Consider the following 144,179-nt stretch of genomic DNA (forward strand, 5'->3'; position numbering starts at 1 on the left):
ACATTCTTTCAATTCAGCAGTCCTGTCAGTGTATTAGTTGCAGTTAATAGTGTTTGGGAACATCAACTGATCCAGAATGCCATGTTCAGATTATTGGCCTGGGCCAAATATAGGGAGCATAGGCAGCATCTGATTTATGCAAGTGAATATGTAACATAGACCTTATGAGAATATATCATCCATGGGGGCCTTCATGACTATAGGGCTTTCACAATTTGAAAGACTGCGCTATCCCATGGATATCTAAGAGGATCCAACCTACCAAGAGAGGCCTTTCTCTTTGTTCCACCATTACTAGAAGCACACGAAAGAAGGTTTTCTCCATTGTTTTCCAGCTCTTGAATTTTTCTCTCTGGCAGCTTGTGGATAAATTAGTTTTCACCAGGAGCAATTCTTTATTTCATTGATGATTTTTAAAATTTGATCAGTATTTAATTGTCCAGATTTTTAATTATAACTTAGCACTCCCTAAAATAATATGCTATTTTTGACAGAAATATGAGTTAGGGTCAGGATTAAGACAATCCTCTAGGATTCAGATATCGGTGTAATAATTTCTGATAAAAACACTTTGCAACATTAAGCATAAACATGCAAAACGAATGCCAAGAAATCCAATAAAAAGACCATCCTACAAATACCGCTTAAGTCCCAAAGACCTGGAAAAACAAAAAGCTCAACAGTGTAAAGTCTAACTGGGCTTAAGTCAAGCTGTTCCAGTTGCATGTTGCTTCATGTATATAGGGGGAAAAAGCAAGTTGCAAATAATGTAGTCAAACAGAATAAGGAACAGTTTTTAAATGGGAGGGCTTGCAATTAAGTGAACAGAACTAAAAATAATAGTGATAGAAAAATTAGGATTGACAATGAATCGAGGGAATATAGAAATACGATTTTAAAGACTTGATGGGAATGATAGGCATATGTGGAAGAAGAATGGAACTGAAATAAATGCTATAAATGTTAATGTTTAAAAACAACAATGTATGAAAAGAAAATCTTAATTATAAGAGTGTTGGAAAATTGTAAGGCTGCCACTGTAATTGAAGAAATGTTCAGTTATGGACACAATCTGCTTAAAATGGGACTTGCTTAACCTGAATGAAAGCTGCATGTGTGGCTGAGAAGGAGAATAGTGCTGTCATTGTTTCCTTCTATGAAGAAAAGGCAGAATAGTAATAGCAATAGCACTTAGTCTTATTATACTGTTTCACAGTGCTTTGCCATCCTCTCTAAGTGATTTACAAAGTCAGCATATTGCCTTCAACAATCTGGGTCCTCATTTTACTGACCTTGGAAGGATGGAAGTCTGAGTCAACCTTGAGATGGTAAGAATCAAATTGCCAAACTGCTGGCAGTCAGAAGAATTAGCTTGCAGTACTGCATTCTAACCACTGCACCATGACACTGCCCTCTTAGAAGGAGTGAATGCAAAAAGTACAAGGCAAGGGGATTAAATAATTGTTCTTGGGAAGGTGTTTAGCAGAATGTTGATTGATAACATATGAGCAGTGCATACATTTGGAAAGTGCACTGTGGCTTTATGCCAGGAAGAGGGTGTGCAGAACAATGTTTTTGCTGTTCTTCAACCCACTGAGAAATGCATGAATGTAGTTGATGCAGAAAAAATGTACGATGAAGGAAATAAGCTTGAATAGGAATGTTCTGCATGATATGAGGGTTTGCTGAACGTAATTCAAGAAATATATAGTGGAAGTAAAGCTTTTGTAAAAATAAATGTAATGCAAGTAAATGATTGCAGACAATGTATGCAAACAAAGGCTTCTCATGTTACATTGTATAATGCAGCAATGAGTATGGATCTGAGCATTAATACATCAAAGATCAAAGTGGCTATGTCGGAGTGGGAACCGCTGTGAACAATTCCAAGTTATATATAATGGTGAATAACTAAAGCAAGTATTTGTGTTCCTTGGTAAAGAAGGAAAAATGGATAGAGCAACTTGGTGATATGGAAATGTTGGTTGAAATATCATGGGAAGTATGTAGCCTGTTGTACGCAATGAAGATTTGTCAAAATAAGTAAAAATGGTTGTGTGCAAAGTGAATGTGAGAATTAGGTGTGTCAGGAGAAACATGTTGTGGGTCTAGAGTAGTTAAAATGTATGCATAGCAAGACCCAAAGAGGTAGGGTAAGAATGGATGGCGGCTGAACCAATGTGGATGAATGACACCAGAAAAGAATAAATACTCTGAGGTGTTTTGGTCATGTTGGAGAACATGAATGAAAATGAAATTGCAATATATGAAGGAAGAACAAATGGAAAACCAAGAAAATAGAAACCAATGAAGCAGGGTATGGATGTAATGAAGCAAAGATTATATCCGGAGACAGAGTCTGGCCCAAGCCCAGAGGCACCACCACTATGTCCAATCAGATCCAATCCTTTATTTGCTTCTATCTCGGAGGATAGAATCTTGCCAAATTAAAGCCACAACCTTCTAACCTACTAGAAATATCCTGAGAGATTCTAGGGTTACCCTGAACCTTTTCCCCATTTCCCCCCTCCAGTTTGGGACTGGGCAGTCTCTTTATCCCAGCTTCTCCCTGAGAAAGCTCTGTGTTTCCAAAACTCTCCCTCGCTACTCAAGCAAGTGCATTGTCCTTCACAGATAGATAGATATATGTAGAGATTTATGTTTGGGGTATGATAATTTTATGATTATGCTTTTCTTTGAGCCCATTTTGGCAGCAACTGTGAGACATTTTTAAACTTTTGGCAAGCTTTAGGGTTCACATGTACTAAATCCCGATTATCCTTTTGTTTTGATTTCAAATTACTTGGGAAATTGATATTGTGGACTAACTCAAATATGGAAATAGTGGGGAAAATGTTCTCTTGAACAATGTTTGGATTAAACAAGGGATTAACACTTCACACGAATTCATTTCCAACAACTCTTTTAAAGCTTTTGAGAGTTTGCATCTTGAATTTGACCTATCTACAATGCAGATAGTCCTTGACTAATGACCACAATTGAGCCCAAAATTTCGGTTGCTAAGTGAGATAGTTGTTAAGTGAAATTTGCCCCATTTTTATGACCTTTCATGCAACAGTTGTTAAGTAAAACACTGCTGTTGTTAAGTTAGTAACCTGGTTGTTAAGAGAAGCTGGCTTCCCCATTGACTTTGTTTATGATAAGGTTGCAAAAGGGGATCACATGACTCCAGGACACTGCAACCATCATAAACATGAAGCAGTTGCCAAGCATCTGAATTTTGATCATGTAATCATAGGGACGCTACAACCATCGTAACTGTGAAAAATGGTCATAAGTCACTTTTTTCAGTGCCGGTGTAACTTTGAATGGTTACTAAATGAATTGTTGTAAGTTGAGGACTTCCTGTATATAAATATAGAGCTGAAATATGTATAAAGATGATCAACAGTATGTGTGATGACCCAGAGTGTAACACAAACTTAACAAAATCTAAAACGTACACAAATGTCCTTTAATGCCTCCAGCTTGGCCCCACTGTTCAATAAATTTCAGTTGGAGATAAAACGTACTCAAAAATGGTCTTCAAAAGAAAGGAATACAGTCCGAACTTAATGAGCAGATAGAGGTGAAATAGAAAACCAAACAAACTACAATGACAAAATTTCCACAATGGAACAGGAGAAGTATTTACCAAATTCAAGGAGATAACAAGGCACAGTCTGTTGGAAAGACGCCAACCAAGATAACTTCAGACCAAAATAAAACACGCTTTGCTTCTGGCAACCTGTGTTTTAACCGTCTCTCTTATATACTATTCTCCCCAGCTGCAACCAATGAGGGGGATCATGGCCTCTTCCTCTCTCGCAAGCCAAGTTGTTTCCTTCTCCATTCCTCCCTGCGTGTCCTAGGATGCAGAGGGAACGGGCCTGGTTCTTCCTCTGATTGCCCAGCTGGCCTCAGCCCTTCCCCAGCCTCCTCCACAACCTCTGGAGCCACAACTCCACTCCCTGTCACTGTTCCTCCTCTCCTTCAGAGTCTGACTCTACCAAGGGCATGACAGTATGGTCTGTTGCTTTACTAGGCTCCGAGGAACTGGAAATTTTAGTTTCTTTGAGAGATGCAGCACTTGAAGGGAAACCAACAAATACATTTTTAAGGCATTAGAAAGTGGAATGAAAGCAGAGGAAAAATAGCGATGTTTTTCCTATTACAGGCTGATATCTTTGACCTGATACCACCGGTATCTGGAGAACCAGTAGCAGAAATTTTGAGTAGTTCGGAGAACTGGCAAATACCACGTCTGATTGGCCTCACCCCCATCTATTCTCTGCCTCCCAAGTCCCAGCTGATCGGCTGGGTCTTCTTTTGTTGCCCTGCACAGGAGAATGGAGCTGGAAAGCAGGTTAATAGGGTGGGTAGGGAATGGAGATTTTGCAGTATCCTTCCCCTGCCATGCCCACCAAGCCATGCCCACCAAGCCAAGCCAAGCCCACAGAACCAGTAGTAAAAAAATTTGAATTCCACCACTGAATGAAAGTCAGCAATAGCTATATATTTGAATTGTGAAATGGAGAACTGGAATATCCAATTTTGAAGACATAATGATTCCAAGTGTTTGTGATTTACAAACAAAATTAATTCATTTATAAAATTCTTCCCTGTGGTTTCTCTGGCTGTTTCTTTAAAATAGCAGTCATTTAACTCAACCAGTACAAGGGATTGAGCTTATCTTTCCTTTATTTTTTAAAAAACCTTTTAGGTATTTGCTTAGAAACTTTATTTGCTATATTCCTTTGTCCGGACGTTTCCAAGAAAGGATTCTGAATAATTTAGCAGTTTTAGAAAGAAGCTCTAATTATGTCTCATTTAAAAGATAAGCTACTAAATGGCTAATGATTAATGCTGAACCATTATGCTAGAAATCCTCAGTTGGTGTAAAATGTGTTCCTGTGACCTCAGGTTTAATCATTCAGAAATCATGAAACATTATTTTCCTATTACAGGCTGATATCTTTGACCTGATAACCGCTGGTAGTCCAGTTATTCACATCAAGGTTTTTAAAACAATGATGATGATGCATATATAGAATTGCATTTCCATCAGGGGTTAGCTGGGGTCCCCTATGTGTTGGCTGCTTCATTTCTGTTTTTGTTCTTTCAGCCCTAAATCAGGTAGAAGACATGCACATATTTTGTTTCCATGTTTGAAGGTTTCTGCCTATGAAAACCATGGAAATTATAAATACAGTGGCAGGAATTCATTGGACTGCTATTACCAAAGTGGAGATGAATATGCCCAGCTTCAGCAGTGTAACGTATTGATTGAACTGAGTCTTCTTCAACCTGGTGCCCTCCAGCGTTAATATTTCTTGTGGAACTGCCCAGAAATTCCAGTACATCCCTGAGTGACAGGTTTGAGAAGCTCTAGGGTAAATAATGTAATAGCACCAGGAGACTCAATTATTTAAAAAGCAGACGTTGTCTTCTTTAGGATAGGGTAGGAATTTGGACATCTGCAATGGGGAGCAAGGGACGTTGTAAGATGTCATTGCACAAATGGCACTCATTGTATTACAATGCAACTAATTCAAATTACATAATTCATGATACCCGTGTGATTTTCATTATGACACATACACTGTCATGGTGCCTTTACACTTGATGATTTGGGGATGGCACCTTGAAAAGTTCCAAAAGGGATGAACTGGATTTCCCATCATCCCATATCTTTGATTAGGCTGACTCTAGAGTTACAGTTTGGCAATATCTTGTGGAAAGGGAACTTCACGAACACAGTAGTGTCACTCAAACAGGAAAAGCCCAAGGGGAACATCAGGCCAGCCATAAAACAAACTTACATAGGAAAAGGAATCAAATAAAAGGTATTAAAGAATCCCTATAGACAAAAGCCTAAGTAATTAAGAAAACTAGACAAATAAGAAAAGGAAACCCTTACAAACACAGGACATATCAAATAAGCAAAACAAACGGACAAAAGACACACAAAAAATATAAATTACAAAAGAGACAGACAGGAGATTGCCACGAGACAAATATGAAAAAACCCATTATAAAGCTAAAAGATATTAGGAAAAACCGATAATACAATCTAACAACCCTGCGGAGTTTGCCTTCCGCACGCCGCGGAGTTTGCCCTCCGGCAGGAATAAAGATAAACTCAAACAGGATTTGAAACATTAAGCACAAATACAAACATTCACACGAAATCAACTCACAAAGGGAGAAAAGGGTATAAAAAACCAGGGACTTACCCTAAGAATCTAGCTAGCCCAGGAACGCAGACTTCTCGCTGTCCCTCGCCTTCCTGAAAAATAAAAAGATCCAGCTTTCAAGCAGTTGTCCGTATCCTTGCGCCGGAGCTCTCCCAGCGGGAAAATCTGAATGGTTTGCCATCTGTATTTTAGATTATGCCTTATAACTGGATTTTATATTTAGAGGGGAATAAGTGCCACTAAATTCAGCAGAATTAACTTCTCAAAAGTTCCACATAAGATTACACTGTAAATGTCTCGCAAGATTAAAATTTGAGATTAAAATTGTTCATAATAGAGAAATATAGCTGTCTAGAGAGAAAGCTATCGTAGTAAGTAACCATGAACACCTCAGGCCTTTTATAATCTATGGCCAATACCTTTGATGTTGTCAGGCTTGTTAACTTGGCAACAGGGAACTTAATATTGAATTAATGTTAATTTCAGATCGTGACAGAAGCTTTCATATTTGACCTTTTTCTTTTCTTTTCTTTTCTTTTTTCTTTTCTTTTCCTTTTCTTTTCTTTTCTTGCTCCTTTATGGTCATTCTGCCTCTTGACTCAATAATTCCTGCAATTACTGACAATAACTCCTGCAGTTTCTTTGACAGACTAGGCAAGCTGTTTATCTTATCACATTTTACTGTTTCAGGATGACTGACAATTACTCTGAGGACTCAGCTGTGTTCAGTGATTCTAGAGAACAACCTCACTTCTCAGTCATTAACCAGCTCTGTATGTTCTCTTTCTTTAAAAAAAAAAAGGGTCATGAATATTCAGACATCCCTTAGGCTGCATTTTTTTTTCATTTGGATGGTGGTGGCGGCGGAGGTGGTGGTAATCTGTTTTCTCGTTTTTCTATTTCAGTGGAGAAAAAAAATCTACCATTTTTTTTAGCAGCAAAGGATAGGCAGAGGGAAGAAATCATTGCTTCTGATGAATATTAGTGCAGAATTAATTTGGAATAGAGTAGTTTATATCTCATAGAACATTTGCAGGAATATATTTCACATTTCCTTTTTATAATTACGTGATGCGGTTTTTATCTTAATAGGAAAAAAATTCTTGCCACACGATCAGAACATCTGCGCTTTCTCTTGATTTAGCTGAAACCTACATTTGGGGTTTTTGGTTTTTTTGGGTGGGGGAATCATATCCATTGCTGTTATATATTCAGTTTGCCATCAGATTTTTGGCACATACTAAATAAGTATCTTATCCCCCCCCGCCGCCTTCCCCGCCTTCCCCAGCTTTGTGTCATCAGCAAATCCGACAATTTTATCTAAATCTTTTATAAAATGTTGAACAGAAAGCCCTTGTGGCAACCCACTCAAAGCCTTCTCCTGGTTTGATAAAGCCATAAGTGATGATCATGTTTCAAGTCCACAATGTATCCACTTTGTGATCCCAGGCAGTTTGCACTTAACTAACTGTGAAGAACATTATGTGCTACTTGTGTACTGACATTAAAGTATATTGTATCTGCAGTATTCCCACCCTGCATTAAAAAATATCTTTAAAAAAAAAAGATAAATTTGCTCTGCTGAGACTTGCTTTTGTCAAATTCAGTTTGATGTCTAGTGGCTACCACCTTTTTCAAAGAGCCTACAGCAAAATCTTTTTATGATCTGCTCTACTCTCTCCTCAAATATTGATGTCAGGCTGATTTGTAATTGTGAAGTCCTCAATACTCTCTGAGTTTGGTGTTTTCTTGTAGATGTTTCATTACCAAACTAGGTAACATCATCAGTGCTAGAATGGAGTGGGGATTATTCTTATTTTATGTACTAGCAGCTTGCCCTCTCCGTGTTGGTAGGATGATCCTTCTTTGTCATGTTAAACTTTAGGGTTCTTTTGTTTATGGGACAAATTATATACATTTTACATGGGACCTCATTTACAGCTAAGAGTTGAGATGTGCAATGTCAAACTTCATATTTATATTCATTAATGTTACTATTTTAGAGCTCTATTTGGTCTTTTTTGCCGACAACTGGGTTGGAGAAGATGTTTCCATGTTTCAATCGGGTAGGCAGCTCTTTCAGTCTCAAAGAGGCTGATAGAAAAACAACTTCTGTATGTGGAATTGATATGGGTGGGGGAGAACTCCCGGGCTGGGCCAGCTAAATGAAGTTGGATCTCAAAGATTCAACCCTCATCCAGCCTGTTTCATGGGCTGCGAGTATGGATGAGAACACTGTATAAGCTCCTATGTTTTCAGCTTTGCTAGACCTTCAACATCTATGGTGATGCATTGTGCTGTTCTTTGCTACACTCTCATTTGTCTCAGATGAACTATTAATTACTAGTGGATTTATTTTTTTGGAAGTTGTTCTGTAATATTCCAGCTTTACGCTCTTAGTAAATAACACACTTCATCAACCACTGGCTCTAATTGGTATGCATTTGTTTTAGAGCATTACAGTATTGTATTGTGTTTGGCCAGGGCCTGACTGAAGCAAGTAATGTCCTAAAATACAGCCCAACAATAGGGCTCCTGAGCCCCTCCATTATCTAACTAATATTAAGACTCGGTAAGTACTGAATGTGCTTACTCTATTTAATCATTAATTCAGGACTGCATCCAGCCTTTAGGGATCCATGTTCATATCATTTATTCTGGAATGTCTGCTTCTTCAAATGTTAAAAGCCCCAAAATGGAGGCTAATAGTGCATAGTATCTTCTGTCTCTTGCTTCTGGTTACTACTGTACTATTTTATATTTGCCGTTTGTCTTCCATATGGAGAGCACAAGTAGTCCTTGCCTTATAATGCCAATTGAGACCAGCATTTTCATCATTAAATGACGAGGTTGCATTTTACGACTGGATTGCTTAGCAGCAACATTCCATGTGGTCCCAGTTGCCACTGTTAACTGAATAGCAATAGAACTTAAGACTTATATATTGCTTCACAGTGCTTTATAGCCTCTCTAAGAAGTTTACAGAGTCAACATATTGCCCCCAATAATCTGAATCCTCATTTTACTGACCTAAGAAGGATGGAAGGCTGAGTCAACCTTGAGCCAGTCAGAATCGAACTGCTGAATTGCTGGCAGCCGGCAGTCAGTAGAAGAAGCCTGCAGTACTGCATTCCAACCACTGAGCCACCATGGTCTTGAATCCCATGAACTTGTTAGGCAAGGCAACTTCCTGCTGACTTCCCACAACCAAAGTTAACGGGAAGGTGGCAGGACATTGCAAATTCAAGGCCTGCAGGAAGGTAAAGAAGGTAAATGGCTGCTGTAGGTAGGGAGCAAGGAGGTCTGCATGGATGGAAAGGAGAATCATAGAAGGTGTGCAAGAAATGTGGCATGTTTGGGATTTGCATGAGAGCTATGGATCAGGCAAGGTGCCTGAAGATGTTTAAGAGCTAGTATGTGGGTTAGGGATGCACAAGTGCCTAGCACAGTGAAAGTGCAGAGACTGAACAGGTGCATGGGTAGGAGTGATTTACCCCAGCAACTTGCAACCTTCCCTGTCAGCTTTCCCACCGATTTTCTGGGGAAGTCAATATGGAAGATTGCAAATGGCAATCATATGATCACATTGGGGGATGGGATGGCCAGAATTCTTGAGGATCAGTTGTAACCACCAGTAGTTGACTGAATGGTTGTACATTGAGGCTCACCTGTAGATTTCCTTTGTCATCATCTTTGGTAGTGCCTTTATCAATTTAATCTGGTAAAACTTTCCTCATCCTAATAAACTGGTCTTTCATTAATCCTCTGATTTCAAGTACTATTGAACATTTGCTGTTTCTGCAAGTATATGCCATGTTATTTTCAGATAGAAAAGATGACTTAAGCATTTCAGATCACAACTATAACATTATTCTTCACCTTTGCTCCTTAAGGCAGAGGTCTCCAAACTTGGCAACTTTAAGACTTGTGGACTTCAACTATGCTGGCTGAGGAATTCTGGGAGTTGAAGTCCACAAGTCTTAAAGTTGCCAAGTTTGGGGATCCCTGCCTTAAGGCATCAGTAGTAGGTTTTAATTGCTTTTTGTTTCCCAGTCTCTCAGTTTAGTCAATTATACAATATTCACTTAAAAAGAAAATTCAGTATTAAACTCCGCTGGCAGACTTCCAGTAGCTCTTCCTGTTAATTCATCTAGTGAGTCTAGTCCTTAAAACCTACCTGCCTTATATTTTTTAAAATTTCTGCTGACTCAATAAGAAACAATTGTGACTTCATTCATAATGGATAACCAAGGTATTTCTTTGGAAATACCTTTTGCAATTATGACCTATTTGAAAAAAATATTTTCATTCCTCATAGCTAAACATGTAACTTTATGATCACTCTGCTCTTTCCCCCTTTTTTATTGCTTTGGAAGTTTTCAGAAGTGATATACATAGATCTACATAGACTTCTGTAAAGCCTTTGATTCAGTGGTACACAACAAACTACTCCTAAAAATAAAATCCTATGGTATCTCTGGACAACTGAATAACTGGATAGAAGCATTCCTGTCAAACAGACAACAAATGGTCAAAATCGGGAGCGTCCTATCAAACCCAGTACCTGTCAATAGTGGTGTCCCCCAGGGCAGTGTTCTAGGACCAACTCTCTTCATACTCTACATAAACGACCTCTGTGATCATATTAAGAGCAATTGCGTTCTCTTCGCTGATGATGTAAAGCTGTTCAATACCACAGACAATACTGCTACCCTACAAAAGATCTTGACTATGTATCTGAAAGGTCAAACAAATGGCAACTTCAAATCTCAACAAATAAATGCTCTGTCCTACATATTGGCAAAAAAATCAGAAAATAAAATACAAGCTGAATAGCCAAGATCTTGTTGATGACCCAAGCTCTGTAAAGGACCTTGGAATACTCACCTCTAATGATCTAAGTGCTAGAGCCCACTGCAACTACATAGCCAAAAGGCATTAAGAGTTGTTAACCTAATCCTACGTAGCTTTTTCTCTGGTAATATCACACTACTAACCAGAGCATACAAAACATTTGCTAGACCAATACTGAATACAGTTCATCAGTCTGGAACCCTCATTACGTATCTGATATTAACACAATTGAGAAAGTCCAGAAATATTTCACAAGAAGAGTTCTCCACTCTTCTACTGCGTTGTAGAATACCTTATGCCACCAGACTTGAAATTCTAGAACTAGAAAACCTTGAATTACGCCGTCTTCGGTCTGACTTAAGCATGGTATATAAAATCATACATTGCAATGTCCTACCTGTCAATGAATACTTCAGCTTCAACCATAACAACACAAGAGCACACAATAGATACAAACTCAAAGTAAACCGCACCAAACTTGATTGCAGGAAATACGACTTCAGCAATAGAGTGGTCAATGTCTGGAATACTCTACCCGACTCTGTAGTCTCTTCCCCAAACCCCAAAAACTTTAACCTTAGACTGTCTACTATTGACCTCACCCCTTTCCTAAGAGGTCTGTAGGGGCGTGCATAAAGCGCACCAACGTGCCTACCGTCCCTGTCCTATTGTTTCTCTTGTTCTTTTATTTTTCTTATATGTACCCATTTCATGTATTCACAACTATGTATACACTTATACTTATTATCTTGTAAACAATTGGCAAATCAAATAAATAAAATAAAATAAATAAAATAAATATGACATACTGAACGAATTTGCAAACCAATGAATGAAATTCTTTGCATTTAACTCCACTGCCATATTCCCATTTACTTTTGGTGATTGGTTGCTTGTCATATAGCATTGCCTTCCCAAACCTAATATCATCCAAAGGTTGGTCTGGCTTAATATAAAATTCTTTATTTCTGCATCTTTTATCTTAAAAATAACTGATTTTGTCTGAAAACAATAATATTACTGTTAACAAATTGCACTGGCCTAGATGTTGGTTTCACCAGTCTTTTGAAGAAATCATAAATATTACTTCAGTTTACTTTCTCACTGAAATTAATAAAATGAGCTGATACTTTTAAAACTGTGTTTGAAATGAACTAATACAAATCTAATAAAAATACCAATTTCCTAAATCCATGAGGTATTTCTGGTTCTAAGATTAAATATACTACTTTTAAATCTTTTACTGTTGATTGGAAATATACTTTTCATATGTAAGCCTATGTTTAAAATAACAGGAGAGTCTATTAAAACTAACATTTTGTAACTAGCTTTAAGATATGGTTCATATACATTGTTTATGTAGCCTTGTTTTACAGTATTTGAAAATACAACTGAAATTTACATACTTTAAATGATCAATAATATATTTTTAATTCAAAGCTAATGTTATTCTGAAATATTGGATTGCATTTTCATTTTGTAAGAAACTTACAAAAGGCAGTCAAATTTCAATAGCACAATGTGATGGTGCAGTGAAAGTCCCTAATCCTGTGTTGGACTGCAAGAAATCGTCAACAATATGACTATTCCTCATAAGAAGGTTTAAAATGGTTTATGTGAGTTTAGGCACGTGTATTAAATGGATTCATTCCATTCAGGGAAACTCCTCGGCACTGCAGAATCGTAGCTACTTAAACAATTTTTGACATTTTTTCTGCCCATCTCTAGTGGCAAATCATAGCCATACACTAGTTGACAACAGGAAAATGAAGAAATGTTGTTGCCATCCCTATTGTTTGCAATTCAGGCATTGTAAGATTATGCTAGAACTTTCACAACTTTCTGAAAGACCCTCACACACCCCACAAATACCCTCCCCATCACACACACACACACACACACACACACACACACACACACACACACACACATATATATATATATATATATATATATATATATATATATATATATATGGATCTTTGGTTATTCGGGTTTTCTCCTGCGTAAGATTGGAAGTATCTAGGCAACGTTTCGATGAAGTCTCATTCATCATCTTCAGGCTTGTGCTTTCGGCTCTGTGCTGAGAGACTGCCATCATCAGGCTTCATGGCAGATGAGATTCTGCCGAAACGTCGCTACAACTTTAAAAGCACAACTACTATGACGGGGGAAAATACCCGAACAAAGCTGAATACCATACATGTAAGTACCATAAAAACTTAAGAATATATATATATATATATATATATATATATATATATATATATATATATATATATATATATATATATATATATATATATGTTTTCTTAAGTTTTCGGGTACTTATGTATGGTGTTGACTTGGTTCGGTATTTTCCCACGTCATTGTAGTTCTTTTAAAGTTGTAGCAACGCTTCAGCAGAATCTCATCTGCCATCATCAGGCTTCTGTATTGTGTCCGTCTGTGAGCCAGACTTTTACAGTGGTTTCAGATTTGAATTTGGGGCAGCCTATTGCTGTGCCAGAATGGTTTTTTCTTCATCCTGATTGGTTGGGAGTCTTGGTCTGTGTTTATTGGTCTCGGAGTTTGCTGTGTTCTGCTTGATTGGTGTCTCTAATATCTTCTGTCTGTTTTTTGGCTCTTTTTGTATCTTGATTGGCTGGCAGCATTGTGTTGCTTTAATGGAGGTCTTTAGTGCAGCTTGGCTTCGGGTAAATGGACGGCTATCATTAGTTAGGAAGCTGGGTTTCATCTGGGTGCCTGGATCTTTGGTTATTCGGGTTTGGTTATATATATATGGATCTTTGGTTATTCGGGTTTTCTCCCGCGTAAGATTCAAAGTATCTAGGCAACGTTTCGGCGAGGTCCCACTCGCCATCTTCAGGCTGGTGCTTTCGGCTTAGTGCCAGTGCAAGCAGTGTGTGACCGGAGCTGCCATCTCTCTATATATACAAGTGGTGGGGGATGGTGTGCTGGGCTGGTTGGCTGTGCTGCAGCCTCTTGATTGGTTGATGGAGTTGATGTTGGTATAATGGGCTGTGTAATGGCCTTTTGTTGTAGAGATATCCTGGATCTTGCGCTGTCATCTCCTGGGTCGTTAGCCTCTTGTGTTTTAATGGCTTGGGTAATGGGTTGTGTGATGGGCTTGTGAGTTCTTTTGTTGTGGTATCCTGGGTCTTGCGTTGTAATCTCCTGGGTCGTTTGTGTTTTGATCTCTTTTCGATTAGCCTCCTGTGTAGTAACAGCTTGGGTAATGGGTTGTGTGATGACTTTGTGAGATTTATTGCTGTGGTATCCTTGGTCTTGTGCTGTGATATCCTGGGTCATTTGCTGTGTTGTGACTTCTTGAGTTCTTGAGGTGTAATTTCTTGAGTTTTCTGATGTGATGTCCTGAGCGGGTGGCTGTGATGTAGCATTTTGGGTTTTTAATATGGCTTTGAGTTTGGGGTCTGGGTCTGTGTTCGTTTGGCTTCGAGTTCGTGGTCGTGCCACATCTTCATGGTGGGGTCAGTTCGCTTCATGTATGGTTCAGAGGAGTTTGAAGTGGGTAGTGATGCAGCTGCAGTGCGGCTTCTGGTCTGTGGTCGTGTCTCATCTTCTGTGTGGGTGTGAGTCTGATTTTTACGTGGAAGTGTGGTGGTGGCATCTTGTGTGGCCCTCATGGGTGTGGGTCTGGTGTCATTTATCATGTTGGGTACTCGTCTGTTCATGAGGGCGGGTTTCCAAATGGCTGGTAAGCGGGAGGTGTCATCTCTTTTATTCATGCTGTGTGGGCGTTTTCTATCTCTATGGCTTCTCTGATTATTCTGCTGCTGTGGTGTTCAGTTTTGGCGATAGTTCTGGTATTTTTAAAGTCAATCTCATGTCCTGTGGCTTTGAGGTGTTGGACCAGGGAAGAGGTTGGTTCTTCTTTTTGATTGAGTTCTTATGTTCTTCAACGCGTGCACTTATTCTTCTGTTAGTTTGTCCAATGTATGTGGTGAGGCAGGCAGTGCAGGGGATTTCATATACTCCTTGGTTTTCTAACTCGATTTTGTCTTTAGGGTTTCTTAGGATGGTGGATATTTTTCTGTTTGTGCAGAATGCTGTTTTAATGTTGTGTTTTTGGAGGATCTTGCTGATTTTGTCTGTAGTGCCTTTTATATATGGGAGGAGGGCTTTGCCGTTCTCTTGTTCTCTGTCTTGGATTTTGGTTGGGGTTTCTTTTTGGATTAGGTGGGTGATCTTCTTTCTTTGAAATCCATTGGCTGTTAGTACGTTGGTGAGAGTGTTTAGTTCGGTTTTTAGGTGTTGTTCATCAGCTAAGCATTTTGTTCTGGAGATGAGTGTCTCAGCTACGGAATTGATCTGTGCTGGGTGGTGGTGTGAGAGTGCGTGTAGATAGCGGTTTGTATGTGTTTTCTTTTGGTAGATGGTGTGTCCTAGGGAGCCATTGGGTTTTTTGTATACCAAGACATCTAGGAAGGGAAGTTGATTGTTAGCTTCTGTTTCCATGGTGAATTGTATTTTGGGGTGTAGGCTGTTGAGGTGTGTGAGGAAGTTGTTCAGTTTTTCTTTCCCGTGTGGCCAGATTATGAAGGTGTCATCTACGTATCTGAGCCAGAGTTTGGGTTTGTGATCATATTTTTCTAGAGCTTGTGTTTCAAAGTGTTCCATGTAGAGGTTTGCGATGACAGGTGAGAGGGGTGATCCCATGGGTGCTCCTTCTATTTGTTTGTATTTTTGTCCATTGTAGGTGAAGTATGTGTTGGATAGACAGTGGTTGGTCAGATCTAGGATGTGCTTGGGGGGGTTGTATTTGTTTTGGATGGCTGTCAAGGCTTCTTTTATTGGCACTTGGGTGAAGAGGGATATGACATCGAAGCTAACTAGTAGGTCGCTGGGTTGTAAGTTTTGTTTCTTTATGATCTCGATGAAATGGAATGAGTTTCTTACATGTGAGTTGATGGATTCTGCATAGGGCTGTAGTTGTTTGGCGAGAAATTTGGCTAGGTTTTGTAGAGGTGAGCCTATGGAGCTGACTATTGGTCTAAGTGGAGTTCCTTCTTTGTGTATCTTGGGAGACCATAAAGCTTAGGGCATCTGGATGATTTCTCTCTGGGTATGATTCTTTGCTGGATTTCTTCACTGATGGGGAGGCTTTTATTTTGGATCTGGTGGTTTTTCTAGGTAGGTGGTGGGGTCTGTCTTTAGGGGTTTGTATGTGGGGTCTAGGAGTAGGTTGGTTAACTTGGTTTGGTAGTCAGATGTGTTCATAACCACTGTTGCGTTGCCCTTGTCTGCTGGTAGGATTATTATGCTGGTGTCTTCTTTCAGGTTACGTAGTGCAGTTTGTTCTTCTTTGGATAAGTTGCTTTTGGGTGGTTTGCTAGTGCAGAGGATGTTGGTGATTTCGAGTCTGATTCTATTAGCCTCATCAGGGTTGGTTTTGGTCAGGCTGGTTTCAACTCCGCATATGATGGTTTCTGTGGGGATGTGTTTGGGAGCAACAGCAAAGTTGAATCCTTTTGAAAGGACCTTGGTTTCGGCTTCGGTGAGGATCTTGTCTGAGATGTTGTGCACTGTTTGTTTCATGTGTGGTTGTGAGGGGGAGTTGGTTTCTGGCATTGTTGTAGTTTTCTGAGTTTGTTGGTGTGTGTGTCTGTCTTGAGGGTGGTCTGTGTTTCGGCTCTCCAGACAGCGAGTTGTTTGATTTGTCCCAAAGTAAGGGGTGAATCTTGTTGCTGAGTCTGAGGTGAAGTGTAAGAAGATCTTTGTTGATTTGGTCTAGGAGAAATCTTTTTGTGTGAAGTTCATTTCTAATTAGGGCCAATTCTGTTCTTTTGAGGATGCGTTTGGTGGCTGCTGTGTTGGTGTGGAATTTCAATTGGAAGCTTGTGGGAATTAAATTTTGATCTCGGCAGTTGCATAGGAATGCGAGGTCACATAAAATGGAAGCTCTTTGGACTTCAAGTTTTTCATAAGTCCTGGTCAGATGGTGGGTTTCCTCCCGTAGAGGTGCAATATTTGTTTTCTGAGGTTCTGGGTATTTGTATGTGGATCTTTGGTTATTCAGGTTTTCTCCCGCGTAAGATTCAAAGTATCTAGGCAACGTTTCGGCGAGGTCCCACTCGCCATCTTCAGGCTGGTGCTTTCGGCTTAGTGCCAGTGCAAGCAGTGTGTGACCGGAGCTGCACACCATCCCCCACCACTTGTATATATAGAGAGATGGCAGCTCCGAGAACCTCAGAAAACATATATATATATATATATATATATATATATGTATATGTATATATATATGTATATGTATATATATATATACACACACACACACACATATATATATATACATATATATATATAACTGTACGGATGTATTTGTGTGTATATAAATAAATGAAATACGTCTAGAGGGTTAATTCGTGCTCATTTTCAGTTTTGACTTCATGAAATCACATTTTCTACTAGTCTTTCACCTTTTTCCTTATACAGTCAACATACCAGCCTGAGCTACGGTGTCAAAGGCAACCGAAGCAGCATCAAAAGGGCAGGCAGGGATGAGGCCAGCAATCAGCAGGCAAATGTGAGAATGTGGCATAAGAGAGAGTGGAAAAAATAGATCCAAGATCATATGGTTCCAATCTGTTTTGCAGTCTTGACTGCCAAGCTATCAGGGGGAATGTTCCTGTAATTAAAAAAATGTTGCCATTCTTAGCTTTTATGTGTTAATGATATCAAAAGTGTCAACAGAATTTACTTAACAAGTTTCTTCGCTCATGCTATTTCTTACAAGAGACGTGTGAAAAGATACAAATCTGTTTTAAAGTTGACTTTTAATTTATTCTGCTTGATAGGTATTATTAGCATGTTCCCATTATCAAATATTATTCATGTATACATAATAATTATCAAAAGAAATATGAAGAAAAACATCTGTCATACTAATAACTAATAATTGTCTTTTACATACACACTATTAACAGCATTGTCATTTCTTTCTAATGTCTTGAGAAAACCTGATAATTTGCTTGAATATGTGCATCATTATAACAAAATTCAAGAAACTCCAGGGATCTGTAAATGCTGACGAGTTTATTTCCACACCACATGGTCTCAAGGGACTCTTGAAACAAGACCAGTTACAGTTTAGTATACCCAGAGTTCTCAGTGCTTTTCCCCAAACAAGGGAAATTTTTTAATAGACACGGTACATATTCAATTCAACTATTTGACAGCCATTTAAAAACCTTTTTGTACAATCAATGCAAGAATACCGACATTAAAAGTACAGTACAGATAAATTCACAATCATATAACAGTGAAAGAGATTGAGATCTAGACAGTGAGAGTACTGAAGCATCGTGTACATGCACTAAAGTGCTAACAATCTAAAGACATGCAGATCTTGAGTGTATGTTTACTGTACAGCTCACTTTCAGTCTTCCTCCTCCCTTTTCTAAACATTTCAAATTCTCTATATTCCCTTCTAATTTAAGATAATTTTAGTCAACCAATTCAAGGGTTTCCTTCACTAACAACATTTACTGCTTCAGTCATGCTAAAGCACCTTTATGAAATTTCTTTTTTTTAAATGAAACCAAAATGAATAAAATTAAGAAATCTGATATTAAACCAAGGAGGCAGAAAAATAGCCAAATAACCCAAATCTCAACAGTGCAAACGTATTACAAGGCAGTCAGCAGTTAGAGAGCAAGAGAGAGAACAGAACCCCCTGTCTCTTCAAAAATGAAATTTATTTATTTAAAATCTTACCTTAATCTGTATAATTTTTAGATTCTTTTAGTTAATATACTGTGTGTAGAAAAGATGATGGCAAAAATAGTTTTCTGAGCTATGAAAAAATAAGTTATTAACAGGCACATTAGCTGTTTCATTCTAGAAACATCATGGTTTCTCTAGTTGTGTACTAAGAAGCTGCATTCTAGAACATTCTTTGAACACTGGAACTTGATCTCTTCTCACTGATAGAGACTGGCCATGATAATGGATCCATCATACAAAAGATAGTAAATTATTATGTGACAATTCATGCAGGTTTGTGTCATTGGTTTCAATTCTCTCATAGCAGTTCCTGGTTTACATAGTCTTCTGAAGTGAGGCAGTAGGAGAACGTAAAGCCCATCGGGAAGGTGGGCGCTGATTTGCTGGTCTCTCAGGTCTGGAGAAGCAGGATTCTAAGGATGGAGCTAGTGCAGAACAAGGTAGTTCCTTAATTGTGAGAAAAACGCAAAAGAACAAATTTACTAATTCATACATTGTACAAGGGAAGAAATCAATATTTAAATATGTACATATATAACTTGAAAAAAGCGTTTTTGCATTTTATTTTGAAATGATTGGTCTATTCCACTTACAGAATAAAATGAATGAAAGAGTTGTATGTAGTAAAGCAATCTGTAACGCATTCTCATAACAGCCCCAGTTTAGCAAGAATAATCTTAATAAGATGCTGGGATTGTACGTCAGCAATCTCTAGAGCAGTGATCCCCAACCTTTTTTATGCCGCGGCCCGGTATCCCAACCTTTTTTATAGCGTGGCCCGGTACCGACATCAGCTGGGCGCCGCCATCTTGTTTTGATGAAAAAGTGCTTCCGGTGAGCTTTCTACCGGAAAAGCTCACCGGAAGCACTTTTCATCAAAACAAGATGGCGGCGCCAACAAACTCAGCGCCCGGTAGGACTTGTTCCACGGACTGGTACCGGTCCGCGGACCGGTGGTTGGGGACCCTGCTCTAGAGGACCATAGCTTACATGGACTTAAAGGATCTGGTAATCATTCATTCACATTCTATAACCACATAAATAAACAAAACAAGATAATGGTAAAATTCAGTCCTGCCCACAAGATTGAAGAACAATGTCATAGCTTTATAGGATAAAAGGGTGTCACCAATTATGCTTTCCTACAAATTTTCTAGCCAGTTGAGGGTAACTTCTAAATTTGCAATTCCCATCCAAAAATAGGACACAATTTGCTATTCAAATTTCATCTGATCATACAACCATCATGCAACCATCTGGTCATACATACATCATGCAACATTCACTTTAGGTCAAAACACACACACACACACACACACACACGTTTGCTTCCAAGTTCAATTTAAGATGTTGATTAGCATCTTTAAAGCTCTTCACGGCATGGGTCCAGGTTATCTGAAGAACCTGAGGGTATGCTGCGAACCCCATAGTCAAGGAAATTCAGCTGACGGGATTCAGGAGAAGAACCTTTTCTGCCATGTCTCCTCTCCTTTGGAACATTGTAGCCCCTCAGGTGAGATCCACACCCTCTTGTTTCATTTTTGATAATGGCCTGAAGACTTGGCTCCGCCAATAGGCATGGGGACCCATTCTGGAGATGGCTATTTGATTAGGAAAGATCCCACCTCTCTCCATGTATTTCTTCTTCCATTCTTCCTCATCTTTTAATGCTTTTTATTTTAGTTTTTATTGCTTTATTATTTTAATGTGTACTAATGTGTTTTAATGTATTTAAGCCCCCCAGAGTGGCCTCTAATGAGATGGATGGCACATAAATATAATAAACAAACAAACAAATAAATATCCTGTTATGAAATGTAGCTAAAATACAAAATGTAGCTAAAATAGATGATCAGATGATTTATTTTATTTAAAACTCATCCCCAGCATCCATTAAATAATTCTGTATTATGTTGGCCCTGAGTTAGGCTATTTAAGAATTACAGCCTTCAAATTAAAATATAATATTTAGTTGAAGAAAAGACATAGAATGTAATAACTCTTAGTATATTAAATTTGAGCCTAAGAGCAACAAGCTCTGGTATACAGGTAGGCCTTAACTTACAACAGTTCATTTAGTGACCATTCAAAGTTACAATGGCACTGAAAAAAGTGACATGACCATTTTTCACACCTATGGCATCCCCATAATTACATTATTTATATTTGGATGTTTGACCACCGACTCACGTTTATGACAGTAGCAGTGTCATGGGGTACTTTGATTACTTTTGGCAACCCTCTGACAAGCAAAGTCAACGGGGAAACCAGATTCACTTAACAACTGTGTTACTAATTTAACAACTGCAGTGACTCAGTTAACAAATATGGTAAAAAAATCATAAAATGGTGCAAAACTCACTGAACAAATTTGTCACTTAGCAACATAAATTTTGAGCTCAATTGGTATCATAAGTTGAGGACTACCTGCATCACAAATCATCATAACTAATTTAAAACACTCCTAAATAAACCACAACTAATCAACACTTACTACTAATAGAATCACCATGTTGCTTTCATATAGGTAACTTTTAGTTCTGTCAACCCAAATTGCATTTTATGTAAACAGTTCCAGTTAAAGACAATCTGAGATATTTTTGTATTTATGAAAAATCAACATGTTTCTTATTGCTCCCACAACTCTTGATTATTGTTCATCTAAAAAATGGAGACAGTACAGTTAAACAATACTGTAGATATAAATTTGGTGCCACATTTGGAATTTTTAATTAAACAGTTCCAGATTGCTTCAAGTTGGATTCTGTAATTGTATAAATTTGCTCTGCAACATTATATTAAAGGGGAAAACTAGAAAATTAAATGTAATGGAAGGTTATTCCATTATTCAATTATATTAGCACAATATCAAGACCTACTTTTGTTTGAAAGATGTTATATTGTACAGTGGCAGTTTGTTTATATTTCAGAGCCAATAATGATTGTTAACAGGGATTGAGTTTTCAGAACAGAACAGAACAGAACAGACCATTTTGCACATGGTATACTGCAAGGTAAAATAAAGTTCAGAGGTGTAAAATTATAAAAGCAGAATTTCAAGAGCCCTTGAGCTTTTTCCTTAAAAATCTAAAAGGAAAAAAGTGTTGGAGTTGCTGAGATAAAAAGATGTGTTCACAAAGTTCTAGTTCTTTTGCAGGTGAGAGGGACATGCAAAGACATGCTCAATAGGATACAAATGTACCGAGCAACATATAAAATAGAATCTTTTAACACACAGGTAAGATTAAGGAATGGCAAGTGCCAAAAACACAAGTTAAATAAAGTGATGGATTTTTTTTTCTACTATGCTATACGTATGGAACAAAGATTACAGAAAATGGTATTTAATAAGGTGATTTGAAAGGGACCAAATACTATCCTAATTTGTTTATCCGAAGAGAAGTCCCATGAAAATTCAGCATGTACATAGGAGAAAGAGCATATGGAAACAGAAGATGTAATGAAATGAAGAAAGAGAAAATTGTTGTACTTATGCTGCTGCCTTTAAACTACTTCAAGAATCAGGTGCTTTTACAGAGACAAAAAAAAATTCAAACACTTTGTGAACAATGTCTGAAAATGAGTAGGAAAGATTGTATATAATTCTCACATACATATTTCCCTGAAACTGCTGGTTTTGGAGATATTACAAGAGCTAAATATAAAGTAATCAGTCTAAATGGTTACTTTTCAAGATCTCTTCACCAGTATTTAAAATTAGGAATAGCATGAATAGAATGGAGCTAGGATTTTTAAAAACAAATCTATGTATTTTTTTGTTTTAAAAGCTTTTCAAGAAACAATGAAGGTAAGAATACAGCCACCTACGCATTTTTAAGGCATTCATGATTGCTGCATCAAGTACTATTCTGTGGCTTATTTCCTGACTGCTTGTTCCTTTACCCTTGACAATTGATGCTAAAATGCTGAAGCTATCTTGGGGTGGGTGGAAGTGCTTTTGAGTCAATACTGACTGGTGATTGCCTGGGCTAGTCACTGCGTTTTTCAGACTTCAGAAATGGTTTGCCAATGCCTTCTTTCTAGGGCTGAGAGGGTGTTGCTGGTCCAACATTACCCAGCTGATTTTGGGCCTAAGTCAGAACTAGAACTCACAGTCCGATTTCTAGCCCATTGCTTTAGCCATTGTGCTAAACTGGCTCTCACTAGCCTGAAAACTGATTTTCAGAGGCTATCTACCAGATCAATGACTTTGTTGTCAATTTTAGGTTGGTATTCTTTAATTTTGTTCCTTGACCTTTAGTACTAGGGCTGGCAGATACCTTCCATTTTCAGCCTTTAGCATAGGGCCATTAGCATAATTCAGGTTATTGATGTTTCTTCCTCCAGTTTTTAAAACATGCTAATCTTCTAGTCGGACATATAGGTTGACTAAATAAGGAGCAAATATATAGCTTTGTCTCACTTCTTTATCAATCTGGAGCCAGTATATTTTGCCATTTTCTGTCTGTATGATGGTTTAGGAGTGTGTATAAGTTTCGCATAAAGACAATGAAATGTTCCAGGATTACTATTTTTCTGAGCATATTCCCTACTTGATGTGATCCACACAAGGCCTTTCTATAACCAATGGAGCACATACAGTACTGACTTATTTTTGATATTCTTGGCTTTGTCAATTATCCAGTACACAGGTGTCAAACTCATAGCGTCACATTGCCATCACGTGACATATCGTAATGTTTTCCCCCTTTGCAGACCTGGGGGTGGGCATAGCCTAAGGGTGGTGCATCCAGCCTGTGGGCCACCAGTTTGACACCCCTGATCCAGTATATCTCAGCAATAATGTCTTGTTTCCCACAGCTTTTTCTAAAGCTAGCTTGAATATTTGGCATCTCCTTTCCCATGTAGGTCTCTAAATTGTCTTGGTTGAGCTTAAGCATTATTTTACTAGCACATGAAATTAAGGTTATTAATTATACTGTGTGCATTAGATTGGAAGAAATAAGTACATTCTCCTCCTTTGTTCTGACCCAGCTCCCCAAACACGACAAACCCTCTGAAGTTAACTCAAAGATTCCCTTATTAGGAGTGCCAGCATCCCCAGCTAAAAGTTGCTCTCTCACCGGAGGCTAACAAGTCCATCCGTCAGTTTGGGAGATGAATAGTTGTCTGCCACATTATAAAGTTCTTCTATCCTTCACGCTCTTAATTAGATATAGTTTCAACTGAACCATGTGACTTAAATATAAAAAAATATGATTGACTGTGTCTTCCCCATCTGTGTTGTTCCCCAATTTATTCTGTCTTCCCCATCTGTGTTTTCAAGCAGAATTTCAATGTATTAATAATATGCATAACTGGCTTTACTAGAAATATTTGGGATTGGTTTCTTCTGTAAATTGGAACTCTGGAAAAGTTCCCAGAAGTCGTAGCTCTTGGATTCCATATGTTAGTGCGTACTCTTAGAATGAAATAAAATAATGAGATAATGTCATCCATTTTTCTTATATGTCTTGTTTTCTTTCTATTTAAGATAAATATGTTAAGTATCTATGTAATGAAAGCTTTTGCACTGATGAAATTAAGATGCTGTAATGGAACTCATCCCATGAATAAAATGGAAACCTGTATGTCTTTTTGGTCCTGAAATATTACATATACAGAACCTGTGATTCTTGCCATTTTACTTCTAGCTTTTTGACTTCTAGAATTGACTTTTAGAAACTTTGATCTTATAAATGAATTTACATTATTACCTTACAAACAAAGTAAAGGATATAGCATTGTGTCTATAGCTGATGATTTTCAGTGATTTAAAACTGCAAATCACCTAGTGGATGCAAAAATGATTGGGAAATACAAAATAGCAAAGATAAAACATATCCCTTTGAACATTCAATATGGCTATTATGGGAAGAACCCTAAATCTAGCATATTTCTGAAAACTATGTCCCATGGAATGAATCTGGTTTAAGATGAAACAGATTATATGATTTTAGAGCAGTCATATAAATAATGATCCATAAGTACTATTTTAATGACAATCCAGGACTCAAACGCTTGCTAGCCATTTCAAATCCAATGCTGCTTTTTGCTAATATCAGGAATGCTGTTGCTTATGCACTTTATACTTTTTCCATCAAGCAAAAGTTGTTGTTGTTTCTTCTTTTTTTAAAGTACATACTTTTTGAAGCAAAGGTAGGAAAGACTTACAGTACTGAGGCAGGCAGGGTTAGGGTCCCCAAGGGGCAGTTAGTAAGACAGTTTGGTTCTGGACACAGACAAGACAGGGGAAAAAAAGCAAGCAGATTGGAATGAATATTTAAACAAGAAATTTTTAATCAGCATTGAAGCACTCTCCCAAATTTAATTTATTAGTATCTTTTTTAAAATTAGCAAGGCTGGAATATAGAAGAGATAAACTTAACTTTACATTTAGAAAACAAATGCAGACACATCCTAATTGAGATTATGATTGTAAAGAGTACATATATTTTTTAGAAACTATTACAACTTTCATTTAAATCAGAATTCATTCCAAATGAGAAAGTTCCTTTTCTTATCCCCACCTGCCCCTCCCCCGCAAGCTAAGGAAAAATGTATTATATGGTACTATGTTTAGTAGACATGAATTTACCATCAGAGATCTATTTAGCAAAGAGAAAATGAAATATAAGGTAAAGAAAACAATATATTACCATATGCTATCCCTATAAAATTATGTCAGAGGTTAAAACCGCAAAACTATGTTATTAGGAAGAAAACAGGGAGGAGAAAAAGAACATCATCTAGCCTTTTTGTCAGATAATATGACTTTCTTCAACTTTCTTCAGATTCTTGGAAAAAAAGTCTGATGACTGATTTTTTTCCTAGCTCAAACTGGAAAATGTTTTAATTTAATTTAAGAGTAAAAGAATCAGTATTATCAGTATTGCAGCTTAATATTTAGCTTAATACTATAATTTCAATGTAATGAAATGATTGTCCAACTACTTAAAACTGCAATTTATTATCTAACCCTTGGCACAAGTAAAATAATACCTACTCCTAAGCGTTTTATATATCTATAACTAAATCTATGCCTGTCTATCTACCTATGTGTGAACATATGTGTGTGTGTGTGTGTGTGTGTGTGTGTGTGTGTGTGTACAGACAAAATACATCTGCATTTCTCAGACGTGCCTATGTTTTATCAAATATCACAGAATGTTTTCTAACTGAATCATTTTAAGATTGCAGTGGGAAATAGCACAAATGAAATACTAAAAACCTCTTCCATTCAAACATTCAGAACCAGCAAAACCCACGCTAGAACAGCAGGATTGTCCTTCAAAATAATTGATTAGCAAAGAAAAATAATACATGTTTTCCAACAAACAAACAAAACGTATGTCTGACAAAGCATGGCTTTACTTCACACAGAATGCCATTTCAGACTGCAGCCTAGAAATTCTGAATGGAAGCCATTAGCTGTAAAAACTTTTGCAATAAGCAACTTTTTATTATAAGCTTAATCACACTTTTTGAAAATCTATATTTTGATGCTGTATTTTTCAAAGCTTGCATTTAAAAATTTACACATTTTTAGAAAATTTAAATTACTATAGCAGCAGCACATGGGAACAAAGAATAAAATTAATAGGACATTGGCATAAACAAGACTTGTAAATAGACTTATTAATACAATTCTTGCAGTTAGTCAATCTAATAAATTGAAGGTAGTCTTGTTCTGAATGGATTTGCACTGATCATGTTCAGTATGGGAGGGCTTCTTGATATACAATTATCACTGGATTTACATTTGATGGCTGTGAACAGCAACACATTTACACAGTTGCAATTAAAATACCAATTTACCAACCTTTCTAAACTAGTCCTGTTCAACAATTTCCTGATAGGTATATTTTAAGGTGCTGGTATAGCCTTCTAAAGCCCAAAAGTTTAAAACCTGGTTTTCTTAGGTATCATGTCTCCCACTGTGAATCACCTCTCCAATCAGCAGTAAAGTCTTTTTTTAAGCTCCATTATTGGATATATATGGGAATCCCATGAATTCTGTGTGATTCACTGATTCTTGAATATATTTATCAAGAAGATAATATATTTATTTGGCTCACATATTTTAGAATTTAGATAAATGGCATGAACAGCCAAGCTTTCAATTGTTCATAATGTTAATGTTAAATTTTAATATTCCTTTTAGTTATATTAATTTCGTTATGTTTTGTACAATTTTATTGTTGTAAGTTAGAAATGTTGGAATAAACGGAAATGCAGTATATAAATAAAAAACCAAATACACATAGAAAAAATATATATACACTTGTTTTTTTGAATCCAGTTGAATCTATTGAAGACAGTAATTCTTTTAAGAAAATATCCATAGAATTACACTATAAATTAATTCAAGTGAAGCTGCTGTCATCTTAACAAGGTCCACTCAAAAGCCATTATAAGAATTGCTGCATTAAAAATAATCAGCTGTGCTTTCCCCCTTATTTATGACAATTTGATAAATGTTTAGGGAATTTGTGAATATAAACGTATCTTATTTTTATAAGGATTTATTTTTGAATTTGATAAAGGTAGTCAATCTTTAATGAATAGAAACATTAAAAACTTCTAACACACCATTAGAGCTGTGGTTACGCAGTGGTTAGAACGCAGTATTGCAGGCTGACTGTGCCCACTGTCAGGAGTTCGATCCTGATGGCTCAAGATTGACTCAGCCTTCCATCCTTCTGAGGTCGATAAAATGAGGACCCAGATTGTTGGAGGCAATATGCTGACTCTGTAAACTGCTTAGAGGGGGCTGTAAGGCACTACAAAGCACAATATAAGTCTACATGCTAATTCTATTACATACGCATTAATCTATCAGTGCAAATTAGATATATTTTCTATTATTGTCCATTAAAAGTTGACTAACTTTATGCACTTCAAAAATAAATATACTAAACTGTGTTTAGCTATCGTAATGAAATTTCATTCAGTCATATATCCTATATACTGTACTGAAGAAGTTCCTCTTCCTCCATCCCTAAACCTGAACATTTTTATTTGGAAAAGGACATTTTACTCTGCTAGAAAATGCCAATTCAACTACATGACCTAGAAGAATTCATTTGCACTTTCTTTCTCCACGTTTCTCTACATTACCCAAACCAGTTTCAGTGTACTACTGTTTGAATTCCGCACTAGTTTGGAAACTAGTTTAGTTGGAAACTAAATTAGTAAATATACAGCATGCAGTTAAAAGGATCAGATTTGTTTTCAATCTAATAGTTTATTGTAACCTCACATTCAATTCTGCTTAATCAATGCACATTCTAGAGAGCCATTCTTTGCAGCTGTTATATTAGGATGGTGTAAAATGGGAGCACAGCGTGATATGTAAAAATATTTCCTGAATGCTATACTTACCTGAACTTTATCTTCTAGATATGTTCACTTCCCATAATCTTTGCCTCACTTCTCCTCACTCTACTTGCTATCTCTTACTCACTCTACTTGCTATCTCTTATGAGTGTTAGTAATAAAAAATAAATAAAAATGGAGTACTAGGGAATGGAATGGAATACTCTACCCGACTCTGTAGTTTCTTCTCCAAACCCCAAAAACTTTAATCTTAGACTGTCTACTATTGACCTCACCCCTTTCCTAAGAGGCACCAATGTGCCTACCGTCCCTGTCCTATTGTTTCTCTTATTCTTCTTTTATTTTTCTTATATGTACCCATTTCATGTATTCACAACTATGTATACACTTATACTTATTATCTTGTAAACAATTGGCAAATCAAATAAATAAATAAATAAATTAAAATACAATGCATGTAAAGGGTATTAGGTGTTATATAGAAAGTAACTGATATTAATATGCACACTTCAGTTATTCAGTTATTCTAACTGAATTCTAACCATACCATACCAAATATGCAAAAGATATTTGAAGTTTGAAATTGCAATAGTGGCAATATATATTATATATATTGATGTATTTGCTACCTTCCAGATAGGAGTGCCATCATCAGGATATGTAGTCTTGTGAAAAAATATTCATATCTTTTTCTAATTTGTTATTTTTTATGTATCTTTGTAATTGATTGTTCTCAGAGCTTTATGTAGGAATCTGATGAAAAACACCACCAGATAGCAAAAGTTGTACAAAATTTATTTTGAGCAAAGCATGGTTTCAATCTGTATGGTGAGGATTTCATTATTACAATAATGAAAGTCAAAGCTATTAGATTTATATACATAAATCAGTCCTTATTGTTCAATGAGCTAATAATAATAAATACCTAATTATCCCTGCAGTTGAATTAATTAAATCAAGAAATAATTATTTTTCCATATTGTTGAATTCCTTTTTTATTAAATAAATGAAACAAGCACCAACTCTCCAGCAGCAGTTATTTTGTGCATCATTAGGGCCCACATGAAGCTCTGATAATATTAAGTGGCACAGAAATGCAAAAATTCCAAAAGAGAGTGAATATTTTTTTTTCACAGAGTTACGTTCATTTTAGAAATCCAACTTCAAGTGCTCTGTGATTTATCACATAGAAACACCATGTCTCCAAAAATCCATTTGGAAATTAATGATGTTATCAAGTTCTTCAAAAATTCACAACATACATAATAGCAATTCTTTTTAAGTCAAAACTATATAAGTATTAAACAGCACTTACAAACTACACGAATATTTCTAATTTGTTTTACTATTATAAGGACAAAACTTATTACCTCAATGGATCCTGGTTCAACTTGGACTACTTCTTTTGGGTGATAGTTTTCATTGCTAAGACTTGGAGGGGTATGTGAAGCTAAAGCATTCTCTATCAATTTCTTGTTCAGGATTCTGGCAGCATTTTCTGTTAGCATGTATCCTGGAGGAGCAGATAAATCTTGCCTGATACTTGTAATTTCACCTGTTTCATCTTTTTGTGGTTCTGTACCCAAACGGAGAGGACTGGGTGACCTGCCCCGTATATCTGTGCACATATCTTGCATAGACCCAAGTTCTGGCCTGGGTTCGGCTGATCTTGACCGGCTGCTGGACCTGGAGCATCTTTGGAACGTATCATAAGCGATAGGGGTATGGTCAATGATATTGAATAGACTAGAGAGGCCATCATTTATTGTAGTGTGAACTGGACTCTCTCTTGTAGTGGTGGATCTGGCCCAAGCAGATTCACTAAATCCTTTCTGAGGTGTGCTTGGTAATGTCCGGTTAATTGGCTGGTCTATTTTGGAACAAACTTTTTTCTGCAATTTTGGGGAGCCATATTTTGGAGAACAACATGTTCGTTCATATTTGCCCTGGACCTTTTCAATAGCAGTAGCCATTTGCCTGCTTCTTAAACTTCTTGATGGTGATGAAATAGGTGTAGAGCCCCCCTTTGGTGTCAGACATTTATGTGGACTGCTAGTGATTGTACGCAAAGTGTCTGTCTGTAAGCCCACATTGATAGTTTGAGTAGTCTGGGTCCCCATTGTTCTCATTCCATTAGTTTGACAAGCTGTGTCTCTGAATTGAAGATCTGTTGAGCTTGAATGTATTGCGTTTCTGACAGAAAAAGCTACCTCTTTCATATCATCGCTCATGTTTTTGGACAGCTCCAGATTGTGCAAGGATGAGGCAAAACCCACTGCAGTACAAATTGGATGTTCAATTGGATGAAGGCCATTTTCTAGGAAATCGTGATGATGTTTGGAGAGGTCACAGGACCATCTTCCAAACACTTCTGATGAAGCACTTTTTATCTCACTCACATTTCCTTTAGCTTTGGTCACAGGAAACAAAAAGTCTGTCTCAAGGTGATTTTTCCCTTCGTTACCAGGGACAAGTGAATTATCAAACCTGCGAACCAATGGAGGACTATGGAAGACTCTAACTCCTATTTTTTCTGTGACAATGTGACTTCTTAGTGACTGTTTCTGGCAGTGTTCAGGACTTGTCATGGTGTTAGTTGTCATAGTAACACTTGTGGTAAGGTACCATGGAGATGGCTGGAATGGATCTGGAACAGAATTATTTCCTGCCTTTCCCATCTCTGTCCTTTCTGCCCATGTATCTGAAGGCCTTTCTAAAGTTCCACTCTGGCTTCCGGTAGTGTTGTAATCCCAAGTTTTGTTAAATTCCTCTATGTATTTCAAATCATCAGGAGATAGTGGAGGTGTTGTATCTTCTTTGGTGTTAGAGGATGGTATAGTCTTTTCAGGAAGAAAGGGAGAAATGTCCATCAAACGCTTGAACTCTGACATGGAGGAAACTGACATTGCCCTAAAGGAAGGAAGAAAGGAAAGAAGGAAAGAAAAAAAGAAGGAAGGAAGATAGGAAGGTAGGAGGGAAGGAAGGAAATCATATGAAAAACCTTTAAAAGATATTGATATTGATTCATTCCTACTTTAAACTGTGGACTTCATTTTAAGCACTGAATGCTTGTGCAAAACAAATAAACACAGCTACCAAACAACTGTCATAGAAAGATTCTAATAATTTTCAAATGAGAATATTGAAAATGAAACAAAAAAGAAACTCACTGCAAATGTTGGTAAATGTGTTAATATATTACAGCGTTCATTTGTGATTTCTTTTTTTCATCTTTACTCACCTTTGTAGATTTCCCTTGTGCATTTCTTCTTCCTGGTGAAAAATTAAAAAATTAATTTTGGATCTTGCATATATATACATCAGTGGCTGTGTTTGCATTAATTTACTTAATTGTTGGAATATATGCAAATCCTTTGAATTATATATAGAAATCCTTTCTACATAATGGCTTCTGAGAGGATTTTGATGCCCTGATAGTTCACATAGAAAAGTATAAGAAGTTCTAGACAATTATAGAATTTGTAATTCTTTAATTCAATATCATCAGGGAGGGGACAGGATGCAAAAGGATACATTATTTTAAGGGATCATGGCACCTCAAAGTTTGAAAACCCTCCATCAAAACACATTTGGAGCTTTATTAGTATTAAAAGCATAATGCCTCTTTCAAAAAAATGAATGACATAAGAGTAGCATCTTTTTTCTATCTTTTGTTTTGAAGTAAACTCAATAATACACTACCACAGCAATCCAATGAATGCCAATAATACATTCTCTATGGATAAAGAATGCCCATTTCCCAAATTAAAAAAGCTCCAGAACCTTTTTCTTTCAGCAAACTACCCTACACCGAAAGGCAGTAGTAGAGCTGCTTCTGCTCTAAAATAATCGATCAAAATAATTCTTGGATATTTAATTTTAGGTTTGGGTTAAAAACACTTTTGAAAAGTTTACTGAATGGCATGGCTAGACTTGAAAGTTAAATGCGTTGCCAGCCTGGACTCCTGCAGATCACACAAAATGCAAAATAGTAATTGTCTTGGCTTTCAATTAAGTTTGTGGGAAAACTTTTAAATTATGTTAACATCTATTAGAATATTTCTGCTTCAAAAGTTGCCATCCACAAAAATCTAGCATGAGTATCTCCTATAGAATATTCTTTTTCCTCTTCCAATGAAATTCACCATTTCACCAGTTCCCCATAGAGAACTTTACCACCTTGCCAAGAACATCTTGTTCTGGTACTTTGATAGGTAGGATTCTTAAGTCTATGGAAGGTTTATATTTGCCATATAACTGCAAACTCCTCTAAAGAAAGATCCATCTAATTTTGTCCAAATTAGAATCCCTTTTCCCTAACTTATCTTGGTATGCTGAAATTTTCCTTAAAATGGTTCAGGAAACTTTTCACACGATAACATTTGTTTTTGTGTGTGTACATACATGTTTGTCTATGCATGTATGTATATATACACACACACGCACATACATAACTATCTCTATTGCATTATATTTGGGAAACCCTTTCACTTTGATTTGGTTTATTTGCCCAAGGATGCAAATACCCAAATAAATAAAATAAATATTCAAACATTAATATGCATCAAGAATATCCCCAAGATCAGGCTGTCTAGAGAGCAATATAAGAAGATATAATGTTATGTTTAACATTTTGTTAATTTCCCCTTATTTGCACAGTTTCACTACTGTACTTTAGAAATATTGTTTGATTATGTTACTGCTTTGTTTTTGTACAAGGCTTATACTTTAAATACTCTTGATATTTGATTTCAGTTCATAGTACGTAATAAAAATAAAGATCAAGATGAAGTTTCCACTGGCTTATAAACTATAGGCATTTGATGAAAACATATGTCATAATAGCAGTATTAATTATCATATAATTGATAGCATAAAAGTGAAGTCACATTACCTCACTTACACAAGTTAACAACCTCTCCCGTTCCACTTTTTGAGATTGTGGTTCATCAGAATCATCTGGAGAATCGAGGGACAAGGTATCTAGAAATAAGTTTTCTGTGGCAGTGCATCTGTCACTTTCCTTCAATTTAGACAGTGATCGATCTTCAAATTGCATGGTTTCTGAATCAGAATAGGACCTTGACCCCAATGAATGAGGCACATGATGGCTCCCTTGGTGTGAAAATGAATGAAAGGCAGTTTCTTTTGAATCATAAAGGATGCTGTCCCCCCTTGATGGATTTACTTTTGGAGGCTGAGAAAGAGATTAATAATGGACAAGACATTAATACAGAGACTTTTCTTAAGAAAGATAGAAAGTATGCAAGGTCTTCCTCGGTATTTCAGGCTACTTCTATCTATCTATCTATCTATCTATCTATCTGCATTATTTATATGAAACTTAATTATTGCACCCAGCCAAAATAAAGGTAGAGTTTAAAACTGTACAGTGTCTAAGTTAAAGTATCTGAATAAATGCTGGAAAGAATTGCACTACTATTATTGCATTAAAACACCATTATTCTATAGTTGCTTTAGGATAAAAATTGGAGGGGGTAAAATTAATGTGGTAAAAAGTCTAACTGATGAATTCCTCCTTGCAGGCACTACTATTGCAGTTCGGGTGGAAAAATTAATCCCGGCAAAAGTATTCTATTTAGACTGTTACGTTTTCTATTGATAGTATGTAGGAAGACATGCCATGGATACCATATTAATAAATTGGACATCATTCCACTTGCAGTTATTAGAACCACCATTTAGGATAGTCAAACTCTTTCTAGATGTATATGACAAAGGTGAGTCTGAGTGCTGATTAGTCTGAATTGAATACACTGAAAACACTGAATTTAAGATCAATGTAGGCATTTATTATTTGGCATTGAGTTTTATGTTTATATGTAATAACCTGGAATAATAAAATTGGAGAATAACAAAAATGATCTGTGAAACATGTAATATCAGCAGTCACAGGCAGGATAAAATTAGATTTGATAGGTCTCAGGAGACACTATAACCATAAATTTGAAAGGTCTAATTCCTTTAAAATGTAGGTCAACAATATATAAGCTAATACTACTATCAAAAATGAGCCATACTTTGTATTTTTAGAAATATTTCTCTTTTCAGTCACCTGAATTAAATTGTCAGGATAAAATGATTAAGGATTATGAATTTGTTTATTTAGTTATTTAGTTATTCAATTTCTATAGTCAATTTTCCAACTCAATCAAGTGAAGGTTGCGAGGTTAAAAAAATTATAAAAAAATTAAAACAATTTAAAAAACAATTTAAAACAATAAAAACCTCAACAAAATAAATAAGTACAAATAGCATCCATGATGATTAGTCAACTAAGTAAGGGGTCCCTTAACATATCAGTTATACTCTTGGAATCTGTTAATGTTATTGTCAAGTTGTTATCTGTTAGATTTGTTATATCCAGCCTTTTTTCTAGAAGCTCACAGCGGTTTTTCTTCATTCTCCACTGAGCTGAAGGGAGAATCCAGGATGGGTAGTTTCTAGTCTCATAGCTCTGCAGACCGAGTTGAAAAACTGAGGACACACCCCCTGGTAAAGGTCCCCAGTTCTTCACTCGGTCTCAGTGTGTTCAGACCACTCTTAAAGGGCTCTGAATAGTTAAGATTGTAGAAGAATCACTTCCTGGATTGAGTTTTTTCTCTTCGAGAGGCTTAGAGAAGGTTTGACAGCTAACTGGCTTACTGCGCACTTTTTTTCGCATTTTTTTTTTTTACTGCCTTTTAAAAAAATTCTTGGCTGGTGGACTGGTTTTTTTGCAATTGTGATTGTAAATTTGGTTGGAGGTGCCCCTGAAAGCCCGTGTGGCCCGGGCTATCTTGGATCAGCACCTTAATCACTACCTTATGCTGCCTTCCATTATTTTGAAAGTTTCAAATTATTATCTTTTTTCCACCCTTGTTCATATTCAGACACTGAATTCACAAATGACCACCCAGCCCTACAAATGTTTCATTGTTAATATATGAAGAAAATTCCAGATTTCCAATTGCTATTCTGTAACTGATCCATAGTCCAGTCTTCTTTATAGTTTTCTTTCATTTATTGGAAGATAACCAAAGTATTACATTTTGGAGATTGGAAAACTCAGCTAATGTCAGAAAAGCATTTTTATTATGATTTTAAATGCCAACAAGAGATATATTGATTGTGTAGTATTTTTACTGGTGTTAGGAATATCTATTAATTTCAGCTGTTGTATTCATTGATGTAGAAATCTATATGACATTTGTAAGTACAGTTTGTTTATAAAACAAAATAATAGTGATTGGGCACATGAATCTTTGGAGACTACGTATAAGCCTTCTTGAACATTCATTTTAAAAATTAGGAGCACAAAATCTAGTTTAAATAATTTATGGGCAGAAATTCAGGCTTGAAAATATCCTCTATGTGAAAACATCTGTCATCCCCCGGTGAAGACTGACTCTGAGGGAGAGGAGGAACAGCCGACAGGGAGTGGAAGTGTGGCTCCGGAGGTTGTGGAGGAGGCTGGGGAAGGGCAAAGGCCAGCTGAGCAGTCAGAGGCCCACCCCTATCCATCCTAGGGCACGCAGGGAGGAGAGGATAAGGGAGAGACATGGTCTACTCGGGAGGAGAGGGCCTTGATTATCTTCATGGGCTGCAGATGTGAGAACTGCATAAGAGTTAGGACCTGCGTTCTGGCAAACACTGGAGACAAAGCGTGTTTTATTTTGGTTTGAGGTTATCTTGGTTGGCATCCTTCCAACAGACTGTGCCTTGTTATCTCCTTGAATTTGGTAAATACTTCTCCTGTTCCGTTGTGGAAATTTCATCATTGTAGTTTGTTTGTTTTTTATTTTCACCTCTATCTGCTCATTAAATTCGGACTGTATTGCTTTCTTTTGAAGACTATTTTTGAATACGTTTTATCTCCAACTGAGAATTATTGAACAGTGGGGCCAAGTTGGAGGCATTAAAGGACATTTATATACGTTTTAGATTTTGTTACATTTGTGTTATACTCTGGGTCATTACAACGTCTATCTCTGTAAAATTTCTATTGAAGAGCGATATATTATACTGTATAGGCAGGATAATCCATTTTTCATATATTTTTGAAGTTGGCCAATCATATTTAAGATTATCTGAAACTTAGCTAGTTTCAACATTGAAATAAATAAGCATTTAGATTATAAGTATTTTAATAAGAAACATTCCAAATATTTCTTTGACTTTTTTGTTATAAATGCTGGGAAATGCATAAAAAGGTTTTCTTTGATGAATAAGAACATCTTAAACAGATCTGCACAACATTATGCATACCTATATTTGGGAACAAAGAAAAAAATTGTCTAAGATAAGGACTCATAACAAAAATATTTAAAACAAGCATTTCTGAGACTAAAGTATCCATCGATAAAATGAAGAAGAAAAAAGTATCTAATAAAGTGAAGACTAGTTCATGAAAGTTCATGCCACTGGTTGGTTTTTAACAAGGTAGAAGAGGTTGCTGCTTTTGTTACAAAAGACTATCATGTTTGCAAAATCCTAATTCCCCTGGTTCCATATACAGAGCCATAGAAACTTCAAAATACACTTGTGTTTTCCTATAGCTGACCACCTGTTAGGTAACTATGCTGGAGTTTACAAATATTTTCCTGCTTTTACTTGTGATGAGAATCTCTAAAAATAATCACTGTGGATTTTGATTTTCAACAGTAAAGATTTTTTTTTTTTTGGCTGAGAAACAAAACAGTATTTTTGACAGAAATGAAATACACAAGAAAAGAATTGTAATCTTTAGCAAATTTCCCAGGTACTAATAAGGGTGCTTTTGATTTGGTTGTAGACTTTGTAGAAAGGGAGCCATCTTAGTATATGATGGCAACAAACTAGAAGGAGTCTGGTAGCTTCTTTTCTGATTAACAGATTTCATTGAAGGCATAAATCTAATACTCTTAGATGTATCTTGTTTTAATCAAAATATAATAACTTACCTGCTCTACTTTCCGGAGCAGATCCTTTTTTTGCCTCTCCCACTCTCGCCGGTCTTTGTCAAGTCTTTCTAAAAGCTCTACTTTTTCTCTTTTCCAGTTTTTTTCATTGTGCTGAATTTGCCATTGCAAGTCCATTACTAATCGATGACTCTCTGCTAAGAGATTCTTGTGTTCCTCTCTCTCCCTTTTGAAAGCTGTTGTGGCATCAAGGTCAGTCTGACTCTGTGCTTTTTCAGTCTTCCCTTCCAGCTGTAAATTAAAACAAAACTTCCCAATGGAACAATGGTATTTTATAGAAATTAACAGGATTTGCTACCAAATTCGACATAAGCTTTGACATTTTGATTTGAAAGAACAACTATAAAATAGGAACAATGTTTATCTAATTTATAGCTTAAGATTGCAATTCAATTAAAAATCTCACTGAAGTTTATGGTTCATGGCTCAGAATGTATATTAACTCTGATGCTTTATAGTACAAAGGGAGTTCAAATGAAAACCTATTTCCAGTACCAACTTTCTTTACCTGACAGCTGGTTATAGCATCTTATGTAATTATATTTATATAATGTAAATATATATTAAATAAATAATATACATAATTATAAATAAAGAATATAAAAAGAATATGGCTATTACAACCATAGGTGATGCTGCAAGCTCAATAAGAAAATAGGATAAAAAATAATTCTATGAGATAGTCTTTTCATTTTATAAGTTGTAAATCCTATTTTCAAAAATAGAAATGTATTATTTCTTCACTGAAACCCGCAATTTGAATTGTTTAGATTTGGTACACTCTCAGATTTTCTAATATTCCCAGAGGAATTTCTACATTAGGACATTTCCACATAGCCAACTTCATCATTTTCCAAATACTCGGAGCTACTTCTCAACTACCTTGACTGCAGCCTTTGTGAGAATCCAAGATGAGGCATCAGACTATACAGCCGATCAAAAAGGAAACAAGATCTTCACCTCCCACAAGAACCCCATTCCTATCTTCATAGCATGCTTGTTGTATAGTGTGATAAACGGTTTTTTAAGAGCAGCTATTAATTGCAAAGCAAGTTTGAAGCCTGAAGCAAACATTTTGGGTCACTAACGAAGTTTAGCAGCTAATGCGTAAAAAACAAAAGCAGCAGAGATGTTGATTCTTCTAGTAAGTAACTTTTGCCAACTGTCTCACTTCTCATATCTGTTAAGGTTCAACATCACAAATGGGAAAACTGTGATTATGCTATATGAGCTATGCGAAAAAAGGCAATCTCAGTTATTCAATGCCAATGATGGCACAGGCTCAGAAGAGGCACAATGCCAGTAAAGGATACCACCTGAAAGTGCACTCATTCTAAAGCAACAGAGACCCTACAGAGAAAATATACAATAACATCCCATATCCCAAGGGGTAGAACTTGTACCATAAATTAATTCTTAATTTTGTGCTTTCATGTCAGTTTTTGACTCCAGTGACTGCCAGGACAAATCCTGACAGCTTTCTGGGCAAGATTTTTGGAAGCAGTTTGCCATTGGGTCTTTCCTAGGGATGAGAGAAAATGACTGGCCCAAAATCACTCAGTTGGACTTCATGCCTAAGGGAGGAATAGAAATCAAGGTTTCCTGGTTTCTAGCCTGATGCCTTAACCACTAGACCAAACTGACTTTCATGTTTTCAAACTGTTGATGAAATTATCAGACCATGGACATATCTTTGCAGGGACCTGTACCTCACTTACAGCGTCATGCCCTTTGACTCAAATTATGGGGAAAAAAACCTACCTGCTCCAGCTGACACTTCAGTTTAGTCCATTCCATTTCCCATGCAGCTTTGTCAGTGGCATATTGTTGTTGCAAATCATGACGCTCTTGCTCATCGTCTTGGAGTTCTGATTGGAAGTTATCCAACACTATTTTCAGGGCATGCAAGAGTCGGCTATTATCCTTTGCCTGAAAAAAGTAAAGCTGTCTGCAGTTCTGAAATATTATAATTCAAGCATCACTTTACAAACTGTGGGATCAGAATGTCTATGGAGATTCTCAGTTATCCAGGACATGGTTGTCCCAGAGGTGCTTTTTCAAGAGGCAACTGGACTTTCTGATTTTTCTTTGAAGATGTTTCACTTTTCATCCAAGCTTCTTGGATGAGAAGTGAAACATCTTCAAAGAAATACCAGAAAGTCCAGTTGCCTCTTGAAAAAGCATCTTTGGGATATGGGATCAAAACATTTCTCTTCCCTAATGTATTTGTGAGCTTCAAAAGAGAAGATAATCTGGAAAAAAAAGAAATATTCAGCAAGTCCACAAAAGACTTGGCACTTCTTCCAATTAATAATAAGTTTTAACAACATGATTGAACTTTTTAGAACATCCAGGAGAGTTATTTAAACAGTAAATATTGGTCCCTAACACACACACAACAGAAAGGGCAGTCTACAGTCTAGCTTGATGGCTAACTTTTTTGGCCAGGCACTCCGGAGCACAGATGTGCGTCAGTCCTGCAGGCTGGAGGGTTGGGGCTGCGCAAGTTGGGGCTCGGGGGAGGGAGGGAAGCCCTGGCTTGCCCGTCCATGCCTCCGCTGCCCCCTCGCCCCCTGTGTCAGCAGTGGCTGCCACTTCCAGGCGGAATGCTGGAGGAGGAGCTTCTGGCAGGGAGGTGACCTGCCTGAATGGAGATGCCGCTGAGGGCCTGATCGCCAGCGTGCTGAGCCGGGTGGGTGGAATGTCAGGGACAGAAGTGCTCATGCCTGCTTGGCAAAAGTGGTTGGAAGGAGGGGCAGCGGGGTGGGTGGCCGGCTCTTCTGGGGTGCCCAAGCCGGCCAGGCGCTCCGGAGTATGGATGCACCGTGGGCTGGAGCCGTGCAAGAACCCCACTCAGGTGGAGAGGGAAGAAAGCCCTGGCCTGCCCGTCCTGGCCTACAGCTCTGCCCTTCTCCGGGTCTTTTGGCATGCACACCCGATACTCTTTCCTTTGCTGATCTTTGCACCCGCGTGCACACCAGAAACCAGAAGACCAAGTGGCCGATGCACATGCACACATTGGAAACAAGATCTTCCTGGAGTGTGCATGTGTTCCAGGTCACTGCTCTTCTGGTTTTTGGTGCACATGCACATGTGAAGTCCAGCTGGCTAATGCGCTGGAACCCAGAAGAGCAACAGGTGATGGGTCCATGTGCCTGGAGAAATAGCTCTGTGTGCCACTTCCGGCACACGTGCCATAGGTTCGCCATCACGGGTCTAGCCTTTAAATCCTAGCTGGATTCTACAGGCAGTCAGACAGACAGCTAAAGCTTGCCAAGAGTCAGTGTCCTCCATTTTCTGACACAAGTTTTAGAGATCACTTTACTTCAGAGGAAAAAAGCTACAGAAAATTTTTCTCTCCTTGCTAGTTTGTTCCTCTAACTCTTCAGCCTGGAGTCAAGATAAGGTTTTTAAAAAGAGATATTGGTTGGAGGCAGAGGGAAAGTTTAGTTTTAACACCTAAGTGGTGGGGGGGAAGGAAGATTTATAGGTCAGCTTTTTGTTTTTTATTGAAGAAATATGGCTGAGGGGAGTGGAGAAGATTAAGTTAGGGAAACTCGTCCTGAAGCTGCCTTTTATGCAAGGTCCAAAGCCTAGAACGAGAGGAGAGCTTTGCAGCCTCTCTGCTTTTCAGCGGGTCGGGGCCAGAAGATAGGCACAGAAAACTCAGAAAGCAGCTGCCATTTTAGAGGTGCTGAAAATGACGGCTTCTCCCAGCTGGCATGGGGATCAGGTTAAGTACTGGGGGGGGGGGAAGACAGGCAAGGGAGGCTTCTACAGCACCTCTGTGGTCTGTCATAAGTGCAAATGATGGGAGGAGCACTGCATCTGTCATAACTTTGAAACAGGTTTATTTATAGTTTTGGGGTGTTGTTTGAACTAAATCAGTGGTCCCCAACCTTTTTGGCCACACAGAATGACGCCAGCAGAAGCATGGGAGTAGGGGATGGTTTCAGTGTACAACCTAATCCTGCACGTGCACAAATAAAGTTTCATGGGCTCTCCCGTCACTTGTACTGCCCGGTTCCCAATGGATCGTGGACCAGTACCAGTCCACAGCCTGGGGATTGCCAGTAGTTTTACAGAAACTGAATTGAGCTGAAACTCAGTGATGTTATTTGGAAAGGAGATTGCTAATTAATCTCTTGGTATATTTTGATGTCTAAACACTGCATCTGTATGTAGGTCATGCCCCAGATTGGAAACTCTCTCAATACATTTGTGAGAAAAAGATTAAAGTGAATTAACTCTTACAGTCGTGATTGAGAATTAAATTGCTACGGAAATGCTTAGGTGAAATAAACATGTACATTCTGCATACCACCATTCAATGCGACACCATTCATTGAGCACTACTTCCTATTTGAGATAATCATTTACAATACAAAATACAATAGACAAAATGGATAAAACAACAAAATCACAGAGATAACTCTCATGACAGAATAAGCACCTGTACATTTGCCTTGATACCTGCTTTTGTAGCTGTAACACCTCTGCTGTCTGTAGTTGTGGTCCATGGCTGCGTATTTCTACTGTGGAATGATGGGAGTAATTTGTTATTGCAAAAACAGTATCTTCTTCCTCCTCTTCCTCCCCCTCTTCATCACTTTTTTGTTCAGACTGAAAGGTGAATTCTAGCATGGGATCAAGGTGTTCCACCTAAAATTGCAAATGAATTAAAATAAATACAATCTTATATGAAACAAATAAATTCCTACCTGAAATAACTACCAATTTTATAGATTTTCCTTATTTCTTTCTATGAGCTCATGGATGCTTAATTGTTTATGAAATCAAATTGATGAAGTGGATAAAAATGTGTTACATCCTACAAATAAGTTACTCCCTATTTTTTTAATGTATAGTTTGTTCAATGACAGGTATTAGCTAGGCTTCCAACATTTATGGTAGTACCCTCAGAATTCTATAAGAGTGAACTTGGAATTAAAGAGCCTCGGTGGTGCAGTGGTTAGAGTGCAGTACTGCACATTACTTCTGCTGCAGCCAGCTGCCTAATTTGGCAGATTGAATCTCACCAGGCTCAGGGTTGACTCAGCCTTCCATCCTTCTGAGGTGGGTAAAATGAGGACCCAAATTGTTGGGGGCAATATGCTGACTCTGCAAACTGCTTAGAGAGGGCTGTAAAGCACTATAAAGCAGACTATAAAGCAGTATATAAGTAAGTGCTATTGCTATTGAGGACTATAGTTTGCAAAAAGACCGATCTAATTAATAAACTTCAATATTAAAAATCAATATATACCGTATATAAACAAACCATTATTTTAATCTTATTGAACAAATCCTTTAATTTCTGAGATTTCTAGAATCATAGATCTAATCTCATACTGGGCAAAAATTAACACAATAGGCTTTGTAATTAACTTATTGATTTGGCCTCTATATTGGTGATATGGTATATAAAATTATTAGTATATAAATGAATTTAAAAAGAGAATATACTGCTGTATAATTTTATTGCTCCTGCTTTTAATTAATACCAAACACATAATGAACAGAGTAAATTATAATTCTATATCTGCACACAGTATTTTTAAATTGGAATGTAAAGTATCATTTGGTTCTTCTGAAAAAAGATACTCTAAACTGCAGGAGAGGCAGAAAAACGGGTTTGTAAAGTTATTGTTTTATCTCACAATCTCACAGTGAATTCACAGCAACTTTAGAATTTAAAGGTAATAGGTAACCTGGGATAACTGCACAAATGAATATATATTACTGCCTTTTTTCTTTGATGAGCCTAATTAGTTTCAAGTACTAATTTGATTTCTTTTCTGCTTAAAAACTTTGTGACAAGAGATTACAATGCCATAATGAAGACAGTTCTGGCAACTGAACTTGAAGTAATGTTATTTCTTAAAATGTATTGTGCCTATAATAAAAGTATTATCATCACATTTCTAGCTTTATTAAATAATATGGGATAGTTACCTCAAGTATGTCTTCTTCTTGCTTCTCTATTTGCCTGCCATGTCGCCAATGTTTTAGCAACCATTTCAATTTCACATATAGGATAAAAATGTTCTGCTTGAAATGTCTGAGTTCTTGATCCATCAGAATTTTCTCCTGACTCCAGGTTTTCTCTTCTAATTTGTTCTGCAAAGTCAAGCTTTGTACCTCCAAATCTTTTCTTTGTAAGTTTTGCAGATGGTCTTCTTCCAACTTTAAATAGAACAAGTATGCACAACATGAATATTGTCCTTAAGCAGCTTGTTAGTGGAATATGCCCCATTCCTCCATTTGAGCAAAAAAATAAGATTGCCAATTTTTATCACCTGATTTTATCAAGGGATCCATCTTTCAAGAAACCCAAAGATCTCAGGCTGAAGACTTAATTTAATTAACCATAATAGCCTGCTGGAAAAAAAATTACACAGCTCATTTATTGTAACAAGCTGGATTAGATTTCTGTAGTGTAAACATTTGTATTTTCTGGGTATAAACACTGTCTCTTCACTGAATTCTTTCAATGTATTGCTTACATGATTCTCGACTTGATATTGCTATATGGGGGACTACAATTTCTAACTTCATTTTCAACTAATAATTAGAAAAACTAATAGGGTTTAATGATTCTAAATTATTTCTTTTCCCTATGGATGAGGACTTTTTTTTGAGAAATACAGTACTATTTTTACGTTTTAAGAAAGATTCTTACTTTCCAACCAATTTTTGAAAGGAAAGGGCCTTAGTAATGAATCATCCTTGAAAATTTTGGTAGAACAAACTATCCAAAGAATATGATATCATTATAAACTATCCAGGTACAGAATATGAAGAATCTCTCTTGATTCAAATGTTTGAATATCCAGCAAAATATTTGATATTTTACTTTCTTTAAGATGCCAATGTTGAGTTTTTAAACAAAGAAACATACTATACATACATACATACATACATACATACATACATACATACATACATACATATATATATATATATATATATATATATATATATATATATATATATATATATATATATATTCTTAAGTTTTCGCGGTACTTACATGTATGGTGTTCGGCTTGGTTCGAGTATTTTCCCACGTCATTGTAGTTCTTTTAAAGTTGTAGCAACGTTTCAGCAGAATCTCATCTGCCATCATCAGGCTTCTGTATTGTGTTTGTCTGTGAGTCAGACTTTCACAGCCGTTTCAGTTTTAAATTTGGGGCTAGCCTACTGCTGTGCCAGAATGGTTTTTTCTTCATCCTGATCGGTTGGGAGTCTTGGTCTGTGTTTATTGGTCTTGGAGTTTGCTGTGTTCTGCTTGATTGGTGTTTCTAATATCTTCTGTCTGTTTTGTGGCTTTTTTTTGTCTTGATTGGCTGGCAACATTGTGTTCCTGTATTGGAGGCTTTTAGTGTGGCTTGGCTCCGAGTAAATGGACGGCTATCATTTATTAGGAAGCTAGGTTTCACCTGGGTGCCTGGTTGGGGTGTGTTTGAGCTGGAGGTATCAGGGGGCATCTGTTTGTGCCCAGGTGTTTGCCTGGCTTATGGTGTGGAGATTTTTTTGTTTGTGAGTGCAGGCTTCCAAATAATTGACAGATGTCCTGCCCTACATAAGAGGTACTACAGAGAAAATCAGTAAGATACTACACAGGCATCACATCAAGACTGCCTTCAAAACAGACAGAAAATAGCAGCCATCCTAAGAAACCCCAAAGATAAAATTGACCTGGAAAACCAAGGCATATATGAAGTCCCCTGTGCATCATGCCCTGCCACATACATTGGACAGACCAATGGAAGAATAAGTACCCACCTAGATGAACACAAAAATGCAGTAAAAAATCTGGAACACACTTCCTCACTAGTCCAACACATGAAAGCCACAGGTCATAGCATCGACTTCAATGGCACCAAAACCCTAGCCACTATAGAAAACCCCAGCTACAGAATTATCAGAGAAGCCATAGAGATTGAAAAAAGACCTGAAAGCATGAATAGAAGAGATGACTCCACCAGACTGTCAATTATCTGGAAGCCTGCACTCACAAATAAAAAAAACCTCCACACCACAAGCCAGGCAAATACCTGGGCACAAACAGATCCCCCCTGATACCTCCAGCTCAAAGACACCCCAACCAGGCATCCAGATGAAACCTAGCTTCCTGATAAATGATAGCCGTCCATTTACTCGGAGCCAAGCTGCACTAAAAGCCTCCAATACAGGAACACAATGTTGCCAGCCAATCAAGACAAAAAAAGCCACAAAACAGACAGAAGATATTAGAAACACCAATCAAGCAGAACACAGCAAACTCCAAGACCAATAAACACAGACCAAGACTCCCAACCAATCAGGATGAAGAAAAAACCATTCTGGCACAGCAGTAGGCTAGCCCCAAATTTAAAACTGAAACGGCTGTGAAAGTCTGACTCACAGACAAACACAATACAGAAGCCTGATGATGGCAGATGAGATTCTGCCAAAACGTTGCTACAACTTTAAAAGCACAACTATAATGATGTGAGAAAATACCCGAACAAAGCTGAATACCATACATATAAATACCCGCAAAAACTTAAGAAAACATATATATACAAACATTATGTACATACACACACACACACACACACACACACACACACTATATAGCCCAGTGATGGTGAACTTTTGGGCCCTGATTGCCCAAAGCGTGCGTGCGCATACAAAAAATGCAAAGTGTGCCCCCATGCATGCGCATGCACACATACGCCCCCACCCCTGCACGTGCACCCTGCCCCTGCGCATGCATGACAGAGACCCAAAGGCCAGCTGGCTGGTGGGAGGCATGCGTGCATGCACGGTGGAGTTGAGTTGGGGAGACAGCACATGTGCCCACAGAGAGGGCTCTATGTGCCACCTGTGGCACACATGCCATAGGTTCGCCACCACGGGAATAGTCAATTAATTAACTATCACTACTAAAGGTTCACAGTTCTGTAATCCATCAATCAACTGATGCTGTCTATATCTAAAAAAACAAACATTATGCAATCATATCTATAATTTCATATCTGCTTCATCCATAATAAATCATCTTAGTAGAATAATTTTAAAGGATAGCAATTTTTAGATTCTCTATGCAAAATTCTTTTATAAAAAATATTAGAAAAATAATTTCCACATGCTAATTATTTTCAGTAAATTCCAATTATCGGTATGTTAGTTTTATAATAGCAGCTTACAAATATATAGAACTGGACACACACACAAAATCAAAGTACGAATGACAAAATTTTATACCATATTATATTCCTGTAACCAACAATATTCCTATATTCATGTAATTCATTTTCCAAATAATATGACTGTCAGCCAGAATTTGATTTCTATTTATACATGAAAATTAGATAGATTTTTTAAAAACCAATTGTCCCTTAAAGCTGTTTCAGCACTTCTTAATTATCCACAACCAAACATATATAATGTCTGAACACTTTTTCATAAATACAGTATATGGTGCTTCTAATAGTAAGCATACCAGATGAAGTTTTCTTCCAGTAACTATTTAATGTATTTACCTGAATTATCCTTTCTGAAAAGGTTTCTTGCTCTTCTTGTCGAAGTTTCACCTCTTTCTCTAGCTGAGCCTGAAGCTCCTGGACCGATACATTCTGTGCAAGTAAAACATGGCAGTCCCTGAGTTGATAAGCGGGATAACAGTTCTTACAAAGGTAACAAAACTTTAGGATATTTACCACTGAGACTTCAAATAATACAGTCAAGATAGAGTTCAAACACCTGCTACGTTCATAATTAGTGAGAAACCTTCACAAAATTTTCTCTTGATTAATCTGGTGGTGCATTCTTTGATTGAATGTATATTTAAAATCAATATAAGGATCTGCTTTAGCTAGGATTTAGACAGCTAGATTATTTGTAACCATAGTTATCTATTCAGACATACACATGGATTTTTGAAGTGCACAGAAGCACTTACAGAAAGTTATTATATCTGAAACTTTGCATTTAAAGTTTATTTTGGTTTCAGTCTCATCAATACAACACTCCTGGAACCAGAGTTCTTACTGAAGACATGCACATGAAGTAACTGAAAATTAAAATGTTGACGAATAGTGAATTTTATTTATTAAATTTATGGTTTTGTCCTGGGGGAAGAGCCAATATCTCACTGAGCTAGTGATTGGCAATATGAATACACAATACGCTTTGTGCTTTCTGACTTATTGAATTTATTTCTGACTCTGAACTGATGTCTTTTGTCTCTGAGAAGACAGATCAAATGAGCTGTATATGATGAGCCTATCAATTATGCTGCAGGGTTTTGAAATGAAACTGAAATGTCATCTGCTGTAAACATGTGTGTTAGTATGGAAAATGCATTGTTGACTTGTAGTAAGCATGGTACCATGGTAGATCACCATTGAAGGTGCTATGTTCATAATTAGTGCAAAACCTGCACACAAAAATTCTCTTGATTAATCTGTTGGAGTAGTTTCATGGCCAAAGTCAGTGGTGAAATGTGTATTCATACAGTATTTCTCCCATTTAATTTTTAAAGCAATCATTCACATATGCATTTTTCTCATCCACAGCCTCTTGCGCTTCATTACCCCAAGTTTCCATATTTCAAATTTATTAATGCTCAAAATTACATAATTTACTTATGTAACTTTCAATTTATTCTGGAAAGGGTACTCTCTAATACTTTTTTGTACAGGATTTGTATTTTCTCTTCTGGCAATCTTTATTATTTTCTTGTCCATGCGTCTCCCCGCCACAATGAACTACTCTTGATGCTACCAAATAACAGTGGTTCCAGATCCTTTGCATCCTTCATTAACTATTTGAGTATTTTATCATAAACTAATCAATTATAGTTTTAGATATGTATTCTTATGTCAAATATGTATGTATACTTTTGCTTAAACTATGTATTTGAAACATAGCCCACTTATCTTTTTTCCTGTATTCTCTCATTTTCAGCATCCACAGAATGCTGCATAGGCAGGCAGATTGAGTTACTCACAGAATCACAGATTCACTCAGAGATCTACCATTCTGCAATCTGCTGAGTCTGCACTGAAAAATAGAAGTTTCAGTCCTAAGGAAGATTCAGCACTGCTTTTAGATTAGCTAGAAAGCAGGAAATCCTAGGATTTCCTGCTTTCTAGCTAATCTAAATCTCCCGGCAGAGCAGAACAGCTGGTGGTTGGAGAAAAAAAAGGAAAAATAGCAACTTACCAAATGCAGGCAAGTTTGATGGTGCACATATCAGGTTAAGGAGTGAGTGGGTGGGAGGAGAGGGCTAGGGCCAGCCAGTGGCACGATTTGCCAGTTCTCCGAACTGCGCAGAATTGTAACAACAATTTTGATTAACTAGAAAGCAGGAAATTGTGGGATTTCTTGCTTTCTAGCTAATCTAAATCACTGTTGTACTGTTGCTTTGCCTTCACCCAGGAGGCTTCTCTGAGGCCCAGTCAGGGGTGGTAGAGGGAAGGGGAGAAGTAGCCTGAGAGCACAGCTGAACCTTCCTTAGGATTGAAGCTTCTATTTTTCAGTGCAGACTCAGGCAGCAGATTGCAGAAAGATAGATCTCTAAGAGAATCTTTGATTCTGTGAGCAACTCAATCTGCCTGCCTGCTTTGCCTGAATTTGGGTAAAAGTTGCTCTTTTTTAATTAAAAAAAATCAATATTTCCATACATGGTGTGTTGTGAGTTAATTTTGTGAGTTTGCTTGTTAGCAAATTTTATGAGTTTGCTTGCAAGCAAATTTTATGAGTTTGCTTGCAAGCAAATTTTATGTGACAGACTTAGGTAGCAGATTGCAGAATGGTAGATCTCTGAGTGAATCTGTGATTCTGTGAGCTACTCAATCTGCCTGCCTGCTTTGCCTGATTTTGAGTAAAAGTTGCTTTTTTAATAAAAAAAATTAATATTTACATAAATATTTATAATATTTACATATAAGCCATGCCCAGCCAGTCACATGACCACCAAGCCATGCCCAGTCAGCAAGCCATGCCCACACAGTCACATTACTACCAAGCCACACCAACAAATTAGGCCATGCCCACATAACCAGTTGTTAAGAAATTTGAATCCCACCCCTAAATGGAACCCCATACATGGAGAAGATTAATCTTTACTTCCCCAGGCATTTTTAAAATTCTCATAGCTGAACATGCAAGTAAGAGGAATTTTGAGATTTATGGACTGTGTTTTGTTTTCCCAATGTTTTCACACCATGCTTTTTGCAGTTTGCCACTGAAATTCAATAGCAAACTTAGTAGGTCTGAGATATCATTTTTCAATCTTGGCCATTTTAAGAAATGTGGACTTCAATTTATAGAATTGCCAAAGTTAAAGAAATATTACTTTGGGGAATGAAAAAACAGGTATGAATGCTATATATCTTTTGTAAGTAAAAAAAAAAGTGATGTGTTCTCTGTTGAAATATTAGACATATTCTATAGAGTACAGGGCAATCTCAAATGGGAACAGTGACAAATGATTATTTTAAGAGACAAAAAGCAAAGCCAGTGCCTACTATAGAAGAATTAATTCAATTGGAAATAGATGAAAAAAGTCCTACATGGCAGTATATAAGTTAATTCATAAATTAAAATGTCTTGAACCATTCTGCCCTTTTTGCTCAATTTTAATTCCTTAATCTGAAAGCAGAAAAATTTAGACAAAGTCATGTAGCCAAAGCTTCTGAATTTCAGAAGTTAATGCTAAAATAAAATTAAAGAAGGAAGTACATTAAATAATAATCACATTTTTAAACCTGATTATTTATTTCCTGACATCCTGTCAATGGGTTTGAATAGCAAAGGGTATCAAAAATACTATCTATTTTTTTAGGCAGAGGAGTCTGGTTTATGCTTCAACAATGGTTAATTAATTGGAAGTTACGGGTGCTATCTGACCTTTGCTTGAACTACACTGCATAACTGAAGCTTACTTTTTGTCTTGAAGGGTTATAGTTAATTATATTATGCTGACATATAAAGAAACTGCAGGTGTATTGATCTTTATAAAAGAACACTTCAGTTACCTGTGATGTGATCCTGCACATGTTTAAATCAGAAATGTGTTCTACTGTGTTTGATGAGTTTATCACCAGGAAACTGGTGGGTTGTTGCTATAATCACTGGAATTATGTTGTTGAATGTCACCAAAACTACAATTCTTAACATTCTTTTAAAATACATTTTAACCATGTAACATACATTTTACACAAATAGTTGTAGTTCCTTTACACTATTTAGTTAGGGGCCAATACATCAGGCTCAACTTTTAATTAGTCCATGATGAATATTCGCCATCACTATTTGTCTGAGGTAATAACTTCTTGTAGTTTTTCCAAAGACATTCTTATCATCACCTCGATCCTATCCATCTGCTTTATCCATTATTTCCTTCTTCAACTTCCTTCAACCTTATCATGAGTAGTTGTTTCTTTCAGCTTTAATCTTTTTGCATCAGATATACAAAATTTTTCTTGTTCATCATTATCTGAATGAAATAATTTTTATAGGTCCAAGATTGACTGGTTCTTCTTGCAGCCTGTGAAGCTCTTGTTCAGATTTATAATCTGGTCTTCTCTCACTCTTTTGCTTTTCTTCTATGTCCAGTTTTTGCAGCATTGTATTTTAATTGGAAAGACTGCTGCTTCATCATTTGTTGCCAAAGAAACATCCTTATACTTTTCCCAAAGGTGCTTTTTCAGGAGGCAACTGGACCTTCCTGTTTCTTCTTTTGAAGATGTTTTGCTTCTCATCCAAGAAGCTTCTTCCGCTCTGACAAGCTAAACGTCTTCAAAGGAAGAAACAAGAAAGTCCAACTGCCTCCTGAAAAAGCACCTTTGGGACAACTATGACCTGGATGACTGAAAATCTCTACAGATCCTTATATTGATCTAAGTTTGTCATTACCGTCTCCATAATTAACTTCTCTCTCCCAGTGTGCTGTCCATGTTCTTGAACTTAAGAAAACAAAACTATCAATTTCACTTCTTGTATTTTCTTTCTTTATCATTAACTATACATGGATTTATTCTTTTTTGTAAGATGTTAGGTCAAACTTTATGTGAACAATTACTGCAATGTTTTAATAATTTCCATATCTTATGCATTGCTATTCTTAGTATGAGAGCATACACTAATCTTTTCCAATCTCCAGACAAGAATCTTTATTCTGTATTTGTTGTCATAGAGTTATGGTCACAGAAATATAGAATGCCAAAATTCTGGTTAAGTATACTTACTGAAACAAAATATATCTAATGCAAGTGCTATTTGGAGAGAAAGTGAGATTCAAATTCTTATGCCTCTTTCTCCCCAAGCATTATAGTATGTAGCAAATAGGCTAAAAGTCACTCTCAGGAAGAAAGAATAGTTTCCATCTCCCTCTTGTTTGATAATGGGTTATTTTATTTGTTTGCTTATAATTACTTAAGAATTTTCTGTCACACCATATCCCATAAGATTATTTATTTGACCATGATCTCTATTGAAGATCTCCTTTCCCTTTTCTCCTCTGGATGGAATGAATTTCTACTTTAACCTCCCTTTTCTCCAGTTCAAAATGCCCAGAGAGGGTAGGGGGAGAAATCTCCATCTCTTCCAGTTAGATGTATATTGGGGGAGGTTCTGACTTTATAATCAATAATACAGCTCAAATTAATATTATTTACCAGGATCAGAAACCATAGGAAAGAAAATTTCTCACACAATTTAGTCATTGTGGTCCATAAGTATTCTGTGAATGCTGATTTCTATCTAAGCAACAAATCCATTATTTTCTTGTTGTCCAACTTGGTTTCCACTACATCAGAGTCTGAAAATCCAATAGGTGCTTTGGGAAAATTGGAAGGCATATTAGAAGTCCCAGACTTCTGTTGTATTGCAGACGGAATTGGCAAAGATGTCTATGTCTGGTTATTGTTTTTAAATGAATCCAAATATTCCAGTCTGTACCTTCTACATTAACTTATATAGTCTAAGGCTATTTGCTTCTGACAGTGTGAGAATTTACTCTCTCAGCTGTTAGCACTTTAATTGCTTGTTCTCTTGCAGTTTTAAATAGTTCAATGGGCATCTCATCTGATCCGGGTGCTTTCTTATTTGACAGCTGGTCCATTGCCTGTCATACCTCATTTTGTAGGAAAGAAGATTCATTCACACATTACATCTGTACAAATTGTTCTATGATTCCATAACCCAATTTATAAAAAGCTTCAGTATAGCCTTTCTGTCCTCCTTTAATTTAATTTATATTAGATTTCTTCCATAAGTACTAGATCTATCTTTGGATTTTTCCCATGAATACCGTACTCTGATCTTAATTTTTTTTTCTTTAATCTCTTTTACTTATTGAAAGTCTTTATTTCCTTATTTGCTTGATGTGATGTAGATGCATTCAATTGTCAGACATAATTTTATGTCTTATTTTGGCTTGAAAATCAGCTGAACCTTTTCTTTGGAATTTTGAAAATACTTTTTCACTTAGTTTTTATGACGTCTCATTCTTCTATAGCTCCTTAGTTTCTTTTCTGCATGGCATAATGAATCTGTTTCTTTCACTGATGTTGCATTCTGAATGATTTTCCTCAAGTCAAATCTTGTTGGCATCCTTACTCTCTTTGGTCACACTGTTTTATAATCTGTATTTCAGAATGCTATGGTGCAATTTTCTATGTTCTCTTTCCTATTATGTATTAAATGTTATTTTAATATTGTATATTCCATAATGCTCATGTGTAAATTATACACATTTATGTGGCTTTAAGTTGATTCACTTGATAAATAATTATCTTTGGAAAACTCTGCTAACCTTCTCCATGATTACATTTTACCTAATCCACTTTTCCTGTAAATCCAGATTTTTCAGTTTCTCCAATGTTTACATTCCAGTCACAGATTTGTAGTAGTAGTCTTTCCTAATATTGCATTTAGCCCTTCTCAATTTTGCACTTAGTAATTTTTTTAGCATTTTTCACCACTTCCCCCTTAAGAATTGCACATTCTTGTACAACATTAATGTTGAATGACACTTTTTGAATTGTAACTAAAGACATACTTGCAATATCCTTCTGAAGGATCATTACCATTCTTTTGGCTGGCTTCATGCCCTGATACATATTATATTAACTGAGTTGAAGAAACCCTGTTTATTTATTTCAAAAATATTTTCACTTCAAAAAAAGTTGTTTGTCATTGTTCATTCTTCTCAAATTCCATGTATTCCTGTTACATATCTCCTTGTAAAATGAGAAAATCCTTTCATTACTGATTAGATTTCTTTGCAGGTTTGATCTGACTACATTATCAACTCCAGTTCTATTTTGAAAATGAATGTCTTTCTATTTAGAATCTCTTCACCTACCATATAAACTTGTCTCAATGTTCCAGCCATCTACATAGCGTTTTCTTGGATCTATGCAGAAATCATTTGCCACTGTCTTCCTTTGAGTTTGAGTTTGGAATTCCTTCTTTTAGTAGCATTATCTTGCCTCAGATCTGTGAGCCTTACCTGCCCTTTTCCTTATTGTGGACTGCTGTTAAGGTTACACCACTGATTCACCTTATCAGCAAGGGTGACCTGACATGGAACTCCGACTCCCATCAGCAATACTATCAGGATCAATAAAGCTATTGATGCCACTCCACCAAAACAGGTCAGTAATCTTTTCCTGCATTTCAGCAAGTGTTTTGAATAAACTGATTACTTTTTTGAAAACATATAACTGTGATGGTGAACCTATGGCATGTGAGACACAAGTGGCATGTAGAGCCCATTCTGAGGGCATCCCAGCTATCGCCCCACCCCTGCTCCACCGTGCAAGCGCCTGCAACTTCCGCTGGCCATCTGGTCTTTGGGTCTCTGCTGCGCATGCATGGGGGTGGGGCCTTCCCTGATCTCTGCAGTTCCCCCCCCCAGTGGACCCTACCATTCTCCCCCCCGGGGCACCCTAACTTTATCCTGCTTTTCTGCCTCCCGTGCCTTCCCCAATCTCCACAGGTTCCACTCTCCACAAGTGCCTCTCTGTGCCAGAAATGGAGGAGAAAGCTTAGAGCGCACTGGGGGGAGAAACTGAGGAGATCAGGGAAGGCGTGGGCGGCAGGAATGCATAGGAAAGCTAGGGCGCACTGGAAGGAGAAACTGTGGAGATCGGGGAAGGCACAGGCAGCAGAAATGCAGGAGAAAGCTAGGGCTTGCTGAGGGGATAAACTGCTGAGATTGCATCAACCTAGAAGCCAAAACAGGGGCTGGGGGGCGCATGCATGGGGGGGGGGTGCATGCATGGGGAGCTCACATTGCATTTTGGGGATTGGGGCACGTGTGCATGCATTAACACGTGCGTGCACACCATCACTGACATATAGTCTCTGCTTTTGGGACAGTGCACATGTTTTTCCTCCATAAAGAGGGAATCTAGCACCAAGTTGGCAATATTGGACCTTAGAAAAATTTTAAGAGATCATGCTTTTAAAGAATGTAGGTCATTTAATTTATTAACATACTTCTAAAGCATATTTTGGTTCTTTCTATCTTGAAGATATCTTTTTCATTATTTTTGAGCATAACTAAATCAGAATTCAATCAATCAATCCAAGTTTTGCAAATGAGAATGCTAGATGTTTTGCTCCCTGCACCTTTAATTTACCCATCTTCAAACTAAAAAGTCAACTTGTACTTAATGGCCAGCAAATCAAATGTACAATTCACAAATTTGTCTTCCTTCAGATAGACTTTTTATTTAAAATGTTACTACAAAATTTAAGAAATTAAGTATACATTAATTCCCCATTTAAAAAGATTATTGAAAATTTATTTTAGAAAAAATCTGAATTAAGGAAGTCATTGCTTTCCAGTCAATCATTTCTGGTTATTTATTGCTGGCTTTTGATGTAGATATAGAACCAATTCAATCCAGGTTATAGGACTGTACAATTGACAAAATGAGATGCCGTTAAGTGCTATTTCACAATGAATATTTGCAATCATCCGCAGCTAGTTCTAGGCCAGTTTTATAACCTGACATTCAAGTAAGAATTTTCTTCTAATTTTTATGGCTATTCTCAATATAGCATATATGACTAAAATAAGACCTAACAGTCTAGTGCCTCCAAAGTGATCATGGACCTCTATGTTTTGAAGGCTGTGTTCTGATCTAAAAAATTGGAAGAGATGAACATACAATACAATCGCTTTTTGCTCAGTTTAGATTCAAATGGGCTAGACTTTAATGCCCATTTAAACTCTGAAACAGTACAGCATTTGTATAGCATCTACATGAAACTGCTGGGTAAGTTCATCCATGTCCATGGATCACCAATACATTGATGGTGTCCAGCCATACAGTATATCTCTGTTCCTGGTGAAGTGGGTGTTGCAGTGGACATCCTTTTGTAATGCCTGGAGGCTGTGGGATGGGAACAACAGATTTCAGCTGAACTCTAGTAAGATGGAATTGCTATGGGTGGGCTCCTCTGTACCCAGGAGTTTATCATCTTTGCTCTTGGATGCAGTTGCACTATCCCAGACAGACCAGGTGTGTAATTTGGGGGTCCTCTTGTACTCATGGCTCCTGCTCGATGAGCAGGTGGCAACCATGGCCAGGAGGGTATTTGCCCAATTCCACAATGCATCCATGATGCCCTTTCTAGGCAGGGAGGCTTTATGCTTGGTCATTTATGCCCTGGTTATATCCCGATTGGACTACTGCAACATGATCTACATGGGCCTACCCCTGAAAAGTAACTGGAAGCTTTAGCTGGTGCAGAGCACAGTTGCACGAGCCATACTGGGTGCCTGAAGAAGGACATAGATAACACCCTTGTTCCATGAACTGCACTGGGTACTAGTTTGCTTCCGGGTTCAACGTTCAATATAAGGTGTTAGCCATCACCTATAAAGCTCTACATGGTATAAAGCTCTACAAGTTATCTATGGAATTGGCTTCTTCCCATCTCATCAGCACATCTCATCTCACTCAATTCAGCAAGGAAGGTAAGCCTGCACACCCCATCAGTCAAAAGTTTCAACTGGCAGTGTCTGCTGCCCCCTTGTTGTAGAACATTCTGACCCCAGAAAATCATAAATGCAAGAACACAGTTTCCCCCCCATCACCATCATAGTGCAAATGATTGCTAAATGAGTCAATTGCTAAACAAATGCTATCTGGTATTGTCTATCATGAGAAAAATGCTAAAAACGATCATATTTCCATTTCATTAAAATATTAGGTGGAGTTAAATACAAATTATAGGGCTCAAAGGAATGATTCCCTCTATTTTGCCCTGGCTTCTATTACAAATAATTACTGTTCCCTTTCAATGAATTTTTATTCAGCTGGCTAACCTCTAGACTGAAACAATTCTTGTTTTCTGGCCTGTAGAATTTAAGGTCTCCATCAGTTGTGCCAGGTGGTTCTGTTGTGCCTTGCTGTTGACGAATCTCTTTTTCATCTCCATGGTCTGGGCTGGGCTGCCATTCCATCTGATCCTTTTGTTTGGACTGTTAGGTGCATGGGTGGGGATTGTAACATAAAAAAAAATCAGGACAGGGAGATTAAAAAAAACAAACAAAAATGGATAAGGTAGGCAATTGAAAAAACTACAAGACAAAAAAAAGCGTGAACAGAAAAATCAACTTAAATGCAGTGTCATAAGCAAGTGACGAGAACAGAACTAAAATAAGGATGAGCAAAATAATGGGCTGAAACATCTGAAAAGCAAGAGAGGGGAAAGAATGCAAATACTGGTTATGAGGCGCATGCAATGGGGATGCATGAATCAAACCAACAGCAAGCGTATAAATCATGGAGTATATGGGGACACAAGGCTCTTACAACCTTATCTGTGCTGTGCAGAAAAATCCCTATTCAGTATGGCAGCTGTGAGAGTATGAATCCAAGGAAATGCATTATGAAAGGCAGTCTTTTGTTAGCTACAGGGCCTTTTTATTTGCTCCTTACTTATGTGAAAGAACTAAAAGCGGGCTTTTAAAGTATATTTCATTTTGGATTTTTATTTTGGCAAGACCTTTTGAAATACATTTCATATTAACAGTATAAGAGATAGTATGTGCTATGTGTTTTGTTAAATATCAACAAAACAGTTACTAATGAAATACAGCATCCAATATAATAAACAAAACAAAAAATTAGGTGCTGTTTTTTTTCTATTAGCCTTTTTGTCATGAGAAACAGCCTCTGTATGAAAATAGCAGAGTTAAAAAAAGGATTTACAAATATTTTATAAATTAATTTCAAAATCATAACAAAACAAACCTAGGCAAAATTAGCACCAGAATGCAGCAAGAAAGACTAACAAAACCGTAAAAGAAGCAAGAAGTCCACCTACCTGGAAATCTATAATTAATTCCTTTCCTTGATTTCCAATAGGAGAATCTCGAGAGATGGATGTTATTGTGGACAGGAAACTAGAGGACTCTGTAAGGTGTGGAAGAGGGGAAAGATCTTCCAGTTGTTCTTTGAAGCCAGCCCCAATGTTATCAACCTTCTCCAAGAAGCTTTGCAGTTCTTTCTGAAAATGTTTCATCCTTGAATTAACAGTGCTTAAAAGTTCTGGTTCATTATTGTTCCCCTTTTTCCTCTCAACGTTTTTAAAAATTTGCTCAGAGGAAGCACTGTTATTTATTTGGACTTTTGTTTCATATATTAAATTGTCTGTATCAATGATAAGGTGTTCCATAGCTCTTTCAAGCCTTTCAGCCTCATATTTGATACTGATCAATGATTCTGAGTTCTCTTTGGCCCTTGTTAAATCAGTGGAACACAAGTTACTAACTTCTGAGTGTTTCCCACTCCCAAAACCTGATGTCTTTTCATATAAATCTTCAGAATCACTTTCACCTCCAATAGGTCCTTCTCTCCTTGGTTGAGGTAGATGACTTTCTTCATTGTCATACTCTTTCTTTCCCGTCTCACTCTCCGCGTCACTATCCCTGGGACTGCATGTTCGCAATCCTAGGTGAGAGGCAAGATCATAGCGCTGCACATTAGATAGCAGCACACGATTTTCATACTGGAGCTTCATCACTTTTCCACTCAGTTCATTGATTTGCATCTGGGCTGACTTCAGTTCTTCTTGTAAGGATCCACTGCATTTGGATGCATTTTCATCAAACCAACCAGATTCTTGTCCAGGGTCAAACTTGAATTTATTCAATTCATTTGTTAGCTGCTTATTGTGATCTTCAATTTCAGAGATTGATCTCCTAAGAAGTTCTGCTTCTTCTTCTACGAATTGCAAATGATGACGCAACTCTGCAGCTGATTCCACAGGGTCACCATAAGGTGAGGTAGGAATGCTTGAAACACGTTCCTGGTTAAGACATACTCTTTCATACTGGCATCTCATATCCTCCATCTCAGCCTTAATTCCTCTGTTTTCCACCTCTAGTTCTACTAACTTTCTGCCCAATATGTTAGCTTCTTCTTCCACCAATTTTAAACGAAGCTTCAGTTCAGCTTCTCTTGTGCTGGGTGGCCCTCCAGCCTCTCCAATGGGGAGAGGACTTTCCACATCCCCATAGATGGATTTGTACTTTTGAAGCTCTTGTTCCAATTCATCTTTCTCTCTGCTTAGCTTGGCCATCTTCTTACGCATCAGTACTGCTTCCTCTTTGGCAAACTGAAGCTGGCACTTCAAATCAGCACTGTCTTCCTGCCAATAAAAGCAACACATATGAAGATAAAAGGAAAAAGACAAACATGTTCTGGCCATAACTCTGTAAAGCAACTTTTTCTAACCTGTTATGTTGGATTTCAACACTATCATGAGTATACGCAAACATAAAATTAGAGAAGGGGTGTGTTTGTGTGTGTCGTGTGTTTGTGTGTGTGTGCGTGCATGTACAACATGCACTTTACAAAATTCAATTGAGGAATTGCTAGTTAAAGTTGGTAAAAAAAACTTGCAATAAACTTCCAGAAACTGATAGTTCCAGAAACTATAATACAAATGTTGCACACTTTTAAATGAAGAAAAACCAATAATGTATAATGGAAAAATGGAAAATCCTTTTTTTACATTAGATTATTCAGAATATAAACTCTTAAGATTCCTTTCCACAAAATAAGTATTTATTCCAGCAAAAACAAGTTATAGAATAAGTGAAAAACCAAATTGTGTCCTTTAAAAAAAAAAACTATATACATAATTTCCAATAGAACAGAATATATGTAACTCAGAGTTGAATTAAGAGCCCTTGGAGCTCTCGATGCTTGGCTGTTTACTTGCAGACATTTCATTACCCAACTAGGAAATATCAATTTGAGTAAATGTGAGGCTTAACTTTGTCTAGAATGCTCATAGCTTCCCAGTTGAACCTATGGTTGAGTTTGTCCATGTGTTGTGAAATTAAGGAGTTTTCATCATGTCTTCTGGATATTTGTCAGTGTCATGGATGTGCTCTGCTAATCTTCTGTCTGCCTGTCCTACATAGTAGTTTTTGCAGCTCTTACACTCTATGTTATAAATGTTTTCTTCTTCTTGGGCTACTAGGTCTTTCAGTTTATTTAAGATGTTTTGGAGGTCTGTAGTGGATTACTGTGCTATGATGATGCCATGTGATTGTAATAGTCTGTTGGTTGTTTCTAAGTTATTGGTGTATGGTAGTATAATAAGCAGAAAACAATACTCCAGTGAAGAAACTATCAAGGAAAAACCGAGCGAGGCAAGCTACTGTATCTAGGAACAAACCCCATACTCTCACACACTGACCTAGCTGGGTAATAAAACATATGTATGCAAACAAATAAGTCTAGAGAGCACCACGGACTCAACACTTCATAGTCCATCAGGCATGCTCAGATATCCCATGTCAAATGTATATTTTTCAAAATAGGGACAGCCAATCTGCTCCATTCTGTATAGATACGTTATGAATATAATGCAATATTCATATAGGCACAACAAAGCCAAGCTGTTACTTATAATGCAGGTCAAATATCTCTCTGGAATTGGTAATAATACAAACTACTGTAATATTATATGTCATCTATCTTTTGCCAGTCTTAACAGATGGCAGCACTTGTTTCATTTTGTCAGAACTGGAAGCTAAGTTGGGTTAGACTAGTTAGTACTTGGGATGCCTGATACCAAAGAGATTCCAAGAGGGTAAGATAGTCTGGGATATCAAAGAAAACAAAGAGAAGATGGCATCTGCAGAATACTTCTAAACTGTTGCCAGGAAAATTGCATAGATGTGTCATGCCTTCTTCAAGAGGCTGTATGTTACTCCTACGAAAAAAGATGTAAGTATTAAAGAGAAATTAAAAACAAGGCAACATTTAAAAGTGTTACATATAATCTGAATACCCATTCATTTCTGTTATTATTCATTGAATTAACTGAAATTTTTGTCAAGGAATCCGTTTCTGAAAAGTGAAAAAAGCAGTTTCTTAAAAGAGGAAAATTCATCAACAATTGATGAGTAGCCTACTAAAAAGAGTACTTTAGAGACATCATTTTAGAAATAGTTTTCTGGCATGTTTATTAATAGAGCCAGATTGGTGGACTGAACTAGAAACTGAATTTTAGCCCTATCTTAGGCATAAAATCAACTAGGTGGTTTTAGGCTAGCTACTCTCTTTCAGTCCCAGGAAGGAAGCAATAGCAAACCATTTCCAAAAATTGTTTCCAAGAAAACTGCATGGACTTGCCCATGTAATGGCCAGGAGTCAAGACTGACTCAAAAGCACAAAATGTCTGTATATTTTGATTGTCATGTTGAAAATGAAGGCTATTGCTACAGAATCAAGAAGATAAATCATTTTTTATTTTATTTCTGTGAATATCCAAAATGTCTTTATTACTTTCTTTTTTAATGAAAAAACCCTCAATTGCTATCTTACATATGAAGCCAAACATTCAAAATTATTCTTACTACATATACAACTTTATATATACTTTATAATATGATAGGGGATAGCTGGCAGAGGAGGCATGCTGTGGATCCTGTCCTTATTCCAGCCAGTGAGGTCCAAGGGAGGCCCTTCTCTGCTGTTGTTCCTACTCTCCAGATTATTTTTGCTCCCCAATGTGAGGTTGGCCCCAACCCTCCTATCTTTTTGTAAGGGCCTAAAGATGTGGTTTTGTGAGTCGGCTTGGGGCCCCAGTGGGGGAACAGTGCAATGGAAGTGGTTGATTGAGTAATAATGGATCACCCTTCTCCCCTACTCCGCCCCCTCTCCATTTGTCTTTGGTTTTAATGTTCGATTTTTATATTTTAACTTAGGTATAACTCTAAGCCACCCAGAGTTACCCTATGGTAAGATGGGCACACAATAAATTGTATAAATAAATACAATAAATAAATATTTTATAATGGTATGCCAAATGGAAATACATAAGCAAAAAATGCAAATCCAGTAGCACTGAAGTTAAATAAGCAATGTAACAAAATCTCAGTCCAATAAAATGCATAATATTAAAACAGATTTTGTTTAGAATAACACTAGTCTCATTAATTCAATTTCCTTGGAATTCTGGGATATAAAATTCCAAGAACGGAAGAAAATAGTTTTTTATTTTATTTACTGTCTTGTATTTTATTTTTCCTCTTGATATGAAATAATTTAACTATTATTTATCTGTTTAGTTCACTATTTGCCCTGTGAAATTCTTAAAATGTACATGTTTATATGTGCATGAAATCAGTCTGTTATGAATTATTGTCATTTTCAGTGTGGCATCTATAAGATATCTGTTAAGATTTTTCCTGACTTGGATATTCACAGAAATAAAAAAAATAAAACGAAAACAGTGTGTAATAAATAGAAATTTGTTTTCATGTATTTAAAACTCAAATGATAATAGAAAGTAGCTATGTGCAATAATAGCCTCTTAACTAATTTTAAAATTATCAAGAAAATTGCTTAGAAGCTACTCATAGTATTAAGAAAACCATTTGATAAATTGTTACATTTCTATCAACAAAACTTACAAAAATATGTTATTTAAACCTTGTTTGCAGATTGACTATGAACAGACATATCAAGAGCTTAAATATGGGCAACCACAGTTTCTGCTGCTTTCAATAAAACGATGAAAACATTTTTGTGCCATCTTTTTTAAGTGTGCATGCAATGTTTCAATATATGTATATGTGGTGTGGGACAATCATGATTTCATGAGATTGATTGGTTTGACTCCCCCAATAGACATCACTGAGCTTAGGTAAATGTCATTCCAAATCCAATTCCAAGTTTAATATTTATGGCATATAAAATTATATTTGTTTATTTAGAAAAATGCCTGTTTGGATTCAGTAAGATTTATTTTCATATAACCATGTGTAAAATGGCAGTCTAAAAACAATTTTGATATTTCTTAATTTGTGCTTGTCTATCAATACCTGAGAGACAGAGAGGCAAAGAGTGAAAACACAACAAACATCTGTAAATAGTTTTGAAACAAATTCTACAGCAAACATTTTAATTACAACAAACGCGAATGCTATTGATAGCTTACATTAAATCTAGGTAAGTTTAATTTCCCATCTTTTCATGCCCCCTAGCCTTCTGTATTATATGGATACACACATAAACATTACATAAGTATACAATAATTGCCAAACTGCATGCTAAATAGGTTTGTATGGTAGGGAGAAAGACTATTAAATGTTACACAGCATGAGAACAACAAACTAATATTGTAAAAGATGCAAATGAAAGCTCCATGCACTGGAATTCAGGTGAGCTTATTTGTTATTAGATAAACCCATAATGTGAAAATGATCCAAACAAAAAGTGTTCCCCATTTTAAAAAATTCACCTATCAGATTGTGAAACTCATAGCAGCGGAATCAGATTTCTCTTAAAGCTTTCCTATATACAGGTAGTCATTGACTTACAACAATTTGTTTAGTTGACCATTCAGAATTAACAATGGCACTGAAAGAAGGGACTTATGACTGTTTTTTACACTTACTTTTGCGGCATTCCCATGATCACATGATCAAAATTTGGTACCTTGGCAACTGACTCATATTTATGATAGCTGCAGTGTCTCGGGATCATGTGATCACCTTTTGCAACCATCTGATAAGCAAAATCAATGGGAAAGTACTTAACAACCATATTACTAACTTAACAATTGCAGTGATTCACTTAACAACTGTGGCAAGAAAAGTCGTAAAATGAGGCAAAACTCATTTAATAACTGTTAAAAACAACAAATTTTGGGTTCAGTTATGGTTGGAAGTCAAGGACTACCTGTAATCTTTCCCCCCCATTATTTCATTTACCTGACAGAATTATACACGCTTAAATTTTAAGATGAGCTATCCTAAACTGAGACAGAAAATAGTCATATTCTTAATGAATCTAATGTGATCCTCCAATTTCAAGGGTAGATTATCTGAGTTATCTGGGTTATATTAGTTCTGTCAATATGAATGAATAATCATCATAATAGAGGGTGGTGGAGCCATCAGCCCCATGCCCTTATTTGTATATAGCTTTGTCTGCTCATATAAACAATTCTTTTAGCATTTCATATAATGTATGGATGCATATGTATAAAACGTATTGAATTATTTCTGCCTTACTATACAAAGGGCTCTCAAAACAGGACTTTCTCCTCAGACACCAGTATTGGAAGAGTGTAGGTGCATGGACACAGCTTGACTACCAAATAGCTTGAAATATATATTTCATGCACACATGATGAGAAACACTCAATATGAACAAATTAGGGCTGCGGTGCTAAAGCTGTGATGAGGCTGAAACTTAATCACAATTCCATACATAAAATATGTATATATTTTATATATTTGATTAGCTGGGTGATACAAACAAAAAGAAACAATATTCCATTACCATCTCCTCGGTGGTTTTGGCCAAGCAGAATGCACTTACTGGAATGTCAGCAAAATGAAATGGCAACATAGCTGTTGCTCAGGAAACTGGGCCAGTGCCAACATTCCTACCTTATGCTGAAGAAACAGTTTTCTTTGTGTTCTGACCGCTGCTTGGCATTTTCCAAGAAGTTCCATTCTGCAACTCTGCTGAACAGAAACTTTTTTTTTCAATAAAAACTAAATGCAGAAAGAGTGCTGTTCTATTTCCTCTGTCCTACATGTTCTTGTAGTAGATCCTGGAGTAATCCAGTATAATTCTAGTTGTACAGCAAGCTTAACCCAGTAGCAGTATATTCATGTGCAAAGAACAGCACTGATAAGGGTTGCAAACTCTTCCTACTTTTCCATCATTATTGCATCAGTGGATCATGTCCCAGCAGACCTATTTAGGATGACTCATTTTCATTTGAGGACTGGGACTCAGCAAGGTCAACACCAGGCTGAAGTGAGAGTTCCAGGCAACATTTGCCAACAAACTCACTCAAATCTTAACTCCTCATGGGCAGGAACAATAGGGTTGGCAGAGGGAGAGTCTTGTGATGTGATCTGGAACTCATTTTATCCTATAAGTAAATGTGGTACCAGGAAGGACGAACTTCTCTACATATGAGCCACAACCCATGCTGCTTCAGAATTTGGGGGTATGACTGCTTGGATTAGAGAGTGATCAATACTGTTAGGAGAGGGTATAGTACCACTGTCTTTGAAAGAGATGGTAGTATGTCTCTCCTGAAGAGGCCATCCCTGGATCTGGATCTGTTAGAAACCAGACTCCACTACTCCTTTTTGTGGAAGATATATAGGGAATGTTAGTGCTCCTACTGAAAAAAATCGCAGAGAAACTAAATTATCTGGATTCTTTCCAAATCCTGGAATTAGGCCTAGGTTTGAAATAGAATCACATTGGCTGCACTGTTGGGTGACTTAACTAGATATCCAAGCAACTGTCAATATTCTGAATCTCTGGGCTGCCTGTGAGGGTCAGGAGTTGAAGATATTGTTGTACAGTGAGTCTGATGTCATGAAATCTCATGGTGTGTATATATCATGGTATGGTAATCCATTTAAAATAATACAGCACTGTATATTGGCTGTATATCTTGGCAATATAGTTCAGCAATGCTGTTCATATGGAATGTTTGAGTGAGAATGTTTCCAGCTGGTAGCGCAAGTCCACAGAAATTGTTTTACTGTTGAGGAATAAAAGCTTTTCAGGAAGCTGCAATGATTTTTTTCTCACCAAGTAGAAACCCAATCCTTAAGCCCCAGTTATTTAACACTATTACTATGAAAACTGAGTGAGGAGGAAAAAAATACGATTACTTTATATTTAGTTGAAGAAAGAAAGAATATCAGGCTTCAGAAACTTAAAACCTAATTCCAAGTGAGTCTTCATGGATGGCCTCAGTTTCCCATTTGAACAAGAGAAACTCATTTTCCTGATATCACAAGTTTTCTCCTGGGGGAAAAATACCATAGATTCTTTAAAAATGACACAAAATGTGTTTTTAATGTGTTAACTACATTTTGTGTTAAGATAATCATTAGTACATAACCTTGACAACAAGGACTACTTTTTCTGCTCCAAATATTCTGACAAGGATATTTTATTTTTTCATATTTTTTAATTTTTTTGCCTCTATCTGCAAAAAGAGTTATCAGATCAAAAAAACTTTAAAACAAACATTTCATATAAAAATATTATATTCTGAAATTGTATTACATGTATTTGATTACTAAAGGTTACTTCAGATAACATTGTTTTAGGATTGACATATATATTTGTTGGGAACAATACCTGAGCAAATGCCTTCTTTTCTTTATGAATATCCCTGCTCCCTCTTCTCTTCAAGGAGTTCTGAAAGAAAAGAGAATGTATAATAAACAGATTTTAAGAATGCACACAAGAGTCCAAAAATAATAATGTAAAGTTTTTTGACACTGCTATATCAATAACCGACTGCATGGCAGTCATTAATGTAGAAAGTTAGCACCCACCCTTCTCCTAGAAGAATTAATATTCTAGGAAATATTAAAAAGGCAGAATATTATATTTCCCTGGATGAGAAAAGGAGAAACATGTTTTTAAAGACAAAGCAGCTCCCTACAGCTCCCTGCCCCCACTTCAGCTCCAGGGTGATGGGATTAAGACATGGCCCTCAGGACATGATAGGATTAGCCCTCTACCTATCTAACAGCAGGGCTCACTACAATGCGAAATCACCTGGGAACATTACATTACTCAGCAAGATTCAATCAAGCCTGGGATTCAAGACAACCTACCAAGTTACCCCTGCATGGCCCCATGGGAGTCTGACAACTAATCAGGATACAGTTCTTGCCACAGGAACAGGAAGCAAGTTTAAAGCCCAACAGAAGGTATAAATCTGTCTCCCTCATGTGCTCCATGTGCTCCATTTTGCCCAGGATTTCAAAACCCATGTGGTCCTGTCCACCATTAAACCATCCTTCCAAGCAGTCCCCATGTTTCCAGTGTCTCTCTTCCCACTTGGGACTGAACCCAGATGGACATTTCTTCCAACTTTAATAAAAAAAATGTATGCATTTTAGATTTTGCTTGCAGCATTAGGTCATAATAACAAAAGCAGGTATCATTATCCCACAGGAAATGTAGCTTGAAAAACCAAGTATTTCTAGAGATCTTACAGAGAAAATGAAGCAAATTTGAATGTACTAGTATCCAACTTTATAATTCACAATTTATGAATTTATAAGTATTTTTTTGTTTTTAAAGAAAAATTAAGAAAACAAGCATTGGATGTAAGTCTTCTGAAGGGTTCAGGAGTGTTGATGAAACTAAAGTCAAAATCCTACATGCCTGGGAATCAACAGGATTTTCCTTAAAACTATGTAGGAGTAAACTTTAATTTTAAAAAACCTCTAGTTCTCTGCCACTGAAGAGAAGGCTGCACCCACTAGGAACAACAGATGGGTTGATCTTACTTGGTCCACTCACTTCCTTCACCGGTTTACATAATTCATTCAACCTAATTCCTTGAGTAGTTGCCATTTGCTTACTCTCCAGCCTGACAGGCTCCAGGCCTGCATGGCTCCATTCTGTCTGTAAGGCTATGAAGTACCTGATGCCTTTCCCCAGTATTTATTTATGCTTCAACCATACTTCCAATATTATAGCAATAAAATTTCCATCATGTGCCTCCCTCCAAAAAAAAAAAGGATATTAAAAGGGTCTTCATCCCTGAATAATTTTGGAATCACTGGACTAGAGGAAACTATGCTCACTCGTATATATTGTATATATGGAAATTCAACATAATCAACTAAATTTTTGTTACTTCCTATTTAATTAGAATTATCATTTCAATTACTCAGAATGCTGAAGGTTACAATGTATCTGATTTTAACAGCTTTAATCAGAATGCTTTACTGGTTACACATACGTAGTGTAACATAAGCTTGAATTATTATGTGATTTATTTCTTCATATTCCAAATGAAATCTGCTTTAAAACTTATTGTGATTTGTAACTGCTTATACAGTTATTCCTATTGTGATTTGTAACTTATACAGTTAATGAGCGTTCATTCAGTTAATGTTTGAAGGTAGGGTTGTTGAGTGTACTCAAAGTTCCAACCGTTCAAAAACTTGCCATCACATAATTGTGATGTGGGCGCTCAGCAATCAGCTCTTACTTACAATGGTTGTAGCACCCTGTGGTCATGTGATCACAATTCCCAACCTTTCCCACTGACTTCCCCACTTACACCCCCTCTCTGAGCTCCACTGTGCTTCACTTACCTGCCTGCTGGTAACCCACCTGGAACTTTCATCTTCCTGCTGGCTTCCTCCCTAACTTTGACTCTCAGAAACCAGCAAGAAGTTGTGAGAGGAGGTGTTTGCTTTAATGACCCACAATCCTCACTTAATGATGCAATGGGGACTGCAGGAATTGCCATTGCTAAGCAATGCAGTCATGGGACTGGATGAGATCAAAGACCCAATATCTAATTGTCAAGAGTTATCAAATTTTTATTTTACTCTCACAATCAACTAGGATGGAAAAATAATTGTGGTCAAGGGGACACACAAACTGGAAAAACTGTTTTGGGTGGGGCCCGTATATTTATTAGCAAGACTTCTTTTGAGAATTTGGAGTTTTATAAAACTGAATTATGCTTATTTTAGAGTTTCCACTGCAGTTTTCACTATGAATCTTACATCCATAAGATTCAACTTCTTCATTTTTGTAAATAATGAAATGCCTATGGAAGTCGACATACCTATACAGATTTAAAATAAACTTTCATTTTCCCCAATAAGTGGAATTCAATGGAGTCTACATTGAACTGTTTATTTCCAACTCTCAAAGGAATATGCAGGCCATCTAAAAATGGAATTAGGTGTTCAGTCTCCTCATATTTGTCATCATTATCATAGATTAGAGTTTTGTGCAGATTTTAATAGCAAAAGCAGTAATAATATACTCACCCATTTTCTTTTGGCCTAAAAGATGGAAAATGCATTAGTATACTACTACTACTACTACTACTACTAATGTTGTTGTTATGATTATTATTTATTTATTTATTATTATTATGAATGAGTCCTGTATCACATGGCACATACTTCTACTTATTCTTGTCCAATGTCTGCACTGTTATTATTATGCCCACATTAATTCATTGTAGTTGGAGGCCTCTTCACTGAAGGCTAGGGCCTTTTTGATTTCCCTGCACAGCATTGAAAAAAACACACTCAACTTCTTTGTCTAAGAGAGAGCTAGAACTTAGGTATCTCTGTTTGTCATCTTTAATCACCATGCTATGTTGGCTTAATGTCTGTATTACTAGTCTATACATTTTATTCTTTTAATAATCTACATAAGCAACTGTTGAACCGTTGAAATGAGCACAAGAAAAAGAGCTACAACCATAGGACAAAACTATGTCTCAATAGTGATATACATAGGAAATGTGTCATACTGAGTAATGCTCCCTTGTCAGATGAAGCACTTGTTAACAAATGACTCCTCTACACAGCGCCTTTTCTTTCAATTCCAATTTTTTAGGCATTCTTGCTGATAGCTTCCTATTTTACAACTTTGCTTTAACTTCATATATCAAAGAAAAATAACAAAATCCACAGACTATTGTGGATAATTAATTAGCTTTCAAAGAATTGTCTGGTTCCAAAATCTGGCGTAGCTGCACCATCAAGTTAACTTCCTCAATGCTTCTACTCCTTTGATATTTCCCAAAGCAGAGAGCTACAATATCATCAAAGACAATTATATGAGCACATGACCTTCAACTGACCCTTAATATCCTTTAAAAAAAAGACTCAACTGCCTAGTGACAATTCGTTGGAGTGAAATAAGAAAAGCAGTGTGAAATCCAGATCCACCATGCTTATATATAAAACAGATTGTAGCAAATACAAAAACTGGAAATAGTTACAACATTTAATGAAATCTTTACCTAAGAATGAATTGGCTCGTATTAAAGAAGTCAGCACTAGTGATATTACAAATATTATTAACAGAATAATAATTTGGGAGGAGAGGTCTGAAATCCCACTAGCATCATTGAGACTTGGAAGAGGGGTAGGATTCTATAGAACCGTTTGTTATGATTCTGCACAGTTCGGAGAACTGGCAAACTGTGTTTCTGGCTGGCCCTGCCCCTCTCCGCCTGCCTCTCCCCTCCCAGTCAGTCCTTATTGTACATACACAACATTGTGCGCATGTCTGACATTGCTGACTGCGTTCTTCCCTGCCCAGTCACTTCTTAAGGTATTTCTTCCCCCCCCCCCCACAACAATCAGCTGTTCCAATGATCAGCTGTTCCAGGATTTCCCTTGCTTATTTACTGCTTAGCCCAGGAGGCTTCCCTGAGGCCCAGGAAGGCAAAAAATGGAGGGGGGGGGTGCGCCCACCCAAGCTGTGTTTTTTTCCTTCCTGAGCCCCAGGGAAGCCTTCTGGGAGCAAGAACGCCCCACCAGGAGGCTTCCCTGAGGCCTAGAAGGCCCCAAAATGGGGGGGGGGGTGCTGCCAAAAAAGAAGCCATGCCCACCCAGTCACATGACCACACCCACCTAGCCACACACACATAGAATCGGTTGTTACAAAATTACAAAATTCTACCAGTTCGCACCTTTTCGCTAGAACCGGTTGTTAAAATTCTAAGCAGTTCGAAGAACCAGTTGTTAGAAGAAATTACTGGCCTAATCCTGTAAGAAACTGCCTCTCTGTTGACCCTTATTACATTCTTGGCAGGACTAGACTTCCTGTCTCTGGAACTTTTCTGGAGTTTTTTTCCCCCTCCTTTGTTGGTACTTCGCTTGTGTGGAGTGACCATTCAAAGTTATAATGACACTGACAAAAGTGACTTATGACTGTTTTTCACTTATGACTGTTGCAGCATCCCCACAATCACAAGAGGCCAGGCGAGGAGATGCGTGCATCGAGTGAGTGATGTTGAGTTGGCCACACCCAGCCAATAACATGACTACCAAGCCATGCCCATCAACTAAACCACGCTCACAGAACCAGTTGTTAAAAAAAATTGAATCCCATCCCTGATCCCACCCCTGCTTGGGAGTAAGGAAGAGTATAAGAGTTCAGTTTTTAAAGAAAGAATTTCAGCATACAGAATGACCAAGCTTATTAATTTGAGTAACCTTTAATACATATTCTGTATTTTATAATTATTCTTGATTAATACTTTTATAAATTTGATAATACATTTTAGCATTGTTAACTGTCCTGGTCAACTGATTTATATATATTTTATATTGATTTTCTCAATAACTATAACTAATTAAAGAGATCATGAAATTCAGAAAAATCTAGGCACAATTATTTAAAATTGTTAAAATTATTTGAATAAAATAACCTTTTTTGCCCTCATAATTCTGTACAAAGTCAGCCAATGAGTTTCACAGATGAACAGATATTTGAATATATTACATATATTCTTTATTTGTAGTCATTTATTTGTAGTCATTTCTTTTATTCAAAGAAAGCAACACTTCTAGCTATACTGGCACATTAAATCCATTAAATCCACCAGAAGACATAACAATATATTGTTAATGCAAAACAATGTATCATAAAAACAGAAAAGTTCTAAAACAAAAATGAAAACATAAAAAACAGTCTAATTTGTTTTCAAAGTATTTATATTCAGTGTTAACTTATGAGTTAAAGTTTTAGAACTATAAATAGTTCAGTTTTTCCAGACTGACATAACCGCTTCTTGCTATGTAATATTAGAAATTCTGAGAGATGGAATAAACCATTATAATCCTCTTTGCAGAAGACATGTCTCAGGTAATCTTTATAATCTACTTTTATTCATCTATCCATGTACTGCCTACAAAAAGAATATTGTTTACTGCAACTGTACTTGTACTACTTTGTTTGGCTATATTAATTTTGTCCAAATCTCATAGCACAAAGGAGCCAGAAATAGTTTCAACCTTCTATCAACGAAACTTAAAAGAGGTTTCTATATAAAAAAAATATGAATTCAAATAAAAGTCCAGTGTTCCATCTCTTCTAGAGAAGTAAAACACATTTGTCCTACAGTCCCTCGTGAGACATTCCTGGAAATGGAATAGGTGCAATAATAGGGGGGAAGAGGAGAAGGAGTCACATCTCAGGAGTACTAACTGAAAACACAAAAGAATACAAAACACTTGGATTCTGAATTGTAGTCTTAATGTAGGACAAAATGCTACAATTTCATATATATTTTTTCTCAGATGCATGTACTAGTTTAAAGCAAGCTAAAATCTTCAGTAGCTGTAATTTTTAAAAAGGGAAAGGAATAGTTAACTTGAATATATTTAATTGTACAAAATTCTATATTAATCTGATAATGTAAACTAAAATAAACAGATCTTTAATTTTATCAAAAGAAAACAATGCTAAGATGGGTAGCCAAATAAATACATACGTACATACATACATACATACACATACATACATACATACATACATACATACATACATACATATTTTATTATCTGATTAGTACATGTCCAGGTCAACTCCTGAATTTTAATCATTAAGCCTGTGAATTAGATTTGATGTAAATTATATGTGCTATTTTTTTCTGGCACCATTGTGAATTTGTTTAACTAGATCTCTGTACTCTGTCAATCAATTTAACTGCTTCAGAACTTTTTATCAAGTGTCTAAAATAGATACCCTACCCTGCACAAAGTAAGAATTCTGTGAGCTCTAATGAATCAATATTATTTTTTTCCTATTTCTCTTTTCCAGCATACTGTAACTCAGATCATGAAGCTACATGATTATTTTTGTTACATCAAACATTATATAATGTGAACTTATAACTGCCATATATTTTGAAGAATATCTAAATTAATATCACGGGTAGTCCTCGACTTATGACAGGTTACTTAGCAACCATTTGAAGTTACAAGAGATACTCCAACAGTTATTTATGATCTAGTCCTGTAGTTACATCCCTGCAGTTTGCCCTTATGATTGATGGGAGAGACATTGCAGAACAAACATTCCACCTAGTTCCCCCCCTCTTCCCATCCTGCCCCGCCAGGTTGCCACAAGCATTGGGCCTGCTTTGCCATCCCGCTGGGTCCCACAAACTCCTCCCCACTCCCAGTCACCATTTGTTCATTTATCTTTTGAAGATATCCAGACCTCAGGAACTTGGGGTAGGAAAAGAAGAGAGGACAGTCTGTTGCTAGGCCACATTGCACAATCAAGGACAAGTCCTGCTGGTTTTCCTTTCATTGCTAGTTTTAGCTCCCCCAGTGTTAGCTGCTAATGCTGGGAGACTAAGACTAGCATTGAAAGGATGTTTCCTCACTAGTACTAGCCTTAGCTCCCCCAGCATTAGTAGGGCTATTGTAGCTAACACCGGGGGAGCTAAGACTAGCAATGAAAGAAAAACCATCAGGACCTCTCCTGCTAAGCACTAGCCTTAGTTCCCCCAGCATTGACAGTGGCTAGTGAAGCTAATGCTGGAGAAGTTAAGATTAGCAATGAACAAAACCAACAGAAATTCTTCTCCTCCATTGTGCTACATGGCCCAGCAACAGAGTGGTCTGTTCTCCTTCCCTATCCTGACCTCCTCATCCCTGAGGATATTTAAAAGGTAAGTGTGCAATTGTGATGGGGTGGGGTAAGGAGGCAGCCCATAGGGGACCCCCAAGGGCAAGGAGCAAAGCATGGGGTATTTCAGAGGGTGTGGGCCTTAGAAGGCCCAATGCAAGTGGACCTGTGCCTGCACTAGGCCTCTCAGGGTCTCCCCCCACCCCTGAGGCATCCCATGCGCCACTTAATGACCCACGTGTTTGTTTAACAAATGCATTGGGAAGAGCAAGGTTTGGGGACGGGTTGTTTCTTGAGGCAGTTCAATTAATGTTTGTCCCAACTTCCAACCTTAATGAACCCTAGGCTTCATTATAGTCATAACTCAAGGACTACCTGTATGTTATGGTTAAAACATACATATCTTTCTGATCTAGCAAGAGTTTTCATATGCCTTTAATTATGCAAGAGGGTATATTGATCACGAACTTTTTGAAATTGCACAGTTCTGACCATGAATGAATTTCTCTGCTCAACACAGAGATATTACCAGATCAGGGTGTGATTCACACTGCCCAGCATGGAATAAAGATTGTTTTAGCTTTTTCCACCACTATAACTTGAATTTTAGTCGCATACTCTATTGATAGAAAAGTATTTAATTATTTCAGTTGGCTCTTTTTTTGGCGATACAAATAGTCAGACTATGTTCAATGAGTCAAAGATTAGAGTAGGGGAAAGAAAGATTAAGCACTATTATCCTGGGGGCTTATACCGGCAACCTGTGGGAAAGCAACCACGAATAAGAATGTGCTCAAGATAGACAAACCTAAGCTAATGCATCTTTTGGCAACCAAAAACACTTCAATAAATTAAAGCAAAAGTCTCCTTAGAATCAAACTTCATTCCTGTTGACTGTATGAACAATATGTAGGAAATTTTGGCAACAACTGGACAGCAAATTCCCATTCCATTCTTCCATTCTATCCCCTATACTAATATTTTCAGGTAATCTCCTATCCTTCTGATCTACACAGGTTTTCTAGGTCAGCTAAGGTTATGCAGATGCTCCTACTGATTTGGGTTAAAGTTCAGCCAACATGAAGCACTGGATAATTTATGTAATATACTAGAGTAAGAAAAGACCTGAACTGTTTTGCAAGAAAGCCAATGAAGTGTCATGATTGGAGAAGTAGAGTATATAGGATGAGAGAGATTTAAGTGAAAAACAATTAGCTCAATAGGTAATTTAGATGTAAAAGTTGATTACCACATTGATAGATTCAAGAGGTCATTGTGTAAATAGCAGTTGCTAATTCTTTATGGTTTCAATTAAAGTCTCAACCTGTTTTACATGAAATAATATTGCTTCTAAATTAAAAATACTTTAGTCCATCTTCTCACAAAAGACAACTTTTTAATGTAACAGCTATGGAAGAAGCTGGCATTAGGCAAACCACTATCATTTTTTGTAAACCCACAGTTGTGACACTTAAATGGAGAAAACCACATATATCACCTTGAAGAATAAAGTAGCTATAATCTCCCCAACTCCAATTATACTTTTAGTCAGTACCATCACCTTTCTTTTTGTTGAATGTTACACAGGCTTGATTGCATGTTGTATGTGGTTTCATTAAGTGATCGGAGTCAAAGCCCCACCTTCAGTTCTACCTGCTTTTTTGTATTCTATCTAGATTAGAAGAAGCAATAGAAAAAGGAGGTATGTTACTCAATGCTTGAAGCAGTTCTTGCTACAATTGCTTTGAAATGCAAATGGCAGAATGATCCTTTGCATCTTAAATGCCACTCATGTATATTTACTTCTGCTTTAGCAATCTATAAAAGATAAACAGCTGTAGACTCAAGCACGAACACTTTTTAAGAGTAGTTCCTAATGCTAAAACTAGCATATTTCATTTTACAAAGAAACGGGGAAATAGAGGAGTATTTTAAGACTAGAGAAATAGTGTCAGAAAGAACAGACTGATATTCTTTCTCAACAGGCCAGAGGCCTCACAGACTACTCCTATGGTTATATTTTAAAGAAATTAAAATAATTAAAGGAAGGGCAGGGAATGTTGTGGGTCCCATTCCCCAGGGAGATACACCTAGTGGGGCCTAGAAGAAGGGCCTTTTCCGTGGTGGCCCTCTGTCTCTGGAACATCCTCCCCACAGAAATTAAAATGGCCCCCACTCTAGCACTCTTCTGGAAGGCGTTGAAGATTGGTTCTGCCTGGGGAACCCAGAGTGGGATGGAGCCCATTAAATGGCTCATGCGAGGTGTGTTGCCAGGACAGGGTGTTGGAGGGTGATTTTAGTATATTAATTTATTATATGACTTCTTTTATTGGTTTTATTGTTCTTATATGGAGTTTTATATTCTGTAAGCTGCCTTGAGTCTCCATGTGCGAATAGGTGGCAATATAAATTCCCTACATAAATAAATAAATTACAAGGGATCTAATCAGAGGTATTTCATTTGTCATCTTGTTTGACTGTTTCGTCTAACAACCAATAAGTGCTAGAAATACCTACCCTCATATGCATCTAAAATGCATAACGAAATATAGTCTCATATATAGGTTAAATTACAAATGGTAAAGGCTTTGCTATTTTGACTAACATTATATACTATCTATTATGACTTCTGATTTAACCCAGAAGCTAGAGAAGGCCCCCAAATCTAATCCTTCCCTTTCAGACTTTCTAACAGCCACATGGAAGAAATGAGCAGAATTATATCTTGCCTACTTCCGTGTCCTTCTGTGACACTCTGAAAACAAACCTATCCATAATCTCTGTAAGAGCAGAGGATTTTCTTTATTCAATTAGCAGCCCCACTGCACCATTTTTGCAAGACTGGAAAAAGATTTCCATAGATATAGCTGGACAAGACAAGGCACACATATATAACAAGTGGGATCATAATATTAAGTAGATTGAAGCAAAATCACAATTTGAGGAGAGAGGTATCATATTTGTTATTTTATTTTTTTCATCACTAACATTAATGTTCACTAATTTATTTCAATATATATTTAAAATCTTGCATCATTACAAGATTTGTCAGTTTTCCAGAAGCCACCTCCTCTATATTAATAGATAGAATAGGATAGAATTCTTTTATTGGCAAAGTGTGATTGGACACACAATTTGTTTTGGTGCAAATGTCAAGAATCATCAGGTACAACCCTTAATAATAGTCATAGGGTACAATAAGCAATCAAATCATACTAGGAAACAGTCCATATAAATCATAAGGATACAAGCGACAAACTTACAGTCATACAGTCACAAGTGGGAGGGGATGGGTGATAAGGAGTGATGAGAAGATTAATAGTAATATTAATGCAGACTTGCAAATGGTTGGACAGTGTTGAGGGAAATATTTGTTTAGCAGTGATGGCGTTCAGGAAAAAACTGTCCTTGTGTCTAGTTGTTCTGGTGTGCAGTGCTCTATTAGCATCGTTTTGAGGGAAGGAGTTGAAACAGTTTATGTCCGGGATATGAGGGGTCTGTGAATATTTTCACAGCCCTCTTTTTGACTCCTGCAGTATACAGGTCCTCAATTGAAGGCAGATTGGTAGTAATGTTTTTTTTTTTAACTTCATTGGAATGTGAGTACATACAGAGTAGTATGTAGTGTCACATTGGTGAGATTGACAGCCATATAAACTAATGTATATATTTTTTAAAAAATATATCAGAGCATGCATACAGACTCGGAAAACACCATGAAGTGGCAAATATAGGCATTATAGTCGCAAACCAGGGACAGATTGTTCCTCTTAATAGCCAAGCATGTATTTCCATTAATATTCTCTTTTCCCACAACAATTGATGAATGCTCAAGATAATTTAGAATTTACCTACTTTAAAAGAAATGAAGCTTCATATATTAAATATACAATAGTGAATCATGTTAGGGATAACATTGTTTTACCCTAACTGTTTTGGGTAAAGATAATAAAATGATGAATCATGGTTTGTCAGATAAAGTGTATGTGACTTTAAGCTAAAGGAATGTAATTAAGGGTGCAGCTGTAAAAGTACTATATAAGCAGCAAGGCACTCTCTGGCTCTTACTGGCTGGCTTATTGAAGACTGCATTCTTGCTGGATCGGGGAGGAGAAGAAGTGTTGGATTACTTTGAAGATATTTCTCAATGGAGAGAAGATAAGTTTTGGACAGATTTATTATATGTGTACTGACACTGGCTATTCCACACGGACTTTGCAAATAGAGTATCCCTGACAAGACTTGACTGAAATTGATATATGACTACTGGACTGTTTACATGACTATGCTATAATTCTTAAATGGAATAAATTATAATTTTGATAGCACAAGCGTATCTGCATTTTTACTGCGTGTTAACGAGAAGGCTTATCTCACACATTTACCTGTCTTCCTATCTGACTTCGCTGCACATTCTGTTTAGTTTGTTTTTCTTAACACCCGTTGGGGAATCCAGGCTTAACAAATCTTACACTTTATTATTTTTTTTACTTAAATTACACATTTAAATAAATCATTTCTTTTATCGGGAATCTTATCAGACATTCAAGAAGATATGTGTAGTGCAAATGAAGGAAATATCCTTAGAAGATTTTAAGTTATACTTATAGCTACCTGCATATTGCTTTACATATAAATTATAATTACATTTGGTTGATAATTAGTACAACTTTAAAATTATTACTAAAGCAATTGTTTTCAATACTATAACAGAAATATCTATATTATTTAAAAAATATTTATGAAGACTCGATCTAATAGCTATTATCCTGTAAAATTTTCCTTTTTTAAGCTATATACTGTGTTAAAAACATTTTTTTTTAGTTTCTTTTATTCAGACAGAAAGAATAAAGCATGAATGGCAAATTTTCATGATTGATTTAGTGATTAGGTACCATCAAATTTTTGTTGACTTAGTGACCACATAGATAGATGTACTCTCGGATGAACTATCCCCTACTTGGTCCTTCAGGTATTCTAATACTGTACCCATTACCACTATAACTATAATAGAATATTTATAGGGGTCATCCTTACTGGTTATCATTTTTTTCTCATTCCTTTCACCTTGGCAATCATTCTAGACTGATCCTGAAAGATCTTTGTACCATATGTTCAAAGTATGGTAATTTGAATCTAGTATTGTGCCTCAAATGAAAGCACTGGGCTGATTTGCTTGATGTATCTTTTTTTTGTTTGTATGAGTGTTTTGATTTGTTTCCTTGGCTATTTAAGGTATTCACAGAAGTGTTCTCCCACATGAAAGTTCAAAAGCATTAGTACTGCTTTTATCCTGCTTCTTCAAAGTCCAATTTTCTTTCTTTATAAATTGTTTACTGATTTTTTTAAAAAAAATAAAAGATAAATGAGCAAAAAGGAAAAGGAAAAGTCAGGAAAAAATCAAGATAAAAGTACAAAAAGAAAAAAGTAAATAGAATAGAAAAATAATACTTTAATTGGTAGATATGTAGTTAAAATACATCAAATTCTTCCTCCAAAGTTCACAATAATTTATGTTAATTCCATAATCCCATATAAATTCGGATATAATTAAATCCCAAAATCAAATTTTCATTTATTTAGTTTCTTGCAAAAACTCCAAATCTGGTGTCCATGTAGAAATAAAATTGATCAAAGTCTTTAATCAAAGCTGTCAATTTTATCATCTCTACCAGTTCCACCAGCTTCATCATCCATTCTTCTATTATTGGCATTTGTAAGTCCATCTACTTTTATGCAAACATTGTTATCATACATAAAAACAAAGTTTGAATTACTTCTCTTATGCTACAAACATTTTCTTTATTGAATAATGATTATAAAGCATTCATATTAATTTTGTCTGGTAGATTAAAATATTTTATTCGAGTTTATTCATGAAGATTAATGTGAATTTTTATCTAAAGGAATAGTAAGAAAATAGTTCCAGATATAATAGAATATTTAAAAAACATAATGAAAAACAAGCCAAGTTAATCTTCTTAGATGCAGACAAAGCTTTTGATAATTTGAAAGCTGCCCTTTTTGTTTAAAGTTATGAAAGGTATGGACTTTGATCAGAATTGTATTCAAGGAATTACTTTTCATATAGATTGTTGCTATGTGCTCTGCATGTTACTGACTTTGAAGATTACTCAGAAGCTGTACTTAGTAGAAAATGCAGTAGTCTGTTTGCTGGTGACTGAAAGCTGCTACATACCTACATCTTTGTTGCTACAGACTCTGTGTTATTTGCCAATAAGCCTCTAGCTACAATTCAAAATGCAGGTTTTGGCTACTTCAAGATGGCTATGTCATTCAATAATCTTGTCTTAGTGAGATTGTTGAAGGTTTCTTCAAAGGAAGATTTAAAGGACAGTAGGAAACTTCTGTTTTTTTTGTTGTGCTACCAACCATTTGGAACAGCCTTCTACAGGAGATCTACATCAGCAGCCCCCAACTTTTTGGCATCAAAAAGTTTGGCATCAACTTTTGGGACCAATTTTGTGGAAGATGTTTTTTTCCATGGACTGGGGGAAGGGAGATTTTAGTTTTACTCACTTGCCTGCGGTTCACCTCCAGCTGTGTGGTCTAGTTCTTAACAGGCCACAGACCAGTAGTGACCTGTGGGCCAGGAGTTGGGGACCCCTGATCTCCATGACACCTTTTCTCTTGAAGTCAAGTGGTTTCTGAAAGTTTTTGCCAAGTATTTTTTAACCAATTAAAAAATTGGATAAAACTTTCTGTTACTTTTTTCTTCAAGTTCTTTTTAGCTGTATAAATTTATTTCATCTTTGTTCTGCGTGTTTTCCACTTCAAGTAATGTTGAATTTGACTTTTCTCTGGGATGTGTACAACTTCTAATACTAAATACTTTTGAGTAGCATAACTATTATGAGATAATGGTATTTTATGAATAATCAAGACACACCTCATATTTTTCAGATGAGGATGTTATTACAGCACAGTGAAGTTATTATGGGCAAACACCCTTCAACCTTGAATACTTGGATGCTGCCTTAATTGCATGAGCCATGGGGATTTCAGATTTTTTTTCTAAAAAATTTGCAGTGTGAAAATTGAAACACAATAGAAGTAGAGACGAGCTGCTAAGAGAATGCATGAAATTTACTTGCTGCAGTGTTGTTGTTGTTTTGTGTGTGTGTGTGTGTGTGTGTCTTTGTTTTATCTACAAGGAATATATTAAGCTTCAGCCAGTTAGTCTTGCTGGAATTTCCAACAGATCTACATTTTCAACATTCTTATTCACTCCCAAGATTAATTTGAAGTTATTATTTATCAATTAGAAGACAATTTTGTGACCTAACATATAGCGTTTCTTATGTGATAATTACAGATAAAATACAAAAGAATATTCTCTCAGAATATTCTTAACAGAAAAACATCCTTTCAAATGTTCTGCATAATAAACACGTTACAGACTATTTTCAGACTCTTCTAAGCTTAGCTTTATGTTATTAGCCACCCACAAGTATTAATATTAATCAAAATGAAACCGTATTTTCTTATTTGCTTCTTTGCTACCCAAAGAGGTGGCAGCATCTATCTGACATCTACATAATCTTGAAAAGCAGAATGGGACCTATTTAATATGGGACAACCAGCAAATCTCAGCCTTGCAAGCTAGACTGCAAAAATAAATGTCTGTCTGTCTGTCTGTCTGTCCATCCATCCATCCATCCATCCATCCATCCATCCACATATCCACACAAGTTTATTCATTCATTCCTGGATGGAAGCACTTTTTTATTGTGGACAAGAAAACTATCAACTTGTAGTCAAGCTTGACACAAAGGAAATCTCACTTTGGTTGTTTTTTTTCTGCCATGTCAAACCTTGTCCCTAAACCCTGCTTCTCTTGTTTAATTTCTATCCTTCTCATTTCATCCTGCTAACTTTGTCAAACCCTGCTTCTAAAGCCAGCATTTTGTCTACCTCCATCTTCTTTCCTCTACCCTACAAAGCTTTCCTTCCAGTTCTGCCGAACTGTAATTCCCCCATTATGATACCCTGAAGCTGTTACATAGATCTGCTGCTTAATGGTCTTCCGCCTGCTGACCACTCATTAGTTTAGATTAGGGAACATAAAAACTCAGGCAGCAGAACAATAGGTAGATTTCTAATTAAGGAAGGAAAGTATGAACAAGTATCAATAAACTGATCAAATGTTTTATGAAAGTAATACATTTATAACAAATGAACAACGTAATATACAGGTGAAACTCAAAAAATTAGAATATCGTGCAAAAGTTCATTTATTTCAGTAATGCAACTTAAAAGGTGAAACTAATATATGAGATAGACTCATTACATGCAAAGCAAGATAGTTCAAGCCGTGATTTGTCATAATTGTGATGATTATGGCTTACAGCTCATGAAAACCCCAAATCCACAATCTCAGAAAATTAGAATATTACATGCAATCAATAAAACAAGGATTGTACATAAAACAATATCAGACCTCTGAAAAGTATAAGCATGCATATGTACTCAGTACTTGGTTTGGGCCCCTTTTGCAGCAATTACTGTCTCAATGTGGCGTGGCATAGAAGCTATCAGCCTGTGGCACTGCTGAGGTGTTATAGAAGACCAGGATGCTTTAATAGCGGCCTTCAGCTCTTCTGCATTGTTTGGTGTCATGTTTCTCATCTTTCTCTTGGCAATGCCCCATAGATTCTCTTTGGGGTTCAGGTCAGGCGAGTTTGCTGGCCAATCAAGCACAGTAATCCCATGGTCATTGAACTAGGTTTTGGTGCTTTTGGCAGTGTGGGCAGATGCCAAGTCCTGCTGGAAAATGAAGTCAGCATCCCCATAAAGCTTGTCTGTGGAAGGAAGCATGAAGTGCTCCAAAATCTCCTGGTGGATGGCTGTGTTGACCCTGGACTTAATGAAGCACAGTGGACCAACACCAGCAGATGACATGGCTCCCCAAATCAACATAGACTGTGGAAACTTCACACTGGACTTCAAGCATCTTGCAGTGTGTGCCTCTCCATTCTTCCTCCAGACTCTGGGTCCTTGGTTTCCAAATGAGATGCAAAAGTTGCTCTCATCAGAAAGAGAACTTTGGACCACTGAGCAACAGGTCTGTTTTTCTTTAGCCTAGGTAAGACGCTTCTGATGTTGTTTGTTGTTCAGGAGCGGCTTGACAAGAGGAATACGATATTTGAAGCCCATGTCCAGGATCCAGCTGTGTGTGGTGGCTCTTGATGCACAGACTCCAGCCTCAGTCCACTCCTTGTGAAAGTCCCCAACACTTTTGAATGGCCTTTTCCTGACAGGCTGCGGTCATCCCTGATGCTTGTGCACCTTTTTCTTCCACACTTTTCCCTTCCACATAACTTTCTATTAATGTGCTTTGATACAGCACTTTGGGAACATCCAACTTCTTTTGCAATTACCTTTTGAGGCTTTCCCTCCTTATGGAGGGTGTCAGTGATGGTTTTCTGCACAACTGTCAGGTCAGCAGTCTTTCCCATGATTGTGCTTCCTACTGAACCAGACTGAGAGACCATTTAAAGGCTCAGGAACCCTTTGCAGGTGTTATGGCTTAATTAGCTGATTAGAGTGGGACACTTTGGGTCTAGAATATTGAACCTTTTCACAATATTCTAATTTTCTGAGATTGTGGATTGATTTGGGGTTTTCATGAGCTGTAAACCATAATCATCTCAATTATGGCAAATCACAGCTTGAACTATCTTGCTTTGAATGTAATGAGTCTATCTCATATATTAGTTTCACCTTTTAAGTTGAATTACTGAAATAAATGAACTTTTGCACGATATTCTAATTTTTCGAGTTTCACCTGTATTTTAGTTTAAAATAGTGTACATTTATTTCTATTTCTTTTCATACTTCAATGTGAAATTAAATAGGAGTCCATTACTCAACACCACCAACTTTGTATTCTGGGTTTTAAAAATGTTCAGAAACTAAAATCTAACATGAATGTTAAATTTTCTCAATTCTAATTCAAAGTATAGGCATTTATAGTCACAAAGATGCTAGCTTTTACATGATAAATTGTTATGAAGTATGAAATATTTATTTATCATTTTAACAATCTGGGAAACCTTCCAAATTTATTTATTCTTCAACCTCTATCAAACTAGAGGAAGAACCTAAAGCAAAGGCCATTTGTTTGCACAGCTTTTCCCAATGCAGTGCTTTCATAAATATTAGATATCAAATCTCATAATTTTCAGCCAATTTGGCTAAAGGCAAAAGAAAAATAAAAGCACAATGGAACTAGAAAAGAAAGAATCTGTACTTATGCTGAGATTACTATTCTGATTTGGTATTTGTTATATCAGGGATACAGATAGACCTTGCTTAATGACTGCCTTCTTCAGTGACTTATTGAAATTATGATGATGCTGAAAAAATAATTTTATGACCAATGCTCACATTTACATGCTTTGCAGCATCACATAGCTATTAACAGTCAATACATATCCTGTATTTGACCTGTTTACTTTTTCTTTTTAGAACGTACACAATTGGAGAGGAAGGGATTACAAGAAAGTAAGAAAGTTCACAATGGTGAATTCACATTGCAAGGAATGCAGTTCAGTAATGCGAGCAGCCCTGAGCATACTGAGGCTAGCATGTGACACAAATAGACCAATTTATTCTTTATTGTATGCCTGGTCATTCTCTTGTAATCCCTTCCTCTCCAATTTCTCCACTGTCCTAGTGGGGGGTGAGGGAGAAAAAATAGGTCATGGGATTGCCTACAGAAGTCACTTGTTTTTCCTTTTTCCCTTCCTCACAAGAGATTGCTTAAATAAGCAAACATGGGAGGAAAGAGAAAAATCAAACCATCTCTATCTGCAATTTCTCAAGTGCCTGATTTGTTTTTTCCCCTCTACTCTCTCTTCACAGAGCAGAGAGATTGAAGAGAGAGGGATTACAAGACAGTAAGCAGGCACACAATGGGGAATTCAGTGTCTGTGTGCACAATGGACTTTAGGTTGCTAGTGCCATTGTATTCCTTTTAATATGTATTTTCATTTATGTGCCTCCTTACTGTTTTGTAATCCTTTCCCCTCCAATGAATGTGAATATAAACATAGATTCCCTTCTGGCAAATTATCTCAATGCTATGGTGAACATTTCAGGTGAGGGAATGATCGGGAAGCAATTAAAAGCAAAAACAGGCAGGCGCTGTAATCTGGCTATCCCAGCACCTGGTGACCATTCCAAAGGACAGGGAAATGGTGAAAAGGAAAGCATAGTTCCATTCATGATCTGGATTTCCCACTTAGCGACTATTTCACTTACCAACAGAACTGCTAGTCTCAATTGTGATCACTAAAGAAGGACTACCTGAATTTAAGTTACATATCTTATGATCATAGAGTCTATCAGATAATACAGCTCAATCTGTAATATTTTGAATTATTTCTCCCAAAAGGCAACGCGCTGTCACTGTTCTGGTTTTTAACATACTTTACATTGCTAGCAGTTATAGTGCTGGCAATTTTTATGCACTGCAATCAGTTGCTGGCCTGCCACTTTGGTGTTGTTGTAAACATTGTTAAATGTGGGTTTTATATATAAAATGAGTTTTTGAATGTTTTCTATTTTTATGTAGGGGCTCCCTGAGACTTCAAAATTATTTCAAGTGATCTTCTAGGGTGAAAAGGTTGAGAAAGGCTGATTTAGAGCAGGGGTCCCCAACCACCGGTCCGCGGACCGGTCCCGGTCCGCGGAACAACTCCTACCGGTCCAGCGGCTTGCTGAGCGCCGCCATCTTTTTCATGAAAAAGTGCTTCCGGTGAGCTTTTCCGGTAGAAAGCTCACCGGAAGCACGCTTTCATCAAAAAGATGGCAGCGCCCAGCTGATGCCGCACCGGGCGGCGCCCAGCTGATGCCGGTACCGGGCCACGGTGCCCAGCTGATGCCGGTACCGGGCCGCGGCATCAAAAAGGTTGGGGATCACTGATTTAGAGGATTAAATTTGGAGGATTATATTAATGTGTGATGGATAAATCCCCATCATTTCTGGAAAGCAGTAGGTTTATAAAATGATTTCCTCTCTAAGATTATATATTTGAAACTTGTTGCATAAATTTAAGTTCTTTTTATCTAAGACACCAGGGCAAAGAAACACATACAACTTTACAATGTTAACATATACTATACTTCTAATTATATTTTAGACACTTAGAGATTTATTATTTTAAATAATCCATAGTTTTTCAAGATTTTTATGAATGTTTTACATGCAGATAACATTTTTATCGTAATTCAAAAATATTTTCTTAAACAGTACATCAGACCTATGTAAATAATTTGGTCATTCTAAATTACAGATAAATTATGTGGAAATTGTGTGGACCTCTGGTTACTTTCTCATAGCTCATGATGTATTGTTATATAAAGCATTGCTTCATTAAACAGGTTTTAGCATGCTTAATTATGAAATGAATTAATTCAACTTTTTAAAAATATATATATAAAAAGTTCATTTGTTCTCTACTATTGTCCCATCAGTGATAGAAATGGTAATGAAATAAGGGGCAGTCTTCTGATGCATTACTATAAGGACACCAGCTTAAAACATGTTTTATAAGTAGCTGACCTATCTACTTAATATAGATCTACTGTGATGTAAGTTCAATGGGACTTGCTCCAAGGTAAATGTTTAGGATTATACTCTGTGATTGTTTCATTTCCCCCCCCCCATTACAATCTGGAGGAGTGAGCCATATTGATGATTAAACCCCAGGCTACCTTATTTACAAATACTGCCAGAGGCAACTACCTGCTGCAGCAGTTCATCAGTTCGCCAGAAGATTTTTTTCTCATCTATTAATCTGTAGCAAGACAGCATATTATAAAGAGAGAATTTTATGTTATGATAGCTTTTTGAATCCCTATCCATTAGCCCAGGGGTCCCCAACCGCCGGTCCGCGGACCGGTACCGGGCCGCGGAACAAGCCTTACCGGGCCGCTGGTTGCTGGGCGCCGCCATCTTTTTTTGGTAAAAAAGTGCACCGGAAGCACTTTTCGTCAAAAGATGGCGTATAGCGCTTCGTGAGCTTTTCCGGTAGAAAGCCATTTCTACCCGAAAAAGCTCACCGAAGCGCTGGCACCGCCATTTGACGAAAGCGCCCGGTGATGTCACCGGAAGCGCCCTTCGTCAAAGATGGCGGCGCCCAGTTGACGCCGGTACCGGGCCGCGGCGCCCAGCTGATGCCAGAACCGGGCCGCGGCGTCGAAAAGGTTGGGGATCCCTGCATTAGCCTACTAATTGGGATGTAATAAACACTGATCCAAATCACTGACCCTTGCTGCCCCCCCCCAAATTTCAGTGTATCTATTGGATGGCCACAATATCTGAAGGGTATGAGTAAATACATATTGGGGTGGAAGTGGAGGGCTGGCATAAAAACTATTTCAGTTTAAATTTAAAAAAAGTCTCCCATGAAAATACAGCAGTGAAATGGATTGACATAAGAAAGGGGCTACTAAAAATTGACCCAGTGATCAGGATCCACCTTTCTCTATAAGTCTATCCTCTATTTTATTAATGTTGTTAATGCCAAACTGGTCAAAATAAAACATTTATGATGTATGAATGAGGATAATGAACTTGTACACAGGACAGAAACCTGGAAAGTTGGCTACAATGAATGAAGGCAAATATACATAGCCCAGGATAATGTTGCAGGATTCAATCTGGCTCAGTCACTGGGACCAGATGTTTAGTCTTCTGAGCTTTCGGACTTGTGCTGGAGCCCATCCCTAAGGAAACTTCTCTCTCACCAGAATGTGTTGTTTGGGGCTATTTTATTTGTAGTATTTATGTGGTGCCCGGTTATGTGTGGCTTTTTGGTTGTCGATTAAGTCGTTGGCTGTTGTTTCCTTATGCTGCCAAGTCCTCTGGCTCTTAAGTACTTGATAAACTGGTGATAAATCAGCACTCCTGTTGATTGACCAAGGGTCTCTTTCCCAGGCTTCAATCATTTCCCTGGCTATTTTTGTACCGCTCAGCCAACAATCTTAGTAGCTGCAAAACTGAATGAATGTCCTTGTTCATTGTAATGGGAGACTAGACTACCAATCAGTTTGTGTCACCTTGTCTGACTGCTCGCTTGTGTTCTTGCGATCTGGTGGTTAGCTTCTAGTGGTTAGTTGGCTACAAGGTTAACCCTGTTGTGGCTATCAGTTCTTAGTATAGCATAAGCATGAACTGAAGAGGTAAGTTGAACATTCCATTGTCTTCACAAAGACAGCCTATTATTTTAAGATTTTAGGATATGTACCTGATATTAAGTCATAGAGACAGAATGGAGGACTTGTTGATATATAATCTACCTTATTGCCCAAACAGTCACTCATCTTCCTGAGCAAGTAGAATGATTCAGGGCAGTGCCAGAAAGCCTAAGGGACTTTTTGGAAGCTTTACAATTCATATCAAATCTGCCTCATCATTGGAATTTTAAAGGTACTATTTGCCTGTGATTTACCATTTCCTTCCACCTTCAACACTGAGTTGGTTGTGGGAAGAGGACAGGAAATTTCCTCACCTAATGGTAGTGGGATTCAGTTAATGACAGCAACCTGGAATGCAGGGATTGCTGTCAATAAACAACATGGTTATGCTTTTCAATTGCATTGCTTAATGATATAAATTTTGGTCCCAACTACCTATAGAATAGCAAAGAGCATTTAGACTTATATACCTCACAGTGCTTTACAGCTCTAAGCATCAGCATCTTGCCCCCAACAATCTGGCTCCTCGTTTTACTGACCTCAGAAGGATGGAAGACTGAGTCAACCTTGAGCCACTCAGAATCGAACTTGTGGAGGGAGCAGTGAGTTACCTTGCAGTGCTGCATTCTAATAACTGCGTCACCACAGCTCTATGAACCAGAACATAGAACTGGTAGGAATAGCAGATACCTTTAGGAGGTAGCACATGCTCATTGCTGTGATTGTGACATTCTTTATAACTATTATTGCTTTATACAGCTTCATCATTCTTTATAACTATATTCTTAAGGAAGGCACTTCAAAAAGTTGTTAACTATGTAATTTAATATTTATTTGATGCTTGTGAATCAATGCAAACAATGAATGTCATGGTTCAGAAGCTTGTTATTCCCTTATTTGTTTCAAATAATAGCTCAGAAAATATCAAGTGATGGGACCATGTTGCACACAGCTGACATAAATCTTCATTAACTGGTTGGTACCATGGTATAATTGCCTTTCTTTTGTAGCAGCACTACAATATCACAGAGAGTTCTAAAAGAAATCCACAATCAGGGCTTTGTAAAGCATCTTGATGCTAAAGATTGCTTTTGCTGTTTTGTATTTGTATTTTCTTCACGTGTTTAGTATCATTAGGATAAAGATGAGCACAGTTTTAAGTTTCTTAATATGGGTATGCATTTTAAGTAACAAAATTTATTGGAATAAATGTTTTGATTTATATAACTACTTTTCCACTTCCATATTTGTACTATGTAAAATATGCATAAAAGAGGTTATGGCATTTCTAACTACAGAAATAAATCTAGCTTTTATGTTACTTGCTTAATGATCCTTTTACTTTCATAAGGCCCACAAAACAAAAAGAGTACCATCAGCTGTTCATATAGTTGTTGTCCAGAAAATAAATCCCTCTATCGAGGGTAGTACTGTTGTAGAGGCAAAATGTAAGGAGGATTAAAAATAGAGTGGCAGCTGCAGAATGATTTGACATAACGCTGTAAAACAAGTTAGTAAGAAATGAATGAGATCTGAAAAAACATTTAACATACAAAAATGTTACAGTATCTTGCTAAAAACTAATGATTGGAATAGTTTTAGTGGTGCAGAACTATATAACTATGGCTTAATTGTAAAATGTAAGGAACAGGTTCTTCCCATCATTTTTCTTTCCAGCATACAATAACATGAACATCTGCAGAGCATCATGTTAGAGAAAAGTGGAATATATCAAAAACTAATCTTTCAAAATGTTGCATTTACAGATCAACTGAAAATCCAGATTTTATTTATAACTAAAGCATATAAAGAAGTTACATAAAAATGGATTCTGCTAAGATTACATAAATTTGTTGTCATGCTCTGTTGAGTTGTAGCCAACTCCTGGTGACCCCATGGATTAAAGCTTCCCAAGCTATCTTTTATCTCACAGATTATGCAATTCTTGCAGGTGCATTTCTGTAGCTTCTGGTATTCTGCCTATGCCCTCACACATTGTTAGTCTTTTCTTTAATTTCACAACATATGGACAGACTTAACCATAGTTTCAACTGGGAAACTGTGACATCTTAAACCAACCCAAGTCCAAAAACGTAGAGAACTTCTGGAAGCCTGGAACTCTGACAAAATTGGTGATCAACAGATGCATAGATATAAACAACATTTACACATTGTACAAAATAGTCAATCAACAAGCCACAAAAATGAACAAAAAGACAAAATACCTCCCCACGAGCAATCAACATCCAGATGAGCAACACCAAGATTAACATCAGATCAACAATCAACAAGTAAACAATACTCCAATCAAGGAACTGCCAATCAAACTAACAGGAAACAATACTCCCTTCAACATGACAGGGCAAGCCACAGGAATATAAATTGAGAGCAAATCCCACTCCTTACTAGCACTGATGATGTTACCTATGATATTGGGTAATGAAATGTCTGCAAGAAAACAGAGAACAACAAGGACCACACATTTCAACCCTGAGCTACAAATATTCTCCTTTATCAGTCTGATGTGTGTTTCTGTCAGGGTGGATAAAAATCAATGGTGGGTTTTTTTTAATCGGATTTTTAAAATTTAAATCGGATTTTTTTATTATTATGATCAAATGTATTTTAATAAAATGCTTTTGGAGTAAAAAAAATCTATCTAAAGTTAGTTTTCTATTTAAGATACATCAATAATTTAGTTAATTCAGCAAGAAATGGAGCTTAGTTATGTAGCATGAGGCTGTATATTCTACAATGTTGGGGCTGTTGGTGAGTCAACAGCAGGTCAGAGGAGGAGCCGCTGCGGGACAGAGATGACAGGTGCTCTTTAAAAATTATGATTTAAATTGAGTTGATTTAAATCAAGCCTTTTTACTAATGATTTAAATCATGATTTAAACCCACCCTGGTTTCTGTGATTAGTAGTTGGTAGCCTGATCCATAGTCATCAAATTTAAATGTTCCATACCAATTTGTTCTTTAAATGATCCATATCTGTAGTTTGTAGTTTTGATGTATGCATTAGTATAGGATCCAAATTGCTCTTTATTCATTTATCAAATTTAGAAACTGCCCATATGATTCACATTGTAAGCAGTGACAAATGCTATGACAGCTTTTCACTTTATTTCTAATTCCCAAAGTAACACTGTTGCCACTTACCTCTTTCAATTTATCTAGCTCATTTTGCAATGCCTGTTTGGATATTTCCACCTCAATGATTTGTTGGCGAAGAACTTCATTTTCATCCTCTGCTTTAGCACGCTTTTCCTCCACATTTTCCAGTTCATGGTGCAGCCTGACAGATACATCTTTGGCTACCTGTTTTTTTAAAAAGCAGAGTCATATTTAATAATTTTAAAAGAATAGATAACCCAACAGATTACATTAATTAAGAATAGATAAAGAAGTAAGGCTTGCTGATCCCCTCTCCTTCCATAGTCGATACTACCTAAATTATTGCTTGAATCTATAAAAGCAGTATGGAATTAGTACATAGTCATGGGAAAATATCAACAAATAAGTTTTTTTTCTCTTTTTCCCTGGTTGAAGTGTTATGAAAGGAATAAGTGTTCTTTCTGGTAAAGGAAAAACTCTTCCAAATCCAAGATAAGAAACTAGTTATCATAACAAATATGGCCAATTATTATATATACATTTCTTTCTCCAAAATGTCCCATAAATGTTTTTTAAAATAAATCTATCCATTATCCAGATGATGTACATGTTATTTCAATAATATCTCAATTTTTTAATTGTTCTGTTTCATTCTGAAATGAAAAATGAAAAGTGAAAAATGCTAACTGTAAAAATATAATTATGTACTAATGATCACATCATTAATCACATATTATTAATAGTAATAACAGTAGTAGTAATATATTGGCGATAAACAAATTTAAACACTTCAAGATCAGTATTATCCACAATATTCTTAAATTAATTATTCCACAATGTTCTTAAGTTAATATAAACTACAACTTTAAATTCTTGAGGTATTAAAAATCAGTTAATATCATATTTAATATAACATAATAAATCATATAACATTTGGTTTCCATTTTTTTCCAATTAAGAAAATATATGTATTATTACAGACAAAGTACCTATCACATATAGTAGAAAGGAACCTTGCTGTGTGTGTGTGTGTGTGTGTGTGTGTGTATAGCCTTTTGATCTTCTCATATAGCTTATTCAGCACAATTTGGAGCAATGAAAAAATATTTATTCAAGCAATGAAAAACTAGGCCTAGTTCTGAACCATTTTAAAACACAGTCCTTCAAATTGCACATAATGGAAGGAATATTTCAATGCTGCTTCACAGAAACATTTCCCTAGGATTAGAAAGGTAGCACCTCATTTGAAAAGTGTTTCTAAGTTTTAAAGTACAATTATACAGTATTAAAACATGTCCTTTTACATTATTTATAATTCTAATAAATGAATACATGAATTAAGTTATATCAATAAATGAAGCTCTAGTTTAAACCTGGCTTCGTAACATGGTTATCCAGTGCAGTTGTTTCAAAACAAGTTGAACAATGTGTACAGAGAGATGCCTCAGTCAGCTACTTCACTGTTGTATTCTAGAAAAACTACTGTTTCCAAAAAGGACATACATTAAGTTTCTCATACAGAAGTTATCCAAATGTGAGATGACCAACATATAAACAATTGTAGCTTGGTTGCCCTATACATGAAATAGCTTACCTACGATAAGTACAACATTTTTGGCCATGGGGGTCACATGTATATCTATGTATTCTTTCAGAGTTATGAGACTGGGGTGTTATAGAAATCAAATTGATAAATAAATTGACTAATTTACAATACAAAGAACTCTTTGATTTCCATTTATAAAATGTGATGTCCTTTTCTAGTTCTAAAATGTCAAGTGACATACATCTTGCAATTAGGCAGAAGATGACTTTATTTGTGACTTAAATACCACTAGCTCTAAATTCTTCACCCACCTTTAGATCTTGTTCTAAGCTTCTGACTAGTTCTCCATCCACTTGACCTGTTTGTGCAACTTTCAAGCTTTTCTGTTCAGCTTTCCTGAGACGATATTGCAAGATACGACAGTTCTTGTTTGCACGATCCAGCTCTCGTCGAAGTTCTTGTAGTTGGTAAACATCTTCTTCAAGATAGCTGTCACGCATCTCTTCCATTTCAGCCCGGAGTTCATCCAGTTCATCCTGTCATAACCCAAAACAGTGAGATAAATCCATAAAGTTGCTTAGTCCTCACTGAAAGACATGTGCTTTTTGTAAGATTTGTATTGTAATACCTAGCATTTATAGCAGCAGCTCTATCTCTATTTACTATTGTGATTGTAGAAAAAATCATGTTGAAATTCTATTAAAAGCACGTTGAAACATTTTATAATTTCCCTCTTAAGAAATAATGTAAACAACAACTCTCTAGACCAGAGCAGAAGTGTCAAACATGCAGCCTGCAGGTGGCCCACAAAAGTCCTGAGTGTGGACCGAACCAAATTCAAGTGCAGCTGGGTAACATTTAAGAAAATACAATAAAAATACAACAAAATCTAAACATTGAATTTTAAAACTAAATACTTAATTTAGTCACCAATCACCAAAACTCTGGGCTTCCAACTTGCCAGGAGTACCATGACAGGAGTTCCCTCACAGTCTGCTCTGCAGCAACCTCAGGCATCCTGGGCTGCTGCAAATAAGCCGAGGCAGCAAGATTGTACTTTTTTCTAGACAGCAGGTGGCCAATCGGTCTTCAACCAGTAACTGATCCGCTCCGGACCTCAGAGCCCCCAGGGCGTGAAAGCAGATTGAATTAATTTCTCTAGTCCCTTCAAAAAAGGTTTAATTAGTATCTGTTTGGGCTGCATGACATCCATGTTCAAAATTTCAAATTTTAAATTAATAATAATTAAAGTTTAATCAAGTTGAGAATACATTCAGAGAAGAAGGAAAGAATGAGGGAAAATGAAAGAGAAAGATGATTCAAATGCTTTTTGTATAATGTTTTCCTTTTCCTTTTTCTTTCCATTACTATACCAAATTCTAGAAGGAAAGGAGGGAGGGGGGATTAAATGCTTAGAAAATATTGATTGCAGTTATAAATGACTATGACTTTATATTATAATCTGTGGAGATGTACATTTGGTGCAGTAGTTAAAGTGTTAGATTAGAAACTTGGAGATAGTCCTGCCTTTTGGGCGATCTTAGGCAGTTACTTTTCTTATCCTTGGGAAGAAAAGATCTTCCAAGTCATTTCTGAAATATGCTGTCAAGAAAAGTACAAGAAGCAGTTGCCAGAAATCCAAAGTGACTTGAAAGAAAAAGTTTCCAGCATGTATGCCATATACTATAATTCTACCTTTTGTACTAAGAAATACATAAAAATATAAATATGTCATTATTATATATATTTGAAATTTACTCTTTGCACTGTATTCTTGTACTGTGGTGCACAAATTTGCACTTGGTTTAGAAAAAGCTGCACAAAATATTTTTCCACATATGAGATGTCAGAAAGTAGAAGGAACATAGCAGGGAGGTGATAAGTGGAAGTAGGAGGTGTGAAAGCGATTTGTGTGATAATTTGGCAGTAGGCCAGGAAGCTTAGAATCGAGTGGGAAAGATTCCACTCCACATATATAAATATTAAACATAAATTGTCAAATTTGTAATAATATTTCTTTGTTATGTATTAGTTAAATCTATTGTCTATCTAGTCGTTATATTGATGCAATAAGTCAGGCAAACAAACAAACAAATAAGGTTTTCAAAGTCAATATGCAACCTCCAGGGATCCTTATATATGTTCAGTAGTTAGTATTTCTGGCATTACTGGCCCAGAGTATTTCTAAGAAAAATGCTTTATATGCCAAAAATAATTATATGCCATCAAGTCAATGTCGACTCTTATTGGTCACACAGATAGATTTGTCCTTAACCTAATCCTTTAGATCAGAGGTCTCCAAACTTGGCAACTTTAAGACTTGTGGACTTCAACTCCCAGAATTCTCCAGCCAGCTATGCTTAGCATAGAATTCTGGGAGTTGAAGTCCACAAGTCTTAAAGTTGCCAAGTTTGGGGACCCCTGCTTTAGATCTTCAAACGGTGCACGTATAACCAATGTAAAAGAGTCTATTCACCTTACTATTAGTCTTTCGCTTTCCTTCCACCTTTCTCATCATTAGAACCTTTTCCAGAGAGCTAAGTCTTTGCATAATGTGTCTGAAGTAGGATAATTAAACAGTCATTTGTGATTCAAGTGAGAATTGCCTGGCTTGATTTGTGATCCATTTGCACAATGTTTGATTTATTGGCTTATCAGCGAGGTTCAGGATTTCAAAGTGCTTCCTCATTGAAAATGATGGGTATATATGTTCAAAATCATATAGTGGAAACTGGTTGGCTTTCTTCTACTTCTTTAACTTGGATCTTACACTTGAGTAGTTCATGATTTGATCCACAGACAGCATCTGCCCATGCTTTTGATGCTATTACTGAGCCTTTCCATCTCTTTTAGTAATAATAAAAATAATACAATCAACTTGGTCATTAAGGGAAGTAGTAACTAAGTGAAACAGCAACTGTGCTTATTATCTTCCTTCAGCTTTCCTTTCCTTTTTAGACCTGTGAAAGTGGTAAATATGAGAATTGGTGGCAAAGTTACATTTTCATCACTGTGAAACTGTGAACAGTCGCTAAATGAGGCTGTCACTAAATGAGGATTACTTGTATAACCAAATTGATTTTTATATACTCTGTCTAAGGGCTTTATATAGAGGTGTCATTTTGGTTATCTGAAGAAAGTGTTAACTATGAAAAAAATTGGAACGGCCAAAATTAATTAAGTCAGTCTCCTGTTTTATTTCAGATTTTTAAGCCATACAATCCAACTACATTTTTACATTTCCTCTTTAATGTTTCCAACTTTAGTAGTGCAGTCTCTAATCACAAGCAGCATATTTTGCCTCCATGTTCTGTCATTTTCAAGTTGAATTTGATCATAAAACCCAACAATTTCCTCTTCTTCTGCATCAGTGATTAGGGCATAAACGTGGATTGTCATATTAAAGAACTGTCCACAAAATCTAACTGATACTTAGTCACTGATTGCATTGTAGCCAAGTACTGATCTTCCCAGATATTTCTTAATTATAAAAACAACCATGATTTTTCTTTTCCATGTCCTGAAAAATAAAGTGTGATCTTCTGACTATATCTAATCCTGGTCAATTTGCCAAAACCTAATCTATCAACCTGTAGTCATTTCATTTCATGTTTCATTGTGTTCAGCTTTCTTCTGTCCCTGCTTCATGTTGCATAATTCCACTGTAATTCTGTCTTTACAGAAGAAACATACAGTATATCCATGGAAAATATAGAAGCATTTCCAAACTGAAAACAATTACTATGTCATTATTGTTTTATTTACTAACTCACACGTATGTACATACATCAACACGCGCATACATATTTATGAATTTAAAAAATACTTAAGGTAAGACTGAACTATAAGGTTATCTCAGCAAGGCACACTACTAGTCTAGACTGTCCTGTGTATACCCTAACAAAGCAGAATTTAATATATGTTATGGACTTTTGTGATGAATTGAATTTGAATTGTAGAAAAAGGAGCCAGTGGGATCTCAGTTATCTGCAGATGAGCCTCAGAAATAGAAAAACATGCTGGAGGATGAGTCTGGCATTCTGGAGCAGCCAAATAACCAGCTATCATTACAGAAGCACAGTAGCAGTCTGAATCAACTATTTCAGAGACTGAGCAGGAAGAGATCCTTCTGCACACGCAGAAAGATCAAGTAAATAGAGCAACAACATCCAATAGGCTGCTTGAAAGAAACAGCCGTGACTCAGGAAAATAAGCATGTATGAGCCAAAAAAATGCTTAGGAGGCAGATTTCTGTTGGCAAACAGCTTGGCAAATTTGAATAAGAACCCCCTTAAGGTTCTTGCAAACAGTAGGATCTATAAACCTGAAGTCTGTTTACCGTCATTTTAGTAAATATGTCTCTGTATGAGTCACATTGATAAGGATTAATATTATTTTGCCTCATTACTTATAACTAAAGCAGGATAACTGGAATTCTGGAATTGGGCTCAAATTAACAGCCTGCTAAAAATGGCTGTCAGAAGAAAACAGAATGGTGTTATTTTAAGATTTCAGATTTTATATTAATGCAGTAAACGTGTAAAAAAAAAAAACCCGAACAAACTGTAATAGGTGGCATAAGCCAAGCAAGTGTCCAAAAGTTTCTGCTGGATTACAAACACAAGGGGCCATAACCTAACATCTTCTACCTGTAGGACAGAAGCGTTGAAGGGACAGACGATTAAAACTCTTGCCAAACACAATTTTCTTCCTCTTGAAGTTAGAAAGCCAGGTTTTCCTAGCTTTGTTCTCCGGAAGCAGAGGTGACTAAGGGAGAAAAATTTAAAAACCTAATCCAAATTGTGGAATATGAATCTTCGAGTATCTTAGAAAACAAAAATAATTACGAAAAAGCAAAAAGCTGTGATTTGATGTTAATGCAATGTTAACACTGCCCTATCCTGTAATGGGATTTGTTTGTTTTTGACATGCTGTGTTGTATAAATCCAACTATTTTTTTGTGAGCTTCGTTTTTGGAACGCTGCTTGCTGCACATTGTTTTACTTATGTAAGTTTTTGACTAACATGATATTGTGATAGTTCAGTAACTGAGTAGAAATGCTATCTTAGGTCCCTAACTCGCTAACATAACTCCCTAATTCTGTAAAGAATAAGGGTAGTTTCTAAATGAAATAAACACAGTGGAACCTTGGGTCCGAATGCTCCTGTTTGTGACCAAATTGGGTGGCAAACAAAAAATCCACCCGATTTTTGAATCAGGTCACGAATCAAAAATCAGGTGGCAAACAAAATTGGTGTGGAAAGATTTCCTTTCCGTGCCAATTTTTCCCTTCAGCGCCAATTTTTTTACTGCGCGTATGCACATTCGGATGTGCTTCCGGACATGACCAAATCAGGTTGTGACCAGAGTCCAGGAATGGATTACGGTCACGACCCGAGGCTCCACTATACATGCATGCATGCTTACATGGATACATGCTTTTCAAGTGTATCTTTAAAACAGAGCAGTGGTGATAAGAGCTATAGCTATGACAAGATTGAAGCAAGTTGCAATAGGGATATCACACAACAACTTGTCTCCATGACACAGCCTAGCCTTGTTAGGAACTCCATTAGGAAGCAATATCTTCACTGTTTTTCTAGGTCAATGATACCTGACTGTTCAAGTATCTGTTCAGTCATACAGCCACATATAAAATATCTGGTATGTAACACAGGTAATCATTTACTTGCAACAGTTCATTTAGTGACTTCCAAGTTACAATGGCACTGAAAAAAGTGATTTATGACCATTTTTCACACTTATGACCGTTGTAGTGGCCCCATGGTCATGTGATCAAAATTTGGATGCTTGGCAACTGGTTTTTATTTAAGACGTTTGCAATGTCCCACGGTCATTTGATCAGCTTTTGCTAACTTCTGACAAGCGAAGTGAATGCGGAAGCCAGATTCACTTAACAAAGTGTGTTACTGACTTAACAACTACAGTAATTCACTAAAACACTGTGGCAAGAAAGGTCATAAAACGGGGCAAAACTCACTTAACAAATGTTTCACTTTGCAAAGTTAATTTTGGGCTCAGTTGTAGTCATAAATCAAGGATTACCTGCATTATTGTATAGGTCATGAAAACAGATTCTTTGATTATATGCTTACTATTTCTTTTGCATTTATGACCCAACTTGGTTTTGTAAAAATGAGTAACTTGCTATTTTAGGAAGGGCCAATTACAGCTGTGTTCATGTATTCTGCTCTCCTGAAAGATTTCTCTTAGTCATGTCTCTGACTCTTAGTATCTTTGAGATAGTAGCTGGGCCCTTTAATAATAATTCATCCATGGTGGCATTTATTTATTAACCTTTTAGCTATTTCATAATTATTTATGCAACAAAAATAGGCTATGTGGCATTTTGTAACCATGTCCCTTGCCACTTTGTGAACATTTTAGTATCAATTTACAGGAACTATATGTTTTTTCCTATTATTTCAATATATAGTCTTTCTACTCCTCTTACCACATTGATTGGAGGACTTAGGTTTAGTCCTGCCTTCAATTATTATACTTTCTCTGAATTAATATCGCTCCTCACAGTGTTCTATAATTCTTGAGGGGGCTCTCTACTTCGAATTTCTTCTAACTGGCAATGTATATTAACATAACTATTTATGTATTTCACATGGTTGATATTCAACTACACTCTTAGAGACCTCTTTTCAGTTTAGTGTACTGGTAATACCTTGTCCTCTGTCTATCCTATTGACTCCATTACAACCATTCGTTTAGTCACCATTCAAAGTTACAATGGCACTGGGGACAAAAAAAAGACCTATGACTATTTTTCACACTTAAGATAATTGTAGCCACCCCCCATTGTCCCATCAACATTTGGATGCTTGGCAACTGGCAAGTATTTATGGCAGTGTCCCAGGGTCCCGTGATCACCTTTTGTGACTACCTGACAAGCAAAAACAACGGGGAAGACAGATTCAATTAACAAGTGGGTTACTAACTTCATAACTGCAGTAATTCACTTAACAGCCATGGCAAGAAAGGTTGTAAAATGGGACAAAGTTCACCAAGCAACTGTCTTGCTTAGCAACTGAAATGTTGGGCTCAATTGTGATGTAAGCCGAGGACTACTTGCATTGCTGATTCTTCAGTTGACTTGTTTATTAATACCAGTAAAGCTGTTTTGGGAAAGGTTCTTCTGAAACTTATATTGAAAGCCAGGCCTGGTTGATCATGGATAGATCTGAGTAGAGACAGGGCTTAGTTAGATGGCCAGAAAGTTGTTTGGGGAGAGTTTGTTCTCCCTTAGCCACAGGCATGCATAAACTAGCTATGGATATGGTTGATATATAGTTGATATAGTTGATCTAGCAGTCAGCTAGATGTCCCAAAGGTGCTTTTTCAGGAGGCAACTGGTAGTGCTCCTGGTTCCTGTAGTCTTCAAAGAAATCTCTTCAAAGAAAAAACAAGAAAGTCAACTTGCCTCCTGAAAAAGCACCTTTGGGACAACCATGACCTGGATGACGGAGAATCTCTACAGACTTTTAGCTATTCAGTTTGGGATGAGCATCCTTTGAATGGTGTGGGAGTAGGAATGGATTTCCAGAGAAAAAAAAAATCAGACTACAGGAACCATTCAAGTGATCTGAGGACACAGATAAACCTCAAAGTGCTTCAACGACCCTCTAAAAGGATGCAAATGACCAGCTGTCTGCAAGGAGTATAAATCCTTCCATTCCTCTCCATCCAGTCAGAGCTGAAGAAGCTTTTTTTTTAGAATAGATAGAATACTTTATTGGCCAAGTGTGATTGGACACACAAGGAAATTGTCTTGGTATAAAAACTCTCAGTATACATAAAAGAAAAGATACATTCGCCAAGAGTCGAGAATCATAAGGTACGACACTTAATTATAGCCATAGGGTACAATAAGCAATCAAATCATTCTAAGAAACAGTCAATATAAATCATAAGGATACAAGCGACAAAGTTACAGTCATACAGTCACAAGTGGGAAGGGATGGGTGATAAGGAGTGATGACAAGATTAACAGTAATAGTAGTGCACACTTTGTAATAGTTTAACAGGGTTGAGGGAATTATTTGTTTAGCAGAGTGATGGCTTTCGGGGGAAAACTGTTCTTGTGTCTAGTTGTTCTGGTGTACAATGCTCTATAGTGTCGTTTTGAGGGAAGGAGTTGAAACAGTTTATGTCCGGGATGTGAAGGGTCTGCAAATATTTTCACAGTCCTCTTTTTGACTCGTACAGTATACAGGTTCTCAATTGAAGGCAGGTTGGTAGTAATTGTTTTTTCTGCAGTCCTAATTACTTTCTGAAGTCTGTGTCTGTCCTGTTGGGTTGTAGAACCAAACCAGACAGTTATAGAGGTGCAGATGATAGACTCATCTTGGATGAGAAGCGAAACGTCTTCAAAGAAAAAACAAGAAAACCCAGTTGCCTCCTGAAAAAAAAGCACCTTTGGAACAACCATGACCTGGACAATTGATAATCTCTACAGAAGTCAGCGAGATGTTTAGCTTGGATGTGCCATTTTTATTCCCCTATCGAATCCTTCCCAAGAATGTGGGATAGTCAAATGTTGCTGTTTAATGAGGTTAAAGATACTGTTGCAAGATGTAAACTGTTCCAAATAAGGCTGCCTTTTGGCTGGTGGTGATTTTTCATTGCCAATGATGCTTAAGTGGTGCTCCAGATGTCTTTTGGGATTGCTTCCAAAGCTTTCTTTTGCTACATTTGTTCTACATCTATTTCTAGTTTTTTGTAGTTTGTGTTGTTCTCACATCCTTTCTCTTCTATTCTGCAATTCTTATCTACAATTATGACATCAGATTCCAAACATTTCGAGGAATTGTTTCACTACAGTGATATTAGTCCATGATATGATTTGTGGTTTTTTTTATACTTATATTTATAAATTTATACTTGTATAAATTTAGCCACAATAGTTTATCAATTTACCTGTTTATATGCAACATTATGGAAATAGTGTTTAATTAAACACATTGAAAATAATTGAAACATTATCTTAAAGCTATTAAATATTTCTTTACTAAGTGGCTTCAAATTTAGATTCTTCAAGTCTATTAGGGACTGGAGTTAAAGATTTAAATATAAGAGAACTTATTAATTGGGCAGTAACTACATGTGGTTGCTAGCTTCAAAAATAAACTGTAAGTGAAATTAGGTCACTTTTATTTATATTCTTAAGCAGGCATCTAACTTTCGGGATCCACATTTAGAAATATCTTTAGCTGCTTTTTTCCACTCACAAGCATGTTTAATTATGACATTAAGACCCCTGACGCTGTAGAAAAAGAGTAAAATAAAAATTATGATTGAAATTTCATATATTTGGTACATCCTCCTCATCCCACAAAATCAACCTACCACCCCCTTTTTCACACCTCATCAATCACATGAACCAATGATCTGCATTCTCAATTCTTTGCTTCGCCACTCTCTGTGACCTTGAACTAATAACTCATAATATTTTTTTTTCCTAAGAACTATTCAATACATCACTTTCTCCCTCCAGAATTCTATGGCAACAATGAATCCCAGAGATGACAGCTAACTTGGGTAGAGGCATGGATGGTAGGAGCATGTCATCCTTACTTCTCTGTAGTTTCCGAAATGTGAATTGCGGTATTCCTCTGGATTGCTGCTATGGCTGGGAGGCACCATTGAAAGTACAGATATTACTTTAATAAAAGAACTTTCAAGTTGTAAACTTTGCTGATACCAACACCTGTCTGCAACCGGAAGTTGAGTAAAGGCGAGAAGGCGAGAAGGGGCAGTTTTTGACAAGCTGCATCCATATGTAGCATGCCAGAAACCAAAACCATCATTCCCACTCCCGACTTCCCCACCAGGGACCCTCTAGAGCAGAGGTCTCTAACCTTGGCACCTTTAAGACCTGTGGACTTCAACTCGCAGAATTCCTCGGCCAGCTTTGCTGGCTGAGGAATTCTGGGAGTTGAAGTCCACAGGTCTTAAAGTTGCCAAGGTTGGAGACCTCTACTCTAGACAAGTGCAGCACAGTTCTCACCCCACACAAATAGTAGCTGTTGAGGTAATTCCCCGTTAGGAGAATGAGCGCATACAGGGAGACGTAGTGAGAGTAATGTTGAATAATACACACACAGCACACAGATGCACTGTACAGTAAATGTAGGTTTTTACTTTCAATAAACGTTTAAGCACAGTCCAAGATAAGCAGTCCAAGTCATTCACAGGTAAATCAGTCAGTGTTCAGTTCAGGGATAATCCAAATATCAAAGTCCAGTATCAAAAAACAGTTCAGTAACAGACTTACATCAATGATCAGTAACAGTCATTAGGAGGAAGGCAACTCTCTCCAACAGAAGGAAACAGAGACTCACTCACTTCTGAGACTGAGACTAAACCATCTAGGTTTCTGGCTCCATCTTATGGCTGTTTGAGAAACCAGACCCAATTACAGTTTTAGGATTCTCTTAAAGATACAGTATTAAAATGTCTATCCTAGTTTATATATTTCCAACCCAAATAACTGTTAGGTGACTTACATTCCTAACAGTAGCCTCACAGCAAACAGGTCCAACAAATCCTTGGGTGGCAGTACGGGGAAGGCAGGAAAAGAAATTGAGAGAAGGTAGAAAAGGCCCAGGTTTTATATATGTAGCAGACCAGGTTTTGTGTGGCCAGCAGCTGCCTCACCAAGGGCAAGACCACACATGCTTGGTTAGTAGCAGTAGCAAGAAGACAGGAAAGGTCGACTAGGGTAGTTTGGGGCATAGATGTGGGAGATAGGCAGGTCGGAGGAGTTGAAGTGTCCCAATGGTCATAAGTGCAGGTGGGTTGCCAAGAACCCAAATTCTGATCACATGATCATGGGCACTACAATGGCCATAACTTTGGGGAGCAGTTTAAGTGTTGCTATAGTTTCAACTTGTTGCTCAATGAATGGTTGAGGACTATCTGAATTACTCTTTGAGATGTATTTTACATCTTGTTGCAACTCAAGGATTGTTATTATCTTCAAAGCCTTATATGGCTTGGGACTGACTATTTAAGATATTGTTACCCCAAGTAAATTCTGCTTGCTCATGTTTATAAGATTTGTAAATGTATGTTTGTAAGTTTTATAAACTATATATAACATCTAGAGTGAGGCAATTTTAGTTGTTCCTGTGATTTAAACGGCTTCAAAAGACTAAGCTTAAGGGACAGTCTCACCAAAGTTTTGTTTAAAAAAACAATCCAAAAGTTTAGAAAACTTAACTATCTAAATTCTATACTTTATTCCAATGAGTTTAATCTATTTGAAATATCACAAATGAATATATGAGTAATCTAATATATTTGTATCAAAATATACTTATTTATTCATTATGGAGCTACAGTTTTTAGAACAATGAACACTTCTCAAATGTTATGCATTTAAAATGTAAAACAATTATGATTATTACAGAGTCAATTCGTTTTCAGTTTTCCTATGCTTAAAATAGTTTTAGTGGTCCCCAGTAGTCATCTGGCAGATTATATGTTAATATGATCTATTAAGAACTACAGATGGCAATCACTGTCACGTTATACAAATAATCCACTCAAGCTTCCTCTGGACAATGTGATGCTTCAGTAGAGCCACAGCTGTGACTAACAAGACACACAGACCCCATGCATTGTTCACCAACCTGAACTTTCTCTCTAGCAGCTGACTGCAAAGAGTTTGTTAGGTGAGATTAAATCTTCCTCACAGTAAAATAGATTATAGGGCCAGAAGAGTGAAATATTCATTTCTTAGTTCGTCACAAAAAACTTGTTATCCTATGAAGCTTCTACAATACACAATACAAATGTACAAATGACTTCATTTTGTCTAAAAATAGCTCAGATTGTTATATATTGTAAAATAACATAAACTTCAGTCATGAGTCAATGAGGTCAATGTCAAACTATCAAGTGCCTTTCAAATCTTTCAAAAACAAATATCATTTAAATGCTTTGTACAATGATGCACTTAGAAATATAAAGTGATAAAATTCACTATACTTTAAACAAAAGGTTGCACCAGCATTTATTTTTTGGACGATAAGATGTTCTGGACTATAAGATGCACCTAACTTTTGGGGAGGAAAACAAGGAAAAAAAATCTGCCCGACTCCCAGCAATTTGCCTCCTTGCAGCAAACAGCAAACAGCCTGGTCAGATTCAGCACTTCCTGATTTAGCATGAGCAGCTGATTGGCAGTTGGCTTGGCCTCCCGGAATACCACCCATCAGCTTTTCCAGGCGGTGAGGATTGCCGCTGCCCATTGCCACCATTGCCATCCATCACTGCCGCCTCCACGTGCCCCATTTTCAGCCTCTGCATGTCCCACTTTTGGCCCCTTCCAGGTGGCAGGGATCGCTGCTGCCGATTGTCACTGTCAATAGGCAGCGGCAGCAATCCCCGGCACCTGGAATGGGCCAAAAATGGGACACGTGGAAGCCAAAAATGGGACATGAGGAGGCGGCGATAGATGGCACCAGTGGCAATGGGTGGCGACAATTCCCGCAGCCTGGAGCAGCTGATGGGCGGTATTCCAGGAGGTGATCCAACCGCAAATCAGCTGCTGGTGCTAAATCTGGCTGTGCTGAAGCTGACCAGGCTGTTTGTTGTTTGCTTCAAGGAGGCTGAGGCTGGCAGGTGGGGGCCGGCGGGTGGACAGGGCTTTGGCAACATTCGCTCTATAAGATGCATAGACATTTCCACCCACTTTTGCGGGGGGGGGAGTGTGTCTTACAGACCGAAAAATACGGTATTTATTTATTATTCATTCATTCTTCCTATTTCTTAACCTCTCATTTCCTCAGGGAGGGGTTCTGCGTGTAAAAATTAATCAATAAAATTAACATTAAAATCAGAATAAATTTAAGATTAAAAAGTTTTAAAATTATAAAAATAATGTGAAATTTCTTAAGGTCAAGAGATTGCGCAGGATTGTCCACAATGTGATGGGGTGAAGCTGGTTTTGTAGATAACCTGGCCCTATGCCATGTAGCGCTTTATAGGTGATGACCAACACCTTGAATTGGACCCAGAAGCAAACTGGCACTCAGTTTGGCTCACAGAGCAAAGCTGTTGTATGTGCCCTTCTTTGGGTACCCAGCATGTTTTGTGTGTGGCCACATTCTGTACCAGCTGAAGCTTCTGGATATTTTTCAAGAGTATTCCCATGTAGACCGTGTTGCAATAGTCCAATCGGGAGATGACCAGGACATGAGAGGACTGGACAGTCACTTGGAGATAACTTAATGTAGATATTTCCCAGCAATTTCATTTACTGTTCATAACCCTGACCCTCTGTCTATCTACTTTCCATAACAAAAAGTGAACATTGATTAGAGGCTGAACTCTTTCCTCCCTATCTGAAGAATGAGAACAGAAGCTATACTGCCCACAAAAGTCCTTTAAATAATATAATGCAGCAAGGAAATAGAGGAAGAATATTTGTGTTTGTAACCATGTATACAGTAAGTAGTTTATTGATCTTTTTCACTAGTTTTATTTAATTTTGTAGCATACACTGGACCTCTTAAATCTGGATAAAAATAGAGCAGACGAGGCTACTGTTTCATGTCTGTCTGGCCATAAACTAATCTAGCCTTGTAAAGTATCCATAAGAATGATGACCAGGATGACACTATCAGACACCTTCTATAAATAATCATAGTCCTTTTTGTTATTATTTAGCCTTTCCTTGCAAGCTTTTTCTATTTATAATCCATTAATTTGGCCTCAATTCTGACAAGACCCTTCAATCATCAGAACTCCTACAAATTATATTAGTATGAGGCTACAAGCAGAAGGTTTTGTTAATGCAGACTCGAAATACAATATTCGAAATACAATATTCATAAAAGGGTGAGTCAAGTGGCACAGTATTTGTGGTTACCAAATCAGCTCGGTTTCTTTTATTTATAGATCTTTCTGAGCATAACTTCACTGCTTCAGTGCCAGAGAATCAGACTCTGCTGAAGTTCCAGCTCATAAAAACGATCCAGGACCATTTTAAATAGTAACTTCTATATATGGATGAGAAATTTTAATATTAAGAGAAATGAGTGATACCTTTTGGACATTGTTATCTATCTATCATAGGTTCTTGCACTTATGGCCATTAATAAATTACTAACGAGTTTTGTTCTCTCAAGTCAAGCTTAAACTCTTTGAGATTTGATGAACAAGATCCCTGGTTTTTCCTTGATAGAAATACATAAATGGTTTCAACTTTCCTGTTTAGCCCTGCAGCCCTGGGATTACTTCATGGGTTTTCCTTCACATATTAACCAGGTCAAGCCCAGCTTAGCTTTTGAGATCCTGCTGAGGACTTTTTATGGAACTAATATGCAAATCAGATACCACCAGTGGTTAAATAGAGAAGCTGAATTTTAATTAGCTAAAAACAAGTACAGAAAGCATGTATTGTCCTCATGACATTTAAAAAAATAAAAATGTTCATACTCCCCAGCTATATTGTTTATTTCTTTGTATCTAGGTTAGCCACAACTCTAATACTATATCCTAGATTATCTGAATTAGGATATTGTGCTATATGTTCATTTAAGCAATGCTGAGAGTGAGAAAGAACCAATTAGGATGGTATTCCATTTCACTTCTTTTCAAATGGTTACAACTGACACTGGCGTTGCTATTCCATCTCTGCCTCCATCCTTCTCTGGGTACCCACATTTAAAATCCAAATTCTGAACAGCAATATTCTTGTCATAGTGTTCACTTCTAAGCCCTCTACCAGATCTTATACTCTTTGCTAATTATTTATAATTTTACTTGCTGGTCCAGTACGTGAACTATTCTTGTTCCCTGAGAGTGTGTCTGCAACCTAGATTTAACATTAAAACTCCTGTGGTTTAACTAATCTAGCTAAAAGCTGAGAGAGACTACCAGTGATCATAGGACAGGGGTCTCCAAACTTGGCAACTTTAAGACTTCTACACTTCAACTCCCAGAATTCTTCAGCCAGTTGCAAGTTTGGAGACCTCTGCCATAAGACATAGAAGACAGTGTACTCACTTGAATATAATAGTAATATTTAATTTGTTATGTGAATAAACGCAAGTAAGCTACAAATCCTGATAACATCCCTATCACTGCCAGCAGTAGGAACAATCAGAAGGAATAATTCTGAAATATTTATTCTTACTTTCTCTTAAAACTGGCATTATGTTCAAACATTATACCATAGTTATTTTAATTATTGTTTAATAAAATTCTGTTTCCTAATTCCTAACCTAAGTTGGTTTCCATTAATTAACCATATTCAAGTTTCACTGAGGCTTCATTTAGTGAATTTGAACCTATACATTGGGAAAAAAATAACAAAAATCTACCAACCTCCTTCCCAGGTAGACCTGAAAGGAACTAATTCTATTTTATTGTAAGGCTATATTAACAGAATCTTGTGAGTCTGAATGTACAAATCTCCCACCGTCTCTTTTTACAGCCTGGTTAAGTGAAGGGAAACGCTTTCTGAGTTTCTTTGTCTTTTTTTTTAAATGCAACTGTGGGCTCCCTTCCTTATCTGATCCTTCCCCCACCCCCATCCCTCAAGGTCATTCCCAGGTATCATTACACCTAGTGTCTATTAAGGAAGATAATGTAACATACGAACCCAGGAGTCACAAGAATGACTTCACATACAGCACTTACTCTTTGTTTTTTTAGCTTAGGCTTAGTAAAATGTACAAAATCATCCACTGTGGTTTAAAAACCATAATTTATGATTTAGCTTTATATGTCTAAAACCAGCCAACTGTGCTTATTCAACAAAGCATGACTTAGTTCAGAGGCAAACAATCTTTTTGAAGGTAGGGGCAGCAAAAGTACAGGGAGACAGAATGTTGTCCTTTTCAAAGGAATTTTTTTTGTTGTTTAATGAATACGCTTATCAACTCCTGAAATTTACTTTTGTGCTCATTTTTAATCAAAAAATAGTGCCATTAAAACAGTGGTTTTGATTGCATAACCTTATAATGGCTTTCAAAGGCTGCAAAAAGGTGATTTGTCTACATGTAAATGGAGATTCAATCATCCAAGCCAAAAGTATTTTAAAAGGTTAAATCAGGGCAACTGGATCAAAGTTTAAACTTTGGCCCAATTGCCACAATTTAACCTTTGTCTACATGTTGCCCATATGTATTTACTCTAATCGAAAGGATGACAAATGTGCAACAAAGTAACAACACAAGCCCTGCCATTTTCTACTTGCATCAGTACATTGCACATAAATAAAAAGTAGAATTTGTGTCATAGCACACATTTAATCATTCACCCACTGAATATGCTAATGTTGTTGCTCAGTTGCCTAGCTCTGGCTTAACATGATGCATAACTAAGTCATAAACTCATTTATATAATATATCGTTTACAACTACATCTAAACAAAGTAAGATATACTTGACATACTCCTTAACTCTGGAATTCTTAATCCTAACCCTTTAACTAATTTGTTCTATTTGTAAAGATCTTCCCAACTGGCTTATCTTGCCAATCAATTTGTGTTCAATAATTGTTGTGTGTCTCATTAGGCTGCATAACCCTCACCTTTAACAAAACTTTAAAAAAAATGTTATTCCAGGACTCAAACTACAGTATTTTTTTCTGTGAAACAAAAGGCTACATATTTTCACCTGGATTATTTATTTTTATAGCTTGAATAATTCTTGCTTCTATCATTTGTGATGTGGTGGTCAGCATATGATACAAGCCTCTATCCCGTTTCATTTATTTATTTGTTTGTTTGTTTGCTTGTTTCTCAGTAGCCAAGATCCATTCATTTATCTTTTTTAAAAAAATATACTAACCATAACCAGTCTAAATGGGCATGCTAAAACAAAAGGACATGTATGGTTTAATGGGTTTTCCTTAAAAAAAAACAACACTGAGAATTTGCTTTTCTAACTTCCTGATCCAGAATACAAATTTAACCCTTTTAGAGGACTGCACAAGGTACTGCATTTATCCCATCCCATTATTTCTGGATAGGATATCATAACAACACAGGCACTGAAAAAGACTTACAAAAAACAACATACACTGAGGCAAGATTATCACCCTTTTTGTGATGGAATTTCTGCCTCTTTATCTGCTGTCTGGAAGGCATAAGTTTAGCTGAGGCAAATTCCCTATCATTTAATATCCATAGCAGGAAAAACCTTTGCTGTTTGCTGCCAAGCAGCTGTTATATGGCATAGCATAAAAAATGTTGACAATTCTACATTCAGAAAGTCTTTCAGTGTCGACTCTCAGCTGTCATTTCTTTCATAAACACTGTTTTATGAAATGCTTGATAGAAATAATATCAAACCCAGCTGTTGTAACATCATAATCAACTTTTCTGATTCTATTTTTGTCTTTATAGTTTATATAATGATCAATGATTATACTTCTTAAAAGGCAAAAATAAAATCATCTAAAAAATCCTAAAATGATCAAGTAGTAACAGATATGAAAAATAATCACATTCAATCTAATTTTTAATTTGAGAAGGCTGGCATTGCAAACCAATCCACGTAAATCCTTCCTTCCTTCCTTTCCTCCCTCCCTCCCTCCTTCCTAACTTCCTTCCTTTATTTCTATCAGACTTCTTAATCAATCCATATAGATCAGGTAACATTTATTTATTTATTTATCAATCAATTAAACTTCTTAACTGTCCATCTCCCTCACAGAGGGGGTCTGGCAGTGTGCAATTTAATTAATAAAACAAATTGTATAATTTAAGATTAAAAAATTAAAAAATACAAAATAACATTATAAAATTACAAAAAATCTTAAGTAAACATGCACAGGCTAATGTTCCCAATTTCTTTCCTGTCACTTTCTTATTAATATCAAAATATAATTTTCCATGAAGGATAAATCATGAAACTTTATAGTAGTCAGATGTCTGTTTTCTTAATAACTCTGTCTAAACTCTTGTATCACTTCAAAGCAGGATTGGAAGAAACTGACATTTCCTATACTTAATCCCATACTCTCAATCCTTCTTGCAAAGTTCAAGTACCAATGCCTAACCCTATCACTGAGATGGATTGACAGCACATCTTACTTCTCAAAAAGCCATTTTCCTTTGCCCACAAAAATATATTCATCAGCAATTCTATTTCTTATATACAGTGTTTTTTTCCCCTGGAATTAAAATGCTTCATAAAGAAAATCCAAGTCTTTCTCTATTTAACTCCATGATTCTAAAGAAGGTTTCTCTAGACTGGTATCTCCAGATATATCAGCTTTCAACCCCAATAATTCTCAGCTACTATGAAGTCCAATAACTCTGGAATACACCAGTTGGGAAGTGCAAAGCTGTTTCAGAATTCAACATATTTAAGCTACCCTTAAGGGAGTTTGCATGTCTGTATGTTAAAAAGTTCGATTTGACCCAATTTCAGTTGCACCAAACCAAATAATGTCAGGTTGATTATTCATTTAAGTAACAGACTAGCAGGGAAAGCCAGGTTCTAATCCATCTCAGACACAAAAGCACAACCAGAGATGAAGGCAACTCTCAGTTCAACCTGCTTTGTAGGAATGTTGTAGGGAAAAAACAGAAGAAGCTCTATGCACATCACCCCTGAACTCCTGGATGAAAGAGAGTATCTGAATTTATAAGTAATACAATACCTGCAATAGGAAAACACTGTGGATCTACCAGCTTCAAATGCTTTCCTCTGTAGAATAAATAAGGCGAAAGTATCGGTGAATACTTGCACCCATGTCCAAATGGTTCTGTAGGGACTTCCAACACACAAACCTTATTTTCCACAAACCAAAGGATTGGCACAGGACTGTTGTCCCAAAGGTGCTTTTTCAAGAGGCAACTGGACTTTCTGGTCCAGTTGCCTCTTGACAAAGCACCTTTGGGACAACCATGACCTGGATGACTGAGAATCTCCACAGACACAGGACTGTTGACTTCTTCAAAGCAACGAAGAGCAATGTCCTATGAGCAAGGGGGAAATACTGGAGCTTCTGGTGCCCCAATACAATTGTGTGACAATTGGCTTAGGAAGTTCCTTCATTTTTTTAAAAAAGGTGTCCTTTTCTCAGCAACTGGTCTTCCGTCATTTAACGTCCCCAACCGGCCCCTCGGTCCCCCCTTCCAGGCCCAGTCTTCCCTCTCCCTCCTGCCTCCAGCCATTTACCTTGAGGTAATCGTTTTCTGAGCGCAGCTCTTCTATCTCTCTCAGCAGCTCTTCTTGGTCTGCCACGAGCTGCCTTTCATAGGAGGGCACCACCATGGGGAGTTTGCCGCCCAGGCGCAGGCTCCCAGCAGGCTGCGCACTTTTGGCGGCCGCTTTCTCCGGATCTCTCCCCCAGATCGCCTCCTCGCCATGGACGCCCGAGGGAGCCGGCGCCGTGGCCGGCCCTTTGCTGGATTGCTCCGGAGAAGGCAAGGAGTGCTGGGGGCCGCCGCCTGGCCCTGAGGGAAGGTGGGGAGGAGACGGGGGGGACTCGCGCTCCCGATCGCTAGAGCCGGTCCCGGACTCAGCATCGCTGTTGGCGGCCTGAGACAATCTCTGTTCATCGGAGAGCGGCTCGGAGGGGCAGTCCGAGAGGTCCGAGCTGCTGTCCGTGTGGCAGATCCTGGCAGCCGAGGCGGGGGACAAGGCACCTGGCTGAGCCAAGGAAACACACCGCCTCCCCTTCTTGTTCTTGCCAGACGGGTGGCTGCCTTCACCCCCGACCTGCCTCGCGATGGCCTTCCCGCCCGCCTGGTCCTGGGCCCGGGCTGCTTTCTTGCTGGAGAGGACGGATTTGGCGGTACCGACTTTGCCTGGCGCGCCGGCTCCCAAAGGCGCCGACGCTACCGCCTTTGCGCCTTGGGCGCAGCTGCGGCGGGAGAGGCGGCATTGGGGTGGCAAGAGCCCCGGCGACTGCGGACGGGGTCCCCCCTGCTGGGGCTGCGGCTTGCCCGACAGGCTGGGCGATTTGGGAGGCACCGGCGGAGGCTTGGCCGAAGATGCCCGGACGTGGAGATCCTTGAGGAAAGGTCTGGCAGGGGAGGGAACTCGGTGGAGCCGTTTCTTCTCGGCGAAAGAATGGTGGGGACTCTGCGGCGAGGGCGGCCGCGACTTGAGAGGCTCGATGAGGCTGGTGTCGTTTAAAGTCTCCATAGTCCCGGCTGGTGGAGGAGGAACAGCCAGGGAGTGGCGGACACTTGAGGCTCCTCTAATCTTTGCCAAGAGCAGGAATAAGCGGAGCGGAGACGACGGTCCTCCTGACAAAGCCCAGCAGCAACCGCGGCTTCCTCAGCTTTTCCCGGTTGCTCTCTCATCACTCCGACTTCTTTCTCACCAGAAAGCTCACACTTTTTTCCTTGGCGCTATTGTGATTCAACCACACTTCTCATCCTCCCTGTGCCCGTCTCCCCTTTCCCGCGCCGCGTCGTGGCGACAAACACAAAACCACAATCCGTAGCAAAGCTTACTTCTTTTCTCTCTCTCTCTCTCTTTCTCCCAGTCCTCTGGATGCTCTGGATCTACCAGACGTTGCAGCCTGCAACAGCGACTCTCTTCCCGCCTCCTCCCATGAAGGCAACTGTTTTCCGGATATCTCCTCCGCTTTGCTAGCTCACAGACCAGCGCTCATTCATCCCCCGGGAGCTTCCCCCACCTCTCCTCTTCCTCCTCTCGGTATCTTCCGATCTTTCCCGGCTTCTTCCTCCTCGCTTTCGCTCCTGAAATAGAAAAAAAAAGAAAAAAAACTGCAAACGCCGCTGTCTCCCCTATTGACGCTGCCCCTTCTGTGCGCATGATCCTCCTCTTCTGACACCCAGCCAAACTGCTCTCGGCGCAAGCCACTTTCCCTTCCTCCCCCCCCGCCCCCCAGGGCTTTTTTTATTGGGGCTCCTGGGCCAATTAAGTCTATTATAAACGGGGAGGGGGTGTTAATGAAAAGAATCAAGTCCTTTTCTTAACGATTGCTGCTTGGCCAAAACAAGCCCTTATATGGGATCAGCAGCATCCATGTACCTCTGTGTACCACCTACTGGAACACATGCTGACACAATAAACAAGTTTTACGTTTGGATGGAGGGCAATCAGGTAATATTACCGAACATTCCCCATTGTGCTGCACAGATAGGATGGCGTCCCCACTGGTGTTCTTAAGACTTGCCTTAATGTTTTATTTTTCTGAAGTGGGTTGCTACGCATGATGACGAGACGATGATGATGATTTTTACTCATCCATGCTGATTGTTGTTTTCTGTTATACTTGTAACTTTTAGAAATCTTTTGAAATTATCTGTTTTTCTTATTTCTGATGTTATTTCTATGATATTGGGTCCCAAGAATATCTTCTCCAATGTTGAGAATGAAGTGCTCTATATCAGCGGTCGCCAACTGGTGGGCCGTGAGAAAATATTGGTGGGCCGCAGAGAAATCTCACCCCCAGAGCACCCCCCACAAAGCAATTAATCCAGGCTGCGCAGAAACACAAGGCTGCTCAGCCCACATGGTCCACGGGAACCCTCCCTGCCCACTCACTCCTTACCTGCCAAACTTGCCTGCTAAATTGCTATTTTTTTCTTTTTCCGACCATCAGGTGTTCTGCTGTGCCGGGAGATTTAGATTAGCTAGGAAGCAGGAAATGGTTGGATTTCTTGCTTTCTAGCTAGTCTTTAGATCTTCGGCTCTGCTTTTAAGCACAGCCGAACCTCCCTTAGGACTGAAGGTTCTGTTATTTAGTGGTGACTCACAGCAAGCAAATTTGAGAGACTGAGCTAGCCGATGGCAGATAGATAGATCACTGAATGATTCTGTGAGCAACTCAATCTGCCTGTCTGCTTTGCCTGATTTTGGGTAAAAGTTGCTCTTTTTTTAAATAAAAAATTCAATATTTACATGCATGGTGTGTTGTGAGTTAATTTTGTGAGTTATTTTATGAGTTTGCTTGAAAGCAAATTTTATGTGACAGACTGAGCTAGCCAATGGCAGATAGACCACTGAATGATTCTGTGAGCAACTCAATCTGCCTGCCTGCTTTGCCTGATTTTGGGTAAAAGTTGCTCTTTTTTTATAAAAAAATAAATATTTATATAAATATTTATAATATTTACATACAAGCCATGCCTAGCCAGTCACATGACCACCAAGCCACATCCACAAATTAGGTCACGCCCACAGAACCTATTCTGTCCTGTACAAAGGCAGATAGATAAATTCCACAAAGCATCCATTCAAAGTCTTTTTTATTAGTTCATCAGGCATCCTCAATAACTCACAGTTATGATGAGATTCTTCACAATGTCCAATCCTTTGCATGTCTGTCTTTCTGGGTAAAAAGATGGTTATCTCTTATCCCTTTCATCCCATATCATAGAAGCAGGGGGTAGGGATGCTACCATGAGGCTGTGTTCAGGCAAGAGTGAAGAAACCTCTCCCAACCCACCAAGGGTCAATTCAGTGTCCAATCAGGGTTACAGATGTGGCCACATGACATGAACTACATTTCCCAGGATACCTTAACTACATTTACCATGATGCATTCCCTTAAGGCAGTGATCCCCAACCTTTTTTACGCCGCGGCCCGGTACCGGCATCAGCTGGGCGCCGCGGCCCGGTACCGGCATCAGCTGGGCGCCGCCATCTTTTTTTGATGAAAAGTGCTTCTGGTGACCTCACCGGAAGCACTTTTTCATCAAGATGGCGGCGCTGCGCTTAGTGAGCTTTTCCGGGTAGAAATGGCTTTCACCCGGAAAAGCTCACCGAAGCGCTGGCGCCACCATCTTTTTTGATGAAAACGTGCTTCCAGTGAGCTTTCACCCGAAAAGCTCACGGAGCGCTGGCGCCGCCATCTTTTTGATGAAAATGTGCTTCCGGTAAGCTTTCTACCCGAAAAGCTCACCGGAAGCACTTTTTCATCAAAAAGATGGCGGCACCCAGCAAGCCAGCGGCCCGGTAGGACTTGTTCTGCGGACCGGTACCAGTCCGCGGACCGGTGGTTGGGGACCCCTGCCTTAAGGGGACAGCTCTCAATTCCTAACTAACTATCCCAAATCCCATTAACTCTAACTGGCTGGACATCACACATCCGATTAGTGGTCCCTGGGATTTAAAATTATGAGTTTGGTGGCTCCTGAGTTCCAAAAGGTTGGTGACCCCTGCTCTTTATTGTCTTTAGTAGTAAAGTTGCATTTGGGCATAAATCAAGTAAATCAATGTTACTACAGTATGTGGAGGATAAAAATAAGAGCTGAACACATTTGATAAAAAAAACTATTGGAAGTATATGTATGTAAGGCTTTTAAACATTTTTTATTTATAAGGTTGCCTAACTTAATTCTAGGTAGTGTACAAATTAAAAAAAAAACAGATTAAAAACACCTAAAACAAAAACTAAACATAATAAGCATAACTAGGAAATAACACCCACTCTAATTAAAAGAGGTGGGAACAATGATGTATCCAGAACTTGGGGGGGGGGGACACAATTTTTTAGAGATTGTTCAAAGGGTTGTAGGGGTAGGATGAATCTGAATGTCTTAGGAAATATTGTTCTAAAGGGCAGGAACCATGACAGAAAAGGCATGCTTCCTATATCTCATTAGATGATGTTGCTTAGTTCAGAGTCCTACACTATTGTTAAAAGAAAAAAATGTTTACTTGAACACAACCAAATTTCTATGACTTAACCTTTGCTTCTTTTCTATGCCTTGAGCTTTGCTTCTTGATCAGAGATTCCAGGATCTTTTTGTTTAGCAAGCAGGCCTCACAACCTGAAAAAAGATTGAAAAATTCTAACTTAATGGATAAAATATAAAACACTGAGGGCTTCTGCACCAGAGACAAATTCCTTGTGTGTCTAATCAAACTTGGCCAAATAAAGTATTCAATTCAATTCAGTTCGGTTCAATTCAATACAATTCAAATGCACCTCTGTTGGATTTTATAAGTCCCACAGGCAGCCAGGTCCTATGTCATGAAGCATTTAATAAGTAATAACTAGCACCTTGAATTGCTCACTGGTACCCAGTGCAACTTGCATAACAGACATTCTAGATGAGGATACAAAGGTGCACTCATAAATGCTCGTGCTGCTGTCTTCTGAACTAGCTGTAGCTTCTAAGGACTCCTCTGAAGAAATTCCATTAAGAACAGATTGTAATAAACCACATGCAAGATGATTAAGGCATGAATGACCATGGAAAGAAACTTGTGATCCAGGCAAGAGTGTAGTTGGCACACCAAATAAAACATTCTTAGCCACATCTACTGTTTTTGAGAAGGAGCTATGAGCCCAGGAAGTCTCCAAAATTGTGTACCAGTTCTATGGGGAAAGTTCACTCCATTCAGAATCAAATATGGAAAATCTCCAGCGCGGAAAGAATCATACACCCATATCCAATAGGTTTCCTCAGGGTTCAGGGCCTGTTTCTTGCCATGCAGACCAAATAGTTCCAGGCACTACCTAACATTCCTCACCCAATTGGCAGATGAGCTCATTATTTCATGTAGATGTAACCAACCACTGAGGCACCTTGTTAGGAATGTAGGTTACCTAATAGTTGGGTTGAAAAATATATAAACAAGGATAGACATTTTAATACTGTCTCTTTAAGGGAATCCTAAAAGTGTAATTGGGTGTGGTTCCTCAAAGGGCCATAAGATGGAGCCAGAAACCTGGGTTGTCTTGTTCCTGTTCTGTTGTCCTTTTCTGGAGAGTGTTGCCGTTCCTGTATTGATTGTTGCTGATCATAGTTGGATTTGATGTAAGTCTGTTACTGAACTGTTTTTGATACTGGACTTTGTTATTGGATTATCCCTGGACTGAAAACTGACTGCTTTAACTGTGAATGACTTGGACTGTTTTGTTGAACTTTGCTTAATGGTTTTATTGGAAGTAAAAACCTACATTTTACTATACAGTGTGGCTGTGTGCTGTTTGTGTGTTATTCTTCACCACTCTCACTACGTCTCCCTGTGTGTGCTCATTCTCCTAACGGGGAATTACCTCAACACACCACACCAACCAGGGACTTTAATCTTTTTCCCACCCGCCAACATTCTGTAACAAGCCAAGGAGAAAGGAAAAGAACCACTACAACAAAATTCCTCACACTCCCCAAACCCTAGCCAATCCAAAATAAGCAGATAATCCGCTACCTTCAGGAATCTCTGAAGCTCTAGATTGACTATTTCTCAACAACCTTACCACAAAAGGTGAATATTGTCAAACCACTGAGATAGTGATGACTTCCTGAGAACATGGATACACTTGCCTCTTTCAAGACAAGAGAAATTATACCTCGCCAAGGATGAATTTAGCTGAGACATCCTAATAAGAATGATTGTCATTGCAAAGAAGCTGAAGAAAGATGGACTGCTGTAAGAAAATCACACAGACTGACTACAAACAACAGTATGATAAAGTAGCAACAATTGTACATTGGAAGATCTGCAAGAAATACCATTTGCTTGCAAGCAAGAATGGGTGGGGCCATAAAATAGTCAAAGTAATTGAAAATAAAGAAGCTAAAGTACTCCGGGACTTTAGAATTCAAACAGACCGCATAACATTTAGACAATTGTCAATAAGAATGACAAAAAAAAGTCTGGATAGAAGATGTGGCAGTACCTGCAGAAAAGAAAAGAAAGAACTGGAGAAGGTAACAAAATACAAAGACTTGCAAATATAAATAGAACAACTGTGACAAAAGAAAGCATACAGTACATAGTATAGTAATAAACGCCGTGGATGTACCCCCAAAACCATTGGAGGACTATTGACAAAATCACCATCAGTCAATTGCAAATGGCAACTTTACTTAGAACAGTTTACATCCTATGATGATACTGTTAACACCATCAAATATCAAACATCTTTCTATCCTACGTCCTTGGCAAAGATTTCATAGATGAATAAATTTGCCAAATTCAGTCTATAAAAATATAACTGTGCAATAAACTTATTATTATTATTTTTTTATGTTGTTCACAAAAACTGACAGTGTACACAGCAAATGAAATAACTATGCTGGGTTTCATATCACAAATCACTAGTTGAACACTTCCCAAGTGTTTAGGACTGTGTGATGTATCGGCAGATTATGCGAGCAGATCCCAGTAAGGTGGCCTTCTGCAGCTGACCAATGGTGATGCCAAATGTTTTTAAGTGCTTGCCTCGGTCTTTAGGCACAGCACCCAGTGTCCCAAGTACCACTGGAACCACCTGCACTGGTTTATGCCAGAGTTTCTGCAGTTCTTCTATTATTATTATTATTATTATTATTATTATTATTATTATTATTATTATTATTATTATTATTATTATTATTATTATTATTATTATTATTATTATTATTATTGAAAGCTCTTTCTTTTAGAAGAACACAAACCTCAGATGTGGTACCTACCATATATAGAGAATTTTATTTCTATGTTTTTAAAAAATGCTTGCAGAAATAAAGAGCTTTGTTTTTCTCTCGGAAAAACAAAACAAACTTAATTTTAAATATATATGAGTAACTAGTATATTTGCAAAATTTGTTTCTTTTACTGTAAAAATGCTCTCTGTGTTCATAATTTGTCTCTATTTATCCTTGATAATTTATGAATTACTCCAGGAGTACTGCAGACATTGTGAATACACAGCTTATTTTCTGAGGAAATTCCTTGTATTAAGAATACTTATCTTTCACCATAAAAGTAACCCCAATTCAAGAGGAATGATGGACTAAAGATGGCCAAAAAGCTGAGGGAAGATCATTTTCAGGTCAGTCTTTAGCGTTGGCATGAATGTCATGAAGTAAATGTCCCCCTCCCAACTTCCCAGTCTGCAGATGCTGCAATTAGGAGCATAAACTTTAACTTTGTAGATTTAATTAGAAGGCATTTTATTCAATTCACTTTCTCAATGAAAAGTCAAATTGAATTAGCTAATCAATTCAGATGCCCAATTGATAATTCTCATAGTTGCCTTGATTTAAATAAATGAATTAATTTAATGAACCAATTAAATTTGTGCAGATTATGGTAGTTTGCTTGAACACAGATATCCTTTGACAATTTTTATTCCAAAATTTGATGGTTTAATGAATTTCTTAATTTTATATCCATTGAACAACCCACAATTCAAAAGTGTTTGAATCAATTAACTGTAGCTATAAATCAATTATGGTTTTATTTATTTGTATCCTGCCTTTATTATTTGTACAAAACTCAAGGTAGTGAACATAGCCAGCACACCTTTTCTTTTCCCCACAACAACAACTCTGTGAGATGGGTTGAGCTGAAAGACAGTGCCTGACCCAATGTCACTCAACTGGCTTTCATAGTTAAACTGGGATTTGAACTTATGTTCTCCTGTTTTCTAGCCTGATGCCCTGACCACTAGTCAAAACTGGCTCTATATCAAATAGTGCATAAAACTTTTATGTTAAAAAAATTCTTATTCTTTGTGTTTTGCTTGCAAGCAGTATCATTTCAGGTTGCCTTTGCAAAGTAAAATAAACTTGAAATAAAAGCCATAATTGAGACATCAACATATCGTGATCAACAAAATAGCTTTAGATTAATAAAACAGCATGTAACAATTTACCGATGCTAATAATAAATATTCTTATGTAACTTAACATTCATGTTCACCCATAATACAGTGCCAGATGTTTGATAACTCAGTTGAGGGAGAGGGCTGTATAAGGGAATTGAAAAGGAACTTCACCAGTATCTGTTTTTCTAAGATAAAACACTTGAACTTAAATCTTCAGAATAGAATAGAATAGAATAGAATAGAATAGAATAGAATAGAATAGAATTCTTTATTGGTCAAGTGTGATTGGACACACAAGGAATTTGTCTTGGTGCAAATACTCTCAGTATACATAAAATAAAAGATACATTCGTCAAGAGTCAAGAATCATAAGGTATAACACTTAATGATAGTCATAGGGTATAATAAGCAATCAAATCATACTAGAAACAGTCAATATAAACCATAAGGATACAGGCGACAAAGTTACAGTCATACAGTCACAAGTGGGAGGGGATGGGTGATAAGGAGTGGTGACAATATTAACAGTAATAGTAGTGCAGACTTTGTAATAGTTGAACAGTGTTGAGGGAATTATTTGTTTAGCAGAGTGATGGCTTTCTGGGAAAAACTGTTCTTGTGTCTAGTTGTTCTGGTGTGCAGATTAAACAGCTTAATCAAATATCCGAGTAAAGGGTCATGAAGAAATTCCCTAAAAAGTAATTTTGAATTTATAATCCACACCAAGACTTGGGCTAAACAAGTTATACTTTCTAATCCTTTTTCTTTCATCATGTGCTCCAAATTCCTCTGGGTCATTGTGTACATTTAGAATTTGACAGCATGCAATGGGCATTCCTTTGGAATATATGGGGTTCCTCCTTTCAGAAAATCTAAAGAAGTCTATGGATTTATCAAGTTCCATAGCTGTTTGGATCCAGGATATCTTCTCATGAAGAGGAAGTCATTTCCCATAGGCTACAAGTTATCCTTCCCCTTGATTCCGCATGACGATTGTCATATAGTACATGATGAAAAGCTCCTGTGCTAGTTGTACACAGGTGAGAATATATTTTATTGTCTCAGTTGGAGTTATATAAAAAAGTAGCTAAATTGGGATCTGTACTTCTGTATGTTATATTACCAAGGACGTCATATTAAGCCATTATATTTACTGTAGATAGGGGTGAAGAAATAGCATTTCAATTGTGTGTATGTGTGTGTATTACATTTTGTTTAGTGTTTAGTATTGGAAAGTACTTCAAATATGTGGATTAAAGGTGAAACAGATTCTTATTTTTAAATACTGTAGAGGTTGAGAACTTTCTGGCAGCTGAGGATTTATAAAAAGGTGCCAAGATATGCAGAGTGAATAGGCTGTGAGCTGAAGTGTGCACTGTACTTTTACACATTCTTAGGATCTGAGATGTTGGAGCTGAGAGGTTTTTAATATGCTAACTGTGATATAGTTTGTTTTTAGAAAATGAGGTGCTTAATTTCATGCTTCTTCATGTTATTTCCACAAGACATTTGAATATTAATTTTCTGATCAGGTTTGAAGTATTTTTCCATCAGAAATTAACTACAGTTGGTCCTCAACATACCAGCACAACGGGATCCAAATTTTTTTGTTGCTAAGTGAGACAGTTCTTAAGAAAATTGTGCTCTATTTTACTACCTTTCTTGCCACAGTTGTTAAGTGAATCACTGCAGTTGTTAAGTTAGTAACATGGCTGTTAAGTGAATCTGGCTTCCCCATTGACTTTGCTTGTCAGAAGGTTGCAAAAGATGATCACATGTCCCCAGGGGCACTGCAATCATCACAAATATGAACTAGTTGCCAAGTGTCTGAATTTGGATCACATGATTATGGGGATAATGCAATGCCGTTGTAACTTCAACAGTCACTAAATGAAGTGCTTTAAGTCGAGTACTCCCGATATTAAGTGTAAATAAATAGAGGGTTTTTTAAAAAAAACAACAACTGAAATTTGTCTTAGGAAGTACAGTATCTTTATTTTAAGAAAAATGTGTTTACCAACAAACAGCAACTCCTTGGCTTTGGCTTTATATCAGTACATCTAGAAAAATAATAATAGTTGATATTACAATCTTCATTGAAACCTTAAGCCAGAGTAACATTCCTGGAAGATCTTCTAACATGGCCTTTTTAGCTTAAAAGCTCAAGTAGCCTACCCATTCAGTAATTCAGATTAAGTATTCCACAGTTAGCATTCATTGGTGAAGTAAATGTGCCCTAGATTGGAAAGGCCTTGGGAAGATGGAACCGATCAGTTGCCCATCTCTTGTCTTTGCTGGCAGTTGCCCTCTGTTAAGTAGGGGTCAGTAGAGCTGTAGAATCAATAGAACCGGGATGCCCAGCCTGCGGTCCCAAATCCATTTTGCAGTTTCCAAAGCCACAACAAGCTTTAGCAGCAAAGTTGCTATTTTTGGCAGTGTGGTGTTTTACACGTTTCTTCAACATCAAGACTGGCGTAATGTATTAGACCAGAGGTCTCCAAACTTGGAAACTTTAAGACTTGTGGACTTCAACTCCCAGTATTCTCCAGCCTGCACAGTTGAAGTCCACAAGTCTTAAAGTCGCCACGTTTGGGGACCTCTGTATTAGACTATGCAAGGCTTAAGGCACTTCTCCGTCCTCAAGTCTTGCAAAGCTTACAAAGTCTTTCCCTTTTCCCAGGTGAAAACAAATCCATTTCTTTGCTGTTCCAATCTACATTGATGTCATAAGCTATTTTTTTTTAGAAGCAGTTGAGTTTTACATATTTATTAATCAATAAAGTCAAGGTTTGTTGTGTTTGTACTGAAGAAAACATCTTAGGTTCTGCAGAGAAAAAATAGTTTGTATAACTTCTTTGACGAATGCACTCCTGAACATCTTCTGCTGTTTTTTAAAATCATTTTTTATAATAAAAGACCATGGCTCAAGCACCTGATTCATTTGGAATAAAGCCTTGGATCAGATCAAAGGCTGAATACTTTTAAGTTGCTTGGCACCATATTTCCAGGTGATAAATATAAAACGTGCAAAGGGAAAACAGTCATCCTTGATAAATAGAATATCTCTGAGCCCAATTGTTGCTGTTCTTGTTGGTCTATGTGTACATATTTGTAGACTTATGTGCAGATAACTGAAGCAAGTAAAATAAATCTGAGTCTGGCAGTCTGGACCTCATAAAATTAGCACTGGTGTTAACAGCTTAAAGTTGTTTTCATTTTTTATTTTTTAGAACGGAGTGACTGAGTTTAGTGGCAGAACTCTCCCTTGTTTCCAATATTAAAAAAAACCTTAGCAGAGTATAGAAATAGCTGCTCAGTGCTGAAACAACATAGACATTTATGACTTCTGCTAACAAAATTAAACAGATACTTCTATTGATTTATTTGACAATAGAATATAAGAGATAAAAGGTACTTTGGAGAGATCTAGTTCAATACATGAATCTACTACAGCCTCACTTGATAGATGGGCATCCAGAGGAAGAGACACTGTCATCTTTCCTGACACAGTATCTTCCATTATTGAACAGCTTTCATTGTTACAAAATGTCACCTGTTGTTCAACCAAAATTTGCTGCCTTACAATTTAAGCCCATTGTTTATTATATTTTGTTCTGGAAGAATGCTAAATAATTCTACCCCGTGTTCTACATAACATACATACCCTTCAAATAATTGAAGACAGTCATTATATCTTCCTTCAATCTTCTCTTCTGGAAGTGACACATATCCTGTCTTTCCATATGACTGTTTGTATTTCTGTTAATACAATCTAGAATTGTATGTGCATTTTTGCAGCTGCCCGACACTTGAGCCTCATATTTATTTATGATGCACCGACACCCAGATCCTTGCTGAATGTATTTCTCTCAGAGTGGTTCTCTCATGGCTTTGAATGTCCTATCCAAATATAGGTTTCACGATTGTTCCTATTGAAATTAATCTTGCTGATTCTCCTCAGTGTTCCAGCTTATCAAGATTCTTCTGAATGTAAATGCTGCTTAGAATGTTTCCTATTCCTCTTTTTAATAATCACATTTTTCTAACTACTCAATGCTTCCTTCCAGCTAGACCCAAAGCCATTGGCATATACTAGGACTAGGTATAATTGTTCAACTAACTGTCTGTCCATCTGATGGTAATGAAGTCCAGTCCACATTGTGCAATCTTACTAAGTAGAATCTCATGGAAGGCTTCGCTTAAGTCAAGGTATCCTATGTCAGTTAAATTTCCATGGCCAGTTAGGTTGGTTATAAAAAAAGAAATCTAGACTGTTTTTACTGGAAATTTGGGCATAATGTAATTGCTATAATTAATCATCTATATTCATCAATGAAAGCAATAATCAGGATTAGTGGAACAAATTTACTTTCTTTTGGAGTTGAGTTGTAACAAGCAATTTCCCCTACCCATTTCTTATAGTTGAAAAGCACAAATGTGAGGGCAAATAGACCATGAGAATGAGTAAGAGATGAGTGAACTGTTAAAAAGGGAGATTCAGAAGAGGCTGCTTAATCTTGAGAAAGAGAAAAGCATGAGAAAGAAACTCAAAATAATCCTGCCTTGATTTGTTTTGTTTAAAGCAAACTAGAGAGAAACTTTGATATACTTTCAAGATTCTGTCATTCTATTTTACAACAATAAAATACATTGCAGGAATTCTTTCTGTGCCTGTTTCTTGATCTTGTTAAACTTTGAGGGCTGAGAGTGGGTTTCAAAATGGAAACATGTGTATCACCTTAGGTTATAGGCCAAGATATCAATCATTGGTCTTACAATATCTCCTTCCAGATACAGTAGACCCTCTGGTCACGAATGCTTTTGACCACAACCAAATTGGGTTCTGACCAAAAAATTCACAAATTTTTTGAATCTGGTCACAAACACATACTCGGGTGGTGATCAAACACGATCCCTGACCCAGAAATTCCTGAAGATGAAACATTGGAAGATGAAGAAATCACCAAAGTTATGGAACGAATTATGGTTGTAATAAGAAGTTCTATTGTACAGACTTCTGGGACAGACCAATACCAGTGCATAACAGTGTTCCCAAGACTCAATCTTGCCAGATGGCCCAGAAGGATACTATGAACAATGATATGAAAACTTGCTAAGAAATTCAGAATTAGTAGGGCCACTGTTGCACAATCACTTTCCAATAAAATCACTAGTCAGAGTTGTTTTTTAAGATTGGCAGCCATAGAATGAATGAACAAACGAATGAATGAATTCAGTAAGGCAACCACACATTGTAATATGTATGGTATCACTATAAGAGATTAATTTTCTGCAATGAATATACTGTACTTAGTTAATATTCTAGAAAACTCTTATTGTTGCATTTGATAATGAAACTTTGATTTCAGTATTTTATCTATTCTGAGAATCAATTGGTGTAAATTCAGAAAATTATTCAGATGTCAAAGCTAAAGCAATTAACATTATTATATCAATTAATATAACAGTTACTTGTAATCAACAAATTTTGTTGATAACTTACAATCTTATAAAAACTCATACCTATACTGTAATATAAGAAAAACAAACTGTTCACAAAATTAAATAAGCTTATCTTGCTTTCCTTATAGCAAATGATACTTCTGGAAACTTAATCCATTCAAATGCATATTTTCTAGAGTAAAATGGTTTACCTTTCACTGACTCTATTAACAAGAGCTACATTGCATAGCAAATTGGAATGAATCAAATTTTATTTATGATTGCTCACATGTAATATAAATCAGATTTATTAACAAATGTAATGTTGGAAAGCTGCCATAAGAAAAATCAATATCCCATTCTACAAGGTATTATCTTTCTTTGCTGGCAAGAGGTTTTTAGAGTTATAAGCCTGGTGATTGCCTTTACCATGCCTGCTTTTCTATGCAATTCCTTGCCCTGCAATTAAGCCACACTATTAGTGGAGCCTGATGGAGTAACTGCATTACAACTGTCAGAAGGAAGACTTTAAATATTTTTTTTCCACTTTAACCATGGGAACTTTGAAAGTACTGTTTCAAAGTACTGTTTCAAACTTGTGTTACAGTAATAAGAGCATGGAAGAAGTATCAGTCCAGTCCAGTTAGCTATTGTGGGTTTTTATTATTATTATTAAGTCCTGGATTCACACATATTACTATGACAGAAATAAAATGTGCCATGCAAGTTAAAAAATGCTGTAAAACAGCATAACAACAAAAACCCTATATGTCTTAGCGCTGTAGGTAAATTCCACCAATAAGTATCTGTAAGACAATGGCAAATCACAATTTGCACTTTATTTTGGAAAAAAAACACAATATTTTATTCAGCATAGACAATTTCACAAAGATTCTCTTTTTTCCACTTGTCAAAGAATATTGACTTCTTTCCTAAGAATAAAACAAAACAAGCAAAAATATTAACCAGTAAAAAAAGTATGTTGTGTTAAATACCTTCACATATTGCCTCAGAATGCAGATAATCGCCACAGCATTACATCATAATGTACTGTATTATAAAAATTTTAACAAATTCTGAAGAAGATTGTACTAGTATTAAATACAATCTATATAATAAATAAGCAAGAATTGGTTTCTGTAGCATGCAATATATATAATTGCTAAGGTAAAAATAAACAATTTGCAAGCCGAATGAAATTAATAGAGGAACAGAGTCTCTAGAAAATCATTTCAATACTTCTTCATGTCCACTGGCAATGGGGGAGGCCTGGATTATGAAACATCAACTCAAATCCTAGTCTAGTGAATACAGGTAGCCTTTGACTTACAACCAATTGGAAAAGCCAGATTTGCTTAAAGCCTGCATGATTTACTTAACAACTGCATCGACTTGCTTAACAACTGTGGAAAACAAGGTCTTAAAATGGGCAAAACTTACAGAACAACCGCCTTGCTTAATAATAGAAATTTGGGGCTCAGTTTTGGTCATAGGCCAAGGACTATCTCTGCATTTAATGAAGGATGTGTTGGAATATGAATACAAATATTAAAATTTGGTAAGCAACACTTTTAAAGTGCTCTGTATTAAAGACAGGTGGGTTCTGGGACAGAAATTCAAAATGTGTGCAATACTGTACCTCAGTGAAGATGGGTTGATATATAAATACAATATACAGTATCTTAAAAATCACAAAAATATTTTGGTTAAGGTAATATTGCACTGAAAGAATCCACTTTAAAGATAGTTCTGGTTTTGGATCACCTGTAGTGATCCAGGTGGCACTTTTAATCACCTGAAGCTGATATATTCCTGAGGTCCAAGGTGATGTTGGGTTTTCCCGTCCAAGGGATCATGTTACATCAAATGTGTAAGATACATTGATTACCAATTTGCTTCTGAACATAATTCAAAATATTATTGATTGTTCTTATGGACCTTCATAATTCAGGATAAGAGAAATATAATCTCCTCCCATCATGCTACATGCTCTATAAGATCAGAAAAAGAGGTCCTCTATATACAGGTAGACCTCAACTTTCAACAGTTCATTTAGTGACTTCAAAATTACAATGGCACTGAAAAAAGTGACCTATGACCGGTTTTCACACTTATGATTGTTGCAGCATGTTCATGGTCACGTGATCAAAATTCAGGTGCTTGGCAACTGACTCATATTTATGACTGTTGCAATGTTCTGGGGTCATGTAATAATCTTTTGAAAACTTCTGTCAAGCAAAGTCAATGGGAAGCCAGATTCACTTAACAACTGTGGCAAGGAAGGTTGTAAAATGGGCACAACTCACTTAACAAATGTCTCATTTAGCAACAGAAGTTTTAGGCTCAATTATAGTCATAAATCGAGGACTACATATACTAGGAAGGGTACATTTAGTAGCATGTTTTTGCCTACTTATGTTGAAGCCAACATGCATTCAGCTGCATATGTGTTAAGGTATTTCTTCTGCAGATATCACATAATGTAAAAATATTTCAATAAACTGATATCATTATAATGATGCTGGCAGAAGGAAGTGGGCTTATATGGAAGTACGGTATTTTAGTTGATACAATATAGAATAGGCTCATGTGTATCTGGAAAAAACCTCTGTCTTAATTTCTGATGATTAGTTGTCAACCAATGTCAACAAACAGAGAGCTAAATGGACCATTTTTTTGACATTAAAAATCAGCTTCTTATTTAAATCAGAGGGGCCACTGTTAAGAAGTGTGATCCCTGATTTCTATTCATTATGAGATTTATTTTGAAAAAAACTGCTTCGACTGTTAAGAATCACAGAGAGTATGACACATATAGCTATGCAGAAAATGATATGACAAAAGATTATGATTCACTACTTTTGTTTGTTTTTTGTTGTTTAGTTCTTTGAGCAAATTTATGTCAAATGATTTTCTGAATGGTTACATGGAAATTGGCACTCTATCATATATACCTCTGCAATTTTTCATGACATAGAATTAATACTGGTATTTCTCCATGCCTGCTTCTTCTAGTTAAAGAGAATATTATATTTTCTAGTTACATTTTTATCATGCACAATTTTACCACCTATAGGAGCTGCAGTTTTGTCCTTGCCAAAGTTTGAAATCCAATTCTTTATTTTTTTCTCATAGGAGTCTACTTTGAGTAGATGTGGGATAACTGCTTAATTGGGTCTTCCATGATTGCTGTGCTTCACCTAAAGTAAACCTTCAAGACTGCATTTAGTAAATGAGTTTCTTTTCTATTCTGTTTTAAATGAACATCACCATACACTTAAATGAAGGGACAGCAGGATCAAAAGTTTCAAACAAATGTAATTAGTAAAAGGTTATCTTTAAGGGAAAATTAAATTATGAAGAAGTGGGCTTGATGTATACCCTGGTTACACTTTAGCAAAATTATCTACATTAACTTATTTCCTTTGTCAATATCAGACTACTTATTCAATTATCTTTCAATATCAAATTTGTCCTAGTTTATAAACTAGGCAAAAATGAGATGATGTGTCAGCCGTTTCTCTTTAATAATTCCTCTTTAGCAGAATTTCTTATAGGTGGCAAGTACACTTTTACTTCCCACCTATCGCTTTCTCGTGTTATAATTTGTTTGATTAAATATCCCAGTTTCTTTCTTTCCATATTGCTTTTCTGCCCTTTCTTTTGCTATCAGAATAACAATTTAACAAAATTAATTTTGAGGTGATAAATTGATTGATCTAAATAGTAATTTTTGTAGTATGTCTTGTATAGCAGTAAATACCATTGTATATAAAAATATCAGGCCTTGGGATTATAGTTACTGTTGTCTTTTCACATTTGAGGTTGTGGAAATCCATGGTAGTCTGTGTGTCAAAAAAGGTATCCTTATGTGACAGAAAAAGCAACAGAACTTCAATTATGTGGGTGCAGTTGCCATCTTGATTTTTGAATTCATCCATCTGATGTGTACTGGATGTGTTATTCCAGAATATAGAAGTCTCTATGTACATAGATATACTATGTACAGTATAACACAGTAGGCAATACATTTGTTCAGCTCCAGAAATGGAATGGTTCCTTACACACACACGCATACACATGCACCGACACAAAGATGGCAATCACTTCACTGATTTTTCTTACGTTTACCTTAGAATAAGTATAATGTGTGAAGATGCAAAATCTTCTTGGCTTACAATATTCATGGATTAAGCAAGATTGCATGGAAAACAACTCAAACTGAATCTAAACATACCTTCACTTGTTGACATTCGCAACATTATATTTTCCATTTCTTTCTCTTCAGTAAGAATTATAAGGAATGTTTGAAAATATTATGGAGCATTTTAAAAGAGCGAGCTTTTCCTAGCATTAGGTCTTTCATCCTTAACTACTTTTAATGACTTTCTTTAACCTAGGCTCCTTTTCTAGGCAGCTGCATAATAGGTAAATAAAGATGCTATGTAATTAGTTCCACCTAGGCAGCTGCATAACAGGTAAATAAAGATCCTATATAATCAGTTCCATCTACTAATCTTGTGCTCTGTTCTTGTGAGTCATGCTGCATAAAAATAACAAAGCAGCTGGATGAAATGGATGCCCTTCTATTATATATGAGCAAAATGAGCCTCTTCTTGTTGATGCAAAAGACATAGAACTTTGCCTAGAAAAAATTATATGCTTCTATCCAGGCATGTATGTCTACACAAGCTGGAAAAAGTGATACGCAAGAATTTGTTTATTTTGCCACAAACATACTTTTTATTACTTCATTCAAAAATAGAGACTTTGCTACCATTTGAATATCAATGGCTTTTGTTGTAGTGGTGGCTCTTCTTCAGAGAGTAGGTAAAACAATTTTACTGTGAGAAATATACACAGTTCAGTGAGAACCAATTTGGTCCAGTGGTTAAGACTAGAAGATTGTAAGTCTGATTCCCAGAAGGGAGGGCTACATTCCAGAGTGGGAAAAGACAGAGAAACATAGTTGGAAGAAAGAATGTGAAAATGGCTCTTCCCAGAATATTATCTATAGTGATGCAAATAATTGCTTCAGATTGACCATATTTTGTCTATAAGTGAGAAACAATAAATGAAACTGCTCAGAAATAACTCCACATGTTACTCTTGATTCTTAGGGCCTGGCAGAACCAGACATGGTTGAACGGAAGGAAATACCCCTCTTACTTTCAGTGCCACGTTGAAATCCCTTATTTAAACAAACCAATAGACATATAAAACAACTCTATGTCACTTTTATTGACCTTACCTTCACTTTAATTCCCTTGACAGGTCTCAGTTTTGGGAGAAACTAGCCAGGACAGATACCTACAAGCACTTTCTCAAACTAATAATTGAATTATATACTAACATTAGAGTAAGAATAAGCCCACAAGGGTCCTTGTCAGACCCTGCTTTATCGGAGAGGAGTTCAAACAGGGCTGTTGACTTGCTGCCTTATTATTTAACTTACATATTAATGCTATTGTAGTGTCCATTAACGTATAATGTTTTTCCTCCCCATTTAATGGAGAGAAAATTTCTATGTCACTTTTTGCTGATTTCATAGTTCTTATTTCTGGTATAACCAGTGGTGGGCTTCAAATAATTTAACAAATGGTTCTCTACCTGGTTGCTGGGTGGGCATGGCCATAGTGGCCATGGCCTAGTCAGCCTCCTGCACCATCCTGGAAGCTGTGGAGGGCCCGTTTCCCACCTCCCCGGACTCCAGAGGCTCTCTGGAGGCTGGAAATAGGCCCATTTTCAACCTCCACAAGTCTCTAGGAGGCCCATTTGCCACCTCCCTGGGCTCCACAGGCCCCCTGAACTTACTTGGGATCCAAAATGGGCCACCTGGGAATTCCTAGGAGGGGTGGGGTGGGGTGTGGCCAGTTGGTCATCAGAATTACCAGTTCGCTGAACTGGACGTAAAATTAACATCTGGTTCGCCCAAACTGGCATGAACTGGCTGAAGCCCATCCCTGTGTATAACAGATTATTAGCCAGATTAAATATTTACTGTGGAAGGGAAAAACTGAGGATAAATTATAACAAAACAAAGATGGGAGTCTTTGGTAAAAATAATACTAAACACAGACAATTAATGTTTAATTTCGTTGTATGAGTTGCAATGACAAAAAGTAAACTAAACTAATGCCCAACAAATTGAGCAATACCTCTGTTTTAAATACCTAGGTATCACCTTTCCTAAGCCCCTTTTATAGAAAACACATTTAACTACTCTGTAAACAACTGCCCACCATACGGTAAACACTATTCTGAATTGTTCTATATCTAAAGGAGGGCAACTATAGCCTCCACACTTAAAATTTTCCAAGGCCAAGATATCCTTTGGGGTTAAAATAGGGCAATTCTTTTGTGGATTTTCAAAAACAAGGTCAGTCCACATGTGTCCAAGAAATAATAAATGCTGGTTGCATGAGTAGGTCATTGAACAGTCAGGGCTATTTGGACCAACTCGGTTTTGTATAAATCTCACATATGTTGGCTAGTCTTATCACAGGGAAGTCTTCACCTTTCAAGGATCTAAAAGCATACCATGGAAATGCAAAATCATTGCTTTACTGCTCTTGTTATGTATTTTCCTGCTCATTAGCATGTTAAACTTGTACAAACATAAATTTGACAACCAATTTTTCAGAATTTTCAGCTACACCAACCCAGTATCCCATATAGAGCATAATATTGATGATTTTATAGTATATAGAGATAAAAAAAACTGAACAGCACATGTTCTGTTTTATTGCACCAAAGTCTTTAATGTAATGAAGAATTTGTTACATCCTGCTCAACTCTAAGTACAGATAAAACTGTGGCGTTAATACATTTTGACAGCAAGAAAACTGAAGGACATACTGCTTTCAAAAGTTTTTCTTCATCAAATATTCTACAAATGTTATCTATTTTATCTTCTAAAAATAGAAGCCCATTTCAGAGATGGCTGACCATGCTGAAATATATCAGACTGGCTTAAATGATATGGTTCGTTTTTTGAAAACAAGTCTCTGGCAGAGCTATTGATTGTAATTGCTAAAGTGCCTTCCATTGTCCTATTTCAGGATTCCTCTTGGAAATTGTTTTTATTTTTTTCGTTTTGCTTGTTCCAAACTTATGCATGTATCAAATAGATCATGCTATCCCGTCCTACTTTCTTTTCAAATGACACTTCTTTATTAGTGCAAGCTGTACCTACTGCCACAATCCTAGCTGTATCCAAGAGTTTCAAGAATCCAGCTTTCTCTAAATTTTTATGAGTGTATTGTACCAACCAAAGGTTATCAATAATTTGTCCAATTTCTTCAATTTAAGCAAAGACTGGACATGAACATATTTCAAAATTGTTTCTAGGTGCCCCCCCCCTTTAAATGGGTAGATAGAAATCCATTACAAACACTAATGCCATTGGTTTATTTCTATGAAATGTATTATTCACCTGAAATGTGTTTAGAAACATTACACAGCTGTGACACAAAAATGCATTTAAACAGACTTGGAGGATCCATTTAAGTCAACTGATCTATATATTTCTGAGATTTGAGGTACCTTAAAGATCTGGTTGCTATCTTAAACATATGTGATTTATATTTTAGTTACCGAACCAAATGCATTGTGTGTGTGACTGCTTTAAATTATCAAAAAGCTTAACTTTAGACCACAGATATCAAACTCACAGCATCACTTTGCCATCTCAAATTTCATGACATTTTCTCCTTCACAGAGCTGGGGTGGCCATGGCCTTGTGTGACACATCTGGACCGTGGGCAGCCAGTTTGACACCCCTGCTAGAGCAAAGGAGGCAACTCTCAAAGTTGGTCAATTTTGTCAGACCCAACTAGCATGACTAATAAAGAGACTGCAGAACATCAGAATGTCTCCTCAGTGTCTTACCCTATAACATAGCTGGTTTTCTGTATCTTGATGCCAATTGTTAAATTCTACACTAAGTTTTAGAAAAAAGTAGAGTTCTCTTTTTAAATGACTTTTTAAATCCCGCCTTTGTTGTTTTTATAAATAATTCAAGATGACAAAACATCTTATTTCTATTTTCCCCACAATTGCAATCTTGTGAGTTGGACTGAGTGATTGGCCCAGTCACACAGCTAGCTTTTCCTGCCTAAGGCAGGACTAAAACTCACAACTTCCTGATTTAAGAAAGCAGTCGAGCAGACACACCAGGAGCAAGTAACTTGACATGACCTTAAAATCTCTACGAATAAAGAGATTAAATGGTGGTGGTGGGAGTAAAGCAATCTAGTGAAATATTGTCATTGTCATTGGCACCTATATAATTCTGGGCCAAAGCAGCATTCTGTTCCCTTTCAGAGATCTTATGTGTTATCCAGGAATTTTTCCCAGGAATAACTTTCCTGCCATCTTATAGCAAATACCACCTCTAGTGAAACTAAAATACATGAAATTCTCAAAGTTACTGAGGTGAATAGCATAGTGAGACAGCCTAGTTCTAAAGAAGGGCAATGAAGAAAATCAGAACACCACAAAGTCCTTTGGAGGAAAACATAATATGTATGTTTGATTGAGAAGTGTTACCAAACTGGGATAGCATTCTTCTAAAAAGATGCCACATAGAACACCACGACTTATTGCATTTTCCATTGTTAACAGAATACAAATATGGAATCATGGTCTTAAATTACAAGAATGTGGATTCTGACAATGTTAGGATAAAAAAAATCATTAAGAGTAATTGGGCAGTAGACTTGTTGTATAGAGAAGTGGCTGTTCCCATCACTGGGAATCTTTTAAACAAGGGTCAGCAACTGCAACTTTAATTGTTTTTGAATTCTGTGATTATTTCTTATTTACATCCTAATCAATAATAGGTTTTCTAATTTTCCAGAACTATTGTTAAAAAGGGCCTTAGACTCTAAGCCTTAGCTTGGATCATCATAGCTCACATTAATGGAATTTCTTTGATTATGTTTTCCCTAATGCCCTTGTTTGGAGGCGCAAGCTTGCTTTTTGCATTTTTGGGGGGGGCAACAATTCTGTTTTTGTATTAAACCGGTAGTAAAGAAAAAAAAGTGCAGTTCAAAGTATCAGTTAAGAAATATTGTGCAATAGCAAAATATTTTATAGAAAGTGAACCAGTGACCTCTAATGGGCTTTCCTTGTTACTACGGGTTTTAGCCAAGGTCTTTTAAAGTCTTATAGATATGGATATTTAGTCATCATCTGAAGGCCTGCTAGCATCAAAAATATATAAATTCCTCCATGGAATGAATTAGAAGAAACAGTGCCAGTAGGATATAAACATGTATATAGATCTGTTTTCTTATACTTTTATTCAAGAATTGAAAGCAAACAACACATTTTAAATACAGGGAAAAATCACCTAAATGTTTATCAAGTTTAAATGTATTGTCCTTAAGTCTGTTTTCATTGTTATCACTTATAATACAAGTTTACAGTGGTACAAAAATGGCAAACTTCATCTAATTATCATGGTAAAAAGCCTTAAAGTATCTGTATGAAGAATGACACTTGTATAGGCACATTGTGGTAGAAGAAATACATTTCAATTGTGCATTTTTTATTATTTGGACCTAAATGATTTAAATGAAGTGTACTGAGTTCAATAAAAACTATTTTGTATACTTAAACTGTAGCTTTTTATGTCTCAGAAATCTGAAGAAAACATTTCAGAAAAGTCAAAATCCAGACTAATTGTATATACAACTGAAGTCCATGCATTGATAAACCATCATTACTCTTGCTACAGTATCTTAAAGTACTGTAACAAAATAATGCCGCAGGGTAGCAGTTTTAGTCCTAAACACTGATATTGGATTGAATTGCATTGAATTCAATGGAATTCACAACTGAGAAAGCATGCATAAGATTCTTGTAAGTCAATACATCCACATATACAGGTTTAACCAATTATAGAGATAATTTTATCAATTTCTCTCAAAATTGGATCTTCAGGAGGACAGTATTTGAGATTTGGCATTCCAGTAAGAGATGCAGTTCCACTGTCATTCATAAATACAAAAGTTTATTGGCACGTCATTAGTATAGAACGACAATGCTTTTCAATACCACAACATTAAAGACTTATCAAATTATTCAAATACAAAACTACTGGTTTACCACAACTAAGATATACAGTGCAGATTTAATAAAGATATACCAAAAAGATACAGTTCGCAAATTCCTTATGACCAAAATAAAAATTTAAAAAAAAAATCAAATTCCCCTAGCTTAGAACTTTTGATTGGAATAAAGTTACATACATACACACATACATACATACACACATACGTGTGTGTGTGTATATATATATGTGTGTGTGTGTGTGTGTGTGTGTGTATACATGTATATGTGTGTGTAAATATATATATATATATATATATATATATATATATATATATATATATATATATATATATATATATATATATATATATATGTGTCTCTCTTATTCTTCGTCAGCAGATCATCGCCATCATCAGGCTTGTATTGTATTCTGTATATACAATCAGAAGCCTGATGATGGCAGATGAGATTCTGCTGAAACGCTTACAACTAAAAGAACAACTACAATGATATATATAAGTATATATATATATATATATATATATATATATATATATATATATATATATATATACACACACACATACACACACATATATATGTGTATATCTCCAATTTATTTCAGACAAATAAACATACATTATTCCTTATAACATAGGAAATGGTTTAAAAATAATTTTAAACAAATTTATCTATGACAGAAGAAATAACTCTTAAACCTTTTTTTAAAAAATAATTTGCAAATATTTCTCTGCTTTATACAGTATCTGACTGCTCATTAATTTATGTTTGAGACACTAATTAGGTCAAAGTGCCAATTCATCCTTTAAAAACTACACAGAACACAGTGCCACATACACCCTGCCCCAAAGGTGAAAGTTAATAAATAAAGAAGTACTGCTGACACTATTTGCCTGTGTGTTCAGAATTCAATCCTTCTGTTATATTATCCATCTTCACTTCAGCAGTACCTGCCTGAAATCACCTGTTGAAGTGATTGGAGGCCTATTATGATACTTGATGGACTGCACTCAAAGGCTTCAAACCTATCGATCCCTACCATAGAATAAACCTGTGAACCCAGGGACCAAGAACTTACTTCTGAATTATCATACACATAAGTGTTTTACCAGAAATTTATTTGAATTTATAAGAGATAATGCTGCTTTAGAAAGCTTTATATATGTCGAGTTGAAATTTAAAATATTTTTTTTAAAAAAACTATCAAAGCACCATATACTAAGAGATTCTGTTTATGCTGAGGACTATTACAACATTTATGTTGAGGATAATTAAGTATGCATTTAATTTCTTACATCCTAGGTTTGGGAGTGCTGTACTGTGTTTCCCACCAAATTGTACAATATTTATAGGGCTGAGAAAAGAGAAGTGAAAAAAAGTGTGGAAAGAGCAATATTTAACCAGTTACAGTCTTATCCTATCTAGTTTGCATATCTGCATATTTACAAATTAGTGTGTAGCTCTGACTCTGAATCAAAGTGCAACAAACAACAGCCATATGATTGTAGTACAGAATGAGACAGCTTTCTCCCTTTCTTTTTGCTTGTCATCTTTTCCATTCTGCGGCAAGCAATAGCAAGTCAGCAACAACGGACATGAGGTCTTGGAGGAGGCAGTTCTGGTGGAATCTCTGGTTCTGGCTGTAGGGACAGGATGCTGTTGGACAATTCATTTCTTATTACATCCAAAGGCATCTTAAATGAACACCAAAAACACACGTCAGCAGCATCTTACACAGAATTCTACTGAAGCAGATATACTTACATCTATAAGTACAGGTAGTCCTCAACTTACAACAGTTCTACACAAGCATCGAAAAGAGAAACTTATGACAATTTTTCACACTTATGACCATTGTAGCATCTCCAGGGTCACATGATGAAAATTCAGACACTTGGAAACTGGCATGTATTTATGACGGTTGCAATGTCCCGGGGTCATGTGATCACCTTTTGTAACCTTCCGACAAGCAAAGTCAATGGGTAAACCAGATTCACTTAACAACTGTGTTGCTAACTTAGCAATGGTGGTGATTCACTTCACAAATGTGGCAAGAAAGTTCATAAAATGGGGAAAAAACTCACTTAACAACTATCTTGCTTAGCAACAGAAACTTTGGGCTCAATTGTGGTCATATGTCAAGGACTAGCTGTATATTCTCTCTACATCAATGTTCCTCAACTATGAACACATGAAGATGTATGTCTGGGGAATTCTGGGAGTTGAAATCCCATAACTTCAAGTAACCAAGGCTGATATTGCTTTACATCTATTTTCAAGTTAAAATAGTCATAAATGCCATGCAAAGACTGGTTAATTAGCCTGAGAATGGCAGCTCTTTAGTTTTTCATACAAGGCACTTTTAAATAAAAAAAGAAGAAAACAAAAAATATCATTGTATACCATTAAACATAAATTAATTAAATAGAAAAACAATTTTTATTATGCAACAAGGTTATTTTCTTAATCATGTTACTTTAGCCACTATCTGACAGCATTTCTCATTCTTCAGAATATCAGATTTCGGTTTTATATTCAGAGCCATAGTCAACCTTGAGTTCAAAACAGACAGAACTGAATTCTCTTCTACTGTGTTTCAGTGAGTCACACAAAATGACTTGAAGAGCCTTATGTAATACCTAAGCTGTAAGTACGAGATACCTAATCTAGAATGTAAGCATAGAATGCTTTTACAACCCAGTCTACATTTGTACCTTAAATTAACATTATGTTAGTTTCTTAAGTAACATTAAAGTAGTATCCATAAAATTTCCTATTTCTTATATACATTAACATTCATTCACATTAATTATCCTAGGAAACATTTTTATTTCTGCCAACTGAAGCAAGCAGAAATAATTCAGCAATTAAAAGCTCCTAAAATTGTTTCATAAATATATTTTAAACAGTCAACATATTAAGGCTGCAATCTTATATACAATTATCTCTGACTAAATCCCATTGAATTCTAGGTCTACTTATATTAAATTTTGTAGGAAGTTAGCTTCTTACAGTATAAAGATCATTTACCTTTTTTAAAATGTCATCAACTAGTTTTAAAAATATTTCATCCACATTAAAATTATCCTTGGCACTAGCTTCACAAAAACGCATCCCAGTTATCTGCTGAGCAAACTATTAGGGAAAAAACAACAAAAGTTTTATATTACTGTGTCAATTCAGTCTCAAAAATCAAATAATCTTTCATTGAACTGAGAAAAATAACCCTAAAACTTACCGTATGTTACAATAACATTAACTAATTTTAACTATAAATAGGCAATATTTTGAAAATCATTTTTTTAAAAAACAGTTAACATCGAAAATATGCTGATCTAGTCTTTCAAAATTTTATTTTTACTGTCATTATGGTGATTTCTAGTCCTATCCTAGCAAATCTTTATTTCCTTGCAAATTCCATTTTTTACATATCCAGATTTGGAAACTGACATAAGAGATATAGACTCCTGATATAAACTAATCAGAAATCCTTAGTGATCACATTATTGGTTTATTCTGTATATCACTTGTAAGACCTTAGCCTTAAGAAACATTTAAGGGCAAACAAACAGAAATAGATTTGATAATACAAATATATTCAGTGTTAAGCTTCTGTGAACTTCACATTTCCACAAGAATGAATGTTGACTTTTATCTTCACCTACTTTTTCTCCTTGTTGCCGACTAATTTCTCTGTCCACTTCACAGTCTAACTTATTTCCAACCAATAGTAGCTCTGCATCTTCTGAGGCATACTGGAAAGAAAAATGGGGGGAGAGAGAGACCACAAAATCATACAATGGACTGTTTCCAGATGAGCCTGTAGTTTTCATATAAAAGAGAGTGAAGATATTTGACCAGTATGTTCTTCATAAATCACACTGTTGACCTGTGCACATATTATCATGAATGATTATGCTTTATTTTGGTGGCTTTTGATGTATATTGATTTACTATTATTATGTAACAATAAAAGAATTGGAAACAGATAGAAAAATAATGTACAGAATAATATTAGATAGGGAAGGCTTTATTTCAATACTTATGACATATAACTACATAAAAAGCTGTGAATTTTAGTGCTATTTTTTTTGTTTTATGTTTAGAGAGCAGCCTTTTCAATACCTTGATGCTCAAATATCAATCAATGAAATGTAAAAATCATAAACATTTCCTATTTTAAAAGGGTCATACAACTCATTCATGGAATTTAATTTTGTACAAGGCATTCAATTTTAACAATTAACAATGTGGAAATACCTGATTATGCAATACTATAGAGAATTAATAGTTAACACTCAAAGATCTACATAATGGCCACATTGCACTAGAAGAACTCTTCAGAGCTGTACTGCTACATTTAGCACTGACATGAAACCTATTTTAAGGACCAAAATCAGCCCTGTTCATTTTGAGAAACTGAAGCTTACCTTATCAATCATTTTCATCCATTTTGGCAAATCATCAAATGTCTCCTTCTTTGTGATGTCATATACCAATATTATTCCCTTGGCACTTCTGTAATAAGCTGAGGTAATACTGTTGAATCTTTCTTGACCTGCTGTGTCCCTAGGAAGCAGCAGCAAATGTGGATAAAATAGTTTTCCATTTTACAGATCACTTCAAATTTCTACAATAAATAAATTTTATATCTTAAGGTCTGCATTTTTCCTACCAAACAGATAAGGTCTAACACCCCCCCCACACACACACACACAAAAAGAAAGAAAATAACTTCTTGGAAAGGAATATGCATGCAGAAGCTATTTTGTTTCTATGTATATATTCAGTAAGTGATTACAGTAGTAAATTCATACAAGACAACTATGTGACTGTGGATTCAAGCATGCAATATGATGACCATAAATCTTGTTATTAGTGGCCTAGCTTCTACTTTAGAATCTCACCGGTTATGGCTAGACATATATTGTGGTATGTTGAAAAACAACAACAACAAAAGAGCATAAGCCAAGTGAAAGTTCAAAGAAATGAGACATGGAATTACATAATCTCAGAATTTCAGTCAGATATGGGTGTTATTTTATGGCTTCCTCTGATAGTACAAGACAGAGAAGTATCCAGACCTGCTCCATTTGCTCATGGGCAGCATTGATGGCAAAAGATAGGCCTTGAGCATATGTTTCACGTTCCCTAATAGTCAAATCACTTATCTCAAAATGAACACATTTTCTCATAATTAAATTCTCCTGGTTCCCATGAGAGATTCAAAGGTGTTAAGGTTCATAAGAGTTTGTTTTTAGAATTTCAATCCTGCTTGAATTAGAATAACTATTAATTTTCACTAAGGTATAACTACAATTTTTAATAAAAGTATTTAGGAATCCTGTTACAGGTTTTATTCATGTGAAAGAGAAAGTCCTTTCAGTTTGTCATACAGTTTTAGATTTACTAGGAAGAAATGAATACTTATTAAGGTTATTCTTTTAGTTTTCTTTGCCAACAATGCCATAATTGCTAACTTTACTATAACAACACTGTCACTATAAATGGCTCCAGATGGAGCAACTGTGAATAAATAGCCTTTATTTTCTTTTTATTCCTAATTGTTTTTTCCCCCTCATTATATAAGCATCCCAGAGCCACTTAGGTATTTTTTGTCTGTATGTGTTTATGTGTGTTATAAATTGAATAAATAGATAAAATAAAGTTGAAATTACCCTGTAAGCTGTAAGTTTTTATAAAATTCCTTACATAAAAATATGCATACTTTAAGTTCCTAAAGAAAAGAAGTTCTAATCTTTTTTCCAGATAATCAGTTGCCTTAAACAAAGCACAATACTTTCCTATAAATAAACACACCCATATTACATACATATATACCTAACATTAATACACTCAAATATCAATGTATCATAAGTACTTTTTCAGACAAGGCATTTAATAATTTTAGAGTGCATATTTTATAAATATTGGAATAATTAAATATTAAGTATTATCTACACAAAAATCTATGACTTTATGAACATCTTTTTCCTGAATGTGGAAAGTTAGATCTTTTTTATAACACTAGTCTTTCAAGTGGCATTCTTGTTTATCAACATAATTTGTTTGATGAGGAGAAGCTTGCAATTCCAGTACTATTTTCTAAGATCCTGACCAGGAAAAGCAAATACTACCTTATTAGCACCTTTTCTAACACATTACAATTTTCATTTTTGTCATATAAGGAAAAGAGTATAACTCCAATAAATTGACAAGGAAAGAGGCAGTGTAGGGCAGCTGGGTATACAGGACAGAGAAGCTTCTTTTTATCTACATTTTCTAGATGTCAAAAGGTTGATTTGGCATATTGTGAACAGCTTTTGTCTTGATATGACTAGGAAAGGATTTACACAGCTTCAGCATCAGGAATACCTTCAAGGTAAGTTCTTCTAAGATAATAGACTTGATCAAGATTCCCCAAATATTGTATTTTCTTATCCAAGACAGATTGCAAAATGTGCTAAGCCACATTCTTAGGTCACAATAGACAACCCATTAAACGGGGTCAGACAGTTACAGAAAATATAAAAATGGTTGAGGACTTGAAGTTTATAGGAAGGCATTGATCCCTGGAAACTATTAAGAGAAATTATTCTTGATATTAACATTAAAGCAGCCATTTAAGAAAATCAATTTTATTGGCCTGGAAACATGGGGAGGGCAAAGGAGGCCTAAACATTTATTTCCGTCAGAAATTGAAGATGTCACATAACTGAACTTCAGTGTTTCCCCAAGACCCTTTTCTGGGGCCTCAGAGCATGAGTGTTGAAAACTTGAATTGGGAAAAATACACAAAAACCATAAAGTACGTTCTAAAATAGGCATAAAGAACTCTCTCTTTTCCTCAGATCCAGGCCCACTCCATATATGGCCCCACCCATCTTGTAATCAACACTCTTCCCATGACAACTAGTAGCCCTTAGCAATTGGTAACCCCCATATGACTGTTCAATACATATGTAGACAGAGTAAATGAACATTCTGACTGAGATTCATTAAACTCAATGCACATACAAAAATGTTTCTGTATGCCCAGCAAAATTCCCCCCCAATATCTCTTTCTTAACAAGGTTGGTTTGAAGGTTATTCCAATCAACAGGATAAATGTTTACAGAGACGAAATAGCTACAGTGGGAAGACAAGCCACAAACACTTCAATATGCATATACTGAAGACTTAATAGTACCAAAGAACAAAAACAGCAATACTATATAGAAAAATTCCACAGAAGACAATGCTACACCTCAGATATACTTTGCAAAACATGTATGCATTCCCTGAGTTCTCCATTTACAAATCCTAGCAGATTCTAAGGACAGATATAACTCTATTGAATCCATAGATCAAATATAACTTTTTATTAAATAGTGCAGAATAAGGAAATATATATGTAAAAACCCAACAGCTAGTCTCCCACTTTAGACAGAGAACAAATATTTGATTAGTTTCCATTATCAGTATCCATCATTATCATTGACCTTATCATGTACATTTATTATTACAATGATAATTTTTACAAGGAGGCTCAAGCTGCGTAATCATTTTCATGCCACTGAACTTTGCAATTATATTCACCTTATCCATTTTGGTATCCAAAAGGATACCAAAAAGATAGGCTGCCCAATTTGTTCTTCATCCTTAATAGTAACAACAATGCTAAATTTGGTATTTGGTGGCACTTTTTCACAGCCAGTTTTCTACTCACTGCTGTCAAGACATTTCCATTTTTATTTAATCTGAGCAAAGTAATGCTATCAAATTGGGGGTGGCTACAGTATATTTAATTATTGTACAGTAAAAAGCATTTGATGTCCATGAAGTCAAATGGCTGAAGGAAGTGTGGGATATGCAGAGGAAAGCAGGAGCCAAAGATGACTTCCTGCTACTGGAGAAAGTAAATGGACAGTAATGTTTCTCAGAATTGCTTTTCTTCTTTCAGGTACCAAGGCAAGATAACTCAGATCCAAACTCTTTTACAATGGCCACAAAGAACTGGAGTGGAAAGATGAATTTGGTAACACATTATTTTGAGAAGAATGCCCTGAGCACAAAAATGAATAGAATCTTCTGTTTCTATGCAGGTTACATTGTGATCCGAATCTTTTGCAATCACTGTGGCCAGAAGTTTTGATCAAATGAAGTTGCTTTAAAATATAATTATCCAATACAACATTTGATTTATCTATTCATGATAGCACAGCCTATAAAGAGTCTGGGAAGACATGATTTTAAAACTTTGTTCCCAATAACAATATTTCTTTTGGCACCACAATCCTTAGGGAGCAAATTTTAAATAGGGAAGATGCCAGGGTAAAAATATTGTTAAACCTATGGTTAAGAAGAAAACAACTATGTAAGGAGCCAAATATTTAAGCTTTATGGCTCTAAGGGAAACATTTTTCTTTTAATAGTTATACCTTTTTATGTTGCCTACATTAGTTTATCATATAAGTTAGCAAAAGATTAACGTGCAATATGTGAAAATCCTGCTGTATGCCATTGTTAACAATGTTTTTCAACTATTTAAAAAAAAACTGCCTAGATGATGAAAATATTATTCTAAATAGAATGCAAATAAGGTGTGATAAGTATGTACTACCATTCTTAACATAATGGGAGTAACACTACCATTTCTAATATAATATCATCTCTTGATGTTCTACTTTTGCTGAAAATCTAAGTCTTAATTCCATCTGTTCAACAGAAGGCTTAAAAAGAGAGGCATACTTAAAATATATGAAAATCATATATTTGAACTCTAACTTTGATTAAATAACTGTTTTGTGCTAAACGTAAGGTAACAAAATAGAGGAACACTAAAATGAACCATACTGATTTACGTAACTGAAACTAAAGTGTCCTGCAAACTGGATAACCCCCCACACCCAATCTGGAATTCCCTGATGCTCTCCCATCCAATGCTAAACAGCTTTATTTTTTACAGAAAATAAAAGATAAGCAGAAACATTGTCAAGCTTGAAGCCCATATTCTTTACCATTCTTTCTGTTTAATTCTACACCTGAATTCAGTTCTTAAGAAAATTATGCAACAATGATAGAGAGTAAGATTCCCAGTTTTTAGAATATGAATTGGGAAATGGTGGAGAAAGGACAATCTTACAGCTTGAATGAGAATTTTGCCCAAATATTAAAATACAGAGTGTCAGTCACATTTGT

General features: G+C 36.7%; 2 protein-coding genes across 7 annotated transcripts in view; both read right to left on the bottom strand.

The window, feature by feature from the left end:
* Positions 1-18,090: 18,090 nt before the first annotated feature.
* On the bottom strand, positions 18,091-112,683 carry MTCL1 (microtubule crosslinking factor 1). Of its 6 annotated transcripts, none has more exons than XM_087961531.1 (16): positions 111,128-111,147; positions 110,607-110,653; positions 92,260-92,484; positions 90,448-90,606; positions 65,773-65,832; positions 57,449-58,774; positions 56,445-56,600; positions 46,633-46,725; positions 43,055-43,285; positions 41,573-41,761; positions 38,861-39,028; positions 37,082-37,330; positions 33,034-33,336; positions 31,381-31,412; positions 29,510-31,049; positions 18,091-19,247 (listed from the first exon to the last, which is right to left on the bottom strand). In XM_087961531.1, the coding sequence occupies exons 3-16, from the start codon at positions 92,455-92,457 to the stop codon at positions 19,116-19,118; spliced, it is 4,836 nt and encodes a 1,611-aa protein (XP_087817657.1). In that variant the 5' UTR covers positions 92,458-92,484; positions 110,607-110,653; positions 111,128-111,147; the 3' UTR covers positions 18,091-19,115. The 6 variants fall into 6 exon arrangements, with proteins under 6 accessions (XP_087817657.1, XP_087817652.1, XP_087817653.1 ...); XM_087961528.1 differs by lacking the exon at positions 110,607-110,653 and adding an exon at positions 24,975-25,032 and having other exon boundaries at positions 19,157-19,247; positions 111,128-112,683; XM_087961526.1 differs by lacking the exon at positions 110,607-110,653 and having other exon boundaries at positions 37,091-37,330; positions 111,128-112,683.
* A 23,848-nt stretch (positions 112,684-136,531) lies between these two features.
* RAB12 (RAB12, member RAS oncogene family) overlaps positions 136,532-144,179 on the bottom strand; it is a 17,814-nt gene continuing 10,166 nt past the window's right edge. Inside the window, exons 3-6 of the mRNA XM_026671913.2 lie at positions 139,430-139,568; positions 138,665-138,754; positions 138,030-138,134; positions 136,532-136,693 (exon numbers count right to left, since the gene is read on the bottom strand). Of these exons, the coding sequence (XP_026527698.1) occupies positions 136,580-136,693; positions 138,030-138,134; positions 138,665-138,754; positions 139,430-139,568 (448 nt within the window). The 3' untranslated portion in view covers positions 136,532-136,579. The remainder of the gene's footprint in view (positions 136,694-138,029; positions 138,135-138,664; positions 138,755-139,429; positions 139,569-144,179) is intronic.

The sequence above is a fragment of the Notechis scutatus genome, chromosome 3 (assembly GCF_049901735.1).
Source record: "Notechis scutatus isolate UNSWTSFEM ecotype Mainland chromosome 3, rNotScu1.2, whole genome shotgun sequence".
NCBI classification, from domain to species: domain Eukaryota; kingdom Metazoa; phylum Chordata; class Lepidosauria; order Squamata; family Elapidae; genus Notechis; species Notechis scutatus.

Coding starts and splice junctions, on each gene's coding strand:
- MTCL1 (XM_026671914.2), bottom strand. CDS start 112,099: ATGGAGACTTTAAACGACACCAGCCTCATCGAGCCTCTCAAGTCGCGG. Junction 43,286..46,632: donor TTTCAGAAAGGATAATTCAG/GTAAATACATTA, acceptor TTCTATTTAAAG/TTGGAAGAAGACCATCTGCA. Junction 19,248..29,509: donor TTGAACCAGGATCCATTGAG/GTAATAAGTTTT, acceptor CTCACAATTAAG/GAACTACCTTGTTCTGCACT.